General features: G+C 40.5%; 3 protein-coding genes and 1 pseudogene across 4 annotated transcripts; 1 reads left to right on the top strand and 3 right to left on the bottom strand.

Moving 5' to 3' along the window:
* Positions 1-229: 229 nt before the first annotated feature.
* On the bottom strand, positions 230-47853 carry LOC104601213 (ATP-dependent zinc metalloprotease FTSH 9, chloroplastic-like; annotated as a pseudogene). Its single transcript, XR_016082541.1, has 12 exons — positions 46781-47853; positions 44387-44452; positions 44165-44300; positions 43969-44034; positions 42266-42451; positions 42092-42178; positions 41877-41990; positions 41635-41759; positions 41439-41547; positions 25525-25650; positions 20183-20657; positions 230-748 (listed from the first exon to the last, which is right to left on the bottom strand). The product of XR_016082541.1 is annotated as an ATP-dependent zinc metalloprotease FTSH 9, chloroplastic-like (transcript).
* A 16586-nt stretch (positions 47854-64439) lies between these two features.
* On the bottom strand, positions 64440-67100 carry LOC148802222 (uncharacterized). Its single transcript, XM_088897847.1, has 2 exons — positions 65464-67100; positions 64440-65307 (listed from the first exon to the last, which is right to left on the bottom strand). The coding sequence occupies exons 1-2, from the start codon at positions 67098-67100 to the stop codon at positions 64440-64442; spliced, it is 2505 nt and encodes an 834-aa protein (XP_088753973.1).
* Positions 67101-80637: 13537 nt separating this feature from the next.
* LOC104601212 (uncharacterized) lies at positions 80638-89118 on the top strand. Its single transcript, XM_010264474.3, has 4 exons — positions 80638-81338; positions 81584-81699; positions 87100-87343; positions 87598-89118. Exons 1-4 carry the CDS (start codon positions 80931-80933, stop codon positions 88945-88947), a joined length of 2118 nt encoding a protein of 705 aa, XP_010262776.1. The 5' UTR covers positions 80638-80930; the 3' UTR covers positions 88948-89118.
* A 25847-nt stretch (positions 89119-114965) lies between these two features.
* Positions 114966-118102, bottom strand: LOC104601211 (large ribosomal subunit protein eL19z). Its single transcript, XM_010264473.3, has 5 exons — positions 117918-118102; positions 116707-116829; positions 115957-116270; positions 115313-115347; positions 114966-115232 (listed from the first exon to the last, which is right to left on the bottom strand). The coding sequence occupies exons 1-5, from the start codon at positions 118027-118029 to the stop codon at positions 115208-115210; spliced, it is 609 nt and encodes a 202-aa protein (XP_010262775.1). The 5' UTR covers positions 118030-118102; the 3' UTR covers positions 114966-115207.
* Between the last annotated feature and the right edge of the window lie 3794 nt (positions 118103-121896).

Raw genomic sequence — 121896 nt, 5'->3', positions numbered from 1 at the left:
GTGTGCTACAGGACCATCAACTTTACACTCAAGTTTGATCAATTTCATTTCTTATATTTGACTAGAGCCCACAAGACTCCATGCTTCTACAATTTGACAACTTTCCAGAATCCACAATCTATGATTTGAAAAAATCGGCATTTTGCTAAAGAACTGACTAGGTTTAGCATCTTGTTATCACAAATTCACAAGCATGTCGCACATTTTCACTGCATTGTATACGGAGTGCTAGGAGAAAAGAAAGTGATTGTGTATTATACAATTGATAGATAACAATTTTGTACAATAAAAGAAATTTACATTGGGATAAATACCAAATTACTGAAATAATGTTCAGATTTACAACATATATCACATATACAAATGCATGAATTCAACAGAAGGACCAGTTCAAGACTCCAGCAGAATGGCACTTTGGTCTTGATACTTTCCTCCTCTCCCCTTCTTGCATGTAACTTACAGTCAGTCCGTTGAAACGATGAAGGATAAAATATGAGAGATGGAGGAAGGCTAGACAATCAAGTGAGCCTGTATGATACAGTAGTAACAGTACCAAGATTTACAGAGAGCTAGCTGTTAGTGGGATTAAAGGACACTGAGGAGTCGATGAGGGTATTAATTATTCAGAGTTTATCTGCAATGGGGAGAAGAGTCTCTTGCTTGCCCCTAATGAAGATAGTCAACTCCGCTGGTGCAACCACCAACTTCAACCAATCTTGTAGCTCTTCACCTTCCACCTTCTCTTTCTCTGAAAATGGGGAAATATAGCTTTATCAGCCAAGCAAGAAGGTAGACAATGAAACTGAACAAGGGTACCAAAAGTTAGAGCACCTAGTTAACACCTGGCCAACAGATCAGCCTTGTCTCCTGGCACATATTTAGGTTCCAAGTCCAATGCCTGGTGAAAAATAGTTGTCTGTTTCTACTTACTAAATCATAATATCATTAACTTGATATGTATGATAAATAAAGCAGATGCATCATAAATGTATGGAACATAATTAAGTAGTTGCAACCAAGGCCATTACACCTTAATTCCCATGAAGAACATTATGGATATTAGATTACAGCTTAGCAGTCCGGGTACCACCACAAGTAGATCCTTTTGTGTTAACAGCAGTGATCTGTTAGAAGTGACTAGACAAACGATTATTTTGGCCAATAAATTAGATAATATGATATGATTCAGTCATGTGCATAGAAGACCATCTACGACATCCATTAGAATGATCCATTACAAGTTTAAGGGGCTAGAAATGCTAGGGGCAGACCAAAAAGGACTTGGGAGGAAGTAGTACAAAATGATTTAAGTGCCTATAATTTAATGATGGATATGGCACCCAACAAAATGGAATGGTGAAACAGGATTCATGTAGCCAACCCCATGTAGTTGGGACAAGGTTTAGATGATGATGATAATTACCATATGTCTATATAGATACTAGATACATAGGGTCTGTGGCATGTATTCATGGATAAAGATGGATGTTTCTTCATTCCTGAAGTGATCTTTTTTTTTTATCAGCAATACAGAAAAGATTCATTAAATTAAAAGAATGTGTACAACAAGAAATTGTGGGTAGGAGTAACTATTTGTCTCTTGGAGGGAGAATCACCTTAATTAGGTCAACATTAGCTAACCTTCCAGTCCATTTTTTATCAGTCTTTAACATTCCGATTAGGATGGATTGCAGGTTGGAAAAACTTATGAGAGATTTTCTCTGGGAGCCAGGGGAGGAGAAGAAGGAACATAGGGTTAGGTGGGAGGTGGTGTGTAGGAGTAAGAAGGAGGGAGGTTTGGGAATTGGGAACATAAGGAATAGGAACTTAGCATTACTAGGGAAATGGCTATGGAGATTTTCATTGGAGAAAGGAAAACTTTGGGTTAAGATAGTGGGAAGTATTCATGGGGTGGTAGACAATGGATGGGACTCTGAGATTCTAGCAAGGACTACAAGAGCATCTACCTAGAAAGTTATTCAAGATACTTTGCCCGTGCTCTCTCACTGGATCAGGTATGACTTGCACTCAGGCAACCTAATTAAATTTTGGGAACATGTCTGGGTCGGGGATTCCCCTTTGAAAGATATTTCCAACTATTTTTGCTATCTCTACCCTTAAAAATGAACCAGTTTCCTCCTTCCCTGTACCTTCTAACTCACCTTCTGCATTCGGTTGGAACTTGGGTTTGAGAAGAGATATCAGGGACACAGAATTAGGTTGTATTTCAGCCTTATTATCCATCCTTGAAGGGATTTTCCTAGAGCCAACGAAGGAAGACAATAGAATTTGGACACTCACTCCGTCAGGTTCCTACACCTATGCCTCTTTCTTCAAAGCCCTAATACAACCTTCTTCTGTTGGACTGTCCTTCCCTGCTAAAGAGGTGTGGTGTCAACCTATACCTCCGAAGGTTGGGAGTTTCTATTGGGAAGCCTTTCTAGAAAGAGTTAATATATAAGATTTACTTCAAAGAAAAAGACCCAATAGTTGTTTGTCTCCCCATTGGTGTGTCCTCTGTAAATCTGATGGTGAGTCTGGATACCATTTACTAATTTCCTGTCAGTTTGCTAAAGCCATTTGGGAATGGTTTACTTCTTTGTTTGGGTGCAGGTTGACTCCCCCTTTGAATGTGCAAAACTTATTCACTTCTGATGATGCGCAATCCGGCCGGTCTTAGCTGTCAACGACCTTGCCTCTGAATCGAGTAGCGGGGGACCTGAAACGGAGGAGATGAAGAAGCTCCGGGGAGAACCCGGTGTAAAGGCTCCGAAGCTTAAGTTAGAATCCTTCAAAGGCAAGATAAACCAGATAGCGCAAAGTTTGCATACCTCCTCTTTGGGGGTGGAGAGCCTTTCATAACCACCTCGCGCACTCACTCCTAGACTCCTGTTAGGTCGGGAATGAGTATTTCCGTGCTTCTACCAGTTTGGGCGTCATCGCCTCTGCTGGGGCAGAACCGTCACTGCTCCTTTTGTCGGAGCCGTCTCTGTAACTGGAGGCAGTGGTGACAGGTGACGATGGCAGGTGGCCGTTGGAAATGCGGCCATCAAGCGTCAGATCCCAAGTCAGTCAGGTGCGCCGCCCCTGGATACGGACTCCTTCGGTGTCAGGTACGGCGTGGTTCGTCCAGTTCAATGCTCCGGAAGCGAAGTGCCTGGAGCGGTGCGTGAGGCAAAGTTTCGAGTTCGGATAAGGGGGGCCCCGAACTGTCATAAGACGGGCCAGTTCGGGTCTCTGCTTTGTGTGACTCGGGGTCAAAAGGGGGAGTTCGGGCTCCTCGCAGGGAGTCCGGTCACTAAGTAGGGAGTTCGGGCACCTTGCAGAGAGTTCGACCACTAAGTAGGGAGTTCGGGCACCTTGCATAGAGTTCGACCACTAAGTAGGGAGTTCGGGCACCTTGCAGAGAGTTCGGATTCCTTGTAGGGAGTTCGGGTTCAGTAGGGAGTTTGGGCCCCTTGCTAGGGAGCTCGGACCTGCTGGTCCCTTCCCTTTGGCGTTTGTACCCTCAGTACGCTGTTTTAAGTGCCGAGCTACTTGCCTTTTTTGCCACGTGCCGTGATTTGCGAGGTCGGGCCAAATCTTCCTTCATCAATTGCCCCCCACTCCTCGTGCTAAGGGTCTTGCCCTGGCGCGGGGAGTTCGTAAGGTGTCAGGTGGATTTGTCCTGTACTTTGAATCTTGGTTCTGCTGGCGCGAGGTGCGTTGTCAGGGTTTCTTGGGTTTCTTCGAGTGTCCATTTATGCCGGAAGCGTGTTGGCCTGTATAAATGCTGATAGATGTGGCAGTGCGCGCACGTTGCTTCGAAATTTCAAAAAAAAGGGTGCGCCACTTCGGGGTGCGAAAGCGGGCGTTTTTTCAAATATGAAAAAGACGTGCTGCTGCCGTTTTTTCTGAGACGTGCGCTGACGTTCCATCAGTTTCGAAAAGATGCGCGCCGTCGCTGTAAGTTTCAGGAAGACGTGCGCCAATCACGTCTCGGTCTTGGGCGACGTGCGGTCAGTGCGGCCGTAGGCCGTCGGATTGGCTTTGATCTAAGCCGTTGCCTTTTGGTCACTGTGAGCATAAATAGCGGCGGGGGGGGGGGACCCCGGTTGTTGTCGCTTTTGTATTTCTCTCGAGCTCGCGTCTGAGTTTCAGTTCGCGTCCAGGTTTTTTCAATTCGCGCTCAAGGTCTTCCGTTCGTCCGAGCTCCTGTGGTCTACAACTTTTGTCCAGGTGAGTACTTTCCTAGGTCTCGTCACTCCCAATGTCTAGCTCGGATGGCTCTGATAGTCATTTCAGCGGGTCTGATGCAGGTTCTACGAACCAAGTTGCGTCCCCTGATAGCCTTAGCGAGCCAGAGGTAGAGCTCGAGGAAGAGTTCGAGCCTGTAGACCGTGGCGCTTCGGGTAGTTTGGCGTCCACCTCTTGCCGGGGTCGGATGTTAGACAAGTTCGGACCTTTGACCATGACGCCCGAGGGGCTCCAATCCCTCATTACTTACTATAACTTGCCTGGGGAGTATGCTTATTTTATACCTTTGGGTGGCTTTCCTTGGGAACACGGTCCTGATGAGATCGTAATATTCCGGGAGCAGCTCGCCGCGGGGCTGCGATTGCCTTTTCACCCCCTCTTCGTCGAAGTCTTGAACCACTTCGGCGTGACAGTTGGCCAACTTCACCCGAATTCCATTCGAAATTTGGTGGGGACAATCTCCCTTTTCTGCGATGAGAGCTTTCCGTTGGACTTGGAGATTTTTTCTTCAATCTTGATGCTTAAGAAGCAAGCAGGTCCTCTCCCCGGGCGCAGACGGGCTTATTACCTGTCTCCTCGCCCGGGTTTTAAGCTTTTGCACGAGCTCCCTAACAAGGTCCCAGCATGGAAGCGGGACTATTTCGGGGTGCGAAGTGTGCTGGGGTGGCCTTTTCAGACTGGGTGGGGGATGGCCGCTCCTGACTCCGGGGTTACGCTTGACAAGGAGATGGCGAAGGGCCTCCGGCAATGGGCGCAGCTTGGGCTGAAGTGTGAACAGTATCTGACGGAGGCCAAGCTCATTGCGGCCGGCCTGAGCTCGAGTAGGTTCTTTACTTAGAGACTCGTCTTGCTGTCTTTCTTGCTTTTTACTGATGGCGAACTTCTTTTCGCAGGTGTGATGGATTCGCGAGGGACCCGAGGTGGGCACTTGTTTCAAGGTATGAAGAGGAGAAAGCGGGTTGCCAAGCGAACTCGCGCCGAGGTGCCTCAGGATGCGGAGCCCGAGGTGCCGGGCTACCAGCCAGAAGATCCGCCCAGGGGGCCCGAGATGGTCCCTCCGATGCAGGAGCCGACCGGGGGCCCTTATGCTGAGACTACATACACAGGGGCTCCTACATACTCCGGTGCTCCTGCTTACTCCGGGTCTGCTCATACGCGAGCTGGTCTCTCGAGCTCAGGGGCCCCGGGGGATTTCAAGAGCGTGTTGACGCCGACCCATGCTCTTCAAAAGAGTAAAGAGGCCATCTTCCCCGAGGAGGTCGCGGCATGGACTGATCTCCCTCTGCATCAAGTGGCCTGCCGTGCCGTTACCCATGCCATGGTGGTAAGTGTTCTCCTTTTTTAGCTCTTTGGCTTTTGTTTTGTTGGCTCTTTTGATCATTCGGTCTCTTTTTGGTAGGTGAATTCTTCCATTCACGCCTTGGCGGCTCAGGTGGAGAGGAGCTCGAGGCAGGCGCGAGCTGCCGAAGAGGCTCGTCGTGCGGCCGAGGAAGCTGCTCGTGCTGTTGAAGAGACTGCTCGTTTTTCCCGGATCAGACAGGCGAGGTCTCAGAGAGATGCCGAGGCCATGAGAGTGGTGGTGAAGCACATGGCGGACTTGAGGCTGGATCTGTAGCATCAGGTCGAGTATCTTTAGGAGGATATCAGGGAAAGGACGCAGATCTTTTCTCAAGGTATCAAAGATGCCAAGAAGAAGGCCGTCGATGAGTACATCGCTTCACCGGGTTTTGATGATCTGATGGTGGATTCATATAGGAGGGGTTTTAAACTAAGCCGGTGGATGATCCAGAATACGTACCTCGAGCTCGATGTAAGCGCCATATCCACTTCGCGCATAACTCAGGAGATGGCTAATGCTGCTGACGCCGAGCCAGACTCCGAGGGCGAGGCGGGGCCTTCGGGTTTTGTCGAAGTGCCTTTTGATGACGAAGAAATAGCTCCGGGCTTGTAATTTTTTTTTTTTTTTTTTTGTACTGCCCTACTTTTGGAATGGAATGATTTGTTTAAGTGCTGGCTATTCTCTCCCGAACTGAGCATATTTGCTGAACTTCATGTATTTGCCGAACTGACTATTCGTCCGATCTGTTTTCTGCCTGCGTTAACCGCACTCGCGCGGACTGTTTTCTTCGCTTGCTTGTGCCGAGATTCCTTCGTTAGCTCGGCATCCTAGCCCGTAGGCTTTGGTGGTGATTTTACCCACTTTGCTTGGCGATCTATAGGTAGTATCGCCTTAGGTTAACAATGTTCCATGCTCGGTGTACTTGTTTTCTCTCTAGGTTTTCGAGCTCGTATGCCCCCCCGAGTGCTTTCTTTACTCTGTAGGGTCCTTCCCAATTTGGTCCAAGTTTCCTTACGCCGGGTTCGGGTACCATGACCTTACAGAGAACCAGGTCGCCGACGCGGAAGTTCCTCTTCTTTACTCGCGCGTTATAATACCGAGCTACCTTTTGTTGGTAGGCCGTAGTTCGGATGTGCGCGAGGTCTCTCACCTCGTCCAGTAGGTCGAGGTTGGTGCGTAACTCGTCTTCGTTTGTCTGCTCGTCGTATGCTTCTAGTCGCAGCGTAGGTACTTCGATTTCCGCCGGGATTACCGCCTCGGTGCCGTAGGTGAGGTTAAAGGGGGTCTCTCCTGTGGCGGTTTTTTCCGTGGTTCAGTGAGCCCATAGAACACTTGGTAGCTCGTCCGCCCACAACCCTTAAGCTCGGTCTAGTCGTGCTTTCAGTCCGCGGAGGATGGCTCTGTTCATTACTTATGTTTGGTCATTTGCCTGCGGGTGTGCGACCGACGTGAAGTTCTGACTAATTCCCATACTTTGGCACCATTCTTGGAATTTGATATCCTCGAACTGTTTGCCGTTGTCGGAGATTAGTACCCGAGGTAGCCCGAAGCGACATACTATGTTCTTCCAAAAGAAGTTCTGTATGTTTCGGGCTGTAACTATTGCCAGAGGTTCAGCTTCTATCCACTTTGTGAAGTAATCTACTGCCACCACTAGGAATTTTCTCCCGCTTGTCGCTAGTGGGAATGGCCCCAGAAGGTCGATGCCCCATTGGGCGAAGGGCCATGGACTGGTGAGGTATTTGAGGTCGGTAGCGGGCTGATGGTGGATATTGGCATGCTTCTGACACTTGTCGCATTTTCTGACGAGCTCGATGGCCTCTGTCTTCATCGTTGGCCAGTAGTATCCTTGTCGAAGTGCTTTTTGGGTGAGGGCTCTGCCCCCCAGGTGTCCGCCGCACAAGCCTTCATGAGTGTCGCAGAGTACGAGCTCGGCTTCGGCAGGGCGCAAGCATCGCAGGTAGGGGAGCGTGTAGGATCGTCGGTACAACCGTTCGTCTATTATGACGTATTTGGCTGCCTAGTGCTGCACCCTCTTGGCTGCGTTGCGGTTCGCGGGGAGGGTTCTGTCTAGTAGGAAGCTCGCGAGTGGGTCGGTCCAGCTCGGCTCTGCTTCAGAGACGGGAGCGACCTCTTCTGCCCCACCGAGAATGCTGGGCCGAGGTAAGTCCTCTACGTACACAGTTCTCATGGCATTGTGGCTCGTGCTGGCTAATCGGGACAGGGCGTCGGCCTCAGTGTTCTCTGACCTCGGGATTTGCTTGATGAAGTGTGACTGGAAGTTGAGCAGAGCCTCCTTTACCTTTGCCAAGTATGCAATCATTGTGAGCTCGCGCGCTTCGTATTCGCCTGTAACTTGGTTGACCACGAGCTAGGAATCACTGCAGATAACTACGTGCTTTGCTCCGACCTTGTGCGCTAGGTTCAGCCCGGCTATCAGTGCCTCGTACTCTGCCTCATTGTTGGATGCCGCGAACTCAAAGCGTAGTGCGTATTCCAACTTTGTTTCGCTCGGGCCGCGTAGCACTATCCCAGCCCCGCTGCCTTGCTGGTTCGAGGAGCCATCTACGTGAAGGATCCAGGGCTCCTCATCCCAGTTCGCGCTTGGTCTAACCAGGAGAGACGCTACCCTAGCTGCTACTTCATGGGGTTCGGACTCGATTGGCTTGGGAGCTCCGAGCTCGCCCGAACTGGGGATCTCGGGCTCAGGGGCTTCGAGGCTAAACGTGCATTCTGCGATAAAATCCGCCAAGGCTTGGGCCTTAATAGCAGTTCTTGGCTTGTACTAGAGGTCGTACTCACTGAGTTCGATGGCCCATTTCGTCAGTCGACCGGAAACCTCGGGTTTGAGTAAAACTTGTCTCAGAGGTTTGTTGGTCAGGACGATGACGGTGTGAGCCTGGAAGTACGGGCGGAGTTTCCAAGCTGCTATCACCAGTGCATATGCTAGCTTTTCTATCTGCGGGTACCTTGTCTCTGCTCCCTGCAAAATTTTACTAACATAATATATGGGTCGTTGGACCCGGTCTGTTTCCTTTATTAGTACCGAACTGACCGCCTTGTCGCTTGCCGAGAGGTACAGTTCTAAGACCTCGCCCTCCTCGGGCCTGGCTAAGGTTGGCACACTGGCAAGGTAACCTTTTAGCTCGTCAAACGCGAGCTGGCAGTCTTGGGTCCACTCGAACCCTTTGCCATTGACTGCTTTAAAGAAAGGTAGGCAGCGGTCTGCTGACTTGGACATGAAGCGGCTTAGAGAGGCTATGCGGCCGTTTAGCCTCTGAACTTCTTTTACTTTCCGAGGTGGTCTCATATCTAGGATGGCTTTTATTTTGTCCGGGTTGGCCTCAATACCGCGCCGATTGACAATGTAGCCTAGGAATTTGCCCGAGGTGGCGCCAAAGACACATTTGTTGGGGTTCAATTTCATGCTAAACTGACGGAGGATTTGGAAGACAAAATCTAAGTCTTGTATTAATTCTTGTGAAAACTGTGTCTTGACGACCATGTCGTCTACATAACACTCTATCTTCGTGCCAATCAGGGGCCGAAACAGCCTATTTACAAGTCTTTGGAAGGTCGCCCCGGCATTTTTTAATCCGAAGGGCATGACCTTGTAACAGTATAGACCGAACTCGGTTATGAAGCTGGTTTTTTCCTCATCGGACTGGTCCATCCGGATTTGGTTGTAGCCTGAGTAGGCGTCCAGGAAGCTTAGCAACTCATGTCCCGAGGTCGCGTCCACTAGGCGATCAATTCTGGGGAGGGGGAAGCAATCTTTCGGGCAAGCTCGGTTCAGATCGGTGTAGTCGACGCACATGCGCCACTTACTGTTCGCCTTTTTTACCAGCACAGGGTTGGCCACCCAGCTCGGGTAATGGACTTCCCTTATGAAGTCTGCTGCGAGGAGCTTCTCGACCTCCTCGTCGACCGCCCTCCAGCGTTCAGGGGCTAAGTTGCGTTTCTTCTGTCTAACGGGTCTGACTACAGGGTCAGTGCTAAGTTTGTGAGTTATAAGGCCAAGGTCAATACCGGGCATATCGGCCGCGGACCATGCAAAAATATCTAAATTTTGAAGTAAAAAACTCACTAGGTCGGTCCGTAGGGGTTCCTCGACGGAAGCACCGATCTGGAGTGTGCGAGCTGGGTCCGTAGGTGAAGTCGGGATTGCGACTGTTTCCTCTGTGGGCGAAGCTCGTTCCTCGCCTTGCTCCGCAGGCCACTCCAGTTCGAGGTCGTCAGCTGCCTTGGTTTTTCCCTTCAGGGTGGCAACATAACACTTGCGGGACTCGAGCTGGTCGCCCCGCGCTACCCCCACACCGAAGTCCGTAGGGAACTTCATGGCCAAATAGTAGGTGGAGACCACCGCCCGTAGGATATGCATGATCAGCCGCCCTATTATGGCATTGTATGGGGAGGGGGTCGCGACCACCAGGAAATCATGGTTGAGTCTGACCGCACAAGGCCATGTGCCGACTTCCACAGGTACTGTTATTTTTCCGAGGGGCCTGACTTCCTCTCCGCTGAAACCCACCAGGGGAGTGTTCGCGGGCTTCAGTTCGCTCCTCTATAACTGTAGCTGGTCAAATGCTGATTTAAAGAGGATGTCCGCCGAGCTGCCCGAATCTACGAGTACGCGTCTGACCTCGAAGTCGCTGATCCTTAGTTTAATGACAAGCACGTCATCGTGGGGATAGCGAACTCCTCGCGCGTCGTCCTCCGTGAAGAAGATTGGTTCTTCGGTCTTTGGTCTCTTTGGAGGGTTCCGCTCCTCGAGGGCCGCTTCGCGAACTGAAGTCCGGGCTGCTGCCGAGGTACACCCTGCTACCACCGAACCTCCCACAATTACATGGATGGTTCCCCGAACTGGCCTCTCCACTGGAGGCTGTCGCTGCAATGGTTCAGCAGGCCTGCTGCTAGATTCGGGGGCATCCTTTTTGAAAGCTAAATTACTGTAGCCGAAGTAGCAGAAAAGAGAAGAAGAAGAAGAAGAGATGCAGGAATGTCGAACTTTCTACTCAGTCGACAGTACTATTATTTATATTATGGTGTAGTACAATGTTACATGAAATGACTGGGATGCCCCTGATTAGTGATGGGACACTCAGACAACTTAAAACACTAAACAGACTTAGGCCCATTAACACAGGCCCAATACATAACAACTTAAACTCAAATACAGGCTAATAAGAACTCTTATCAGCCGAACCATCCATACATACAAAACCTTCAACCTAACACTCCCCCTCAAGCTAAGCATGGATGTCAATCATGTTTAGCTTGCCAAGAAGGTCCATGAACTTTGCTGCAGCCAACCCTTTAGTCAATACATCTGCAATTTGCATCTCAGATCGAGTATAAGGCACACAGAGTTCACCCGAGACAATTCTTTCTCTAGCAAAGTGCCGATCAATCTCAATATGTTTTGTCCTGTCATGCTGCACGGAATTGTTGGCAATGTTGATGGCAGCTTTATTGTCACAATATAGCCTGAGAGGACCTTCAGCCTTAATGCCAAGTTCATTAAGAAGAGTTCTGAGCCATAAGAGTTCAGCAACCCCGTGGGCCATAGCCCGATATTCTGCTTCTGCACTTGATCTAGCCACTACATTCTGCTTCTTACTATGCCATGTGACCAGGTTTCCTCCCACAAATGTACAGTAACCCGAGGTTGACTTCCTGTCTCCAACAGACCCAGCCCAATCTGCATCAGTGTAGGCTTCAATTTCAATTCTATTGTTTTTCCTGAAGAGAATTCCCTTCCTTGGACAAGTCTTCAAGTACGTGAGAATCCTTTCAACTGCTTTCATATGAGGGATCTTTGGAGAGTGCATAAATTGACTGACAACATGCACAGCATAAGCAATATCTAGCCGAGTGAGGGATAAATATATCAGCTTTCCTACCAATTTTTGGTATCTCTCTCTATCACAGTAGTCCTCCCCTACTGATTCTTGCAGGCCATGATTCTGTTCTATTGGAGTATCTGCTGGCCTGCACCCCATCATGCATGTTTCCTCTAGGAGGTCAAGAATATACTTCCACTGACATATGTAGATTCCCTCTCTTGACCTGGCAACTTCAATCCCAAGAAAATATCTCAAATGACCCAAGTCTTTGATCTCAAATTCCGAAGCTAGAAACTCCTTCAGTCTTCTTATCTCTTCCAAGTCATTCCCGGTAATTACCATATCATCCACATAAACAATGAGTGCAGTAAGTATGCTATCCTATCTCCTTATGAACAAGGTATGGTCTGCACCACTCTGAGTGTACCCCACTTTCTTCATGGCCCCACAGAGCCTCTCAAACCATGCACGGGGAGATTGCTTCAACCCATATAATGCTTTCCTCAATTTGCACACCTTTCTACTAAAGTCATAGCCTGGTGGAGGTTCCATAAATACCTCTTCATGAAGGTCACCATTTAAGAAGGCATTCTTCACATCCAGCTGATGAAGTTCCCATGAAAAATTTGCTGCTAGTGACAATAGAACCCGAATTGTGTTGAGCTTTGCTACCGGGGCAAAGGTTTCTTTGTAGTCAATCCCTTCTTTTTGAGTAAACCCCTTTGCCACAAGTCTGGCCTTGTACCTTTCAATGGACCCGTCCTCCCTGTGCTTTACAGTAAATACCCACTTGCACCCAACAGTGGTCTTCCCCTCTGGCAGATCCACTAATTCCCAAGTTCTTGCTTTCATTAGGGCTTTCATCTCTTCATTCATAGCTTCTTTCCACCTTGGATCAGACACAGCCTCTGAGTACCTAGAAGGAACACGCACAGAGGAAAGAGCAGACACAAAGGAGTGATAGGCAGGAGATAAATGTGAGTAAGAAACAAAATCGGCAATGGGGTGCCGGGTGGTGCAAGAGCGGATAGGCTTACGGAGAGCAATAGGAAGATCCAAATCAGAAGTATGAGAGTTGAAATTACCTTGGATTGTAGAGACAGATTGATCCGAGTCCAACTGATTGCTGTCATGAGGTTGAGGACCCCTTTTCCTTCTGTTGTATGTAAGTATCTCTTTTTGTTGCCTACTGGAGCCTTCAAGAACATCTGCAGCATCAGGAGAGGTAACCGGCACAGTGGGAGCCTCACTGGGTTGACCCGGAATGTCACAACAAGGAGTAGGAGGAGAGGATGGAAGACCCGAGGTAGATAGGGGAACAAAAAAGGAGGGAGAATGAGAATCCTCTTCCATCCCACTAGTCTCCCCCTGAAGAGGATTCTGAGAAGACTGAAAATAGGGTTGAGACTCAAAGAACACCACATCTCTGGTGACATACTTTCTCTTGGAGACAGGGTCATAACACTTGTAACCCTTTTGTGTAGGAGAGTACCCCAAGAATATTCCCTTTGTAGCCTTAGGATCTAGCTTAGTCTTCTTTGGATCCTTCACATGTATGAAACATATACAGCCAAAGACCCGAGGAGGAAGGGGAAAGTCTGGAAGAGTGGGGCACAAAACAGAGAAAGGGGTTTTCATACCCAACACCTTAGATGGCATCCGGTTTATCAGATATGATGCAGAAAGTACAGCTTGAGACCAGTATTGCTTGGGGACTTTGTGTTGGAATAGTAAGGCTCGAGCTGTCTCCAATAGATGTCTATTCTTGCGCTCAGCAACTCCATTCTGCTGAGGAGTATAAGCACAGGATGACTGATGTAGTATGCCAGCATCTTCTAGGAATAAGTTCAAGGATTTTTCAAAGTATTCAGCAGCATTGTCTGACCTGAATTGCTTAATCTTCTTATTAAACTGTGTTTCAATCATCTTGCAAAATGCCATGGTTATCCGTGGTACTTCATCCCGTCCTTTTAACAGGTAGATCCATGTACAACGAGAGTAGTGGTCAATAAAACTGATAAAGTACCAGAAGCCATCAAAGGAAACAATGGGTGAAGGGCCCCAGACATCAGAATGAACCAAATCAAAAGGAGCACAAATTTCATTGCTGGAAATTGGATACACAGTTCTACATTGTTTTGACATTTGACATACTTCACAGGTTAGACTCTGACTTGGAATGCCCTTAAACAATTCGGGAAACAACATTTCTAATGAGGAGAAAGACACATGACCTAGCCTAGCATGCCAAAGATGCAGCTTAGCTATTGACTCCACACTTTCCGGATTACTAGCAGCAGATGCTTGTAAGGCTGAGCCGATGTCTGCATCAAGGTAGTAGAGGCCTCCATACTCATGACCGCACCCAATCGTTCTCCTTGTCAATCTGTCCTGGAAGACACAATGAGTAAGAAAAAAGGTTATACTACAGTTCAAATTTTTGGTAAGTTTTGAAACAGACAAAAGATTTGAGGTAAGACTGGGAACATGTAAAACTGATTTAAGAGAGAGGTCCTTGCTTAGGTCAACAATTCCCTTTCCAGAGATAGTGGAGAAAGACCCGTCAGCAACTCTCATCTTATCCTGACCAGACAACAAATGATATGAAGAGAATAGGGAAGACATATGTGTCATATGGTCAGTAGCACCGGAATCAATAACCCAAGAAGTAGAGTCAATAGAGCCAGTGGCACTGAAGGTAGAGGCTGTACCTGATCTAGCAAGAGATGTAGAAGCAAAAGAATTATTTCTTAGACGGGCTAATGCCCTACTAAGGATCTCAACCTCACTAGCAGAGAAGCCCAATGTACCAGTTCCAGAGGAATCAACAACCTGTCCCATAGGAGAAGAAGACACTATTGGTGTATTTTGTGAGTTGTCATCATTGTTGCTGGTGACAAAATTCCCACTTGCCGCAGGCCTGTTATCTCTAGAAGAAACATCTCTGGGTATTGAAGACATCTTCACTGCAGCCACTGTGTAGGTGACACTGATTGAGACTAGCCGAAGCAGTTCTGAAGGTTCTGAACCAGTTCTGGAGCAGATCTGATTAGCTGAAATGACCACAACAGGTTCTGACAGCACTCGACACAGTTTCAGACTTGCCGAGACTGTCACAGTTCTGAAACAGTTCAGTTACAACAGCAAGCAAGGAGTTCTGGGCTGGTAACCGACCTGAAGCTAAGGGTTCTCAACTATTGTGCTATGCAGACTCCACTTGAACTTTGAGTACTGCAACTGTAAAGAGAGTGCCCTTCCTTGCGGCCAATACTAGGACTGCTGACATCAGTCCTCAACTAGGGTTCACAGTGCTGAACAATCTGGAGCTGGCATCTCCCTAGGTAATCTCACAGCAGTGGTGAGGGGTTTCGGACTGATAACCACCCTGAACTTGGAGCTGTTTGCCACATTGCTATGATGGTAGAAGTGTTCACAGTGCTGGTAGAACACTAGATAGACTTCACTTGGGCTGAACCAAAAACTGCAACAGTTCGGGTACAGTAGTGAGTGAACAGTTCGAGGCCGCAACAGTAGCAAGTGAACAGTGGGCTCTGTAGAAGAAGCTAAGTCTGTGCGAGTTTTGCTGGAGCACCGAAGCTGTAACTGTAGAAGTAGCTAAGCCCCTTTCGGCTAGTGCTAGGACTGCTGAAATCAGTCCTCAACTAGGTCTGTCCTACACAGACCTCTCTTAGTAGCCAAATAGCTACTATTTGCTGGAAATAACCTAGTAGGACATCTACTTCTGGGTCTTACTTCCCTTGAGTCCCACAACCAAGAGAAACCCTAGGTTCGAACTTGCTTTACTCTTACACCCCTAGGTCTTCTCTACAGCAACCCAGAAAAGGGAGAGAGAAGATGAAAAGACAACAAGAGAAGAGAGTGTGTGCCGGCTGAAACCAGGAAGAAGCTAATGCTCTGATACCATGAAAGCTAAATTACTGTAGCCGAAAGTAGCAGAAAAGAGAAGAAGAAGAAGAAGAGATGCAGGAATGTCGAACTTTCTACTCAGTCGACAGTACTATTATTTATATTATGGTGTAGTACAATGATACAGGAAGTTACCAGAATGCCCCTGATTAGTGATGGGACACCCAGACAACTTAAAACATTAAACAGGATTAGGCCCATTAACAAAGGCCCAGTACAGGACAACTTAAACTTAAGTATAGGCTAATAAGAACTCTTATCAGCCGAATACTCATACATACAAAGACTTCAATCCAACACTTTTCGTGCTCCCCTGGCCGATCTGCCTTATTGTTATTAGTGTTGTGTTGTACAAAGTTTCTCAAGTATCAGCGATGGATGAGCCCCTCTATCTCGTCCCGGAGATTATTACACTGCTCGGTAGTGTGACCATGGTCCCTATGGAAACTACAATACAAATTCTTATTTCTTTCGTTCGGATTTCCCTTTAGGCGAGGTGGCCACTTCACGTATGGGACGTCCTTGATCGTCATTAAGATCTCGGTCCGCCTTGTGTTCAGTGGCGTGTAATCCGTCCGAACTGCTAGGGGAGCTCGGAACGACTGGTTCGGCTTCGGCTCTCGGGCCGGGTTTTTCCGGTCAACTGGGTTAGAGGGCTCGCCTTCCCTCTTTCTTTTCTCGTTTCCACCCTCGGTTCGTTGGTTGATTTCTTCCTCTGTCCTCATGAACTTGTCCGCGAGCTTGAGGAATTCGGCCACGGTTGCGGGCTGGTTAGCTACCATGTGCCATTTGAATTCTTTGTGCGTTACCCCTCTTTTTGCCGCCGCGAGCTGCACCGCGGGGTCTAACCGCGGTATCTGCAAGCATGCTTCATTGAATCGCTTGATGTAGCCCCGTATGGATTCTCCTTCTCTTTGGACTACTCCGAAGATGCTTTCCTCTGCTCTGGGGCACCGTTTGCTGGTGACAAAATGTGCGGTGAAGACCTACACGAACTGAGCCCAACACTTTATCGACCCGGGGGCCAGGTTCCTGTACCAGGTGCGGGCTACCCCCTTGAGGGTGGTGGTGAAGGCCATGCACATGCATGATTCGCTGGCCCTGGCGAGGTGCATTTGGGACTGGAAGGCATCAACGTGGTCGTTGGGGTCGAAGGACCCGTCGTACTTGTCCAGAGGTGGGAGCTTGAAATCTCTGGGCAAGGGGACCGCCAGGAGTTCTAATGCGAGGGGGGAAGGAACTGAGAGAATCGGGGCAACTCCTACCTTGTCCGAGCTCATCTCTTCTTTGCCTCTGAGCTCTGACAGGACACGGGTGGCGGTTCGACGACTTCGCCGGCGCCTTCGCTGTTGAGTGGGCCTTGTACTGGCGCTGCTGGCCTCCGTGTTGCCGAGCTCAATGGGCCCGGAATGCTGGTAGTCTGCTGCTGCCAGTGCGCCGAATCGGTTTTCCGTGAGTGGGAACTCGGTCTTGGAGCGCCGAGGTGCCGATCTCGCGGGCGAGGTTCCCGACCCGCCTGCGAGCTGCGAGGCGGGGATGACTTTTTTCTCTCTTCGGCCTGGGGACGAGGCCTGGCTGTTAGGGGGGTTCTGGGGCCTAGAGGCCTTTCCTTGGTAGGGGCGCCCATCCTGCGGGGAGGCCTTGATCGGCCTCGGAGCAGGGTGGCGAGGTGGAAGTAGTGGTTGGTTCAGTGGCAGTTGGGGGAACTGCTGTTGATAGTGATACTGGGAGATGTTGTGCAGCACTTGGTGCTGGTGAAGCTGGTGTTGCTGGAACTATTGCATTTGGGCTTGCATTGCCCGCATGCACTGCATCAGGTCGGTTCAGTAAAGGTTGTCTCAATAGGGGGAGGAAAGGGGATGCTTGTGGCAGGAAGGTTTACGGGCGCCACTGCTTGTGGCGCATTCAAACTGGGGATTCCATCCAACGAAAGGGGGATGGTGAACTGTCCAATGCACACCACGGGAACTTGAAGCTGTTCCCCGGTGGTGTTTGTCTCCGTGCCGCGTCCGGCGTTGCTGGAAGAGGCCATGAATGTTGGGTTTTTTGAAGAAGAAAAGGGGGTATGAGAGTTTGGAGGGAGGCTTTTTGAAGCGTTTCCCACAGACGACGCCAATTGATGATGCGCAATCTGGCCGATCCTAGCTGTCAATGACCTTGCTTCTGAATCGAGTAGCGGGGGACTTGAAACGGAGGAGATGAAGAAGCTCCGGGGAGAACCCGGTGTAAAGGCTCCAAAGCTTAAGTTAGAATCCTTCAAAGGCAAGATAAACCAGATAGCGCAAAGTTTGCATACCTCCTCTTTGGGGGTGGAGAGCCTTTTATAACCACCTCGCGCACTCACTCCTAGACTCCTGTCAGGTCGGGAATGAGTATTTCCGTGCTTCTGCCAGTTCGGGCGTCATCGCCTCTACTGGGGCAGAACCGTCACTGCTCCTTTTGTCGGAGCCGTCTCTGTAACTGGAGGCAGTGGTGACAGGTGACGGTGGCAGGTGGCCGTTGGAAATGCGGCCGTCAAGCGTCAGATCCCAAGTCATTCAGGTGCGCCGCCCCTGGATACGGACTCCTTCGGTGTCAGGTACGGCGTGGTTCGTCCAGTTCAATGCTCCAGAAGCAAAGTGCCTGGAGCGGTTCGTGAGGCAAAGTTTCGAGTTCGGATAAGGGGGGCCCCGAACTGTCATAAGACGGGCCAGTTCGGGTCTATGCTTTGTGTGACTCGGGGTCAAAAGGGGGAGTTCGGGCTCCTCGCAGGGAGTCCGATCGCTAAGTAGGGAGTTCGGGCACCTTGCAGAGAGTTCGACCACTAAGTAGGGAGTTCGGGCACCTTGCATAGAGTTCGACCACTAAGTAGGGAGTTCGGGCACCTTGCAGAGAGTTCGGATTCCTTGTAGGGAGTTCGGGTTCAGTAGGGAGTTCGGGCCCCTTGCTAGGGAGCTCGGACCTGCTGGTCCCTTCCCTTTGGCGTTTGTACCCTCGGTACGCTGTTTTAAGTGCTGAGCTACTTGCCTTTTTTGCCACGTGCCATGATTTGTGAGGTTGGGCCAAATCTTCCTTCATCAACTTCCATGCCCAACTACTCAATAAAAAGGGCAAAGTTCATGTGGAGATGTATAAGGGCTGTAGTTTGTTGGACTGTTTGGGAGGAGAGAAATTCACGGATTTTTCTAGATAAAGAGAGAAGCTTGGAAGTAATATTGGAGATTATTCATATTAGGGTGATACATTGGTTAAAAACTTTGGAATTGTTTGCTGATTTCTCAGTTGATGAGATGCCAATGAATTAGAAGGAAATTGCAGAATCAACTTCAGCTAAGAAAGCTTTGAGTTCTTGTTGGACCCCTCCACCAAGCGGCTTTATCAAACTGAACTTTGATGGCAGTAGTTTGGGCAATCCAAGGCCCTCCGGAATAGGGGGAGTGATAAGAGATGAAAAAGGGAATCTGTTAGCTATGTATTCTGGTCCAATTGGAGTCGAAGACTCCTTGAGGGCTGAGATACTAGGAGCTCTTGAAGGGGTACAAAGGGTCAAAGACATGCATATTAAGAAATTGATCATAGAAGGTGATTCTGAAATTGTAGTGAACTGGTTAAAAGAAGGCAATTCCAATCTCTGGAACTAAAGCAATGAAAAGAGAAATTTTAAGTGGCTGAGTAAGGACATGGAAGTTAGTTGTATATGGGTAAAGAGAAGTCCAAACTCATTGGCAGATGGCTGTTTTGTAATTGATTTACGATTTGGGTGTACATTGATGTATTAGGGAGTTAAGATTTTTTAGCTCCTTAAATATGTACTTTCTCAATCTTTAATAAAATTCACTGTTATTGATCCAAAAAAAAAAAAACAAGTTGTGGGTAGACAAAAAGTCCACAGAAACCCACTAATTACAATACAGACCCAAGCTTAACCCAACAAAGAAATTCATTCAGACAAGCCCCAAAGGACCCAAAGGATATCCCACTAGCTATAACATAGCCCAGAACATAGATTGCTTTGAACTCCTTGCTTAGCTAAACCTGAAGTGATCTTAGTGACCAGTGAGGATCTCAGTAAGAGGATCACAACTCAGACAAGTCCTAGTCTCTGTAGAGTGTGGTTCGTTCTTGGTCTATGTATTTTCTTATTGGTTTGGCACCAATCCTATCCTGTCTTGGACCAAACCCGATCTATCAACAGGCCTATACAGGACTAACCAAACCTACTTTGTTACTTGATAGTCCTTTATAGATGCAAAATCAACCTACTCACTATTCTGCCCCTCTTCTTGTATGCTAAAATTTAGGGCAAGCTTTTTTTTTTGGTACTTGATGATACGCACCACTAATAACCCCCCTTCCCCAATGTCGGTGGTTGTGGGAATTGAATCCGCGTCTATGCTGGAGTGAACTAGCTAACATACCAACTGAGCCACCCCTCGGTTTTTAGGGCAAGTTGGGTACCCAATTTAAAGATATCACACTGCATTGGGCCTGGGTGTCCAGGCAAGGCCCATTCCAATTTTTTACAAAATCCTCCCTGCCCCAGTTGCACCCCTACTCTAAATCAATTAGGGTGACTTTTTGCATATGTCTCTCATCACCAAAGTGTTTCCAATGCATCCATATCAAATTATCAATGTTAGATGAGGCTAGGTATGTAACAAAAGACTATAACTTTAGGACAAGTCTCATCATAAAAACAGAGCTTCCCACGGCTCACTTCCAAATAAATGCATCAACCAACTACTTGTTATGCTACACTGGTCTAAAAATTGTTGTTACAATCACATAAATGTGATAAAATTTAACATAGAAACTTCCTAGATATAACAGAAGAGGATGCTGCATGACCATGTACCTTCTAAATGGGCACCAAGTCCATCCAACACGGTAGGATTAGCACGGATGACTGAAAGTGCTACCTGCTATATAAACTCTTAAATCAATTCTTGCAATAAATAAAGGTAAAAAAAGAAAAATGACTCTCTAAAATAAGTAAAAGGAAAGACCTGATCTCTTCCCCAAGGAAAAGACCCTCCTGATTCATCAAGGCCACCACTAGAGAGTGCTGCTAATGATATTGGGCCTATTGTCTGATTAAGACCATATTCAGCTACTGCTTTATATGCCATATCCGTAGCTCGTCTTATATCATCAAGTGCACCACTTGATACACGACCTGAATAAATAACTTCTTCTGCAGCACGTCCTCCAAGAAGAGTAACCAACCGGCCACGCAACTCATCAATGAAGAGCAAGTATCTATCCTCATTGGTGGGAGGAGTATATGTGAAGCCCAATGCCCCTCCAGATCTGGGCAATATGTTTAGTTTCTAATGACAATTGCAAATAGTTAGTTATATATAAAGATAAGCCTCATGCAGGACCTATCGAAGGCTACAAAATTAAGTACATATTTTATCTAGAAGTCCAGCTCATTAAGCTTTTAAGTTTCAGAAATTTCTGTCATTTCAGAACCTTGGTGCATAATGAAACTTTCCAAAATTTGTTTGAAATCCAGACAAATGTTTTGTTAAATTATAATTTTTATTGATTTTTATATTATTTCTACTATATTTATATTATATATGGTATTGATCTATATTATTTTAATAAAATTCCAAAATTCCAGGCAAACTAAATGGCCAATTTTGGCCGAATAATTATGCCCAGTAAATTTTACATATCATGCAAATAGTGTTGTCCAAGTTCTATGTCTGAAGAGTGGAAAAAGCACAAACCATATTCTATATTGATTTGTCAGTTTACCACTCAGGCACAGAACCGTTTTTTCCTCCTTTTTGGAGCTTCTTGGATGGCACCATCAAATGCCATACAACTATTTTCCACAAAATTAATTACTCGTTATATAAAAGGCAAAAAATATTGTGGCATTGTACAAAGGCTGTCGTCCTTTGGTGTCTATGGGGTGAGAAGAATACTAGAATACTTGAAAATAAAGAACTATATGTTCATTCTTTGAATGATCACCATGGTAAGAGTAGCACGTTGAGTTTTAGCCTGTGAAGAATTTAAAGGTTTCACCGTTAAGATCTGTTGAGAGTATGGCAAAGAGTGGCTGGTTTTTATGCTAGAAATCAGCAAAGACAAATGGAATCGAAGGCTCCTGATTTGGGTAGACCGAAGCTAAACTTTGATGTTGCAGCTTAGGCAATCCAGGCATCTCAGTAATAGGAGTTGTGAGAGATGACAATGGTAATATTTTACTCAGATTTTTGTGAAAAAATGGGCATTGCAACTCCCTAAAGGCCAAACTGTTAACCCTCATTCAAGGCTTGAAGTTGGCAGCCATGCAAAGATGGACAAACTTGATTGTTGACGGGGACTGCTGGGAAGTCATTCTTTGGATGGGAACAGAGGATGAAATACCTTGAACATACATGTCTTCGGCTAGGCAGGCACAAAGACTAGGAAACAACCTGAATAGATCGTTTAGGTTGGTACCAAGGACTGCAAACTGCATAGCCAATGCTCTAGAAAAAAAACAGGGGTGACAACATAGAACTTTATATTGGGACTTCCAGGGCTGGGGAGTGAATTGCAAAGTTTCTGATACACGTTAGTTGTCAAGGTGTTGCTGGCTTTTTATTTCTTCCTTGCTATCCAATTTGGTTAGTAAGGAACCTCCAGCTCTATTGAATACGATCAATTCTATTGACTATAAAAAAGAAGTTGCTTGAAACCAAACTGTCATGAAATTTCACTAACATTTAAAACTATGAAGTTCATCTGGAGTTCTGGACCTACTCAATCTCATGCAATTACAAAAAGTCATGAATAGATTACTTGAAAATCAACCTCAAACAGAGAGAAGACATTTTCAAGTCTATCACCATACTTGGGCAATGGGCCTATATTCTATGTGTCAGAACTTGTCCAGCTTGATTTTGATGTTACTAGAAAGGCCATTTGATTATATATCCAACAAGTAAGATTATGCAATAGCCAATTTATTAACAGAACATGAGTACAAAACACAGTTCTTTAGAATTATTTGAATTTCCTTTTTTCAGGTGACCTAAGATAAGGGGCAGAATCTTGTGGAGAAGTGCCAGAGCAGTAATAGTCTAGACAGTATGGGAGGAGAGGAATGCCAGAATCTTTAATGATAAGGAAAGGAATGAGGAGGCAATCTGGGATTGCATTTTTAGAAGGGCTAGTCTTTGGGCCAAAACTTCAGACACTTTCTCTACAGTATCCTTTGATGACCTGTGGAGGAATTGGGGTGCAATAGTGAGGAGCTTGTTATTAAAGGTCAAGCCTACGATTGATTGGGCTCCTCCAGAAGATGGCTTCATTAAACTCAACTTTGATGGTAGCAGTTTGGAGAACCTGGGTACTTTAGGAGTACGAAGGGTATTCTGAGATGCAAGTGGCAGCATAGTTGCTATGTTCTTGGATCCGCTAGGTGTGGGAGACTCAACCAGAGCTGAGTCTCAAGCTGTTTTGCAAGGAGTACAATTAACTAAGGAGATGAATGTTGACAGGCTACTTATTGAGGGGGACTCCAAGTTGGTTATTAGTTGGCTATGGGTTCTGGAATATGTTGTTTGGGCCTACAAGGAAGAGGTGAAAAAGGTTTAAATGGATTACTTCTAACATGACAATGAGGATACAATTGGAAAGAAGATCAGCAAATGGGCTAGCTGATTGTCCAGATAAGCAAGAGGTACATAAGGATAGCCTTTTCTAGGCTAAAGTGTAATTCTGTGGTTTTTTTTTTTTTTTTGAGGCTGAACCCCGTGCCTCTTTGAGGGAAGCTTACTGTATCACATGCTTGATATGCTTCAATAAAATTTCTTCTTTACTTAAAAAAAGAATTATTTGAATTTCAAAAGAATTAGATTTTAAAGTTTAGAGTGTTAATTTTGGCCAGAATATGCTGGAGAACTTGTTCGATAAGGTAAAGTTTCATTACTTTGAGAAGTTCTCTAAGTTCCCTCAGAGTTTTGACTAGTTTTGAAGTCATCCGCCTAAACACTGAAATTCTATAGAATTCTTTAAGATTAGGGATTACGAATATCTGAATATATAAGGTTCATAGTGTGGATATAAAAGGGAATAGCCCAGTGCATGAGGCTCCCGCCATTGCGGGGACTGAGGAGGGACAGATGTACGCAACCTTACCCCTGCACATACAGAGAGGCTGTTTTCAAGATTTTACCCTATGACTTTGTCTTGTTCAGTATCAACTCGAGATACTTTAGAGATAGTCAATCCTTCAAAATTCTACTATGTGTTCGTTCCTGGTAAACCCTATAGGTGCTGATGCTTTTTTTTTTTTGGTTTTTGACTTCTGATTGTTAAAAAACTGTTTAGCGGTATTTATTATGAAAAATAATGGGTGTATATGGAATCCTAGGTGTTGATTCCTAAGTTATTTTTTTACTACCACTAATGTCTTGATTCTTGATTATTTTGATCCATACCCTAGTTCATCTTTTGCACATTATAATTTCTTTCCTTGTGCAAATTTTCTGGTAGGTGATTTCCTTACAGTGATTGAATGGTACATGGGAACATCTGATTTCCCATAGGTCCTTGTATATATGAGAAAAACCAAGGCTATGGCATCTAGGTTTAACAGCTCATTCAGATTGATACCTAGATTGGCCAATGAGTTTGCGGATGCTTTAATCAAGGATGGGGTTGGAAGATTTGAAGTGCATTGGAGATTTTGGGCCCAGTAGCTGAACAATAGCTTTGCCTTTGTATTTTTTATTATTATTATTATTGTGTATGCTGCCGTTGCATTTTCTCCCTCATCCATCATATCATGTGGATTATTAGGAGTCTGCTACTATTGGGGAAGGGGAGAAGTGTGGGAGGAAGGAGAAGGGAAGGAAGAAGGAATAGTTGATGAAGAGTAGAGAGAGATTGCAGGAAATGTAGAAGGGGGAGTTGGGATCTGACTTTGAAGTTGAAGTCAATATATTGAATGTTAGGGGCTTGAGAGAGGAAAGAAGACATACTGTATTAGTAAGAAAGCAGGGCTGATTTGGAGTTGCATTCCGGGTGTAAGATGTTGGAATTTATGGAAGGAAAGAATTAGAAGAATTTTCAGAGTCAGGGCTTAGAGTTTGGAGAGGATAGTGGCGGTTGTCAGCAAATCTGTTGTTGGCCGGGCTCTAGTACCAGAATTTTGCCAAGCATCCAAAGAAGACATCAGGGATAGGATTGGTGAAGTGTTGGGGATTCAAAGTGCAATCTGGTTTGTTTTGTTTGATTTGTAATTGAGTTTGTTGGCCAGAATCCCTGGTATGTGGGTGTTGCCTTAACACCTGGAGAGGTTGTAGCTTTTTTCTTTTCTAATGATTTTTATTTTTACTATAAAAAAAAACTATTCCTATATTATGAATAATAAAATTCCTCAATCTTGGTTAACAATCAAAAAAACTATTATTTTCTTGGACATGCATTATTTCTAAAGATGGTAAATTTTTGGAGTTGTCTCTTTCTAAAATATAATCATTTTTTTAAGGTAACTACTGTCAAATATAATGTTTTCAAAAAATATAATCGTTAAGTTGAGGTATCTTGCAACCTCAAATATATATCATCATAAGAAGTGGCTTTGTATTTATCTTTCTTAAGGAAATTAAATACTAGTGATATTTTGGGTTTCTTAACTGTATAACTCTCTTATGATAATGGTAAGATTACTAAGACTCCATCACATAACCTATTCAAGGTTAGTTATACTCTGGTCAAGAACCAGTAGTAAGATTTGAGATTTTTCCTGTATATATCCTGGAAACTCCAGACCATGAAACCAGGACACTACCAATCTAGTCAAGTTTCTAGATCCTATTCAAGAAAACCAAGGTAAAAAACTAAATAAGCATCCCAGTTTGATGAGTTTGATTTCCTACTTAATAATACATTTGTGAAACCTATAAAAAAATAATACATCAGTTAATGGTACATAAGTAAACATCAAGATCTAATAATGAGCATCCATATACAGACTTCTTCCAGCAGCCTGCAAAAGGTCCACTTATTGGAAATAGACTCCAATATATAAGGATGACACCTAGGTGGGACTGTGGGAGATATCAAATATTAGGGTTGTAACCACCAGCAAGAAAAATTGTGCATTAGCTGTTTTTAGTGAAGTTGACATAAAAGACTCAGTTTCAAAAATTAGCAAGGAATATAATCCTGTCATTTTATATATACCTCAACACGTGGCTGTCCAGGTAGAAGATTTGCAACAGCAGTTCCAACAACAGCATGACCAGCTTCATGCCGTGCAACTACAGCCTTCTCACTTCCTTGCAATTTTGCATGTTTCTTTTCAATGCCCTAAGGTAAATGTTTGCTCCCAATTATTCAGCAAATAAGAGGCATCAAAATACGCAAAAGCTAGAAAATAAAATCTTTCTTCTCTTCACAAGCATAAATGATAAGCACAAGGTCAAAGTATACAAGGAACTCTTTTTTTATTTTTATGGTAAGAGAGAAGGACCAGTTGAGATTTCGTAATACATGTACTTCTTTTCCAATAACAAAGAATAAATAGGTGCAGCACAATTTTTCTAAAATCATGACTGATCTAATTAGCCAGAATGCAATTTGAAGATTCTGCAATAAATGCCCTTTCCATTGTATAAAGACATAATTTTAAAGCACTAGCTCATTCAAAACTTTTATACTTTTTCTGAATTAAAAAGGAAGGGGATTTATGCATTCCTAATGGGCTTTACCCATCTAGCTGCAGCAAAGGGTCCCGTTTATCATAGTTGTCAAGGTGGCGCCTAGGCGACAAGGCGCCCTTTGAGGCTCGCCTCGCCTAATTGCCAAGCAGTTTTCTACTTCCAACTATAAAATACTTTTTTATTCATTCTTTCTTGAGATTATAATTATAACCCTCAAAGACATAAAAACCTGAACCAATAAGTAAGGAAGAACTTAAAATTTTATATAATCAGCACATTTTCCTCTTCCATATCTTCTTCTTCTTCTTCTTCTTCATCTAGCTGCAGCAAAGGGTCCCGTTTATCATAGTTGTCAAGGTGGCGCCTAGGCGACAAGGCACCCTTTGAGGCTCGCCTCGCCTAATTGCCAAGCAGTTTTCTACTTCCAACTATAAAATACTTTTTTATTCATTCTTTCTTGAGATTATAATTATAACCCTCAAAGACATAAAAACCTGAACCAATAAGTAAGGAAGAACTTAAAATTTTATATAATCAGCACATTTTCTTCTTCCAATAGGATCTAAATCAATTAAGATTTATGTGCCATTCCCAACTCATGCTCATTGTCTCATGCCTCCAATTTAAGGAGCTCACTCCTGCAAGACAACATAGAAGTGTATAGAAAGAGACATTCTAGAATAATTGGGCAAGCTTAGCAAGGGAGATTGGGGTGAGGTTTAATTGGGCAAGAAGATCAACAAATGGTATGGCTGAACCTTTAGCAAAGCAAAGAGTCAATAGGCAAGAGTTGTTTTGGGCCTGTTTATTTGTATCAAAGGGTTCTCCATCCGGCTCTTGGATGGTGGCAGTTGTAACCTTTATCAATTATTATTAATGAAAGTTACCATTTCCCATAAAAAAATGAGACATTCTAGAATAATTTTATGTTTTGTCTTTATTTGCTTTACTTGTCCCTAGGTTAAGGTTTTATATAAGAGTAACCATAGTACTCCAGTACATAAATCTATATAATACCTTTTTCCCAGCATAATGAAACAATTTAGGTTTTTTTTCTTTTCTTAATTTTTTAATAATTTAGTTGTGAGGACATTGTTGATTTTTTTAAGGAGGGTTTCTAACAGTAGGGATACTTGAAATCCAAATTGGAAAACAATACTTAAGACTAACCCCCTATCCCCACCCTTCTTTCCTTTCCATTTAGGCCCTGTTTGGCAACGTTCTGTGAGAACGTTTCTGTCGTTCCCGGTGTTCTCAAGAAGCAGGAATGCGTTTGGTACAAAAAAAATGAAAGAAACAAGCTATTCTTTTTTTTCCCTTGAAAGTCCCCTGCTTTGCCAAGCTATCTGCCACAGAGTTGGCTGATCTCCTTACCCATTTGAATATTACTCCAGCTTCCCTTGCCAAGTAGATTATTTCCCTTATTTGCTGTCTAAAATTCCATACACCCAACTTCTTTGTTTGCAGCCACACTATTAACAATTTAGAGTCCCCTTCCACCTCTAAGTTCTGAAATCCCCATTGCTTGGAGAAGAAAAGCAGTCCCAAAAGAATAAGAAAACTGATTAAAAGAAGGGAAAAAAACAAAGGAGATAGCAGCAGCAAGAAGAAGAAGAAGAAGAAGAGTTTAGTTGTGAGAAGAGTTGTCCGTGCTATCCCTCCTTCCCCAAACCCTTTCATTAAAAAATTAATCACTAATTTTCAGAAATTACAAGTAAGCCCTTAATTGGGCGGCCAGCTAATTAAACAAAATAAAATTGATGTTAACAAGCCCATAAGAGAAGCCCATTAACAAAACAGAACAGAAGAATAAAGAAGAAATAACAATTGTGGGCTATGGGCCATTCGGCCCATCTTCTCTACACTCCCCCTCAAGCTGAGCATAGACGTCAATCATGCCCAGCTTGCATGTATCATGTTGTAGCTTGGCCTTGGAGACTCCTTTGGTAAGAATGTCAGCTAATTGTTCTTCAAATACAATGAAAGGTAGACAAACTTCTCTAGAACCCACTCCTTCTCTGATGAAATTCCTGTCAACTTCAATGTGTTTAGTTCTATCGTGTTGCACAGGATTATGGGTGTTGGAAAACATGGGGTTTCTATTTCTTTCTTTCTATTCTTGTACTTTCTATTTTCTTTTCTTTCTATTTTTCTACCTTCTATTTTCTTTTCTTTCTATTTATTGCAGCAGCTTACTGTATAAATATGCCGATTGGCAATAGAATGAAATACATCAGTATTCTACCATTCCAAAACATGGTATCAGAGCTCTAGGTTTGTCAACCTTGAGATTTTTTTCGGCCTTCATTGCTAGTTTTTCGTGTTTTTTCTCTTCTGGCCTTCAGTGTTGATCTGTAACCAGAAGTGTTCCTTTATTCTCCTTTATTCCGGCCAGTTCTTCCCTCCTTTATTCTCCTTTCCTGCTGGCCTTATTTTTCCTCCATTAACAATGTCCAACATGACTGCAACAAGTGCTCCCGTCCAAACCGATGAAGGAGCAACAAATTCTCATCCTCACATTGGTGATTTGCAGAATATTCAGACAACATATAGACTGAATGGCCAAAACTACTTGAAGTGGTCACAACTAGTGCATACCTATTTGAAGGGAAAAGGAAAAATTAGTCACCTTCTTGGAACAAGGCCAAAGTTGGGCGAGCCAAATTTTGATGCTTGGGACGAAGAGGACTCCATGATTATGTCATGGCTGTGGAGTTCGATGACACCCGAGATTAGTGATACTTGTATGTTTCTTCCCTCTGCAAAGGCTATTTGGGATGTTGTCCGATAAACCTATTCCAAAGCCCATGACACTACTCGTGTCTATGAGGTCAAAGTGAAGACAGTGGCGGCCAAACAAGGGATCAAAAGTGTTACAAAGTATGCAAATCTGCTGCAAAATTTATGGCATGAGCTTGATCATTATCGGGTTCTTGAGACAAAGTGCCCTGATGATGCTGTGATCTTGAAGAATTTTATTGAAAGAGATAGGGTGTATGATTTTTTGGTCGGACTGAATGCTGAATTTGATCAGGTCCGAATACAAATTCTTGGCAAAGAAGAAGTGCCTCCATTGAATAAAGTCATAGCCCTTGTCAGAGCTGAGGAAAGCCGCCGTGGAATCATGCTTGAGCCTAAAGATCCCGAAGGCTCAGCCATGGTGGCAAGGGGAGGAAGTTACAATGGTTCAAAGGGTGAGAACAATCACAACTTGGCTCGTGACACAACTACCTGTGACTCTAACGATAACCTCTGGTGCACCTATTGCAAGAAGTCCAGACACACAAAAGATCGGTGCTGGAAACTTCATGGGAAACCTCCCACATCCAGCAAGGAATGGGGAAATCGAGGAGTTTCAAAAAAAGTTCAACAGGCCCATAATGTCTCCACAACCCCGCAGCAAGAACACTCAAGTCAGGGACCATTTAATGATGAAGAAATTGAAAGGCTAAGGAGCTTCCTGAAATCCTTGAAACCAGGAAGTGGTTCTACCTCTCTTGCTCTCTCAGGTGAGTCTTTATCTCTAGGATTAAATGCCTCGGCTAGTGTTTTTCCATGGATTCTTGATTCTGGAGCTACTGACCACATGACACCCTCTTCACTACATTTTCTCACCTATACACCCTGTCCTAGTAATAGAAAAATTTATGTTGCTGATGGTTCTTTCACCACAGTGGCAGGGATTGGGAATATTCAAATTACTCCATCCCTATTGCTTAAAAATGTGCTTCATGTTCCTAAGTTATCCACTAGCCTTATTTCTATACATAAACTCACCCAGGATGTGAACTGCAATGTTGTATTCTTTCCTTCTTACTGTTTATTTCAGGACCGGGTTTCGGGGAAGAAGATTGGACTTGCTAAGGAAAGGGATGGACTCTACTACCTTGAAGCAACCAGCAAACCATCTCACATTGTTATGCATGTCACACACAAGTCATTCTTATCTACCTCCAATGAAGATTTAATTTGGCATCATCATTTCCATTTCGATCATCCTTCATTTCATGTTTTAAAAACAATGCTTCCTTCCTTGTTTAAAGGAATTAATGTTGAAACCTTTCATTGTGATGTTTGTGAACTTGCTAAGCACAAAAGGGTTTCTTTCCCAATCAGCAATAAAAGATCTTCAACTCCTTTTTATTTGATTCATTCGGATATATAGGGCCCTTCTCAAATTCCCAACATTACTGGTTCTAGATGGTTTGTCACCTTTATTGACGATTGCACTAGGGTCACATAGATCTTTCTTCTTAAGTCTAAATCTGATGTGGGTAACATTCTTCCCAACTTTCATAACATGGTCCAAACTCAGTTTGGTGTGAGAATTAAAAGGTTTCGATCTGATAATGCTACAGATTATTTTAATCAGAAATTTGTCCCCTTTTTTTCAGAAAGAAGGCATTGTGCATGAATCCTCCTGTGTTAACACTCCCCAACAGAATGGGATAGCTGAGAGGAAAAATGGCCATCTTGCGCAAACCACCCAAGCCTTTCTCTTTCAAAACCGGGTGCCAAAACAATATTGGGGAGAAGTTGTCCTTACTGCTGCATACACCATAAACAAACTACCATCTAAAGTTCTTGACAACCGAAGCCCAATACAAGTCCTTTCTCAATTCTACCCTGATATTCGAACCTCAAATAATCTCACACCAAGAATTTTTGGCTGCACTGCCTTTGTTCATGTCCATAATAAGGGAAAATTGGATCCACGAGCAATCAGGTGTGTCTTCTTGGGATATTCCCCAACTCAGAAAGATTATAAATGTTATCATCCAGCCACCAGAAAATTTTACACCTACACCGATGTCACATTTGAGGAGGGACAATCCTTTTCCACTCAACCTTATCTTCAGGGGGAGCCCTCATTAATGGAAGATAAGGCCTCGGATCTACTCTCCTTAGATGTATTACCCTCCTCATAGTCATCCAACCGTCAAGAATCACATCCCTCTGAGCCCCACATTCCCGAGTCTCAACAAGAGTCAAACAACCCGACCATTGAACCAAATTCAAACACTGTTAACCCCACCAATGATGTGCATGATAATGTGAGATATATGCAGGTTTACTCTAGGAGAAGAAATCCAGATCCTCAACTTGTGCAAGTTCAAGATTCAACTCCTAATCCTGGAACTGAGGGATATGCAGAACCTGAACCTGCACCTTCACAGTCTGAGTATGACCTACCTATTGCACTAAGAAAAGGAACCAGAGAATGTACCAAACACCCATTGTACCCTTTAGCCAAATCTGTGTCGTTCCAAAGATTCTCTAAATCCCATAAAAGTTTTCTAGCCAGCCTTAACACCATTCCAATTCCTAATACTCTAGCTGAGGCACTTTCTAATAAGGAGTGGAGAAAAGCCATGAGAGTGGAAATGGAGGCACTAGAAAAGAACAACACATGGGAAGTTGGGGATCTACCAAGAAACAAGAAGACTGTAGGTTGTAAATGGGTGTTCACAATTAAGTACAAATCTGATGGGTCGTTAGAAAGGTACAAAGCACGACTGGTAACCAAGGGATAAACACAGACTTATGGGGTAGATTATCAGGAAACTTTTGCCCCAGTAGCTAAATTGAATACAGTAAGGGTGTTGCTGTCTTTGGCTGCTAACTATAATTGGGATTTGCAACAGTTTGATGTAAAGAATGCATTTCTCCATGGTGATCTAGAAGAGGAGATATACATGGACATTCCACCGGGTTTTGGAGAAGGCATTAAGGGGAACAAAGTTTGTAAGTTGAAGAAAGCACTATATAGCCTCAAACAATCTCCGAGAGCATGGTTTGGAAGGTTTACAAAGGTGATGCTTAGTACAGGTTACAAGCAAAGTCAAGGTGACCACACATTGTTTATCAAACACACAGCCTCAGGGGGAGTTATTGCACTATTAGTCTATGTGGACGATATAATCGTTACTGGGAATGATAAAAAGGAGAAGGAAGCATTGAAAAACTGTCTTTCCAAAGAATTTGAGATAAAAGACTTGGGGAGACTAAAGTATTTTCTCGGAATTGAAGTTGCACGTTCTAAACAAGGCATCTTTATCTCTCAACAAAAGTATGTTATTGATCTTTTGAGAGAAACAGGAAATATGGCATGTAAACCAGCTTCCACGCCTATAGATCCCAATCATAAACTTGGAGAAGTCAACGAGAATGCAAGTGTAGACAAGGAGATGTTCCAAAGACTGGTTGGAAAACTCATTTATCTTGCACATACACGGCCAGATATTGCATACGTTGTAAGTGTAATAAGTCAGTTTATACATAATCCTAAAGAAGTTCATCTGCAGGCTGCTCATCAAATTCTGCACTATTTGAAAGCCAATCCAGGAAAAGAAATTTTATTCAGAAGAAATGGGGGACTGGCTCTTGAAGCATATACAGATGCCGATTATGCAGGATCTCCAGTAGATAGACGGTCCACTTCCAGTTACTGTACCTTCTTGGGAGGAAACTTAGTCACTTGGAGGAGTAAGAAGCAAAATGTAGTGGCTCGGTCAAGTGCAGAGGCAGAATTCAGGGCTATGGCACAAGGAGTGTGTGAATTACTCTGGTTGAAGATAATTTTAGAAGACCTGAAGATTCCACGAGAAGAGCCTATGAAACTATATTGTGATAACAAGTCAGCCATCAATATTGCTCACAATCCTATTCAACATGACAGGACGAAGCACATCGAAATTGACTGACACTTTATAAAAGAGAAATCGGACAGCAAGTTGATTTGCACTCTCTATGTGTCTACAAAAGGGCAATTGGCTGATGTACTTACTAAAGGGCTCAATAGTACAGACTTTCGAAGAATTATAGCCAAGCTGGGAATGGAGGATCTCTATTCACCAGCTTGAGGGGGAGTGTTGGAAAACGTGGGGTTACTAGTGCAGATCTATATTTGGTAGTTGTGTAAAAATAGAATTGTATATATTCCTAGGATTGTGGAAGGATTGATTTAGAAAGTTTTTCTTTCTATTCTTGTACTTTCTATTTTCTTTTCTTTCTATGTTTCTACCTTCTATTTTCTTTTCTTTCTATTTATTGCAGCAGCTTACTGTATAAATATGCCGATTGGCAATAGAATGAAATACATCAGTATTCTACCATTCCAAAACAATGGGCAATGTTAATGGTAGCTTGATTGTCACAATACAGCATCAGTGGATTGTCATACTCAACACCTAATTCCTCCATCAGGGATAGAAGCCAAAGTAACTCAGAAACTCCATGAACTAGCAACCATAGATTGTCTGCCCAAGTAACAAGAAGCTTTGTACTCTGCCTCAGTTGAAGATCTAGCAACCATAGATTGTTTCTTGCTTCTCCAAGAAACTGACCTCCTATCATCAATGTTGTCTGCCCAATCAGCATCTATATAGGCCTCCAGTTTCATATGACCATGTTTAGCAAAAAGAATACCCTTACCCGGAGTGCTCTTCAAGTAACACAAAATCCTCTATGTTGCTGCCATATGTGTCTCTCTGGGAGAATGCATGAACTAGCTAATGCAACTAATAGCATATGCAATTGTTGGTATCTAATTTTTTTGGCCGAAGAAGTAAAGTAAATAGGGCCCATTATAAAATCAAAATAAGCTATTGGGCCCACTAAGAGGAGATGTTTTTTTAGGTGGGACCAATACATTGGCCCATTAAGCTCAAGGAGACACTGATAGGGTCCAGTGAAAATGCAAATTAAAGGAAGTGATAGGCTTAAGCCTTTAATCACTTGATTTCCAAATACACCAACCCTATACAAGATATCAAATTGGAAAAGAAATCACAAGTTGAAATCTGTCCTCGGATGACAAATTGGAAAAATTTTAAATTGGATTTATTGGATCCCATTTAAAAGGCAATTGAGAGGCTTAATTGATCTAACAAAGGAAGAGATCGTGGTTGGTTAATGGATTGAAAGCTACATGGGCCCTACCCCTTTGCCAAGTGGCACTTGGCTTTAAATAATTGGGAGACAAATCTAACTCATTCTCCTAATTTACCTCTAAATGGGGATCACAAATTAATCACTGGATCATCAAGATTGGTGGGTCCCATGTCAATCAACCTTAAATTATGGCCAAATAAATGGCAAGCATGGAAATTCAAATTAATTTGAATTTATTGGGTGGATTCACTTAACACTATAAATCAAAGAGTAGAAGGAGAAGCCCTCCTTCGGCTCTCTTCCTTGGATCTCTCCCCCCTTTGGTGGCCCTCTTCATTAGCTCTTCAACCTTTTGTTTCTTTTTTATGCAGGAAGAAAGAACAAGAAGCTTTGAAGTTGCAATGGTGTTGTGCCACATCAATTAAAATATTTGGTGTTCGTGTTGCCGCAACGAAAGAAAAGGGGAGCTTTATCAAATTACTGCAATTGGAAAAAATTTCTTGCAAGAATTGGTGCAGCCAAGAAAGACTTCTACCAAATTGCTACATCAAAAAGAAAAAGAAAAATTTCTACAATCAAGGATATTCCTTTCAGCCGTTTATGTTCGAATCGTTGATTGATCGCAAGTGGATTATTTTGTTCACACAAAGTTAGTTGTTGCTTGCTTCACCAGCTTTGGATTTTGTCAAAGACAAGAGAATTAGAGGGTTTACAAAGAAAAAAAAAATAGTTTGTATCCCACTCACATTTCTGTAAAGAAAAAATTAAATTTCTTTGAATTTGTCCGCATTTTTTGTGTGCTCTAAATTTAGCGCAAAATTTGTGTCGACAACAATGCTAAGGCGAGTCATACAAAGATATAGCAGTTTCCCTAGTAACCTTTGAAAAACACTCCCTTATCCTCCAACAGTTCTCCATCAAAGGCAGAAAACTTGTGACTCGTATCAATAGGTGTAACAACTAGTCTTGCATCCATTTTACCTGTTTCAGTGAGCAAGTCTAGCAGATACTTGCGTTGAGAAATAAAGATTTCATCTTTAGACCAAGCCACTTCAATACCTACGAAATACCCCAATTCCCCCAGGTCTTTGATCTCAAACTTTACATGAAGGAAGGATTTAAGGTCATCAATCTCCGTCGCATCAGTGCCAGTCACTACAATGTCATCCACATAGACTATAAGATATAGGCACCAATGAACCTCTCCTCTTCACAAAGAGGGTATGGTCAGACCGAGTCTGTGTGCAACCAAATTTAACAAGAGCAGCCCTAAACCTTTCAAACCTAGTTCTAGGTAACTGTTTGAGCCCATAGAGAGACTTCTTCAGCTTGCGCACCTTACCCTCCATGTTTATGCCATACATCCCTGGTGGGAGAGAGATATAAACCTCCTCATGTAATTCTCCATTCGAGAAGGCATTTTTCACATCTAGCTGATAAAGGGGCCAGTCTGAATGAGCTGCCAAAGATAGTAGGATCCTTATAGAGGTCATCTTCGCAACAAGGGAAAAAGTCTCTAGGTAGTCAATCCCATAAGTTTATGTGTAAACTTTTGCAACCAATTGAGCTTTGTATCTCTCAATAGAGCCATCAGCATGATATTTGATGGTGTACACCCATTTACAGCCCACTAACTCCTTCCCTTCAGACAAATCAACCACTTCCCATGTGTTATTCTTGTGCAAAGCCTCTATCTCGATTCTCATAGCATCCCTCCATTCTAGAATAGAGAGAGCTTCTGATACAGACCTGGTATAGGGTTAGGAGCAACAGAGAAAAGAAAGGAATAATATGAAGGAGAAAGAAGGCCATAGGAAAAATGTTTAGAAATGCAATGTGCAGTACACTTCCGTTTACCTTTCCTTATCGCAATCAAGGTCTGGAAAGGGAGGCTGCAAAGGTGTGATCTCAATACCTGTTATCTCTTCAGCAACTAAAAATGTAGGAGGCTCATGTGGTGTAGAGGAAATAAACTGCTCACTCCTAGTCTTTTGCCACCGGTACCACCTGTGAGTAGAAAGAGGACGAGGAGGCAATGGAGGAAGAACAAGAATAGTGAAGGGATCTGGAGATGATTGTTCCCTTCTGGACTCAACAAAAGAAGACTCAACAGGAACAAGAAAGGGGAGTGCAAACAATTGTAACAAATACTCCCCTTGAAATTAACCATAGAAAGGAGTGGACTCAGCAAAAGTGACATCCATTAAGACATAACAAGTCCCACTACTAGGATCAAAACAGCAATAACCCTTCTGTCTGGAGGAATAACCAAGAAAAATGCACTTATGGGCCTTTGGTTCAAATTTATGTCTCTGGATACTAGAAATATGTACATAGCAGGTGCAGCCAAATACACGAAGGGGAAGAGAAAAAAGGTCATTATTTGGATAAAGAAGATTAAAAGGAGACTTAAAGCCCAAAACTCTGGATGGCATACGATTGATTAGGTATGTTGCAGTGAGAACAACATCCCCCTAAAACTTTGTAGGAATATGTGAAGCAAACAAAATGCTTCTTGCAACTTCAACTATGTGACTATTCTTCCTCTCAACTACTCCATTTTGTTCTAGAATACGAACACAAGAGCTTTGGTGGATGACCCCAAAGTCAATGAGGTAAGAGGTTAGGTTTTTTTCAAAATATTCTTTTGCATTATCAGACCTAAATATCTTGATTCTTGTATCAAACTAGATAAGAACAAATTCATGAAATTGTCTTACAAGCTTGGGAATTCATCATGAGATCTCATAAAAAATAACCAAGTATACCGAGAAAAATCGTCAATGAACAAGATAAAATATCAATAACCACCCATAGAAGACAAGTGGTAGGCCCCCACACATCAGAGTGCACAATATGAAAAGGAAAAGTGGATATCTTGTTACTCAAGTCCTGAAAAAACACAATAAAGGAAGAAGGTTACATTGCAGTTTAAGGATTTAGTTAGGCTACTCACTGACATCAAATTAGTATGCAGTTTAGGGACATGAAGGATAGAAGTAAGGGATCCTATGAATAGTCATATGATCAAAAGCACCTGAATCAATAATCCAAGGGATCCTATGATTACCTGAGATGGTTGCATGGTTGGCAATAGCACGTATATCTGAATGAGCAAATGCTGACATAGTTGGATTGCCTAAAGTGTTGGAGGAGATGGCTTATCATCCTCCCATATTTCTCAAAATGTTAGCTAATTATCTGACATTATGGTTGCATTGGCACTCCTAGTCTTCCCGTTTTTTACCTTCTTTTGAAAACGGGGTGGAATAAGGTCTAGATTTAGCTTCCAACATTTATCCTTTGTATGTCTTGGTTTCTTACAGTATTCACATATAACCTCCTTCCCTGTACCACATGTAGTCATCTTAGGTTTCAACCCCATATTAGCAAAATGGTCAATTAGAATAGTCCCATGAACCTGAACCATCCTCCTACTCTCCTCACTGCTCACCATGGCATAAGCCTGAGACAATGATACATTGTCTTTAGCTAAGGATATTTTGTTTGGTAATATCAAATTTTGGATTCAACCCTATCAGGAATTCAAAAACCCTATTCCTCTCAACTAATTTTCTCTATGTCTCTGCATCATTTGTACTTTCCCAGACAACTATTTCCATGAGATCTATCTCTTGCCACAAGGATTTCAGCATTGAGAAGTAGGTTGCTAAAGGTTTCTCCCCCTACCTTAGATTGTTCACATCACTTCTTAACTTATAAGTCTTGACCACATTCAATTTTTGTGAATAGGTTTCAGCAATACTATCCCATATTTCCTTAGCAGAATTCATCCACAAATAGTGCTAATTAATTTGCGGTTGCATCGAATTCACTAACCACCCAATAGCAATGTAATTCTCTTGCAACCAAGGAGGTTTGGTACAACCTTGTACCCCCAAAGATAAGGGCCTTTTGCTAGGATGTGGTGCTCTAGAAAATCAACACCTTAGATATGCTTCAACAAAGAAGGCCGAACTATTGCCTTTCACCCCATGTATGTAGCCTTTGCTTGGCATGTGGTGAGACAACTACACACTTAACTAATATCTTGTCCTTTTGTTTCCTTTGTTTGGAATTGATTTTCTTCACTTTGGTTGTAGGTGGACCCCTCCTACGGATGTAGCAACACTCTTTGATCCAAACTTATTTAGACTTCTAAAAAAGAAAGGAAGAGCAATGTAGAGAGCAACAAGAGCAGTAGTTTTGTGGTCAATTTGGGAAGAAAGAAACAATAGGATCTTTCAAGAATCTGAAAGATCTAAGGAGAAAGTCATTGATTGCATAATTACCAAGGTCGTACATTGGCTCAAATCTTGTCCTTTATTTAAAGATTATTCAGTTGAGGACTTGTTTAGAGGATGGAACTTTCTTTTTTGATAAGTGAAGTTAGATTTTATTAATTCTGAAACTATAATCATTACAAGCATCCCTCAAAGAGGCACAGGATGCTACCTCTCTATAAACAAAATAGAAAAATTACAAGTGAGCCCAAAACAAAGATTATTTATTCACCCCTTCCTTGGCTAGAGTATCAACTAATCCGTTTGCCAATCTCCTCACCCATTGTATCCTCAAATTCTTATTCTTGGTGATCCATAAAAACCAACCCACCACCAATTTTGAGTCCCCTTCAATCACCAAATTGGTTGTGTTCAGTTCATTTGCAATTTGTGCACCTTGTAAGGCTGCAAGCAATTCTGCCTTGAGAGAATCCCCATACCCCAATGGACGGTGAACCAGAAAACAAGGCTATTAATTTGCCTTCCATGTCTCTCACAACCCCCCCCCCCCATACCAGCAGGTCCTGCATTCCCCCTGCTACTCCCATCAAAGTTCAGTTTTACATAGTCCTGAGGTGGGGGCTGCCATGCAACATTTATTCTTTCCTTTATAGAAGAGCTTCTTGCAACACCTTCCTAGTTCCTCCATAAATCGCCAGGAGAAATTTGAGAAAACAAGTCCAAAGATTTGATCCAATGGATCACTCTAACCATCACACAATCCTTTATCTCTTAGAGGATGGAACATTGTCACAAGTTCTTCATTGAAGTCTGTGATAAAGGAACAATGGATCCCTCCTGCACAACAATGGGTGAAGCTGAATTTTGATGGAAGCTCTTTAGGCAACCTGGGATACTCTAGAGTGGGAGGAGCTTTCAGAGATAGGGAGGGCAGACTGATTGCACTGTATTCTGGTCCAATAGGTGTTGGAGACTCTTTGAGAGCAGAGATTTTGGCCCTGAAGTTTGAGCCTTTCATCAGTTGGATTATTTGGTTTCAGAATGTTTTTCATATATATCTTTGGTAGGATTTGGGTTTCTAGGATTTTCAGTCTATTGTATGTTTTAGTTGTTTTAAGGGTTAGTGGTAGGGACCTCTGTGATTTTGTTGTGACATTTGTATTTGGATATGGGTTGTTTCTTAAGGTGCTTTGGTATGTAGGTTTTTTCTGTTTTTAGGGGCTTTGTTAGGGCGGGTCTGTTGTTCTTTTTTTTTTTGGGTCTGCTATTGCTGGGTGATTCCTTATCACCCTATTGTTAGGGGTGTAAATGGATTGAATTCGAATCGGATCAGGTAATATCCGAATTCGAATCCGATTAAATATTTGAATATCCGATTCGATTCGAATTCGGTTAATTAATTATTTTAAATAATTAATAAATATTTTATTGATATAAAGTATATAAATATATAAATTATTTATATAACTTAATTATTATATAAATTATATAAAATATTTTATATATTATATATAAGAATAAGTAATCGGTCGAACTCAGATATTTATCGAATGGAATCAGGTCATATCCGAATTCGAATCCGATTAACTATTCGGTATGAATAGGATACCGAATTCGACCGATTATATATTCAAATTATTCGAATTCGATTCGATTATGTCGAATATCAAATTCAAAATCGGATTTTCGAATACCATTGACACCACTACCTATTGTAATCTCCTTTTACTTTTTTCTCTAATAAAGTTTATTTTTATTTATCTTCAAAAAAAATTTGGCCCTGCTCCAAGGCTTAAGGTTGGCTAAGCAATGGAGCCTACACCAGATTGAGGCAGAAGGGGACTCTAAATTATTAAATGGGTGGATGCAGTCACACAATTTGGGGGTCTGGGTACATCATTAACTCATGAGGGAAGTAACTTGCTTAGCAAGGGAGGTTGGGGTACGGTTCAGGTGGACAAGGAGATCAGCAAATGGATTAGCTGACACCCTAGCAAAGTAAGGAACTTTCAGAGAGAACTTGTTTTAGGCTGTTCTGTAATTTGAAAACATTCTTCTTAGGGTCAACACCCTTATCTTGGGTGGTGATAGTGTATTATATTAAATATTGTCTAATGAAAGTTACCATTTCTGATAAAAAAAAGTGCATCTCAGCTGATGTGAAGGGATTTATAGGGGCATGGTTTCTAGGAGGCTTAACTAGGGCTGGATAGGTAGCTTAGCAGTTTTCTGGGCAGTTTGGAGTGAAAGAAATAGTAGATTATTCAAAGGAAGACAATACTCAAAAGAACAAGTTCTCAACAGGATTTTCTGGGCAGTTTGGCTGTATTGCGCATACTGTTTCTCTCTGTACAGTTCCTCATTGTACAGGGGCTATATCGTATTTTGGTTCTTTGATCTTAATGAAATTCTTTACTTTACAATTCAAAAAAAAAAAGTGTCCACTGATATTTATTTGTTGTTTTGATCTCTCTGTTTCCATATATAACTTGGAGAAATATTTCAATCAGCAACATGAAAACCTTTGCATTTACCTAGACTAGAAATTATTTACTGCTAATGCATGTTCTTCAAACATTTTCCCAATATCTTGATTGCTCATCTTTTTTTTTTGTTATAAGTAAAAGATCATTAAATTTGATTCCCCGTCTTTTAAAACTTTTCAACTTGCACCTCCTCACTGCTGCCATCAAAGGTCTTGCTTCACATGACCCAAAACATACAAACTACCTCTCAAGTCATTTATCACCTCCAATGACTAGTCAAATATCTCCTGGTATGCTCTCTTTTCTGATATTTTTTTCTTGGTCTTGCCATTGACCATTCATCTATCTCAACATCTTCATGCCACCAGAACTAATCTTAACTGCATGATATTAAATCTTGATCGATTGGCATGCACCAATTACATTGCATTTCAGAAGAAAATCTCTGCTTTTGCAACTATTCTGTTTGTTCATCTCATCATCTATCCCTCCTTAACTATGGCAAGAGAAATGACTGTTTGAGGGAATATAGTAACAACTCATATCAAAAGGATGTTCCTACTAAACCTTCACTCTAATGCTGTTAGTCCAAGGTGCTGACTTAATTAAGACCCTTGAAATCTTCTATTATTCATAAATACATAATTATTATTAATAATATACAGTAATTGAAATTAATTATGTGTATAAAAATACAATTGAGAACAGGATCCATGATCGAGAATGACAGCTAAACAGGCTACATGAAATATTTGATTAGAAAAAAAAGGAGACACAAGAGACAAATGGAAAGAACAAAGAGATAGAGTTACAGCTATCGAGCGCTCTACTTCTCGGGTGAAATCAATTTTCTCCACAACAACTTTGTTTACTCTTCCAGCCAACAAAGCAGCTTCATTTACCAAATTTGCAAGGTCTGCCCTGTATAATTTCCAAAACTAGCAAGTCAGTTAATGCCAAGAAGATATACAAGTCAATGAAATAAAAGAAATAGGAGAAGGCCCCAACCCAGTGAAACAAGTTGTCATGGAAGCAATATCACTGAGATCCACATCTTCTCCTAAAGGGAGTTCCTTGTTGGACACATGAACTTTCATAATGGCTTCTCTGCCAAGCTTATCAGGAGTTTCCACCTAAGGAAAGAAAGAAAGAGAGAAATGAGGGGGAAACGGAAGAAGATTATCTACAGAGAATCATAAAACTGGAAGAATATAGTAATTTTGAACATCATATAGAAGAAGAAAACAGACCATAACAACACGATCAAATCTCCCAGGACGGCGAAGTGCAGGGTCCAAGACATCTGCATGATTAGTAGCTCCAAGGACGATTACTGCACTGTTGCTATCAAACCCATCCATCTCCTGCAATGCAATTTTGAGTGCATTAAGCTCAAAAGTAGAATATTTTTACATTACTAAAAGATATTCTGAAAGTAAAAGGCCAATCATCCCAGGCATCTTACAGTAAGCAATTGGTTCAGTGTCTGCTCTCGCTCATCATTGCTGACAACGCAGAATTGTCCATCACGGCTTTTTGCTACAGCATCTATCTGCAGAAAATGAAAATGTCAACCATGACCCAAACAGAAGCTTCAAAGGTTAAAAAAAAAAAAATGAAGAACTTGTGATGTTCCAACCTCATCAATGAATACTATTGAGGGGGCCTCCTTTTTTGCTCTTGCAAAGAGATCTCTTACACGGGAGGCTCCCATACCAACATATAGTTCTACAAACTCACTGGCAGAACAACTTATAAAGGGAACTTCGGCTTCCCCAGCTACAGCCTTTGCCAGAAGTGTCTTACCTGTCCCAGGAAGACCAACCTGTAAGGAAATAGATAATTAATTAAACGCCATATTGCACATTTAAATGAAGACAAGATTTAAGAGATCCCTGGTAGACCATGAGGATAGTCTACCAACAGGAACTGATAGATAGCGATGGCAATTTGGGTGGGTTGGGTTTGGTTTGGTTTGGGTTGAGCTTCAACCCAACCCATCTAACCTGCCAACCCATTAATGACCCAGTTATATAAAATTAAATGGGTTGGGTTCAACCCAAACCCGCTTTAACCCAATCCAACCCGCCCAAACCCATTAATCTTATATTTATGGACTTAAAAAACAAACTAATTCTCTCTTAACAAATAAGTTGGTCATAACTTGGTGGTAATTGTAGTTACTATTTACACAAGTGGTGAAGGTTCAAATCACATTACATGCATGTTATTTTTACACAAGCGGCAAAGCCATTTGACTATGTTCGGATTTCGGGTTTGACCAAAACACTTAAGTTCAAACCAGTCAAACCAATTTGAACTATCTAATTGGATTATCTTCGAGCTAATCACATCAAGGGTGGTTGAACTGTTTAGATCTGGATCAGTCTGGTCGGACCGGACCGGTTCAGTCAATGGTTGATTGACTTGGACCAGACCATATCAGGTTTGTGCATGGGTTTGGGACCAAACCGACTGGCCCGAAGTGGGCCAACATAAGTAAATCGGGTCGATCCGGATTCGGGTCAGATTGAGTGGATGTTGGTCAGCCAGAAGGTCCATACCAGGCAAAGCACATGGACACTGAACCATCTCGCCCGAATCCGTTTCGGATTCGAGTCGACCCGGATCGGCTTGTGCTAGGCCGGGCTGTGTGAATACTGGTTGGGCCAAACGACCAAAACCGGGCAAAGCAAGCGGTACCGAACCATCCCGCCCGAGGTCTATTTCGGATTCGGGTCGACCCATATCGGTATATGCTGGATCGGGTCAGACCGCGTTGAACTGGTCCGAACTTGGGTCAAATTGATTTGGATTTATGTTGGGTGAAGTGTGTTGATTCAAGAAAAAGCTAAATTTAGTCAATAATTAATAGAAAATTAATGCATTAATTATAAATTATTTAATTCAAATGAAGAAAATTAAAAAAAAAAAGGCTAAGGAATTAATACTTATGTCTATAATGGTTATCCACAACCCAATCCATTTAAATGGGCGGGTTGGGTGATGGGTTGATCACACAACCCGCCAAGTAAATGGGCAGATTGGGTGAAAAATTGCCACCCCTACTGATAGACATGGTGCACATGTAGTAAGATGGCACCACTTTGATATATTAGGTTCGTAGATAAGATCATTACAATCAAACTCAAAATAGATCTCTGGCAGAAACCCATGGAATGTTGGGTTTGAACTCTTCCTCTACACCACAAACACAAGCAAGTTGGTGGTGAACCATCATCACAGTCTACTTAAGCTTAAACTTGGCTTAAACAATCTTACAAAAGAAATGAATGAAAAGAATAGAATATAAAAGAGAAAACAAGGAAAACAAACTCTCACCAGGAGAACTCCCCGCGGAGGTCGATCACCAAGTCTTGTGTACTTGTCTGGATTTCTTAGAAATTCCTGGCCAGCAAATATCAGCACATAAACGTTTCCTTGTATTTTGAGTGAAAATCCTTTGGTCTTCCCTACATGATACAATAATAAGGAAGCAGAAGGCACTATTTCAACCTATGTAAAATGTCCAACATACCACAATTTCTTCCAGCTCCTCCTTAGCTTCATCAACCCCTGCAACATCAGCAAAGGTGACAGTTTCATTGTGTCCAGACACCTTTGCTCCACCAGCACCCCCCCGACTTGCGGCTCATCAGCTGACCAGTTGTATGCTGTAAGCATGCATATATGCTTTCAGAAATAATCAAAGATTGGCTCATTTGAGGTTATGATAAAAAGCCAGCATGTCCATTCACACCTGAGAAAAGCTTACAGGGAATCGATGAAGAAGCCTTGCAAGTACAGCAATATAGAAGAGAGCAATCTGTGAAAGAAAAGGAACATCAGATATATGAGACTTTAGGAATTTCCACAAACACTGATATATGCTGCTCAAAATATTGAGAAATGCTAAAAGAATAAAAAATAGCACCAGAATTGAAATCTGAATGAAAAGTTATAAATGAAAATACCAATGCCATATTTGCACATTCATATAATTAAGAAAAGTGTAAGATTGTGACAGCTTCCTATCAACAACCTACAAGTGACTAGATGGCACCAGCCAAAACCATAGACCTTGCCAAGAAGGAAAATAAAAGAAAAGAAAACTAAAAAAACAGAAAGAAAAAGAATCTAAGAAGATTCAATATGTTATCATTATAAGGAGGTCCTTGATTGCCTCTATTGCAAGAATGGAATGTCAATCGTATAATTGCACTTATACCTGGTGAAAAAAAGTACAACCTTTACGATATTGCAACTTCTTTGGATAGTTGGAGGATAACATCCTTGCAATGATATGATGAAATGAGAAGTGAATCCTAAAATAATTTTGAGAAACGGAGATGCAGGTACCATAAGTTTCTAAGCACCCATAGGCCATGTCTATTTTTTTCAGTTTGTATTATATTCTTTAGTGGAAGAGCATGGGAACTCCAATTATTCCTATTTTTTCTAGTTTCCCCCTTTTCTCAACACAAGGAGAATAAAGTTTTACTTGAACCATTAGTCCAGACTCTACAAGTAGATCATTAGTTGGGAAAAAGCTTTTCTCAGTTGTGTTGAGTATTTTACAAGTACATCAAATCTTTCTCCACAAGTTCTCCCACCTTTTGCCATTCTATTTCTTTTTTTTTATGCAGGAAAAAAATTTTGATTAGATTATATAGTGATTTGATGCAGGACCATCAAAAATGGAATTTGGAAGCATTGAATTAGGCACCAAGATAGGAAGCTCTAGTAGAGATATTTAACAGATAAGGAATATGAAGAAGAAAGAAGGGGAATAAGTAACAAGATTAGAGGATAAGCAGGCAAGGTTTAACCTCTCTAACCAACTCTTTCAAAATGGATTCTTTCTTGCCTACCCAAAGGAGGGGGATGCTGGAGATTCACAACCTTAAGTAGAAATTTCTTACTTTTCAAGAAACAACAAAGCTGGAGAATAGAAACTTCATTGTTCCATTCATTAATTTGGCAAAAGAAGAATAAACAGTAGGAGTGGAGAACCTATTAATTGAAGGGGATTCTAAGGTGATTGTGGGTTAGCTGTCAAATCCTGACTCAGTTGCTTGGAGTTATAGGGATCACATCAAAAAAGTTAAATGTTTAACGACGCACATTTTGTGTAGATACCAGTGGATGAGTAGGGAGGCAAATACCTTGGCTAATTATCTTGCAAAACAAGGGTCTACTAGAGATCAGTTATTTTGGGCAGCTTTGTAATCTTTTTTCTTTGAACACTTGTAATGATTAGGGGAGGCTGCATCTCATGCCTCCCCAAGGGATGCTTGTAAAGTTTTACTCTGACTGATTAAATGAACTCATTTTCAACTATCAAAAAGAAGAGTTAACACTATTTATAGGGAAGAATCTTCTTTTCAACAAAAAAAAGAGTAAATAAGAAATACAAGTCCTCTATGTGTGCCGTATTCTAGGATCACCTACTGTACTGTAATATTAACCTCATTATTTCCCAAATAGACCTGCTAACATGGGTTTTATTCTTGGATTAATACCAAGGCTTTCTTCATTATAGGTTTATAAGAAAGATGGTGACCACTTGACTTGGGCCTATGATCATCTTGAGGAGGATCAGCCTTACTCCAGTTTTAAGAATCCTTCTTGATTTCACATGGGAACAAAATTAGGGATTTTACTTTCTTAATAGAGAAAAACATGAAAAATAAAGTGGTTTTTGTTGGTTATTTTTATCTAGATGATAATTCTGATCAACTACTGGAAAGAAGATGTTGGGATATTGCGTAAATGCAAGCCTTGCTTGAAGATCTTAGAAAAACAGGTTTAACTTACTCCATCTTGCTACAAGCTGGAAACAGGGGCTGCACTTAGCTGCTTCCCCCCTAATGGATCTTTTCTTTTCCTTTTATTAATGCATCACATTTAGTGAAAATTTAAATAAAAAACAAATTTGTCACCAGCAAATAATTTAAGTTAATTGCATATACCAGATATTAGAATACAGATTAAGGAGTATGCCATAACTACTTTATAATATACTTCAATCAAATAATGAGATCCCCAACTGTTTCTCTTTATTGATTATGTCTATTATAGCTAACTTTACCATGGACCATGGCCATGAGAGTTCCTTCATATAAAGTGAAGCTATAATAGTACGACAACTTACCAAGGCAGAGTTCAAAAACCCACCTGACCGTTTATCTGGAGCCCCAAATTCAACCTCATTATCTAGCATTTTCTCGTACGGAGTTTTTATGTCGCTTGGACGAGTAGTTGTGTACACAATTCGCTTTGTTGGAGCAACGCTTCGTAGCAATTGTTCTGTTTCCTGTAATTTACTTGTCCCACCCACTTCATTTTCCAGGCACCCGGGTTCGGTTTTCAACCTGAACATGATATGAACACCATCAACCTCCACTTTTGCACCTGGTTATTGTTGATTTTGCTCAAAAATTCACTATACGGAACACTCAAGAAGGTCGTTGGGCCCCTCGGCTCCGACCCCGGCAAAGGAATTCCCGGCCGAAGCAATTTCATCACGAAAATAACAATCCCCAATTGCAGAAGCAATACCCCAATCTCCTGGGCCTGAATTATTGGATGCCATTGCCAGCTTCCTCCTTTCCAAAACCCCCCTTTCCCGCGCTTCTCTCGACGAGGCGAAGTCGGCGATGGCTTATTACCCCCATTAGTCTCTTTCGAATTCTCTTCGTTGTTCTCGTTTGAACTAGTCTTCGAATCTCTATCTTGCTCGCAAGAGCTATTGGCCCGAATTCCCTTCTCCATCCATCTTTGACTCTTCAGAAAACTTCCCCAAACATCACATCCATCAAAATTCCTCCGAACCCTAGATTGCCTATGCAAACTAATAGAATACAACGAAAACGGCTTTCCGCCAAATCCAGCCGGTTTCAGAGGAAAAACCCTCGATCGACCACTAAAAAAATTCAATATTGCTACTTCTTTAAAATAATAATTTGAATTTGTATAGATCTTCCGATATGTTATTGGTCGGAGAGATTCGACCGCCGGCATTTTGTAGACCAACAAGAGCGAGAAAGAAAAACTCTACCCCCTCTCATTTAGTGGATTTTGGAACCATCGATTGTTGGCATAGGGAAGAACATGGAGGGATAATGAGAGAGAAGAGGTCAGCATGGAGAGCACAGACGGAGTTCATGTTTGAGACCAGACCACGACCGTTCGATTAAGCTTTCCCGGGGTTTGCTATTTTTGTTACCGTTATCCATTCTGCTCTAATTTTATTTTGGGTAATTTACAAAGACCCCCTCGAGTCAGTGACAAACATGAAATACCTCCTCAACTTTCATTTGCAACAAAGACCTCTTAAATTTTCGCTTTGTGACAAATAACCCTCTATTAGATTTCCATTAGTTATTTTTTAAATTTCTTAAATTATTTCTACTGTTTGGTTAATTGACAAATAGTATTCTTATTCTTTAATTATTGTCTCAAACCACCCCTATTATTTCTAACAATTAATTAAAACCTCCTTTGCCATTAGATCTCTGTCACAAACTGTTCACATGTACCATCACAATTGATATATTTTTGAAAGATTTCTATAATACCCCTTTATAGTCAAAAATGCCCTTTTCAATTTGGGATGAAGATGAACCTTAGCTATCAAAAGTAATTGGCATTTTCTTACATACTAGTTCTACTATTGCTAGTCACTATGATGAAGACGAGTTCATCCCGAATCTTCGTGAGCGGTGAGAATAACTTCAAAACCACTTCAAATAAGCCATTTGTTGCAGTCTAGATTAGCATGGGAAAACTTGAATTGCACTGGTGGAGAGTTCGAGATCGGAGGTCCGTGCGGAGTTAGTTTTACGAGCATCTTTTTCCATTGATAAAGGTCGTTTTCCCTACCAAAAGGAAAACAAAGATTATTTTCTCAGGTCGAAGATTTTGATTTTGAAAATAATAATAATTATAGAATAAATAAAGACAGTGCCTTAAAATATGGTCGGAGGGGAGGTAAACTACCATAGTGGAATTGAGCCATTGGTTGATGCGGAGATTAGGAGGAAGAGTAGAAGAATCAACGGAGGTTTTGGGAAAGGGATCAACCCTGGTCGGAAGGGGAGTTCAAACTAGAATAAGATGTTTTGGAATTTGCTAATCGGTGTTGTCCTCCCTCTTGACCATCAACAACGACTCTACAAAGGGAGGTTTTGGGAAAGGGAGTTCGAATGAGAGCAACAATGACCGAAGGGAGTTTGAACTAGAACAAGAGGTTTTGGAAACTATTGGTCGGCATCATCCTCCCTCTCGACCACCAACCTTGGGAAAGGGAGTTCGAACGGTTGTAGTAGCGGCTATTCAAGATTCAAGCGAAGCAAAGCTTCAAGAAGCATCTCTGCGATCCATTTCAAACACAAATGCAAGCCCTCCATTGATCACTGCAACATCCTAGAGTTCCAAGGCGAGTCAGAGCCACCACTCATACCAATCCAAAAGTAGAGGTTTGAACACAATTCTTCACTCCACATGTTTAGATCACCGACGGCATTAGAAAGTTGATGCAAACTTTGAATAAAATTTGAAGAAAAAAAAAAAAAAGAAGAAAAGAGAAAGAGAGAGAAGATTGGGTTGTTGGAGCGTTGTCGATTCCTTTAGTTAGTGCTTGAGCAAATTCGCTGCTTAAGCAAATACAATGCTTGAGCAAATCTCAGTGCATGCTGCAACTTATAGCGGCGATGGCGGAATAGGGGAAGTGAAAGAGGAGTGGAGAGAAAGAGAGAGAATGAGAGAGATAACGAGAATGAGAGAATGAGTGATGGGGCGATGAGAGGGAAAGAAAGGTAGCAAAGAGAGAAGGGACAAAATGCAGCAGTGATGGTGGCGGCGATGAACAGAGTGCACAAATGACGGAGAGAATGATGGATGAAAAACTGAGGGAAACGAATAAAAACGAGGAAAAAGGTTGAAAAAGAATGAAAAATCGCAAACTGGAGCTCCAATCGTAGACTGGAGAGAGATAATGGGAAAATCTTAGATTGTTATCAATTTTAACGCAAAGGAAGGGCATTTTTCTTTTCCATTACGATTTAACCCGACTACAATCGTTAGAAACAATAGGGGTGGTTTAAGACAATAGTTAAATAATAAGGATAATTAAACAATAAAGGTAGTTTAAGAAATTTGCCCTTTTTGAAAAAAAAAGATGTTCATTTAACTGTTTAGAACTTTTCAAATCTCAATACTACCATTTTCTTATTTATTTAAACAATTTATGTTTCAATAATTTTTTAAATATAACATTGAAGTCCTCTTGATTGCTCTAATAAATCCTTACAATTTTTTTTGCTAGATTTAATATTTAAATGAGTGATTACTTTGTAATAGATATAAATTTATGATTTGGTTTGATTTTTCTTGATTTATTAGAAAGAGAAAATTTCTTAAACTACCCATATTATTTAGCTAATTCCTAATTGACAAAATGTATCCTTACTGTTTAACTATAGTCTTAAAGTACCCCCTAAGTTTTTTTATTATTGACTAGCTCTACCCCCGCCATAAGTGTCTATTAATGTTCCTTCAAAATCCATAGACATGCAACACCACATAAACTATATTTTTTTAAAACCCAATACTACCCTCCATCCCTCTTCTCTTTACTTTCTCTGTTCCTTCTCTCCAACCTTCTCTTGTCTTCTTTGACTCGGCCGCAGCCGATGACACCTAAGTTTTCTGACTATTGAATAGCTCTAGACACCTAACTAGCAACAACAACCTCCTCTTCATACTCTGACCTCTCTCTCCTCTCTCATCGATTCTCTCCCTCTCTCTCTCTCTCTCCCCCCCCCCCCCCACCCCCACCCCCACCCCCACCCCCTGGTTTTCTTTTTTCGCTTCACCATTAAGCCACTGCAACTCCCCTCTCTATCGATGAGAACAGAGGAGTTGCAGAATTGGAAAGTAACCCTAGTTCCAATTCTCCCTACCAGAATTGGAACTTAAAAAAAAACAAAAAAACTATATACAACTCAATTATCTTGATCAACAAACAATCCAACGACAAAAACAACACTTACTGATATCTAGCCAAACGATAGTTATGATACATGCAACAGCCTATACGGCTATACTCATATCATATCTTTGAGTAGAGAGTGTTGTTTGCTAGAAGAGAAGCCATCCTCCTAGATGGCGAGTTTGTTGGAAGATAGAGTGGACCGGCCATGGTAGTCAAGGCCAACGAGTATGACCTAATCTTTTTTTTTTGAAAGATAAAAAGCATAATATATTAAACTGAGGAACAAAATACAAAGTTTTGTATAGAGGGGAGAAAGGAGGGATAGTGAGGTAACAAAATCAGTTCCTGCGTAACACGTTTACACCATTTTGCTAGCTCATGCGCAAGAACATTATACTTACGGCTAATATTAACAAACTTAAAAGAATTAAAGCAAGAAAATAAATTGGTGGTTGAAGTAGTCCTAAAGTAGTCCAAGATAAATCAGTCCGATATTAAAGTGCATTAATCACCACCCTTGAGTTTGAGCAGATTATCAAGTTGGATTTTCTCAATTGGCGTGCGTATATAATTTCTTGATAGATTGTAAAAAGTTCTGCCTCTTCTACGGATGTCATAAACTTTCTACCACCTGCAACTTGTAGACACGAGAAATAAGGAGTAAGTTTGCCTGCATCTATAAAGATGATACAGTCAGTATTCAGATTAGGATGTAGACAAAATTGGGGAGGGGAATTTTGAATTGGATCCGAGTCAAATGACTTAGTCGATATTTGATTGAAAATAGAGTTTGTTTTGTGAATAATCCATAAATTGGAAAGATTAAAATCCTTGAAAATTCTTTCATTTCTCGCAAACCAAATATAGTATAATGCAATAGCATACCAGTTAAGAATTTTGTAAAAATTAGGTTTGTGTGGAATTTTTTGTGCAAAACTAACTATGCAGTCAATCCAATTGTGATGGGTAGATGTGTCTAATATAATGTTCCAAGGAGAAGTAAAAATAACAGATTAAGTAAAGGAACATTAAAAAAATAAGTGGTTGGTAGATTTTGGATGGGCTTGACAAAAGACACAAGTTTGATCTTGATCTTGGCAGAAAATTTTTGCTTTCACTAGAAGGTAATTATGTATAATACGCCAGAATAAGAGTTGATAGCGAGGAGGACAAGATAGTCACCAAATCCACTGAATACAAGATGTTATAGAATTATTCAACTGAGGCAAAGTATCCTGCATTAAAACTTTATAGGCAACTGAAGTTGAGAATGTCCCTGAAAAATGTTTAGTCCAAATCCAAGAGGTGGGAGTATTAATCGGAAGAATAGGAGTTTGTAAGATGTAAGATTCTTGAATGGTATCAAAGAGAGAATGGATTAAAGGAGAGTTCCAATCTCCATTTTGGATTGAAGGTATAATTCAACATTTCAGCAGTTATAGGACGATGGATCATGTGAAAAGAGCGATTACGCTAGATCCAAGGTACTTGGAAAATGGAATTCGTTGAATTTACTAATACAAGATAACCAACCTCACGAAATAGATTTTGAAGTTTAGGAGCAGTGGATTTCCAAAAATAAGAACTTATTCGAGGAATGAAATGGGGGAAATTTTCATTAACAGGGAGATACTTTGATTTCTAGATTTGAGCCCACCATTTATGTTGTTCATTCAGATAACGCCATGCAAGCTTTTTGAGAAAAACTAAGTTGACCAACTTTATTTCTCGAAAACCTAGTCCTCCATGGGTTTAGCTAGAGTTGTCTAGATCTTTGTCTCTAGAAGCTTTCAAGTTGAGATTGTAAATCATCATACTACTTGTAAAGAGAAGCCAGTAAATTCTGATCCCAATGTGTAGATTGTTCTACCTGAATGATCTGAGACTCCAATTCATTTAATTTAACTTGGGGATCAGTAAATTTAGATTTTCTCCATTTAATCAAGTTTTGTTTGATATGATCCATTCTGGAGGATAACCGGTAAGCAGCATAACCAGTAATTTGACAGTCCCATCTGATGAGGGCAAATTTGGCCCTCTAGTGAAGTTGCGACACGTGGCACCTCGTGACAACTAGGCAAGCCCCCAGGCAACAACTTACCAAGTTGGTCCCCCCCCGGGCACCGGTCTGGCTGGCCTGGCGCGACCTGGCGCGGCCTGCGTGCGACCTGCGCGCGACCTGGCACGGCCTGCGCGCGAATTGCGCGCGACCTGGTCGGATGAGCCTGCCACATGCGCCGACCTGGCAATCTGGCCCGGACGCAGGCGCCGACCTGGCGATCTGGCCCGGACACAGGCGCCGACCTGACAACAAGACCCGGACACAGGCGCCGACCTGCTGACCTGACCCGGACACAGGCGCCGACCTGGCAACATGACCCGGACATAGGCGCCGACCTGATGACCTGACCCTGACACAGGCGCCGACCTGGCAACCTGGCCCGGACACCAACCCCGCCGACTGACACAGGCGCCGACCTGGCAACCTGGCCCGGACACCGACCTGCCGACAGACACAGGCGCCGGCCTAGCAACCTGGCCCGGACACCGACCCGTCGACTGACAGGCGCCGACCTGACAACCTCGAGGAGTTCATCACCGTACCCCGGTTCTGGCGGGATATGACGTCTTACCATTTGAAGGCTTTTTACCCACCTAACCCGCGAGGGCACCACTATATAAGGACTCCGACCCCCAAAGCCAAGGAAGGAGAAAAAAGAGTATGGTAACCCCCGCTCTCTAGCTCTCTCATTTCTCTCCAAGCCCTCTGTAATCAGAATGCTAACTTAGGCATCGGAGAGTCCCCGCCGGGAAAATACCCCCGGGTCCTCTGATTCAGTTCCCGCAGGTCCCTCAGCTCCCGCCGTCTACAAATGAGAGAAAATCACCTCACGCAGGGGGTAGTCGGGTAGCGCTGCACTAGGGAGCTCCACCATCCTTTGAGTTGCAGACCGCCTAGGAGCAAGTCAAGCGACGAGTTCGCCATCAGGGAACACTACCAGGTAGTTCGCCACCAGGCAGTTCGCCACCAGGCAGTTCGCCATCAGGCAGTTCGTCACCAGGCAGTTCGCCACCAGGGAGCACTGCCGGGCAGTTCGCCACCAGGTAGCGCTGCCGGGCAGTTCGCCACCAGGCAGTTCGCCATCAGGCAGTTCGTCACCAGGCAGTTCGCCATCAGGCAGTTCGCCACCAGGGAGCACTGCCGGGCAGTTCGCCACCAGGCAGTTCGCCATCAGGCAGTTCGTCACCAGGCAGTTCGCCACCAGGCAGTTCGCCATCAGGCAGTTCGCCACCAGGTAGCGCTGCCGGGCAGTTCGCCACCAGGCAGTTCGCCATCAGGCAGTTCGTCACCAGGCAGTTCGCCATCAGGCAGTTCGCCACCAGGGAGCACTGCTGGGCAGTTCGCCACCAGGCAGTTCGCCACCAGGCAGTTCGCCATCAGGCAGTTCGTCACCAGGCAGTTCGCCACCAGGCAGTTCGCCATCAGGCAGTTCACCATCAGGCAGTTCGCCATCAGGCAGTTCACCACCGGGAAGTTTGCCACCGGGCAGTTCGCCACCGGGCAGTTCGCCACCAGGCAGTTCGCCACCAGGCAGTTCGCCCCCGGGAAGTTCGCCACCAAGTAGCTCATCACCAAGGCACGTCACCACCAGGTCAAACACGAGGTACTTAGCCAAAAAATTTTACACATCCCAAAAAATGGTACGTGACCAAAAACGGTTACATCACCATTCATTAAGAATTTCATATCTACACAACTCCTGCAAGCCACATTTCATAAAATCTAAAAGGTTTGGGGTATTATGTTTTCCTTGGAGAGATGTCCAAAATTAAGGGGTGGTGATTTGAACCCTAACGAGCCACCAAGGATAACGAGGCATGAGGGAAAATAGAAATCTAGTCAGGGGTGGCTAAGGCTCTATCTAGTGTACAATTTACTAGGCCTATGGTTCTTTTATTTGACCAACTAAACCGAGCTCCTTGGATGTGAATTTCTCGGAGGTTTTGATCAATGACTAGATTGTGGTATTTGGTAGAAGTAAGCTTTGGAGGGTCTATCAGAGGATGAAGGATCCTGAATTATCACATGGTCTGCCTCATTAAAATCACTAATCAGTAAGAAAGGTAAATTAAAAGAATATAACTCTTGATTAAGTTTAAACCAGAAATTATTCCTACGGGCTTTAATTGAAGGTCCATAAACAAAACCAAGAAGCTAATTATCCAAAGTGGGAGAAGAGGAAATTTTAAGGAAGACATACCTTGAATGAGCAAAAAAGAGAGAGACATTAGTACTACTTTTCCAGAAAATGGCTAATCCGCCTGCTCGTCCTTTAGGGGGAATAAAATAAGAGTTAGAATAACAAAGTCGGTTAGCTAGTAATTGCATTTTTTCGATAGGAATTTTGGTTTCACTAAGAAAAAAAAAGTCAAGATTGTGTTTTTTAACCAAAATTCCTAGTCCTCGAATTGCCTTAGGACGCTCGGCCCCACAGCAGTTCCAGCTGATAATCAACATTGTCAGTCTTGTGGCTATTGTATGCCAACCACCACCCCCTTTTTCAGAGAAAAATGAGGTAGAAAAGTACTAACCCAATTTATCATATCTACATGGGACATACTTTTAGTCAATAAACCATGATTCAGAGCAGGTAGATTAGTGTCAGTGTCTTGATTTGGATGAACTATATCAAGGATCCGTTTAGTTTGATTGCTTTGGTTAGAAGATTTGGGTCTATCATATATGGGAAGAGAAAGAGAATCTTCAATTTCAAGGTGTTGCAAAAGATCGATTCGAGGTTGTTTCCCTTGAGAGGATGAGGCGTCCATTGGATTTGGAGGGAAAATATTAGTGAGGGCAGTTTGAGCATGAAGAGCTAGTCGGAAGGTTTTTGGGGAGATCCTTACAGATGAAGAAACATTACCAGAGGGATTCGAGGAAGATGAGTTAGAGGTAACCCTAGCTAGGGTAGAATCAGTAGGAATGGGGGGAGGTGGGGTAGGTGAACTTATCACTAGAGGGGGTATCACTGTATCACCTGGAGTTGGAAGAGTGATAAAATCACGTAGTGAAGGGCAGAGCCAATTCCTTCTCATAGGAATTTTTTCTCGAAGCCAAGGGCCAGGGAGGTGCATGGATCGCTGGTTAAAATATTGTTCAAAAGTTTGGCCTGTAATGAAAGGGAGAGGTTGAGAACATCGACGATACATATGGCCAACCCTTCCACAAAGATAACAGGTTGAGGGAAGATCTTCAAAAACGATAAACTACCCAATGGGTTTCACTAAAAAAGGAACCTATTTTAAGAGGTTAATCAACTATAACTAGGACTTTTGCTCTAATGTAATTTTGAAGAACTGTAATATGCTAGGTGGGACCTATGCGCTCAAAAATTGGACGTCCAACATCAACAAAAAAGATTTCATAAGGAAGATCATGGAGTTGAACCCAAATTTCTATTTGGTTTAGATGCCATTCATATCATGGTCTGCCTGGAAACCTAGGGCTTAAGAATTATCCGTTGACCATCTAAAATCCAAGGACCATTATCTCGAATGCGAATAAAGTCTTCTTCAAATCAAAAGCGTAGACAAAAATGACCTCTCTCAAAGGGAGCCATGAGAAGACGATTGGGATCTAAGTGCCATAGGTTATAAAGACCTTGTTCAAGTTCTGAGAACTGGTCAGTAAGTCGAGGGAAGAGACGACAAATGAAGGAAAATTGCCAACCTATATTTTCAGGGATATGAGGGCGAAGATCAACAAAGTCAACACCAAGGATGTTGGATTGGAGCATGTTGCGAAACGCTTCATTAAGGGCATCTAAATCATCCATAACTAACACGATAGGGACAAAGAGAAAGTAACATAGGAGAGAAGAGAGGTAGAAGGGAGGGTAGAGGAAACCAAATAACAGTAAAAATAAGAAGAGTAAGGAGATGGTTGGAGAAGAAGAAATGATTAAAAGATCTAAAAAATCCAAAGTTAAGACAAGAAAAACCAGGTGGCATCCAAAATAACAACAGTCAGAAAAAAGTGAGTTCTAGTAAGTATAAGGAGTGATAGTCGAAAAGACACTTAGACAATATCAAAAAGAAAGAAATAGAGAAAGACCTTTTGAACTACAACTAGAAAATAACATAAAACAAGTTAGTAGTAATAAAGTTAATACGAGAAAAAGTACTGGTGCAACTAGAAGAGATTGTTATCGTTCAAAAGAAACTAGCAAAAAGCTTCAAAGTAGAAAAGACAAGTAAAAAACGTCAAACAATTGGATTAAAAGAAAATAGTGCTAAGAGAGCTAGTAACAAGAAAAGATACTCATGATAGCATAAAGTACAAAAGTAAATACTCCCTTGCAAGGTAATATAAGTTGATGAAGCGATGAATGAGATTTGGTGTAGATAGAGGATGTAGAGCTCCACTCTCAAGTTCGTTAGAGAGCTCTTGCTTAGTGCCGTGAAATGATCCAAGGGACTGATATCAAAAACACTAGTAAGTGTGATAACAGAACATCTGAGGGAAATGCCTCGAAACTAACCTAATAAGTGCATCAAATGCACGTGTCAACTTGACCCTAGATCAACATGCGCTAGCTTTGGCGAGTATCATGGAGGAAGTTGACAGGCAGAGGTTGAACACAATTAAGGAGCTAATGGGTATCCTCACACCATTGCAGGTTGTGGACCTTATGGTTGCTTCCAAGAAGCTGCACCTCTCCATTCACGAGTGGGGAAAAAGAAGGGATCATTAGAAATGGAGAAATTGTTAGAGATGTAGAGAGAGGAGAGCGGATAATCCTGTCTTCAAGTATTGGTTAATGGATTATAATAGCTACAAAGTAGTTTGTGTCTCTATGAGATAATGATATATAGGCCCCATTCGCTTTTCGATAAGTTAATTATTCGGGTAAATGCACTTACCCAGGTAGGAAACACTTACCTGGGTAAGTGCATTTACCCATGTTCTTTTATTTCTCAGGTAAATAAGGTAATGAGTCTAATGACCATTTTAGTCATAAAAATTCATTATTAAAAGGGACATTTTTATCCCATTCAAGTGTTAGCAACTTTTCTCTTAGGCAGGAAAGTTATTTACCCACCTAGGAGATGGATATCACTTACCCAGTTATGTGATACCTAGGAAAATAAATTTTCCCTGGTTTCCATATTAATCTGGTCAATGGGAACCAAAATCCCATTAACCAACTTTCCCCCCTCTCAAAATCCAAAAAAAAAAAAAAGAATGCCCCCATAAGGTTAAATGATGTATTATATGTATGGATCTGTTAGTGTTTAGTTATGGATATGAGTATTAATGGAAGAGACTGGTTTGAACCTTGAAGCTTCCATGTCCATGCATGTACATTTGTCCTTTGGATTGGATTTGAACTGATCAGCCCAAGCTAGTCGACATTGTCGATGAATTGGTGCAGTCCGGCTCACAGAAGTTGTATCCTAGACACATTCACTCAATTTTTATGCTGGAAATGACCTGATGGCCATCCCACCTGGCTTTTGGATGCGATTCTGAAATCCCAAATTCCATATGGTGGACATAATTTGGATTGTTTCGTCAAAATCACTATTGACAATCCATTAAAGACATTGGAGACAACACAATAAAGGAAGCTCAAATCCTGATAGTCTACACTTAAAGAAGCAACATGTTAGAAATGAAATCACGTGAGTGTCAATTGACCTTCGCGTGACTCTTTTCAGCTATCAACAAGCAATTTGAGAGTTAAAAGTTGAAACCCAGTTGTCTGTTAATCACTAAACAATGCGAAAAACCCGAGAACTTGACCAAGACTGAGCAGGTCCCATACTCCCATTTGTCGACACTCGACATGCTCCCCCTTTATTTGCAACGGTATCGTTAATGATGGGTGATTCTTAACTTCTTGTGGATGAAATTTTTGAGATTTTGTTAGTTTACTAACCACTAGTATGCTGACTTACCTAAATCACTCTTACATTTGGCGGGTATTCATATGGATATGCTTCAACTGTCGAAACTAGTTTCATGCCCCCAGTCGTATACCTAACCTACACAGTCAACTGATTGTCGAAACCCGACTAGACTACTTGAGCCTACTAAGAAGAGGTCCAATGGGATTGTTATTGGATTACTTGAGGCTGCTGAGAAGAGGCCCAGTGAGAAGAGATCGCTGAGAACGGGATCGTGTTCATCGAACAGAAAATAAGGACAAAAGGGATATTTCATCATTTCCATTACGATTTAATGGCAATGACAATTGTCATAAACAGTATGGGTGGTTTAAGACATTAATTAGAAGGGTATAGTTTGTCAATTAACTAAACAATAGGTGTAGTTTAGAAATTAGCTCTATTAGAAAAAGGAGTGGATAATTTTTATATTTTAAGATGAATAGAGACATTTATGTACGATAAATTAGTCAAGAATAAAAAAACATTTTTTTCTATGCCTGGGAAATGATTCTTGTAAGGTAGGGTGAGGAAGAGAAAATAATGAAAGTTCAGTGAGTGGATGTTTTGGTAATTTAATGCAAATATTTGTCAAAAATTAAAAGTTCATGGGGTATTTGTCACTAGCCCCTTATTACAAGAGGGGTCTTTGTAATTTACCCTTTTATTATTATTATTATTATTATTATTATTATTATTATTATTATTATTATTATTATTATTATTATTATTATTATTATCATCATCATTATTATTATTATTATTATTACTATTATTATTATTATTATTATTATTATTACTATTATTATTATTATTATTATTATCAAGGTTCAAAATATCGATGTGCCCGATACGCTAGTAGGGGCATATTGGGCAAATCGATACGGCATTTTGTGTTTTTTTTTTCGCAACCGGTTCATGGGGCAGATTTAGGGCTCCTCCACCCCCTAAACCGGTCAGACCCCCAATACACCCACTGTAGGGGCGTATCGGAGGGGTACTGGAACAATACGTATTGGCCGATATGTGTCGATACTTTAAACCTTGATTATTATTATTACTATTATTATTATTATTATTATTTTATCTTTTTTCTTTTCTTTCTTGGGAAATTATTGTTACCATTACCCTCCTTTTTCCATTTTTTAAGCCTAAATCACACTCTTATACCGACATTACCTGTGCCTCTTTTAGAATCTAGATCTACTCCTCACTAGGACTGACAATTTTGACTCCAACCCGTTTAACCCACTCACCCATTCCAATGGAGGGTGAACATGGTTTGAGTGACCCATTAGGGTCAGGGAAAAAGGGTCAGTGTGGGGTTGGGTTGAGGGTTATCATCGACCCTTAGTTTAGAAATTACTCTAAAATTTATTTTCCTCATCACTAAGGCTTCTCCTTGTTAGGGCTAACAGTTTTGACCCGAACCCATTTGACCCATTCCAATGGTGGATCAACATGGGTCGAGAGACCCATTATGGTTAGGGGAAAAGGGTCATGGGTGAGGTTGTGTTGAGGGTTACCATTGACCTTGAGTTTAGAATTAGTTCTTCAAAAATTTCCTTCTCTGTTTCTTGTCAGGGGTTGCTCAGGTGCACCATTTCTGTTATCACAATTCTTAATGCTATTAGCAATGACACCTTAATTAGTGGCAAATGGAGATTTTGAAGTTTTGAATTGTTGCACCATTGCCACCAGCAACAACACCTTAATCAAGCGGCACATGGAGATTTTGAAGCTTTGAATCATTGCATCATGATTATTGCACCAGTGGCAGATGGAGGTCTTCGGAACGTTGTCTCAAAGCTTCCCATTAGTGTTCCTCCTCCACAAGGTTTAAAGCAACAACCCTGCTGTGTCCCTGTTTCAATAGCCCCCTATTGACATTCTCCTCCCCAAGGTACAAGTTTCTCCCTCCCTTGTTTTTAGTTGAAATATATACAATGTGGAATAAATGATTGTTATTATTATCATTTTCTGTGATATTTTTCTACATTTTCTTTTATATCAGAAAAATATAATTTCTAATTTTTGGCAGAAATACATTTTCTTTTGAAAAATTTATCATGCTACACATTTTCTTTATTTTTTTCTTTTTACCTCAAATATATACTTTTTGAAAATTTTATTAACATTTTTCTGTATTTTTTCTATAATTATTATTTTTACTTGAAATATATATATATATATATATATATATTTTTTTTAATTTTTATTATTCTGAAATATCTAAAATTTTGGTTGAAAAACGTAATTTTTTTGGAATTTTTTGTCATTTTGTATTTTATATTTTTTTAAATGTTTTGCAACAATTTTGCTTTTTTTTTAATTCAAGGGTTGTGGTAAAAAAAAGTAGGGCTTTTTTGCATAAAAATTAACAAAGTTTGTTGAATTGGCAAAATCAGATACGTTTCAAAATAAATTGCAAAAGCAAACATCAAGAAGAAAAAAGTCTTTACTAGGACCAAATTGCCCTTGATTTAAAAACCTGCCTCTCTCTCTCTCTATAGGATTCTACCATTTTTCCATGCCTCAATTGGTTCTTAGCTCACCTCTACATGCTCAAAGAACCATTTTCTTTGAAATAGCATGTTCCGTTGTTGAGGGCATTTTCTCCTTTTATCTGTTCGTTCATTGTTTCTAAATTCTTAATGGAATATAAATCACCCACACACCACGTTGTATTGATAGAGGTCCCATCTAACATCAATTCATTGGTAAAAACCACCCTCGCTGGATTCTAATTTTAGCATAAATTCTTGCAAAGATATTAAAAATGGCGTCAAAACAGGTCAAACAAGTCACTATAACTTTGGTACAAGAAATCACTTCATTTATGCGTTATTGCGTGGAAAAAAAAAATTAGTCACCTGGTTAACAACTTGACAACAAGCAGTGCTTCAAAGGAAAAAAAATTAGGTATCATCCGTGAACAAACTGACCAAATGGTAAGGGTGTACAATCAGTCGGTTCGGTTCAAACCAAGGACGTAATCAACTATTCAATTTTATCATTTCTTCTAACCGAATCAAACTGACCCTAACTGAGTTCGGTTTGGTTTGATTCGATTTCGGTTCGGTTGGACCTTGGTTCCAATAAATGACAAGCATTTAATAATTGTTTTTAATGAAAAGTTAAATGGCCCCAAAACCCAATGATTTAAATTAATTAATTATTAATATTATTAATTAAAAGTTAGAATGACCCCAAAGTCTAATGGTTTTAATTAATTAGCTATTATTAATTAAAAGCTAAGATAGGCCCAAAGCCCTATGCTAATGGGGAATTGGCGAATTGGCCATTTTCAAAAGTAATTAATGATTAATGAACCATTAATAATGAGTCTAGGTTTTAATTAACTATTATTAATTGTTCATTGGAAAATATAACAATTAATTAGCATAAAGTATTAAACAAAACATTAATGTTTAATACACTTAACTAAATAACAACATTAATTCGGTTTTCGGTTCGGTTCGGTTGAAAATTTTAATCAAACCAAACCGAAATCGAAAACCGATTTTTTTTTTAAATAAAAACTGAACCAAACTAATAGCCGAATTAGATTATTCGGTTTGGTTCGGTTCCGTTTTCAATTTATCAACCAAATTTGAACACCCCTTCCAGATGGTGTTTTACAGGCTTGGTAACCATTTGGTATTACAAAGACCGGATGGTTGCTTGCAGTTTTGAATCATCAATTGTGGTTGCAAATATCTATCACTTAGATGACAAAATAGCATTTACACTCTCAAATCCATCTAAACCCCAATAGTCCACAAGGTTTTATATGATTCTCACAATTGTACAAACCATCTAGTATAGTGGAGACTGGATGATGTTTTACAGCCTTAGAAACCATTCAACATTACAGAGGCCGGATGGTTGCTTACAATTTTGAGTCATCAATTATAGTTACAATCATCAATTACATAGGTGATTTAATACACTCAAATTCCTTTAAAACCAATACCAAAGAGATAAGGAAAGCTGGAGGCGAATTCTCTTGACGTGTCCAGATAAGGGTGGGCCCACCCCTATGAGCTGTCGTGTGGGCCCCGCTCTGTAGCTGCTGCCGGGTGCGTGCGCGTGGTGCGCGCAGTGTGTGCGCACGGCTCATGGTGTCGCTACCATGCGGTGCCGGTCGTGTGCGCGGTGCTGCTTCTGCTGCTGTCGAATGGTGCGGGTGCTCATAACATCACTCCCCTCCTGGACTACGAGCTTGTCCTCAAGCTCGAGGTCTGGATAGGCGTTGTGGAAATCGGTCCAGGGGATCTAGGTGACCTCTGCTGAAGGTAGTCCTTCCCATTCTACTAAAACCTCGAAGGTGCCTTGATTGATGCGTGACCGGACAAGAGCTCTAGGATGGAGGATGGGTTTGCCGTCCTTGAGAGGGGGTAGAGGAGGCACTTGCGTTGGGGGAGTCCCTATAAAAGGCTTTAGTAGGGACACATGGAAGACGTCATGGATTTTGCTGTGCTCTGGCAGTTCAAGTTGATAGGCAACATTCCCAATCTGTCAAAGGACCTTGAAGGGCTTGTAAAACCTTGGGGTCAGCTTTTGGGGGCCCCATCGCCTGAGGGAGAGCTGCCGGTAGGGCTGGAGCTTTAGCCAAACAAACTGTCCTGGCTGGAAGGTGACCTCGTGGCGGTGTTGATCATAGCCTATCTTCATGTGTGCCTGTGCCTGCTGCAAACGTACGGAGACTTCAGCTAGTAGGGCATCGCGGTCTTGGAGGCTGCGATCTACTTCTTCCAACCGTGTTGATCTGGGTTCGTAAGAGAGAAGACGAGGAGGGTCTCGCCCATACACCATGCGGAAGGGAGTCATGCCAAGGGACGAGTGGTAGGATGTGTTATAGCAGTATTCGGCCCAAGGAAGGCAGTCCACCCAGCGTCGTGGTTGGTCCCCTACGAAACAACGGAGGTACATTTCTATGGTGCGATTGACAACCTCCATTTGCCCGTCCGTCTGTGGATGATAGGTGGAGGAAAAGGCTAGGGTCGTGCCCTGTAATCTGAATAGCTCCTTCCAGAAGGTGCTGGTGAAGACTGCATCTCTGTCACTGGCGATGGACTCGGGCAGCCCATGTAGGCGGAAGATGTGTGTGAAAAAGGCGTGGGCCACAGAATGTGTTGTAGGGGTGGGACAATGGAATGAAATGAGCATATTTGGAGAAGCGGTCCACCACTATGAATAAGATGGATTTCCCACCGACTTTAGGCAAGCCTTCAACGAAGTCCATAGAGATGTCGGCCCAAATCTGCGTTGGGAGTGAAAGAGGTTGTAGGAGTCCTGCTGGGTGTAAGTTCTCCCACTTTTGTTGCTGACATATGGAGCAGTTCTGGATGAAATCCCTAACCGAGCCTCGCATACCATGCCAATGAAAATCTGCACGGACGCGGTGTAACGTCTTCTGAACCCCTTCATGGGTGGCATTATGGATGCTGGCGAGGACGGCTGGAATCAAGGGACAATCTGCTGGGAGATATACCCTCCCTTTGTACAGCACAAGTCCCTTGTGGATGGTCCAATTTGGTTTGGTCGTGCCAAACCGCAATTCTTGCACCAGGTCTCTCCATGTTGGTGATTGGGGCAACACGCTCCTTAGGTCCTCCAGTAGGATCACGCGGGGCTGGGAGACCGCGCAGAGGTGTGCCGTGTCCTCTTCACGCCTGGACAGCGCATCAGCGGCCCGGTTAGAGGCTCCCGCCTTGTGGTCTACGCGGAAGTCAAACCCTAGCAGTTTGCTTGCCCAGTGTTGTTGGGGTGGAGTAGTAAGCCGCTGCTCTAGAAGGTACTTGAGGTTGTAGTGATCTGTCTTGACAACGAAGGGCCTGCCCCACAAATACGGCCTCCAGTGCTAGACGGCCTTGGCCAGTCCGATCAATTCACGCTCGTAGGCCGATAGCTTGAGGTGCCGATTTGCTAGTTTGCGGCTGAAGAAGGCTATGGGGTGCTCTTGTTGTTGCAGCACTGCGCCAATGCCTATGCCGGACGCATCACACTCCACCGTAAATTCTTGGTCAAAGTTTGGTAGTTGCAGCACGGGGGTAGTGGAGAGTGCGTCCCTTAGGTTTGTGAAGGCGGTGTTAGCTGCTTCATCCCATTGAAATGCATTCTTCTTCAACATCTTGGTTAATGGGGCCGCCAGGAGTCCATAGTCCCTTACAAACTTGCGGTAGTATCCCGTGAGTCCCAAGAACCCGCGGAGAGCCCTAATGGTCTGAGGCTTGAGCCATTCCCGAATGGCTTGAATCTTGGAATTATCTACCGAGACTCCTTCCCTGCTGACTATATGGCCTAGGTAAAGGACCTGCGGCTCTCCGAAGGAGCACTTGGTTTGTTTTAGGAAGAGCTTGTGCTGTCGTAGAAGCTCCAGAACTATCCTTAGGTGACAAACGTTCTCCACCCACGACGTACTGTAAATTAAGATGTCGTTGAAAAATACTAGGACGAACCTGCGGAGGTGGGGCCGAAATACCTTGTTCATCAGGGCCTGAAATGTAGATGGGGCATTGGTGAGACCAAAAGGCATGACCAGGAATTCAAAGTGGTCGTGATGTGTTCGGAAGGCTGTTTTCTCCACATCTTTAGAGGCCATTCGGACCTGGAAGTAGCCTGACCTGAGATCCAGCTTAGAAAAGTACTGAGACCCGTGGATCTCATCTAACAATTCGTCTACCACCGGAATCGGGAACTTGTCCTTGACGGTTCTATTGTTGAGCTCCCTGTAGTCCACACAAAATCTCTAGGTGTCATCTTGCTTTGGCACCAACAAGACTGGTGAAGAGAATGGAGAGCGGCTGGGGCGTATGATTCCCTGTTCCAGCATCTCTGTACACTGCCTCTTTATCTCGTCCTTCTATAGGTGCGGGTAGTAGTACGGCCTCACGACAATGGGTCCTGCCCCTGGTATTAAGGGAATCCGGTGGTCACACGACTGGCCAGGTGGAAGGCCCTTGGGCTCTGAGAACACGTCTGAAAAATTGGCAAGAAGCCTCTCCATCTCTGTAGTGTGCAAGGCGTCGCCATGGAGAGTATGCACCTGTGGTTTTCTTGCTCTCATCTTGGTCCCTTTCCAGGTGACCTGTTTCCCATGTAAGTCAAACGTCATGGTCAAGGCACTAAAATCCCATAGGATAGGGCCGAGGGTGATGAGCCACTTAATTCCCAACATTATGTCGAACTCGTCTAGGGTTAGTACAAATAGATCTGCGAGGAACGGTTCAGAATCCACCTGGATTTGGACGCTTCGACAGATCCCTGGACTATGAACTCTCTCCCCATTTTCTACAACCACTTGGAGCCGCAGTCTATCTTCCATTGGTAGCTTCAGTTGGAGCGCAGCCTGCTTGTTGATGAAGTTGTGGGTGCTCCCTGAGTCAACCAGAATCCGTACTTGTTTTCCTGCCACCTGGGCCTGCAGCTGCATGGTTTGGGAGTTTTGGATTCCAGTGATGGCATGGAGGGAGATCTCGGGTTCTAGTGCCGCCTGTTCCTCTTCTTCCTCCTCTAGCTCGTCTACCAGAAGGCAGAATAACCGCTTGCAACGGTGGCCGGCTGAGTACAACTCATCACAGTTGAAGCATTGGTCCTTGGCTCGGCGCTCGGCCATCTCGGCCCTAGATAAGCGTCTGATGGGAGGTGCTGTCGTGCTGCTACCCATGCTAGTTGCAAATCGGGTAGTGTTGCTGGTGAAAGGGCGTTGTTCCGTGTTGGCAGCCATCGACTGCCCTCCTGCAGTAGACCTTGGGTTCGTCCAAGTCGTTGCGGGACGCCCCATGCTAGATGGCCCCCGACTGATCTGCAGCTTGCGCTCGAAGGCTCGGGCCAGATTCATTGTTGTGACCAAGTTGGGTGGGCTCTGCATCTCCACATCAACTCTCAGAGGTTCAGATAGGCCGGCTGTGAACATATCCACCTGCTGGTCTGGCCGAACTGAAGAGGCTCTGGCGAGAAGGGTCTGAAACTGCCGCTGATACTCCGTGATGGTCCCGGTCTGCTTGAGGTTAATGAGCTCCCCCAAGGGGTTGCTTGTTAATGGGGGTCCGAACCGGAGGAGGCAATATGACTTGAACTGGTCCCAACTAAGGCCTGGTTCTTCCTGCTCCACTCGGTAGAACCAGAGCTGTGCTTCATCGGTCAAGTGGAATGCTACCAGACTGACCTTGTCCTTCTCTTCCGTGCGCTGATTACGGAAGAACTGCTCACAGCGGTACAACCATCCAAGTGGGTCACCGCTGCCGTTGTATGAGGGGAACTCCAGACGACTGTATTTGGGTGTGACTACTGCTGTCGGGGTGTCGTTCTGTCGTTCACCGGAGCCTTCTGCCCGATCTGGGCGGCGGCTGTTGTTGGTGGCTGCCCCTTCAGGGCTCCTTTCCCTGGTGGAGAAGTATAACTCCAGTAGACGCCGAAGTTCCCTGACATCCTCTTTAACTTCTCTTACCTCCACGTGATTTTCCACGAGACAATGTTCCAACTCGTGAACCTTGGATGATAGTTGCTCCACGTCGCCCATGACGCTTGGCTCTGATACCAAAATGTTATGATTTTCATAGGTGCACAGATCATCCGGTATGGGGAAGATAGGATAGTGTACTACAAACTCAAAAACCATCCAGCATTGAAAAGATTGGATGATTGCTTGTAATTTTGGAACATATTTATAGTTGCAAACACTTATCCCCTAGATGGTCTAGTTGTAGTTACACTATCAAATAAACCTAGAAACCAATAAATCACAAGGTTTTGTATAATTTTCACAAGTGTATAGACCATCCGGTATAGTGGAGACCAGATGGTGTTTTACGGATTTAGAAACCATTCGGAATTACACAGGATAAGTGGTGTTTCACGATATCAATCCAGTGAGCAAGGAAGCTCCATCTTCTCCGATCGTTTGAGTTGAGTAGTGTACACCTTCACAAACTCATGAGCCAAAAACATCATTCACTGTTCTAACAATGTCAATGACTACAACAACACACAGAGTTGTGAGACAACGATGAACTTCTAGGGTTTTTACTCTATAGGAAGAGTAGAGGCCATTCTTTTGAGAGATATTTGTGGTTGGCTACACAAATCCTATATTCCCATTGTAAAGAGCTCGAGCCATGTTTTCTGCAAATATAGAAGCCTCCAATTTCATTTCAACATACGAGAAAAATATTAAAAAAAAATGATAGAGAAATAAACAAAAGCCCTAATAAAGTGAAAAGAGGGAGATACAAAGAAAGAGAGATAGACACAAAAGACTAAGACAATGAAAGAATGAAAGCAAAGTTTGGCCTAATGCCTAATGGGTGGGATTTTAATAAGGGGCAATTTGGTAAAAAATAATAACCTTTTTGTACACCTCATTGTTTTTGCAATTTTTTCAAAAGGTATATGATTTTGTCAATAATCGTAACTTTGTTAATTTTTATGCAAAAAGCCCAAAAATTTATTCTGAATTAGAAGGTTAAATGGGCGGGTCAGGGCCAAAGTGGGTTTCGACCCACTCTAACCCACTAACATGGGTGACAAATGAGTTAATGGGTCAATATGGGTGGGTTGGTACTCAATCCATTCCCAACCCAACGCAACCCATCCATTTGCCACCTGAGGATGCTCCTCATACCATCTTCACAGGCCTCCTAGCTGCACATTAGGAAATCTCTTTTACTTGTGTGTTGTTATTCATGTGAATATTCCCAATGCAGAATGGATGTGATATGAGGTCGGCATGAGGAGCAAATCCCGATTCGCTCTCTTATTAGCTATGTTGGCAATTAGACTTGGCAAAATATTGATCCAACCTGTGAACCCGACTCAACCCAACCCAAAACAAATAGGGTTAGGGTCTCATATCTAGATACCTTAATTTGAGAATGACTTGACCCAACCTAACCTGAAAAAAAAAAAATTACTGGGTTGGATCATGGGTGAACCCGCTAACCCTATTATCGGGTCTAATTGCGACTAGTTATGTATTTTCAGAAGTTTTCATTCTTTAATCTTTACTATTTAGTATTTAGTATTTACTCTTTGAATTTTTGATTTTTTTTTTAATTTTATGTTTGGAATTTTAAAGTTAATTCCTTTAATTTTGGCATTTTCTTTGTTTTTTTAAATTTCAATTATTTTTAGAATTGATCCAAATTGACCCATGAGTCTAGCATTTGCTGACCCAACTCGAAATCAACCTGAAGTGTCTGACCCAAACCAAACCCAACCCACCCATTGATATATGATTTGATAGAAATTGAAAGTTGAGAAAAAAAAAAGCTCTATTCAGCCTAGCAAAGAATGCAAATACAAATACAATGTCTAGAAATATCATGCAGAAGGTTTTTGTACTGTGCATATCTTTACTTGTACTCTTTTTAGAACGAGCCTTAAAATTTTGAAATTCATCAAAATATCCTCAATTTTCTGTTTTTCTCTTGTTCTTATCGATCCAAACAGTCTTAGAGTTAAAGTTGGTTCATGAAGAAAAAAAATCAACGAAATAGTAAGAAAAAGAGTGTTTTTCCCCACCACATCAGAGTAGTAAGTCATGCATGTCAAGTAATAGCGACATTATAGTAAATATATATCCAAAAAAAGAATTTTTTAATAATTATAAAGTGTATAATAGGGTGATTTTAGTGAATATAGAAGGAACAAGGAAAAGTTGGTAATTATTACAACACAAAAAAACAAATGTTGCGCGAACTATTAATTGCCAGCAGTTTTTTTAGTTCTCTTTATTTGTTGATTTTTTTCCAACTTTGTTATGCTGATCCTGAACAGTGATTAGAGCATATTTTGTTTGGATGGATCGGGAAATGCGAAATTTGAAATTTCCTTTCATTTGTCGAGTAGTCCCTTGGAAATCCGTGGGTTCATGTCCATCTGCATGTCCTCTGTAAACCCAAGATTCTCCTACGACATTAGTTTTCATTCATTTTCCTTTGCGATGAGAGCCGCTATGGGCCTCCACATGTTGCAATTTGATTTACTCTAAACGGATCAGGATATGACCGCCCTGGAAACCATTTAAATGGATCAAACCCATCAGTCCATCAACATATGGGTCCTACCAAAGAGAGAGATGCGCCAAGCTGAGAAGATTGACAGATAATGAAATTTTGTATTTAGTTTCTGTATACTTATCAAGCCCAAACTCATGTTTACTTTTATCCTACAACAGTGGAGATGAGATGGTGGGGTTATAAGGAAATTCCATGTTTACAAATACTTTGGATCCGTCATAGGCCTCCGGGTCCATGAATTCGAGAATTATATCAAGTTACAGGCGACGCATTCCGCTGAAAAAGCTGTCAATGCATTGGGTCTGTCGGTTTCCAAACAATTATTAATTTATAAACTAGCGGACCCATGTAATGTATGGGTTTTGTTCATTTTATTGAGTGAAAGTGAAATAATGAAAATATATAATAATAAATACATTTTTCTATTTTCTATTGTAACACAATCAACTAATACCATACAAGGATTATAATATTTAAATTATATAATTTATAATTTATGCAAAAAAACAAATGTATTTTAAATGCACTATGAACTAATTACATTTATTTCCTAAAGATTATTGATAATTAATACATATTTTCAAAAAGTAATTTTAATGGTTATATTTTTTAATTTTTGGTATTTTATCTTATTTATTAAAAACCATGTTAATCCATTTTTGTTAATTTCTGTTCATTAAATGTAATCTTTTGCTATTTATAGCTTAAATAAATAATTTAAATATAATTATTAATTACTTTTAATTACAGTTTAAAATTTAATTATATTACTTACAGTTTCAAATAGAATTTAAATAATATTTAAGATATATTTTAAATTATAACTTACAATAATTAAAAATTTAGAAAAACCTGTTAACTATTGAATTAATAAAAAATACTAATATTTTTCAATAAATACAGTATTTTAATAAACATTGTTAATTAATAAATACGGTAATTAATAATACTGCAATTATTGAAAATGCTGTAAAATACGATTAATTATTAATACTATAATTATTAAAAAACTATTAATAAAAAGTACAGTTAATACAGTATTTTATTTAATTATTTAAAATACTGTATTAATTAAAAGTACAGTTAATACTATTAATTAATAAAAATATTGTTAATTATTAAAAAATTATAATTATTATTATTACTATAAATTTTAAAATACAATAATTATTATTACTCCCCCCTCTCTCTCTCTTAAATATCTTTTTTAAATGTAATAATAACATGCATTGAAATAAGAGACCTTGAAAAACCCAAATGCCTCTCTCTCTAATAGTGTGCAGCTTTATTAATCTAATCAAGATAAGTAATGATTAACTTTTTTGTATTTTTAAAACAAGAGAAAATAAGAAAATGCAAAAATGTGAGAAAATAGATAAATAACTTCTCTCAAAAAGTAATTTTAATGATTATAATTTTTACTTGTTGGTAATTATGACAAAATTATTAGTACTTTATTTTTGGTTATTTTCTTGGCTAATTTATGTTCATTAAATGTAATTTTCTGCTATTTATAGCTTAAATTATATTTAAATAGATAATAATTACTTTTAATTACAGTTTAAAATTAAATATTATTTAAAATACAATTTAAATTATAACTTACATTAATTAACAATTTAAAAACATAAAATAATAATATTTTTAATAAATACAGTATTTTAATAAACACCATTAATTAATAAATACTGTAATTAATAATACTACAAGTAGTGAAAATACTATAAAACATGGTTAATTAGTAATATTGTAATTATTAAAAATATTTTTCATAAAAAACCATTATTTTTAATAAATAATGTTAATTAATTAAAATACTGTAATTATTAAAAGTGTTGTAATTATTAAAAGTACTATATTAATATATTTAGTAATTCTAATAAATAATTTTAGTTAATTAATAATATTGTAATTATTAAAAATATCGTATTAGTTAAAAGTATAGTTAATGTTGTTAATTAATAAATATTGTAATTGTTAATATTGTTTTTTAATAAATAATAACTTACATTATATTAATTAATAAATATATTATTTAATACTATTTTTGAATAAAAACTGATAATTATTTAAAAATACTATAAACTTTAAAATATAGTAATTATTATTACTCTCTCTCTCTCTCTTTCTTAAATGTTTTTTTTAAACGTAACAATAACATGCATTAAAATAAGAAGCATTGGAAAACCAAAAGGTATCTCTCTAATAATATGAAGCTTTATTAATCTAATCAAGATAAGCAATGATTACTTTTTTATATTTTTAAAATAAAAAATAAAAAAAATACAAAAAATTGAGAAAATAGATAAATAGCTTATCTCAAAGAAGCGACATGCCGACATGGACCATACAATTTTATTATATACTAGCGGGGGCTCGTGCGATGCACGGGAAAATCCAGTATTCAATTGGATAAAAGAAAGGGATCAAAAGTAAATATAAACCCCAATGTATTGGCCTATGAGAAATCTTGGTTTTGAGACTATGATGAATGGCAAAGGGTCTTGGGACCTTTATATATTCAACAATTGTAAGGTAATCAACACCCTATAGAATGGATAGTCCAATGCTCACTTATTAAATATCTTGGCCTGGGCCATGATGAATGCACAAGGTCTCCAAACCACGACATAGAAAACAAGGATAAGAAGATTCCAATCATATGGACACTCTTTGCCTAGCAATCAATGGTAAACTTAAAAAAAGAATGAATAGAACGAAGAATAAGTAAAATAAGTTCAATTATATAGAATAGTAGAATGGTCATGTGCTGTCCATAGAAATTTAAATTCCAATATTATCTCATTAACCATGAGTGAAATTCAATCTAATTACGGCTGGATCCAATATAATACTGGATTACAACACTTTCTCACCAAGCAATAAGTCAGCATGGTAAAATTACCTATGATTACTGATATTAAAAAAACTGAGACAACGAAAGAAAATTTCTCTACTTCAAGCCAATATGTCAGCATGGTTAATTTTACATTGAATTATCCGATGGTTCTTTAATGTATTCATGTTGCCAAAATATTGTTATTAGTAAATACAAAAACTGAATGGTTTATGTCAATAGAAACATTATTAGGATAAATTAAATGTTGCCCTTTGGCAACAATAAAGACAATCAAATTGAATTAGATAAGAGAAAACCAAACTGCACCATATAAAGTGCAAACAACTATACCTATCTATCTGCAGTTAGCAAAGTAGGTTTTTTGCTCCCTCCAACAATAAAAACTTCAAAAATGGAATTCACCAAATCCGCTAGGGAAACCTCTTTCAAAGTGGAAAGTAAATTGGTGACACCAACCACCACCCATTTAATGTCTTCACCTCTATCATATATTCATATCCTTGCACGATTCTGTTTGCCCCCATGTACCTACAATAGAAAAAATTAGAACATTAAAGAGTCAAAGTGATGACTCTGATAGTGTCCACTGCTTTTATACAATCTTAGCATTCTATTTAAGTAAATGTCACTTGAAATCGTGCCTAAGTCCTTTTTGTTTTCTTTCTTTACTTCCTTATCCCTTTTGTCCTTATTGACTTTGGATAAATTTTAGTTTAGAAATAATCATAATTAAGAACCCCCATGTGACCATTGCCCTTTCAATGCAATAAGAAGAATTACAGATAATGCAAAGGTTGAAGGAGCTTTGGAAGGAAGGTCGAATAAAGGGGCCATGAAATCATTAGTCAAGCTAGAAATAGGTTAGACTACCAGCTTACTAATTTATATGAAAAAAAAAAGCAGTAAAGCGATTGGTGAGGCCATCAAATATATATGCATTTAGCCCCTCTCTCATCAATAACTTATAATAAACCTAAAGACATCTCAATTCCCTTGATTATTCTCTGTAAATCACCAGCAGAATGCTGACCTTTAGCCCCTCTATTGGTTTTGTCCTATGGTGTAAATCAGAGTAGGATTTTCACCTTAAAGCCCCTTCATGATGACTTGCTTCTCTGCTGTAAAATATTGTAGATTCCCAAATGAACCAAAGTGACAATATATATACACCAATGTTTTGCTATGAAACCCGAAAAAAGCTATGGAAGGGGAAAACACATAATAAATCCAAAGACAATTTACCTGTAGTGGAGATTCATTAGCATATGCTCAAATACTTGGAATTCATCCCAAAGTATTAACTTTGCCGAGGCTGGAAACAAAGAAAACTCCTCACCACTTTTCCCATTGCACCATCTCCAAGTGAAATATGTCTTGAAGGAATTAACATAAACAAAAAAATAAATAAAGAAAGAAAGAAAGTAGTCCTACAACAAATTAGTATATACTCGATAGAAAAAAAAATAAAGCAAATGGATAAATTCTTGAGTAACCTGTCAACTAATAAAATATATGGCCAAATATATATCTAGTTACTTAAAAAACACACATGCAATCAAATTTAATTTTTTTATCCAGAAAACAATAATATACTATTGAGATTGGTTGTGTATACTAAATATGTTAATGATCTCAAAGACAAACACCAAAATACATTTAGATGGGAAAAATCACAATTTCGAATTATAAATAAGCCACCAAACAAAGTATAAAACCAAAAGTTGCATTGAACTCACACGCTAAACAAAGCATAAAACCAAAACAACCTAATTGTAACTTCCAATAAAAACTAAGGTTCAAAACTCACACACTGTCATCCTAGGCCCATCCATGAGTCATAAAGGAAAAATAAATGAGAGAAACTACAAAAAATAAAAACAAAATGAAAACACGAATACCAAATTCAATTAATAGGGAATCCCAATGTCCAAAAGAACAAAACAGAGCCAATATATCCAAAAACCTCACCAGAATATTAACAAATAGAAAATTATTATTATAGAAGAGGTCAACACATGAATAGGCAGAATGATGCAGAGCAAAAGGAGGGCAATCTCCATCCAAGAAGGCCAAAACCTGTTAACGGAGGAGATTGGTGAAGCCCCTAAACAAAACCACGAAAAACAACATATTAAGTATTCGGGAAACTCCAAAACAAAAGGAGATTCCAACATTAAGCAACAACCATAAAGCAAAATAGTTCAATATGATTGTTAATTTTGACCTTTCCTCACAACGTATATCACATCATTGTTGGTATCTCAAAGATCACTTGCAATCTATCATCTTAAATATATTAATAATCTCAAGTTAACCGACAATACTAAAGAGATAAGCATCTTACCTGCAATCTAAGATCTTCAATATATAATCAATTGAAATATTCGATTACCTATAAAACTGTACACCTGCCAAAATAAATAATAACACGCAGAATCTCATAAAGCAAAATAGCAAGAATAGAAACTTTATCAATTTTAAACAAACTGCTATGATGCTTTCACTTGTAAATTAGAAAAGCAAAAAGTCAATATATTTTTTCATTCCTTTCAAAAGAAAATTAGAAAATCAAAACCCAAAGAAAAAGAAAAAAAAAATTACTTGTTGGCATTATATCACTTGCTTGATTTCTGCCAAAGGAGCTTCCATTGTAAATCTATAATTAATCTCATTACCCTTCAACACCATCATAAGTATAAGTAAGTAAAACAACAACACCATCATAGGTATAAGCAAGTAAAGCAACATATATTGGTCCTGTGATCGTAGAAAAGAAAATTAAGAATAGCATATTAGGATATAAGACAAAGGCAATTATAGTTGACTAATTTAACAACTTGCTATTAACGAGGGAGGAATCCATCATCTAGTTCTCATCTCCTGAATGTGAAACAGAGGTGCTGCCAATTGATATAGATTATGTATCCTTGACGCTACAAGGCATTTCCTTTGCCACATGGCAAGGTGCTACCAATTGATATATATTATGTAGAAGTTCATAATAATCGACCTTGTCAATTGGAAGATTTGAACATCGCCAGTGGTAATAATAATAGTTTGGAATTTCATTTTCTAATAATATAATCTTAATAAAAAATTGACAATAAATATTATTTGTAATTTTTTTGATAAATTAAGTGTTTTTAATCAAAATTATCTCATACACTATATCTATAAAATTTATCCTTTAAGATATGATGTATAATAAAAATTGCAAAAGCAGTTGCAGTAAAGGACAGCCAGGTAAACATCAGCCAGATTCAAAGCCATTGTGCCTCAAGTGGAATTGAGATCTGCTGCTCCTCACACTGACCTTATGGTCAGATCTTACCGTGTATTGGGAATACCTCTCATAAATAATAATATACAAATACTAAAAATATTCCCGATGTGCGATTGAAAGTTTGAAACATACTATGAAATTGATGTGAGAAATAAATCCAAACTCCTTTCATGCTGCTGCTCCAGCTTTCTTCACAATTCACATGCTTTTGGGCTGACGCATTCAAACTGTTGCACAGTAACACATCCAACCAAGCGCTAATGTGCATCTGTTTTGCATCATGCATGGACTCCGAACTATTTTGGTGTGGTTTTGTTTCATGTTTTTAGTGAAATTATTAATTAATTGGTAAATAAATCATATAACCAGAATCGATATAATTGGTTTGATTATATCCGAGGACCCGACCAAGGACAACTCTATTTCCTTGACATACCAAGTGGTCGTTGTTTTAAAGGTATTTGATAACTAATCATACCTCAAAAAAACATTAATTTTATACCTTACGGATAGAAGTCCATCGTCATAATTAATACTGAAAAGATATCATCATCATATTAAATAAAACAAAGTGGAATTATATAATACTTTTTGCACTAAAAAAATGAATCGGGATTTAATGCAAACATAAAATGTGCAACCTAGTTACATGAATCACAAGCGAATACATCGGTATTCAATATACACGAGACCCACATGTGATATTTGATCAAGTAGGTAGTTTTCATAAGCGAATTTATCTATTTCTGCAGCAGGGAAGGATCTTGGATCAATTGAGACTTGTTTGCCAGTGACCCATAGAGGAGGTGCAGAACCAAATTCATGGATCTGTAGGCTTTCCGTGTACTGCCCAAATGGGCTTAATAGCCTTAATTACCTGCACCCTTCTCCGCCCACCCCCTAGACTTAAATCTGAAGTATATACTATATAGTACCCAAAAATAAAGGATCCGCCCATTTGATAGGTCTCCATCCTCCATTGGATTAATCATGTAATATTAGAGAGTATACAGGATAGTTTTGGAAAATCTTTCTTTGGTGCATGATTTTCACAAATATGAAAGTTAGCGATAAAGAAGGATTTATCTTACACGTATCATAGGTTTATTGGGCTGAGTTTTTTTTTTTTTTTTTTTTTTTTTTTTTTTTTTTTTTTATCAATAGGGAACAAGAGGATGGATATATATAGAAAACCCCTTTCGAGTTCCAAACCAGTTTACTACATGAAATTAAATTATGAATGATTCTTTTAGATTGTGTTTGGTTGCGATGCAAATGCAAATATGTACTTTATATAATTATCTTCTTTTTTGTGTCATGAATGTAAACATGGTTCACATTTTTAAATCATTTTTGTATTTATCTTGTTTGTTTGAAATTGGTGTAAAGCATGGGCCTTATCATTAATGCTCCAATTTCTTACATTTTGGTCAAAAAACAAAATTATAAAAAGCACAAAATTGTATCAAAAAATAGATACAGTAATGCTCTCACCTGAGTACAAAAATGTCATAAAATACCAAGGTTTTTAAAACCGATTCGGGGAACGAACTGGTCAGGGGTCTGGTTCTCGAGTCAAATGGCCCGACCGTTCAAACCGAATGGTTTGATCTGTTTTGACAAAAAAAAAATTAAAAAATAAAAAACGGTCAAAACCAGTGAACGGTTCGACCACCCGAGTCAGCGGTTTGCTGACCAAATCAACGTTTTTTGGCCAAAATCCAATTTTGGCAAAAAATAAAACAGGTTACCTGACTGATTCCCGATTTTTTCTGTTTGACCATCTGGTCCAATTCAATTTTGAAAATCATATAAAATACAGTTCTAATATCTTAATTATTACTTTTTTACATGTCAAACATATGCTCACAAATACAAACCAGAATATATAAATATCCGATTCAATGCTTATATCGCAAACAAACGGAACTCAATTTGGAAGAATTACAAACACAAATAAGTATAGTGCAAAACTTCTTTCCAAATTGAGCCTTAGGTCATTGGAAGAAGTTTCACTAAATTACCCAACTAGTTTGACTTTTTGCCTTTGAAATGTGAGACCACAAGGTGGTGATTAAAAATATGAAATATTAGCATAATTTTACGTAGACAGACGTTGCTTAATTTTGATGAATTATCTGACGGCTTCATAGGACTATATGACAGAAGTAGCCTGTCCCCCAAACCCATAACCCCCACCCTGAAGTGGGATTTAATAAAGTTGGTTTAAATGTCATGCATGCTTACTTATATTGTCATAAATTAAAGTCATACAAGTAATTTTTAATTCATTTTGTTCAAAACATATAGGGTTTTGTACTGTACATGTTTGTAAGGTTCAAGATATTGTTTTTTTTTTTCTAAAACCGGTTCAGGGGGGCTGATTCAGGGCTCCTCCGCCCCCTGAATCAGTCAGATCTCTGATACATCCACTATAGAGACATATCGGAAGGGTCTCGAAACGATATATATACAAGTTGATACATGTCGATATTTTGAATCTTGCACATTTGTATTTATACTCCTTACAACTATAAATATGTACTGTATACAGTGCAAATATGTAGAAAATAAAGTTTTGCACTCTTTGTATCCTTCCAAACTAAGCCTAAAATACAATACCAAATTATTTTTATTGATATAGTATAATATTTTGATCAATTTTACTTTTAATTTATTTATATTATTTAATATGCAATTGCAATCCTAATTCAATTCTAATATGATATAATCATATAAAACCAATGAATAAAATCCAATTTCAATATGAATATAAACAAAATCAGTTTTGTATCTAGCTACCTACATCCTGTGAAGCTAAGCATGTTCCAACGGGACCACTCTTTAGTTTTTTATGGAGTTCAGATCTACTATCAATGAACACTCACAACACTGTTCCAACTAATCATGACAGTGACACAACATTGGTAACATCTCTCTCTTATCTGTGCATGGCGGGCTGGCGGCAGTGGCCTGTTGAGAAGGTGTGAAAAATATTTTACTAGTAGCATTAGCAGATCCCTACCCTCTTGATATAGGAAGTTGTTTATTAAACGATCCAGATACCAGATTTAATCACGTTACGCTCAGTACTCACATGGTAGGGGTGCTCTCCGGCTCTCCTGTAGCATCACCCTACATATCTACCAAGATATTTTCCATATGCCATGTGCAGCCAAAATCCTTGTGGTGGGATCTTATTGGAGAAAGGAGTTATTTAAAATTAGTTGTAAGAGATGAACACGTGCGGTCATGTGTGCATATGCTCTCAAGTTATCAGCACTCCAACATATACATGCATATAAGTGATTTTTTCATTAGTACATATATTAAAGTATGGTCTTCAGACTATAACCTTCCATCATTCATATAAGTGATTTTTTCATTTTTATTTGGAAATCTAGACATATGGCATTTATTGAGAAATTGTTATTAAATCCCATAATCCATTACCATCACTTAGGGGTGATCATTTCAGCCCGGCCCGAAATTTTCGGGCTTGGGCTTGGGTTTTGTGTTCAGGCCCGACCCAGGCCTACAAATTTTAGAGTCGGGCTTGGGCTTAATACTTCAAGCCCAACCTGCATATATAATGTATAAAATAAGTTTATATGCATGTTATGTCATTTAATATAGATATGTAATGTTTTACATATGAGTGACATTGGCCTAGAATCAAGCCCGGTCCGATATAGACTTAGGCTAGGGCTTATGATTTAGGCCTAGAATCCCGAGCCGGCCCGGGCCCAGGCCTAAGCTATAGCCCTTATCATAAGTGCAAAGCCTGGCCCGGACCCGGCCCATGATCACCCCTACCACCACCATTTCAGAAAAGTGGCCTTCTTATTTTCTGAAAAGCTAAACATGTGGCAATTTCAGAGAAAATCCTAGTAAAGCCCACAAACAACTACCAAGCTACAACCCCCCATCATTAAGATATGTGGCTTTCTCATTTTTCTGGAAAGTTAGATATATGACATTTTCTGAGAAGTTGATGCTAAAGCCCACAACCCATAGTCCACTATCACCACTCAAACAGTCGTATCTTATTAATTCAAGTATTAGGATTCAAAATGTGGGTAGTTTCACTCCTAAACATTTTCAATATATAGTAGTTTCACTCCTAAACATGTTTATACATAATATATTAAATACAAATGGTGGGACCCATTAAAAAATTACCATAAACCCCGTTTGTTTTTAAGTGATTTTTTTTAAAAGAAAATAATTTATTAATTACAAACTTGATTTAACTTTTAGGAAGCAATCTAATTTAACTTTTAAAAATAAATAACTCAAAATAGATAAATAGTAAATACTAAATAAAGTGGATTGTTATTTACCAATAAGATCTTAAATTAAATGAGAAAAATGTAAGACTCATATTAATTCTCAATTACAAAAATGTAAGACTCATATTAATTTTTTTAATTTAATTTTGATAACTAAATTATACACATAATTAGTTACCCCGTAATTTCAAACTAAATTATACACATAATTAGTTACCCCGTAATTAATACGGGGTCATTCTCTAGCGATCAAATGAAAAGAACAAATTCAGAAGCGGCTTTTGAGAACCCTACGATTTGGAAATCACAGTATCGTCCTGGAGCCACCAGTGTTTTTGTGCTCTTGGTTTACTGATGACAATCCATCCGAGCCAACACATGCTGTCATTGGAAAAATATTGCGATGACGTGGATTCATGCTGTCTGCCGGTTCGTGTGGCTCCCCCAAGCCAGGATCGGGGGGCCTCTGAAAAGAAGACTGACGTGGAACAAATGTAATCAATTGCGTCCGGATCTATACTCGCCAAAAAGGCACAATTTATGAACCCCTTTCAAGTCCGGAGGGTCTCCATTATATATCCTCCCCGCGCCTCCCATCGTTCTTCGTCGAGATCAACTTTCGTGCTTCGTGGGAGCGACGACGCTCGAGGGCGAATTACATTGCCTGGGTGGTGTTTCTACTTTCCAATATCCATCGTCTCCGGCCGTCTGGTTTCAAATTTCTATTGAGATGCTTTGCTAATCGATTACTCCCCATTTTCATCGTAACATCTAGGGTTCTTGATCGACCTCTTGTTCGATATCAGGGGCTTTTGGTTCTCATACAGTGGATCCCAATTACCTTCGGACCTAAGACGTTTACATAGCTGTAATTGAATTTTAATTTTTGAGATTCCTAATGGTTAACTCTAAGAAAGAGGAATTTATTGATGATGGCAAGATCGAGGATTCGGACAATGTAATTCAATCCACTGATGCACCACCGTCTTCTGATGTTTCCCCGACCGGTAATGAAACCTCTTCTGTTGGATCTACCGGACCTTCGAGCACTGCTCGGGAGAGTGGTACAAACTCTGGAAGTGAGAGCGGGCTCACTGAGAGGCTTAGGGTTATTTTCAGAGATGGAGGTGATGGAGATCTGTTGCTTCAGCAAAGCGACCGGGAAAACAGCGTACTGCAGTGGCTACAGGCCCTGGATTTGCAGGTTATGGGGGCGTGCCGTGCCGATGAAAGGCTAAAACCGTTGCTCAAGCTGAATGCCTCGAGTGGTGTTGCTGAAGATCGATTGCTGGCTCATCTAAACCAGGTCCGTAACAGCACACCCGCATATCTGCAGTCCCTTTCCTCCTCCGTTACCATAAAAAGTATATGCCGATGTTTATCGATAGAGAAAATATTACTAGATTGATGTTTTGCTGGTTGTCCACCATCTACTGCAATTTAAGGATTTTGTTATTCAGAATTCAGATCATTTACGATTGAGCCTGTTAAATAGTGTGATTTCGTGTTATTATCTCTCATGCTAAGAGTTATTCTTTAATACATGAACAGCATTTCGAGGCTTCGGAGGTTGGTATGTTGGCGAGGTGCTTGGGTGTTCCTCTTGTTTCCATTCGCGTTGGAAAGGTCGTCAAGCAGGGGACTCTTCTATGTCCAACTGCTACAAGGTAGTTGAAATTACCTGTTTATGCTTGTCTCTTCTATGTTCGACTGTTACAAGATAGTTGATTTTTTTTTTTTTTGATAAAGTTACAAGGTAGTTGATTGTTTAAGTGTTTAGATAGATTTTATTTTGTATCCAATTCTTCTTATCTTTAATTTTATTTTATATTTTTACATCGAATTGATTGATTTTATCTTGTTTTAGATAGATTTTCTTTATTTATTACGTACTGTTCTCTATAGAAGTTATTTAAATGCAAGTCAAGATACGATGCGGTGTAAGTGATATATACATTGTGCTAGGTGCATCATATGTAATTGATTCAAAATTCTAGTCTGATATTTCAAGCAATTACATTAATAGTCATATTCACTATAGACAATAGACTTATAATTTCACAGAAAACAATGCTCTTGGTAGAGCAAAATGGTGGGACAGGATTCATGCTGCCTACCCCAAATAGTTGGGGTTAAGGCTCAAATGAGTTGAGTTTCACTGAGGGCCCTAATATTAGGAATATAAATAACATATATATATATCAGAAAATCGTTCACTGCCCTTAGCTGTCTTATCTGTCTTCAGTGGTATGCTGCTGATGTAACATATGGATGGGTTTGAATACTCAATTAGTCAAGAATACTGATGCTTGTTGATAACAAACTAGCTGGCATTGCTTTCTTGTTTCAGTCCTGATTTTGTTGAGAAGAAACTAGGTAAGCTTGTTTGATATTTGTCAATGTGTCATCTAGAGATTTTATGTATTAAAATTTCCCCTTGTTTCATGATTGTGTTCACCTACTGGTTCAAATTCCTTCTGGTATTTTTATGCATTGCATGATAAGTAAACCCTCCAACTGAGATGCATGAGTTAACATATTAGATATGAGTTGCTCCTTTGTGGAATATTGTATCAGCTTTTCTTTTCTTTTATCTGTAATTGTTTTTTTTTTTTTTGGTTTTTTTAGTGCTGTGCAAGTTAAAGTGACTAACTACTGCTTCATTTTTCCTATGGTGTTTGTCATTAAATATTCAAAGTTAGATCTATGATAAAATCACACCATTTTCACTCTTTGTGCTTATGTGGGCATTTTGTTGTTGGCAGATTCATAAGGTGGAATAATAGAATATGATACTTCATACACAGCAATTTTATGTTTTTCCTTTTTTAGGGCTGGGGTTGCTAGTCTTTATGATGGAATGAGCTACTAATGGAGTCATCTTTACTAGGCATGTTTATGTTCCTATATCATTATAACATTGTTTACTGACATGAAATCATGAATATACAGTTGGGAACAGAGATGGCCATTCTGTTGCTAAAAAACTTAAAAGCCCCATAAAATTCCTTTGAAAGCATCATTTATTCCTTTCTAACCCTATGAATTCTCTGGACCACAGGTATTTATCATTTTCTATTTCAGAACTTGCTTCAGGGTATATCTATCAGAAAAACTTGCTTTAGGGTACAAATGTTATCCTTTATATGTAGTGCAGGCCTTCTTCTATGGAGGTCATCTTGTTTCTATCTTGTCTGCTGTATTTTAAATTGTATAGCCTGAAACAACTCAATCTTGACACTGGGAGAATGTCATATTGTCTTGTTGTTAGGATATACACTTAAGAACAAGGAGAACCATGGAGGTTGGTGTTAATTAAGCTTCGATTGGTTCTGTCAGGGAACAGTTAAATAACAATTATTTCCCAATCTTGATATTGTTAAACAAGCAAATTTACTTAACAAATGCAGCAAAAAAAATTCATGTAACCGGATTCTATTATTTGTATTGTTGATGGAGTTCAACATGTTCCTTCTTTATTACTACTTTTATTGACTTGTGCTTTTTATTCTGTTTTCCATTTGATTTTATCTTTGTTGAACTAAATTGGTTTTGAACATTTATACCATCTTTATCTATCTATATTTACTTGGTTCTGCTTTCCCATTTGATTTTATCTACTGTTGCAACATTTTTGATTCCCACCTGTAATTGAACTGAATACAATTTGCTTAAAGTTTCTCATTGATATTTACTTTGAAATTTTTATTTCTTTGCTCTAGAAGGCATCTTTATCTGGTTGGAACTTTGTCCACCACTATCAAGTTCAATATCTAATATAGAATGGCTGCAAAATGTCTCCTGTATTTGTTAATAGTTAGCAGAAATTGCAGGGTTCTATGTTTCATCTTATTAATGGTGACACTGTTCATCCTTCCAAATAAATATATCTTTTGATTTGTAGGTAAAAGTGGGCGTTTGTGATGTTCTATATTGATCTCTGAATTAAGAGGAAGTGAAGGTAGTTTCAAGTCCCTGTATTATTATATGGCTCCCTTATTACTTCCAGATCCCATATTTTTATGGTGTTAATAGAGTCAGAAATTTTTTATTTTAAATTGAAAGTTGGAAGATGAGGATTAGAAACCTCGAGGTATTAATGCTTATAAAATAGCATGTTTACGGTTGCCTGCTGGCATCTTTAACTACTTTGAGCTACTAATGTTTATGTGATATCTTTTTTGCTATTTGTTTATCACCATTTGATATTTGAGTGTAGATAGAGAAATCTTGTTTCTGCATTCCTACTTTATACACTGATTTGATCTATTTCTCTTTTTGATAAAATTAAATTCCCACATTTGCCTTTCTTGGTTTTTAATGACTGGATTGGGGCCAATGTATTTTCTTGTTATATTATATATTTACCAGATCTTTTGTTGTCATAGGATGCTGTTACATATATTTATCTATTTCTGTTCTAGTTAAGCTAAAAAAACTTTTGCTTGAATTAGGTTAATAGCAGCAGTATTGCTGAAGGTAAGGAACTGTAGTATGTTTTGGATGGTTTGTTAATTTTTTCATTGTCCACAGAAAAATGAGAAAAAAATCTACCACTCTAAATCATCAGAAAAGAAAAACAAGAAGAAATAAAAAGGAAAAAATGACTACAGATCAAGAATTAAAATACATGGTGACACATGAATTCTTTCTCTCTCTCTCTCTCTCCCCCTCCCTCCCTCCCTCCCTCCCTCCCTCCCTCTTGTGTGTGCGCGTGTGTGTATTGTGTTCTGTGTGCATGACTGCACATGCTCACTCTGTGCACACACAACCAAATGCTCCAGGTGGATAGAAGGGGGGAGGGGTTGCTTCACGACTTTAAACTGAATAAATTGGCTCTTCTGGTCACAACATCACAGCCAAGTGAAAATAGGCATTCCCCAGGAGTGATATTTAAGAAAAAAAAGGTAATGATTATCTTGTTTTCGGTCATTTAGAATTGGAGCTGGCTTCCTGAAGATAGGCCTTTGACAGAAAAAAGAGACAAACCTTTGACATGTTTCTCATGCAAAAGTAGCATGAATTCCCCATAAACAAAATTTTAAAATAGCTGAACTATAAATGAAGGTTCTCTTCTGAAATCTCACAAATGCTTGACAAATTTTAGTGCTTTCTTGCCAAGCGGGGCCATTTCAGTCAATGCCATTAGAAGTAAAAGGGCTAGTAATTTATTTCTAAACTAATTGAAATCAACTAATAAATTTTTATAGCAAAAGTTGTTTGCAATCTCCAGCCAACTTCATGTGTAGAAATAGTGTAGTCTCTTATAGAGATTTGTTCTGCATACATTGAAATTACCATTTAGGTCTTATCCTGTGGTATTCAATGCATAATTTGCTTGTGATAATCAGAAATATTTATGATTAGTTTTGATAAAAATAAAATAGTATGAGAACAACCAATGGCGAGGAGGACACACTTGTCTGACAGCCATCATAACAATCTCAATTCAGTATCATTTATGTTGCATTCATATACAAGCCAAAATTCTGAAGCATTTCTGTTTTGTAAATGCCTTGTATATACCTCTTACTTCCATGCCTATTATACAAGTTTTCGTATTTTAGCATGCTTGTTTCTAAACGGCTATATTTGACCTGTATTGTCTTATTGCAATAGACTTTTTTGTGCCACTTGAGTTAATATGGGCATTCAATGGTCTTTTTATTTTTTGTATTCTCTCAAACCCTTAGTTTGTCTTGTGCCATTAATCAGTCCATAGAAATTCAGATGTAAATGAACAACTCCTTACCACCTCTCCTCCAACATCTCCCAACCAAAAAGGAGGAAGAAAAAGAAAAACTATTCGACAGTTAAAGTCAAGTGGGTTACTGAATAAGAGCTGAAATATTATATACCTTGACAAATATCAGTTGCTTTAGTTGAATTACTTTTGTTGTTTTGGTGACATGCATAAAACCCATGTGCAGACCTTATCCATGAGAGCATTGATGGTTGAACATGAATTAACTTTCAATTTCGAAAAGTGGTGCTGTTGTAATCCTAGTGTTGTCCCTTGTTGCCATCTCCTGATAATCAGAAATATAACAGAAGTAAAAGGGATGAATACATGAATGCTAAGATGGATGAGTAAAAAAACTAGAAAGTGGAAAAAACAGATAAAAGGATAAATACGTGAATGCCAAGATGGACGAGTGAAAAAGCTAGAAATGATAGGATTAGGAATAAAATTATCCGTGGGAGCCTAGGAGTAACTCCAATAGATAAAATGAGAGAGTAGACTAAGATGGATTGGGCATGTGCATAGAAGACCACCAACTGCGCCAGTTAGAACAAGTGATTTATTACACAAGGGGCTAGAAGAGCTTGGGGTAGACAAAAAAGGACATGGGTAGAAGCATTAAGAAATAATTTACGCATTAATAATTTAACAGTGGATATGGCTTTAAATAGAACAGATTGGTGAAGCAGGATTCATGTAGCCAACCCCATATAGTTGGGATAAGGCATGCATGATGATGATAATGATGAAACATGAACGGCGAACCTCACTTTCGGTTGTGCAAATGACGTCTATGTAATGAGGCAATGGGCTACGGATACTGTACTTGGGGCCCTTTGGTGTATAAACCACTTTGAAAAAGAAATGTGAGGTAGAGGTGAAAAGAGACAATTCAGGCCCCAGAAACTATATTATTATTGATACCATTTGCTTGTGCAGGAAAATAAAAGAGCCAACATTGGACCATAGTTTCCATTACTGACAGATCTAATATGAGATCTACTAACAAAGGAAAATGATGTGAAATTCAAACATGTTTCCCTAATATTTTTTACTGAAACTTGAACTTCCAAAGTTTTATTTGAAAGATAATAAAATCTCCAACAAATAGTAATAAATGAAGATGTTTTCTGTTGCCAGTATATCATTAAGCATGTAATTGGATTGGATTTCTTTGTGTGAACTTGTCTGTGGATGTTAAAGAAATAAAGAGCTGTTCTGATCTTTTTCTTTTGATGCTTCATGTTGTCTTTATACATCTTTTGTTCTTTATTTTATGCTTTAAAAATTTCATTTCATTTTTTTTCCTTCTATATTGGCACAGGGGAAATCTGAATCTCACACTCTTGCCTACATCTGATCTGCATATTTCATTCATTGGGGATGATGGGTGCACAGAAAGATTGGCTACATTAAGTGACAGTTCTGAAAGCGCAGCAGTAGCAATCGAAGAAATACCAGCTGATAATTCAGGTCGTTCTTTCCTTATAAGGCTCCTTGGTTCTCAAGTGTCATATTTTTGGTGCTCAGAGAGGTCAAAGCTCCTTGGTATTGAGTTGCTTGCAAAGGTACATTTGAAAATAAATTTTGACTGTTGATTTCTACACAAGTTTTTTCAAATGGATACAGCCTCCGTGAGAGGCAAAAACAATATCAATCTGTATGATATTGAGAATTAGAGCATATGGTTACTCCTGTATTTGCAGGGTTACTTCTTCACTGTTTTTAGTACTGAAATGTTGTGTTTAAATTCCCATTAATGCAAATTCTCATATTGAGAATGCCTTCTTAATTTTATTCCCTCCTTTTCAATATGGTGCAGATGAAGGATCTGCTGAGGAGGAAGCCCACTCTAGCTCAGTTAACTGGCATTAGTGAGTCACGCCTTGACTGCTTTGCAACTCATCTCCGTGCTTATCTTCTTGGATCCACCATGAGAAACAACACAGAAGTAAATTCAGTAGTCTCTTCAACCTCTTTAACTGATAGTGCATTCAATCCTTCAGACTTTGACCAAAACAACCAATGCTCTTCTGCATCATCAAAGCCTTCCCGCCTCCGGCATAATAGCGTTTTAGCAACTAAAGCACATTTACCCTATCAAGGCAGCCTCAGCCCACGATCAAATTCCTTTGAAGAGGGGATGCAGAGAAGCATGTCCCTTGCAAGAAGTGGGGCCAGAGATAAGTTTAGGAGGCTTGGAGACAGCCATGCTTTAGCCATTGATAACATGCCTGTTGCTTCCGCATCTGCGGCAGAAGTATCTAGGGCAAGCCAAATTGAAAATGACAAGTCTCTGGAGATAAGTGGGCCTTCCCCTTTGTTGCCATTGAGCTTCCTGAAATCTCTTGAAAATTCTACCTCTCCAACTTCTAGTTTGCCGGCATTTTTGATTCCCACATCACATGTTTCGGCTCCCAGTGTCTCTCATTTCTCCCCACATTACTGTTGGTGCCCTCCTTGTGCATCATCCCTAAAGCATACAACGGTACCGTCTCAACTGCCTGTTGCATCAACTGAATCTGTGTCACTACCACCACTGTCATCTTTCTCGGCAGTTATGAGGTCATCTAGCTCAATGACTCCATCAAAGCCATCTCTAAATTTATCTGAATTTCCTTCATTGGATTTTCCAGCCTTCTTGCCAGACCCTCCATTTATCAACATGCCAAACTCACAGCAAATTCCTACTTTTACACCATTAATTTGTGACCCTATTGTACACATTCCAGTGATTGATGTTTGCTCCTCTGGCCAAGGGTACCTGGTGAGTGCAGGGGCTGCTATTTCGACAACCATTCCTCCTTTGCATCCTAAATTTGTGAACCCGTTAATTCCAGAAACCGAATCAGCAGTGGAGAAGGGTGCAAGGGAGACTCTTCGGCTTCTAATCAGTTCGACACAGACAAATCCACAGCTGATGGATGTGCTGCCTGCAGTTTTGAATAGCACTGATAAAATGCATACAATGCTTGTAGCCGGAAGTTGTCTGTATAGTGGGACCAGAGATGTTGATGCTGTTGCAAACAGCATTGCTGCCATGGGGTTGGTTCCTCCGTCAGATAGGCGTGATAATGAAGAAAAGCACGGCTGCAGTATTAATATGGAGAATCAACTAGAGGAATCTGAATGTTCATCAGAATCATTTGATGACAAAGAGGGCTCTCTCTGAGAAAGATTCGAGTCTAAGTTAGGTGATTAGGAGTACATTTGATTGTAAAATTTTTGTGAAGCCTTTGCCTGTAATGGCTTGTAGTGATAAAATTGTAGATATGTAGCTGTAATTCTGACGTTTGTTAAGTGCAATTGGTTTATTACAAAAAAAAAAGTGCAATTGGTTGAATATCTCGCCATTTTTTGGGCTGTGATTTGTGCATAAATCTTGTCTTGTATTTTTGGGTAATTTACGTATCCCCTATTCGTATTTCCGTCCCGGAACGGTCACATACCCCTTAAAATAATAAAAAAAAAAACTAAGAACTTTTAGGGGTATTTTTGAAATAAAAAATCTTAGATAAAAAAGGGAAAATTTAGGTACCCTGTATTTTAGACCGAGTGCTAATTTAGTATCGAAACTTTAAAGCGTGACAATTTAATACTTGAACTTTTGAGAATGCCACGGTCTTTCTCCAGAAAATAAAACAGAGCCCAAGCCAACTTCTTTAATGATGAAAGCACAAGAGTCAGGTTCGCTGTTGGAAGCCACCATGGCCAGTGGGAAGGGTGGTGTTCTCAGTTCACCACTGTAGCTGCCACTATCGCTCCTGATCAAGAGAGAGAGAACTACCACAGAGGCGGAATAGGAACTATGGAAGAGGAGAGAGAAACAAGGGCGCTCGTTGACCATGAAATGGAACAAAGGAACACTTGGGAAAAGTCTTGAATCCTGAGAATCTGAAGTAAGCAGATGAGGCGGAAGAGAACGCTGACGAGGAAGAAGGTGATCTGGTAGAGCCACGAACACAACTTCAACGTACATGCCAAGGCATCGCTCACGTAAACGTTACCCAAGAATGGGATTCGAGTGGCCCCGGAGCTGTACCACCATATCTTGTACGCACTCTCCACCGCAAAACATGGCAACACGAACATTGCTAGGATCTTTGATCTCTGAGTTGTGTTTCTTTGAATTGAGTTGGTTATTGAATGATTACTAACAAACTGATCATACTAACACTCACTCATCACATATGACTCCATCGTTGAAAGTTGGAGGAGAGTCACCAGACTTTTACAAAGAACCAATTTGGTTCAGTTGTCCTACACTTGTATCGGTTGTTGGATCAGTTGGTGAATGTCTCATATACTTTCTCAGTTTGTTTTAAATGTAACATTTCCGAAACATTTCGGAAAGGATGATAAGTAAAGTACCTCCATAGCTACACCCATGCTAATCTACCCACCCTACTTCTGCAACTGCAAGCCCTTTGTTTCATGCTTCTTCTGGCTTCGTCATCTTGATGTATGATGTCAAGGAAGCAGGACATCAAGACAGAAGAAAGGGGTTGCAGTTGACAAAGAAGAAAACTCTGTTATGAACCGCTCCTAGGACATCAAGGCGATTCGTCAGAACCGCCCCTCAGTTGACGCAGTTGACGCAGTTAGTCAAACGCAAGCCATTAGAAATACAATCTGCAGTTTTCTTCTTGATGCAGTAAGTCAGACGCCCCTCAGTTGATGTCCTGAGTTTTCTTCTTTGTCAGAACCTGAGCTTTCTATTTGTATTTCTAATGGCTTGCAGTTTGATTATTTGTATTTCTAATGAACCGCCCCCATAGCCCATTGCCCACGAAGAAAACTTAGGACATCAAGGCAACATTTCTCAGTTTGACTATTTGTATTTCTAATGAGCCCATAGCCCATGCAGAAAACTCTCTATTTTCATTTCTCTGTAACTTAGAGGGAGGAGGGAGGAGGGAGGAGGGGAGGAATAAAGGAGAGGGAAGAAGAAATGGAACATCAACGTGTTCCAATCTCATTAGAAGTGCACCTTGGCACATACCAAACGAGTGTAGGAAATCTAGTCTTACGTGCTCCAATCTCATTAGAAGTGCACCTTGGCACATACCAAACGAGTGCAGGAAATTCAGTCTTGGTTTGGCCAGTGGGAAGTTGGGGTCATTGTTGCTTTATTAATAGAAGGTTGATAAAGAAAGTTAGATGACACTTGAAGGGCATTTATGTCTTTTCCCATGACACTTAACAGCTGGTTAACAACAGGTATTATATTGTTGCATTTCGAAAGTTCGGGTATTAGATTGTCACACTTTAAAGTTCGGGTGCTAAATCGACACTCGGCCTAAAGTACATGGTACCTATTGTGAATTTTCCCTAAAAAAAGGTGGCAATTCCTAAATGAAAACAAAAAAAGTTATGGGCCAAGGGTTGAATAAGTAAAGTAATTGCAAATTATAGAATGTGCTTTAATAAAATGCAAAGTGGGAGGTAGGAAAACTGTAAAAATGTAAAGCTTGTCTAAGTAAACCCTTTTTTTGTTAGGGTAAAATATAAAAATTTCACCTAAAGTTTCTGACAATCATAAAAACCTCCCCTATAATTTTACTTTAGCAAAAATCTTTCATAGATTTTTAAACAATTTGACAATAACCTCCCTTTTGTCAATGACCAAGATGAAAAACGTTAAATAGGTTAATCAAAATTTGGAAATATCTATTTTACCCTTTTACAAATTAATTGCATCTATTTTTACTAAGACTGCCACATGGCCCGCCCGCCCTACACCTTTACAACTTCCCTTCACCCCCTACCACGCAAGTTCCCAGATACGAATTGATGTCCAGGACACCCTTGTCCACCTGGTCCCATTGCCATGTGGCAACAACAAAAGCCTCTACACTCCTCTTCAACCATTCCTACATCTCCATGGAATGCCCCCCTATGACGAGGAACTTGCCAGCGTGAAAGATCCCCTTCAACTCATCCTGTTGCTTGTCCATGTCAGGTAGTAGGGTCCATTCGTCCTCCGCCATGTCATACAACATCTCGGACTTGCATTCTTCTCCTCGTCATGCCCTCCGACGACAAAAACCATATGATCGGCATGTTCGCTCCATTGTGCCATTTGCATGAAACGAAATAAAAAACAAACACAACTTTTGACACCTCCCAAGTCATCGAGTTCGACCTGGCGCCCGCCAATCACAACCAGCTTCTGACCAACCCTAGCACATTGGCAGAACAACGACAACCTCCTGAAAAACCCCAGAACCAGTGACAGGTTACCCTACATGCCAGTAGTAGGCTTAAGAAACATAAGATGGTAAGCAGGTATAGTTGTGCTCGGGCTTGAGTGCATTCTTCTCCTCGTCATGCCCTCCGGCGACAAAAAACCATCTGATTGGAATCCGATGCACATGTCCGTGAGGCCCCCGGCATGTTCGCCCCATTTTGCCATTTGCTAGACACGAAATAAAAAACAAACACAACTTGTGACACCTCCCAAGTCGTTGGGTTCCACTCGCCAATCACAACTGATGGAGGGTGATTTGACCCGACCCCTTGAGACGGTGACACGTGAACATGACTCAACACAAGTAACAGCTCAGCATCACAGCCTGACAGCGACTAAGTAATGAGCCCGCAGGACAGCTCGCTACGTCACAGCTCACGGAGGGGTGAGCTCGTTACAGCGCGAGCTCAAGGGCCCCCGACGTACTGAAAGGGAATACTCCAAGACAAGTCTATCCCAGCTCGCGAGCTAGGATAACCAGCTCACTCCAATACTTAGGCAGAAAAGCTGCTTCAATGGCCACCTCAAGAGGAATCACCTCAAAGTACCCCCAGGAGCTCGCTACAAGGTAGCTCGCAATAGGGTAGCTCGCTACAAGGCGGCTCGCTACGGGATAGCTCGCTACTAAGCGATGCGACGTTTTCAGGAAGCTTCTATCTGACAAGACCGTACTCGTCAGACTGCACCACGTCTCCTGACTGGCGGCGCAATCCCTGCCAGCCTGATAGACTACACCCACGTCTCTCGACAGATGGTGGCGTGTCTATCCTTTCGAGACGTGTCACTCATCCGATTGGGTAGTACTCTGCAACGGTTACCTGCGCAGCCCAAGTAGATAACGACTGCGACAGAGGGTCAGTGGCGGTTATGCCCGATTTGACAAGAACGCTCATATTTAAGAGCCCCATGGTCGAAGGGGAAAAGGGATCTTGAACATCTTGAATATATCTGAACTCTCGCTCGAGCTAATCTCGAACATTCTGTGATCTAGCGCGATCTGCACTCTTAGCCTTCTTTGCACTCTTTACTACTTTCTCCAGCGTTCTAACTTAAGCATCGAAGTATTCCCACCGGGCAAGTCCCCGGGAATCATTCACCATTTTCTTCTTAGGTACCGTCCGTCGCCAGCCAAGAGCCAGTCAACTGTCAGCTAGGAGTGCCCGGATTGCACAACATCATTTGGCGCCGTCTGTGGGAACACACTTAAAAAATCCTTCCTCTAAGTTTCTACAATTTCCTTTTGAGAACTTAGCATTCATGGCCTCCTCCAGCAATGCCGGACGTGGTACCAACCAGAATGCTTCTGGGGAGCAACCCCAGCTCCCCATTGTCTGTATCAGACAGTTCACCGTTCCCCTCTCGGTGGACGGAATTCCCAGCTTGAACGTACCTCTCACAATGGTACCCGTGAACGCTCCACTCCCTTCCACGGTTGGAGCGACCTTTGCTGAACCTTCGGTTGTGCCCCCAGTGACCAAACAGAACTAGTTGGAAGACCTTGTGCAGTGCATGCGAGCCATGCAAGCTCAAATGCAGCAGTTCTAGCAGTTCCAACTCTACCAACAACAAGTGATGCATCAGGTCTCTCAGTACCAGTACCAGCAGCAGTTCCCTTCCTTTTCTCAGGTCCAACAGCCGCTTCCCCCTCGACACCCGGCCACGAAGCAAACCAAGCCCTCCCGTCGGAGTGAACAACCTCGCCAAGGAGAAGCCTCTCAGGCCCAGGATCCTTCCAAAAGCCAAGCCTCATCCTATGGTAGAAAGGAGAGGCCAGCCACCCCCGCCTCGCAGCCTGTGGGCAAGTCGGGGGCCTCCCTGTCGGTCAAGCCCGCATTAACCCAGCACTCTTATTTCGAGCTTCCGTTCGTAGGAAATTTGTTTGAGGTCCTAGCCGCAGACTACAGGCAGGGTCCTTCGGTTCAGAGCTACCATCAATAGTCCGAGCCCATCGAGCTCGGTAATACTGAAGCAAGCAACACCAACATCGAGCCGACGAAGCAGCAGCGGAGACGCCGACGAGCTCGCCGAACTGCTACTCGCGTCTTGCCCGAGCTCAGAGGTAAGGAGGAGGTAAGCTCAGATGAAGTAAAAGCTACTCCTCTCCTTTCAGTTCCTTCCCTGTTGTTGCCAGAACTTCTTGTTGTCCCCATGCCAAGGGACTTCAATCTCCCTCCCCTGGATAAGTATGATGGATCCTTCAATCCGAATGATCATGTGGATGCTTTTCAGTCCCAGATGCACCTGGTAAGAGCCAGTGAATTCTGTATGTGTGTGGCTTTCTCCACCACCTTCAAAGGGGTAGCCCGCACTTGGTACCGAAACCTCGCGCCCGGATCGATAAGAACCTGGGCGCAGTTCGTGCAAGTCTTCACCTCCCACTTTGTCACCAGCAAGAGGTGCCCAAGAACTCAAGAAAGCCTCCTTGGCATAGTTCAAAAGGAAGGGGAGTCCATTCGGAGCTATATCAAGTGGTTTAATGACGCTTGTTTACAAATACCCGATCTGGACCCCACAGTTCGTCTCACTGCGGCCAAGCGAGGTATTACCCATAAAGAATTCAAGTGGCATGTGGTTGTCAATCAGCCTAAGACCGTGACCTAGTTCCTCAAGCTCGTGGATCGGTTTATAGGGACAGAGGAAGAGATCAACCAAAAGGGCGAGTAGGCCCTCGAGAAAAGAAAGAGGGAACCAGAGCCCCCAACTCAGGGCGGTAACAAGAAGAAGAAGGACCAAACTCGGGGGGCAAAGCCAAATCAGCCTTTCCAAGCTCTAACAGCAGAAAGGGACTACACGGCCCTCAATGCGAAGCGGGCCGAAATCCTCATGGCGATCAAGGACGCCCCGTATGTGAAGTGGCCACCCTGGCTGAAGGCAGATCCTAATATAAGGAATACAAATTTGTATTGTAGTTTTCATAAAGACCATGGTCACAACACCGAGAATTGTAAAAACCTCCGCGATGAGATAGAGGAGCTCATCCGTCATGGGTATTTGAGAAATTTTGTACAAAATAATAATAATAATAATAAAGCAGGTCGGTAGGGGGAGCAGAGTAGAGATGCTCCCGAGTCCAGTAGGCAGGCAGAACAGCCGCTGAAGCAGCCCCCCAAAGAGAGACCAGTTTGGGGGACTATCCACGTGATTGTTGGAGGTTCGATTGTGGCAGGTTGCACCTCAACTGTAGCTCGGGCATCAGCTTGCGAGGCTGCTTGGGAAGAACAGAACCCCCCGAAGCAGCCAAGGATGGAAGACCCGATCTTCTTCACAGAAGATGACGCACGCGGGGTCCACTACCCCTATGATGACGCACTCGTCATAAAGGTGAAGATCAATGATTTTGAAGTCAGGCGTGTCCTCGTTGACTCAGGCAGCTCAGCAGACATCCTCTTCAAAGCAGCCTTCGACCAACTTCAGCTCCAAGAGAGCGACCTGAAGCCCGCAGACACTCCCCTGGTAGGCTTCAACGGAGAGGAAGTCAGGCCCCTGGGAAGGATTACAGTACCTGTGGAAGTTAGCACTTGGCCTAGCATAGTGAGGCTCAACCACGATTTCTTAGTGGTCGCAACCCCCTCCCCATATAATGCCATAGTAGGTCGGCCGATCACCCATGCCTTACGAGCTGTGGTCTCCACTTACTACTTAGCCATGAAGTTCCCTACGGACTTCAGAATCGGGATAGCGCGAGGTGACCAACTTGAGTCTCGCAAATGCTACGTTGCCGCCCTCAAAGGGAAAGCCAAGGTGGCCGACGACCTCGAGCTGGAGCGACCTATGGAGCAGAGCGATGAGCGAGCTGCGCCCACGGAAGAGACCGTCTCCATCCTGGCATCGACGGAGGACCCGACCCATACACTTCAGATCGACGCTTCCATTGAGGAGCCTTTGCGATCTAAACTGTTAAGCCCGTTAGACAGAAGAAACGCAACCTAGCCCCAGAGCGATGGTGGGCAGTCGACGAGGAGGTCGGGAAGCTCCTTGCAGCCAATTTTATCAGGGAAGTCCATTACTCGAGCTGGGTGGCCAACCCCGTTTTGGTAAAGAAGGCTAACGGTAAATGGCGCATGTGCGACTACACCAACCTGAACTGAGCTTGCCCAAAGGACTACTTCCCACTCCCCAGGATCGACCATCTGGTGGACGCGACCTCAGGGCATGAGTTGCTGAGCTTTCTAGACACCTATTCGGGCTACAACCAGATCAGGATGGACCCGACTGATGAAGAAAAGACTGCCTTCATAACCGAGCTTGGCCTGTACTGTTACAATGTCATGCCCTTTGGCCTGTACTACATAGAGTGTTATGTAGACGACATGGTCGTCAAAACCCAGTTTTCACGTGCTTTAATACAAGACTTGCATTCCATTTTTGAAATTCTGCGTAGATTCAACATGAAATTGAACCCGAATAAGTGTGCCTTTGGTGTCACATCGAGTAAGTTCCTGGGGTACATCGTTAACCGATGCGGCATTGAGGCTAACCCAGACAAAGTAAAGGCCATCCTAGACATGAGACCACCCCGAAAAATGAAGGAGGTTCAGAGGATGAATGGCCGAATAGCTGCTCTGAGCTGCTTCATGTCCAAGTCGGCAGACCGCTGCCCACCTTTCTTTAAAGCAATTAAGAGCAAAGGGTTTGAATGGACCGAAAATTGCCAGCTCGCGTTCGACGAGCTCAAAAAGTACCTTGCTAGCATACCGGTCTTATCCCGGCCCGAGGAGGGCGATGTTTTAGAGCTGTACTTCTCAGCAAGTGACGAAGTGATCAGCTCGGTACTAATAAAAGAGGTAGATTGGGTCCAACGACCTATCTACTATGTTAGTAAGGTGTTGCAGGGAGCAGAGACGAGATATCCGGAGATAGAAAAGCTGGCCTACACACTGGTTGTTGCAGCCCGAAAGCTCCGTCCGTACTTCCAAGCTCATACTGTTGTCGTCCCCACCAAAACTTTTTAGGCAAGTTCTGCTCAAGCCCGAGGTCTCTGGTCGACTGACGAAGTGGGCCGTTGAGCCTAGCGAGTACAACCTCCAATACAAGTTGTGAATTGCTATCATGGCCCAAGCCTTAGTAGACTTTGTCGCGGAATGCACTTTCAACTCTGAAGTCCCCAGGCCGGTTGAGCACGAGGCCCCCAGTTCGGGCGAGCCTGAAGCTCCCAGGCCGGTTGAGTCCAAGCACGTGAGGTAGCAACCAGTGCGACATCTCTCCTAGTTAGGCCAAGCGCGAACTGGGATGGAGAGCCCTGGATCCTTCACGTAGATGGCTCCTCAAACCAACAGGGCAATGGAGCCGGAATTGTTCTGTACGACCCAAGTGGCACAAAGTTGGAGTGCGCACTACGCTTCGAGTTCGCGACATCCAACAATGAAGTGGAGTACGAAGCGTTGATATCCGGGCTAGATCTAGCCAAAGAAGTGAAAGATAACCATATCGTCATCTGTAGCGATTCCCAGCTCGTGGTCAATCAAGTCACAGGCAAATACGAAGCTCGCAAACCAACTATGATTGCCTACTTAGCCAAAGTAAGAGAGGTTCTGCTCAACTTCCAGTCACACTTCATCAGGCAAATCTCGAGGTTGGAGAAAGCTGAGGCTGACGCCCTGTCCCGGTTAGCTAGCACCAGTGATAATACCATGAGAACCATGTACATAGAGAACCTGCCTTGACCTAGCATTCTCGGGGGGGGGGGGGGGGGGGGGGGGGGGTAGAGGAGGTCGCTCTTGTCATTCAAGCAAAGCTGAGCTGGATTGACCCGCTTGCGAGCTTCCTGCTACATGGGACCCTCCCTGCAGACCGCAATGCCGCCAAAAGGGTAGAGCGTCAGACGGCCAAATACGTTATGATAGATGAACAGCTGTACCGAAGATCCTACATGCTCCCCTACATGCGCTGCTTGCGACCTTCCAAAGCCGAGGTTGTGCTCCGCGACACTCATGAGGCCTGTGTGGCGGACACTTGGGGGGCAGGGCCCTCGCCTAAAAAGCGCTACGACAGGGGTACTACTGGTCAACAATGAAAGCAGATGCTATTGAGCTCGTCAGAAAGTGTGACAAGTGCCAGAAGCATGCCAATATCCACCATCAGCCCGCTGCCGACCTCAAGTATCTCACCAGCCCGTGGCCTTTCGCACAATGGGGCATCGATATACTTGGACCGTTTCCACCAACGACAGGCCAGAGGAAATTCTTAGTGGTAGCAGTGGACTATTTCACCAAGTGGGTAGACGGTGAACCTCTCGTAACAATCACAGGTCGAAACGTACAAAACTTCTTTTGGAAAAATATAATGTGCCGCTTCGGGTTACCTCGGGTATTGATTTCTGATAACGGTAAGCAGTTCGAAGACATTAAATTCTAGAACTGGTGCCAAGACATGGGAATCTGACAAAACTTCACTTCAGTCGCACACCCCCAAGCAAATGGTCAAGCAGAAGTTACAAACAAAGCTATCCTCCGTGGACTGAAGGCACGGTTAGACTGAGCTAAAGGACTATGGGTAGATGAGCTACCTAGTGTTCTATGGGCTTATCGAACCACAGTGAAGACCGCCACAGGAGAGACCCCTTCAACCTCACCTACGGCACTAAAGCAGTCATCACAGCCGAGATCGAGGTTCCCTCGCTACGACTAGAAGTGTATGACGACAAGGCAAACGAAGATGAGCTACGTACCAACCTCGATCTACTTAACGAAGTAAGGGACCTCGCATAAATCAAGACCATCGCCTACCAGCAAAGAGTAGCTCGGTACTATAATGCCAGGGTCAAGAAGCAGAACCTTCGCGTCGGTGACCTAGTCCTTCATAAAGTTATGGTACCTGAGCCCGGTGTTGGCAAGCTCGAACCGAATAGGGAAGGACCCTACCAAGTGAAACGGGTGCTCGGGGAAGGAACATACGAGCTCGAAACCCTAGAAGGGAAAGAAGTACCTTGGGCATGAAATATTGTCAACTTAAGGTAGTATTACCTGTAACTACTGAGTAGACCACGAGTCACTCTCAAAGCCTAAGGACCAAAATGCCGAGCTAACATTGACCTCGCTGCGATAAGACCCAGTCACCTCTATCACATGGGCAAACTACTGAGTAGACCACGAGTCACTCTCAGAGCCTAAGGGCCAAAATGCCGAGCTAACGCAGACCTCGGCGCGATAAGACCCAGTCGCCTCTATGGCATGGGCAAACCCCAAGAGTGGACTATAAGTCACTCCCTCCGCCTAAGGGCTAAAACGCCGAGCTAATTAAGATCTCGGCACTGTGAAAGACCTAACTGCTTCATTGGCAAAGGCTAACTATTAGTACCAGAGGCATGGGCAGCTCGAGTGTGAACCCTATGAAGCGTAGCTCGTCTCGGTATACTGATTGAACCCAACAAGGAACGACCTGTGAACATACAGTTCGGACATACATGGTAACTACTTCGGGGTATACTATAAAAATGCCTCAAGCACCAAGGAACAACTTGGGGTAACAACCACCGAAAAAATTATACTTTGGGTATAAAGCTCTAACAGTGTGATAAAATCACTTCAGCAGAAAGTAAAGAGCACACCATACTTAGCAGAAAAAGAGAAAACATTTCATTACTAATTTATATGAATAAAAAACCGGGCTTAACAGCCCGGGAAGAGTTCAACAAAAACAAAGTAGGGCCTAACCGCCCAAGAAAGAGATATAAAAAATCGGGTTCTGATACCCGGGAACCACCAGAATCCATTCAGAGAAGAAAAACAGAAGAGCAACCGGCCTCAGGGATCCACTGCCTCCACCTCATCATCATTCTCTGGAGAGTCAGGCTCCTCCTCCTCCGCTAGCTAGGTCTGCCGTCTCAAGATCCAGACCTTTCATGGTTATGCCGTTGAGGTTGAGCTCGAAGAACTCCTTTCGGACCAGCCAGCGACATAGCTTAAATCCAGAGCGGTAGGAGCTCGAGCCATACTCCACTTGGAGGTCATGGTACTCCTGGGAGTCCTTGAAGTCCCACACCGCCTTAGCCCGCTCAGCCTCCACCATGGTGTCGAACTTCCGAGTTCGGTCCTGAAGCATGGACTCCAAATCCCGGACTTGCTGGCGAAGAAGCTCCCTCTCCATTGCCACCCTCAACGACTCCTCCCGGTAGCGAGCACTCTCCTCAAATAGCTGGGCGATCTACGCCTCCTGGTCCTGGACGAGCATTCTTGGGCCTCGCTCCCCTTTCGAGCCTGAAGGACTTCACCTCGGGCATGGTCAAGCTCGCCCTAGAGCTTTTGCACGGTTGACCTCTGAGCACGTGCATCGCCAGAGTGAATGTTGGTCTAGAGGGCCATGGCATGGATGGCAGAGTTCACTTGCCAACAACAGACTAAGGTCAGAAGAGAAAAGGAGAGAAAAGAAAGAGAAGGAAGAAAAAGGCCACTTACCACCATGCAGTGAGCGGAGGCTAGCTTGGCGAGCTCCTTGGGGTCCATCCCTCCCTAGCTGGAGACCTCCTCGTGGCAAACCGCCCTTCACCTCGCGCAGCCACACTGCGGGAAGGGGAAGGGGCGGGATGGCCCAAACGAAGGGAACTGCCCTTGCCCCGGGAGCTCGCCCTCCTCAAGGCCACCTTCCGTGGAAACTGCTTCGAATGGGACCGGTGGGACCTCAGGCGGTGGAGAAGCGAAGACCGGGTCAGCAGACTCGAACTCAGCACCCTTAGAAGTGGAAGCTCGGTCAGGACGCGACCTCTTCGCCTTGCGCTTCTGGTTGCTGGATAGAAGGCGGCGTGCGTCAACACCACACATTATGGCTGCCAAAAATCACAAGGTATTAGTCCAGTAAAAAGAAAATTTACAAGGCACAGCGTGACCTAAAAGGCAACCTACCCGGGCTCAAGCCGGCCTGCGTGAGTTTGTCCTCGGTCAAGTAGTCCGACCAATGGAAGCCAACCGCTACCCAGGATTGCAGCGTTTCCCGAACTTTGGGGTCCAAGTCAACCCCCGAATCCTGGATGGCGGCCCTCCAGTGAGTTGGGAAGGGCCACCCTTCGGGGTTTACGAAATACAAAATAGTCCCGCTTTCAGGCCGGGATCCTGTTCGGCAGCTCGTATAAGAGCTTGAAGCCGCGACGGGGAGAAAAATAGTAGGAATGCCTTTCTGGAGGTGTTCTAGGAGAAGCATTCTTAATGCACAGAATGGTGGAAAGGATGTCAAGGTTAAGGGGAAGACAGTACTCGTAAAATAAAGAGATAGTCCCAACCACATTTCGGATGGAGTTGGGGTGAAGCTGGTCAACAATGACGTTGAAGTGGTTCAAAACCTCCACTATCAGAGCTATAGACAAGGTCTTCGGGATGGTTAAACTGAAGGACTAAGGCCCTAAGTCTCTCCATCGACATGGAGGAAGGACCAAAGCTGTCTGGCTCCCTGCCCCAAGAGGTGGAAGCTGTCTCGTCGGAGGCCTCCCTAGCCTTCGGAGCCTGCCCCTAAGCTCCCCCTGAGCTCGAGGGGGCGTCATCCTGGTTACCACCCCAGGAAGATGTGGTACGGATGTCCAAACATACTGACAAAATGATGAGACTCACCAGGAAAGAGATGAACTGAAGAGACGGTGTGAGTAGAAGAAGAGCTCGGGCAACTAGATGGAGACGCGACCTCAGAATCCGAAAACAAGGCAAGTTAGCATAAAAGAAAATGAGGCCTAGGGCCCTCCTGTTTATAGCCACTGTGTCCTCAAAACGACGACTCGGATTAAGACAGATCTGACGGTTCGCAGTCAAGCTGACCGCACATCTTCTGAAACCAAAACGTGACTGGCTGCACGTCTCCCATGATTAAGGTAATGATGGTTGCACGACTTCCAGAGTTAAGAGCCGCTTTGGCACATTTTTTTGGCATTCGAAAAGTCCAGAAATCCCTTGACTTCCCTGCACACATTTAATGCGAGCAGTCAATCAAGTTTGAACTTCGGGTCAAATCCACCCGTCACACTTCATGAACTCCTCACACTAAGGTAGCACCCTTAGTCCGAGGAGTGGGGGGCAATTGATGGAGGGTGATTTGAATCGACCCCTTGAGACGGTGACACGTGGACATGACTCAACACAAGTAACAACTCAGCACCACAGCCTGACTGCGACTAAGTAACGAGCTCGCAAGACAGCTCGCTATGTCACAGCTCGCGGAGGGGTGAGCTCGCTACAGTGTGAGCTCAAGGACCCTCGATGTACTGAAAGGGAATACTCCAAGACAAGTCTATCCCAGCTCGCAAGGTAGGATAACCAGCTCGCTCCAATACTTAGGCAGAAAAGCTGCCTCAAGGGCCACCTCAAGAGGAATCACCTCGAAGTACCCCCAGGAGCTCGCTACAAGGTAGCTCGCAACAGGGTAGCTCGCTACAAGGCGGCTCGCTACTAAGCGACGCGACGTTTTCAGGAAGCTTCTATCTGACAAGACCGTACCCTTCAGACTGCACCATGTCTCCCGACTGACGGCATAGTCCCTACCAGCCTGACAGACTGCACCCACGTCTCTCGACAGATGGTGGCATGTTTGTCATTCCGAGATGTGTCACTCATCCGATTGGGTAGTACTCTGCAACGGTTACCTGCGCAGCCCTGATAGATAACGGCTGCGACAGAGGGCCAGTGGCGGTTACGCCTGATTTGACAAGAATGCTCATATTTAAGAGCCCCATGGTCGAAGGGGAAAAGGGATCTTGAACATCTTGAATATATCTGAACTCTCTCTTGAGCTAATCTTGAACATTCAGTGATCTAGCGCGATCTGCACTCTTAGCCTTCTTTGCACTCTTTACTACTTTCTCCAGCATTCTAACTTAAGCATTGGAGTATTCCCACCGGGCAAGTCCCCCGAGAAATCATTCACCGTTTTCTTCTCAGGTACCGTCCGTTGCCAGCCAGGAGCCAGTCAGCTGCCAGATAGGAGTACCCGGATTGTGCAGCATCAACAACCATCTTCTGATCAACCTTAGCGCATTGGCAAAACAACGACATCCTCCCGAAAAACCCCCAGAACCAGTGACAGGTTACCCCATATGCTGGTAATAGGTTTAAGAAGCATAATACGGTAAGCAGGTGTAGTTGCGCATTTTACAGCGCCTAAAAGCTCTGTTTGGCTCAACTTGTGTGAGAACAACAATGGGCCGACTCAATCCATCGGACTTCCTCTGGCGGTGAAACTACACCGACTCAAGCTCTTCTTTCCAGCCTTTACAAACCAAGCAGACAGTGTAGAAGTTAATGTATGGGAAGCGAGTTAATCATTTCATTCGGAAGGCAAGGAATCAGATCCATCATGGATGACTAGAAAGAACCAATTAAAACCCAGATTTATTAGAAGGGAAAGAACCAGTTTGCTTTTAGTAGAAAAGCAAAGAAAGAGAGGGGAAGAGAAGACAAAAAAGCAAAGAAAGAGAGGGGGAGAGAAGACACTGAATACTCGGTGGTTCGATCTCTTAACCCTTTATAATAGGTTGATTGATGGAGAAAAGTGGAGTTTTAAAAAGGGTAGAGAAATATAGGAAGAGAGCGGAAAGGATTTTTCAGGGTTCTGCTCTTCTTGAATCGATGGAGTTTGGATGAGATAATGAAAAAGCTGCGTGCTATGTTCCTCCGGTGGAGTTCAGGCATAGGAAAAGAGGATAACATGTCCACCTTAAAAATAGATGCAAACTAATTTGCATAAGCGTATAATAAATTTTGATTCGTTTAATGTTTTATTGGTCATTAGCGGAAGGGAGGTTTTGTCGAATTGTTTAAAAATCTAGGAGAGGTTTTTGTTCAAGTAAAATTATAAGGGAGGTTTTTATGATTGTGAAAAATGTTAGAAGATGTTTTTTGTATTTTACCCTTTTTTTTACATAATTGCGTTGCGGCATTATGAATGATGGCCAGAAAAAAATATCTTATCGTGAGAGAGAGTGGGGTGAAGGGTGTAAGAAACTAAGGAGAACCGAGAACTCAAGGGAACAGTATCTATATAGATAAAGAAATGGAATGGCAAGTTCACAACATCTATCAGAATATTTTACACTCCTTATCTTTTTTTGATATAACTGTAATAGCCATGTAAATAGAAGTATGAATAGGGCTGTGCATCAACTTGCTTAATAGCCATGTAAATAGAAGTATGAATAGGGCTGTGCATCAACTTGCTTATAATGCTTGTAAATATAATATCGTAGTCGAACGTATGAACAGTCAGGGTAACGCATGTAATGATTTGCTACAAGTAATTGAAGCCTTCTGAGGTTTACAAAAAAAAGGGGGCAATTTGACGAAGGGTGGTTTTAGAGGGGTAGAGGCTCTAGAGGGAAATGGGAGGTGGAGGCATGATTAGAAATAAGAAAAAGTAGAGCATATTAAATGGAAAATGGAAAATGTTGTGCACGGCTCGACAATGAGGAGAAAGCTAGAAAATAGATCGCGATGATGGTATTAGACAAGCTTGGACTTTGGAGCCTCCTGCATTGGGTAGATTTGAGACCCATGAATGAGAGAGAAAACAAAAACTTGGTGGGAGAGAATTTGTCAAAGTTCTCGTTATAAGAATAATATCATGGTATTTCTAACATTTTGACTATGGAGATTATGGAAGAATTGGTCTTTCACATTTGAGGCTAAGGTTATTCAAAAATATTAGAGATGTTCTTCTAAGGATCAAAAGCCACCCAATTTATTAAAAAAAAAATATGCTAGTTAAAAATTTAAGGGGATGTAACATGCAAAAATTTGGTAATTGGGGGAAGTTCAAGCAAATTTATTGAATGATAAACAAAACACTTCCCTATTAAATTTGGAGACTGTTCTCCCAAGACACGTCAACTCAATCCTATTTAAAGAGCCCAATAAGCAAAAATTAATTGGATCAAACTAGGAGATAGAAATAACATTTTTTTCCATACTGCAACCACTATAAGGAAGAACAAGAATAAGATTACAAAGATAAAAAATAATGATGGTGAATGGATTTGTGACCAAAAGAACATAGCTGAATTCTTAAGTGAAAATTTTGAAAATATATTTAAAGCTGAAGTTTCAGTTAACACTAAGGATTTTATTGAGGTAATTAGCTCGTGCATGTCCAATGAACATAATATGTCCATTATTAGATAAGTGACAGATGAAGAAATAAAAGACACAATTTTTGCTATGAAAGACCTCAAGGCTCCATGTCCTGATGGTCTTAATGCTTTATTTTTTAAAAAGTATTGGACCATAATTGGAAATTCCATTTGTACTATGGTGAAAGCTTTCTTCCGTTCTGGTAAGATGAATAAAATTATTAGCAAAACTTTTATCTCACTTATTCCAAGAAATTCCAATCCAGAAATGGCAAATAATTATGTACCCATTAGCTTGTGCAATGCCATCTATAAAATTGTCTCAAAAATTTTGGTTAATAGAATTAAGTCATTTCTTAATGATATTCCCCCATTTTCAGAGTGCTTTCATTCCAACAAGACAAATTACAGACAATGTTCTCATTGTCCATGAAATTATGCATTCTATGAAGAAGAAGAAGGGCAAAAAGAGGATTATGGCATGTAAACTTAATATGGAGAAAGCATACGATACGCTTGATTGGGACTTCATAGAAAAGGTTCTCAGAAGATTTGGGTTCCATAGTACTTGGATTAATTGGATCATGGAGTGCATTAGGACGGTGACATACCAGATTCTGATAAATGGTGTTCCTGCAAGAGATATCACTCCTTACAGGGGGATTAGGCAAGGAGACCCTTTATCTCCATATATTTTTGTCCTTTGTGCAGAGGCCCTCTCTCTGAACCTTCTAAGGGAAGCTTCTGCTCCTAGGAGTCCTATTGGTTGTTGAATTTCTAGACAAGGGCCATCCATTCCAATTTTGCAATTTGCAGATGACTATGTCATATTTACCAAAATTGACATCCAAGCTTCCAGTACAATAAAAGATGTTTTGTCCAATTTGCCAAAGCCTCGGGCCAGGCTCAAACTTTGCCAAATCAACGTTACTTTTCTCGAAAAATATTCACCCAAACTTAAAGAAAATCATGGCTAAAATCCTCAAGATTACTTTACAAACAAAAGATGAGAATTACTTGGGTGCACCTATATTTAGCAACAAATATAACAATGACACCTTCAAATTTTTGGGTGAGAAAATGGAGAGTAAACTGGCTGGATGGAAAAGAAACTATCTCTCCCTTGTAGGTAAAATTACTCTCATAAAGACGTCTAGTAACATGATTCCTTGATATATAATGAGATCGTTTAAAGTTCCAAAAGGTGTCCTTCAGGATCTCGATAAAAAGCAAAGGGATTTCTTACGGACCAACAGTAAAGAGAAGAAACCCCTCCACCTCATCAATTGGGATCAGGTCTACACTACTAAACATTGGGGTGAGTTGGGCCTAAAGAATTTAGGCTGGATGAATGAAGCCTACTTGGCAAAATTAGGATGGAAATTGCTAAATGAAAAAGATAATTTATGGGTTCAATTTGTAAATAATAAATATTTGCGAAGAGAAAATTTTTGGGATGTTAAGTCAAAAAAGAATCATTCATGGGCCTGGAAAGGCATCCTAGAATCCCGAGACTTAATTAAGAAAGGTATAAGATGGATTATTGGCAAAGGCAATGACACAAAATTTTGGATTGATAGGTGGTCAGATGAGGAACTCCTTATCAACTTGGTTAATAAGGCAGAAATTAATAATTTAGACCTCCGTGTTAGTGAAGTCATTAACCAAGAGAATAGAACTTAGGAGGAGGATTTAATTAAAAATTTAGTGCCTCTGAGTGTGTAGGAAAAATTAAAATTGTGTTTATTCTGTCTAGAGACCATGAGGATAAACTCATATGGAGGCCTAACCCGAATGAAAACTTCTTAATCAAATCAGCTTATAACAAGGCTTACGGGATACATGGGAGCCCTACAAGGTAACAAAGGAAATCAATAATGTATGGAAATTGAAAATTGCTCCTAAGATTAAAATCTATTTGTATCTCTTGCTCAACAACAAACTTCCATCCAAGGTGGCCCTTCGAAATAGAGGTTGTGACATTGACGATAGCTGTGGTTATTGTGGTGAAGAGGAGGATTCCATTCATATCTTCATAAAGTGCCATTTTACTAGACAAATATGGCTCATCACAGGAGATTCCATTCTGGTTCCTCTTGAGAACAACAACTCGTTCTTGAGTGGTGGATTTCGTTGGATGGTAATACTAGAAATATTAAGGAACCATTATTAAAGAAAAGATTGTTGTGGCATATTTGGAATAATCACAATAACAAGGTTTTCAACAACAAGACAATACCTCCTCCCAAAATCATTGATAGCTAGAAATTCATTTATTGAGTTTGCTTCGGGCCTTGATAGTGATTCAAAGAATGAATCTATTAAACAGTATATCCCAATCAAGTGGATAAGTCCATTATGAAATAGGAAAACCGATGCACTATTGCCTATGTGGCTAGAAATCACCAGGCCAGATATTGGACTTTAAAGCATATGAAATAGGAAATATGACTATTAATCTTGTTGAAGCTTGGACTGCTTGGGAAGCCTACAATCTTGCCCTCAATTTCAACGGAAAATCCATCGTCATTGAGGGAGATTCAAAGTTAGTTATTGACAGCTTGAAGAACCAAGTGGACCCTCCATGGAGACTTAGAATGATCATCAAAAGTTGCAGGTCTTTGATTGAGAGGATGGACGGCGATGCCGAGTACGACCACACCTATCGGCAAGGGAATTGTGTTGCTGATTGGCTTGCAAACTATGCTCATTTCAATCATGTATCTTATTATTAGTACGGTTAGTAAATTACCAGAAATTAATAAATATTGTTATTAGTTAACTCATCATGACTTTTTAAATGATCTTGGGTAAATACTATTATATTCATGTTAATTAACAACATTTTGTAGAAATTGAAAACTCTTTAACTAATTTTTATAAAATTGAGAATTATATTTAACAATTATAAAAAAGTATAAAATTATTGATATTACTATAGTTAATAACCGAATGCAAATGGGGGGATAAAATATTATAATGTTGGATAATGAAATTATTAATTAATTTATATTAGAAAATGAAATATAAATTAGTGTAATTTTGTTAGTAAACTACCTAATAAAAATAAATATTTAATAACAGTTTAAAATAATTTTCAATAAATTTCCATAATTACACAAATGTAATAAAATTTTCAAAAATTTTCATAAAACTACATTTTTGTAAAATAACATTTTAGAAATTAAAAGATATAAAATTTTTGAAATTTATTTAAAATGTAATAAATAATTATTGAAAATTATTGGAATATTTTAGGAAAACTTATTACATTTGATAGATTTTGGAAAACTACTGAAAAATTGTGTAATTTTCATTGTAAAATATTGAAAATTATTAAAGATAAATGAGTATGGGAAAGGGAAAACTATTATTTGAGTAAGTAATTACACAAGCTATTAAAATAAATTAGTATAATATTGGAAAAAGGAAATTATTGATTAGTTTATGTTAGAAAATATAAGATAAATTAGTGTAATTTTGTAAGTAAACCATTTAAAAAGAAAATAAATTATTTTATAAAAAATAAATTTGAATAAATTTTCAAAATTACACAAATGTAATAGATTTTCCAAAACTTTCATAAAATTACATGCTTGAAAGTTAAAGACAATTTAGTGTACTTTTAGAAATTTACCATGTGGCTGATACTCAGTATATCCTTTTGATCATTTTTGTCATCAAATTAAATATTGGGTTGACGGGGAGTGGGTGCCTTGCCTTGAATCCGCCCAACACTAGGGGCAGGGTGGGGAAATTCGAGTATCCCCCATCCTTGATGAGGAGTGGGTGCCTTGCCCTAAACTTGCTCGACACTAAGGACGAGGTAGGGAGATCTAAGAATTCCTTGTCCTTAATGGGGAGTGGGTTCCTTGCCCTAATCCCACCTGACACTAGGGACGAGGCGAGGATGGGGTAGAGTGAGGCAGATATGGGATGGGGTGCCCTGTTCCAAACCCACCCGTTGCCATTCTTGTATAATTGTTAATTATTAGTGAAATTAATAAAAATGTTAGTTTTTGTAATTATTTTTATTTATTTAAAGTCAATCAAAATTTCATTTAAAAATATTGAAAATAATAACAATTATTAAAATTACTATAAATGATTAAAAAATTAAATTTATTGAAAAATATTTGTTCATATTAAATTAACAATAATTATTTTTTGTAAATCAACATTATATGAAAAATGCAATTATTAAAAATTTTAAATATTAACAATAACTTTGAATATTTTAGTTAATTATAACACATTTTGATTATTAATTTATCAATTAATTAATAGTAAATAAAATTATTCAATCTTTCAGATTTTCCCGTGCATCACACGGGTCCCCACTAGTGTGTGTGTGTGTGTGTGTGTGTGAGTATTAAAAGGAAGGTCATTGGGCTAGAGTCCTCCCCTTTCAGACTCGTGGCATCTTATTAATTCAAGAAATAGGATTCAAAAAGTGGGTAGTTTCGTTTCTAAACATTCTCAATAGGCAGTTATTTATTAACTTAAAACATGTTTATCCATAAAATTTAATTAAACATGTGGCATCCTAAAACTGTCAAAGTGGTTACTTTCAGTCACAAACAAATTTTAATTAAGTGCCCTACGGTTCAAAAACCGATTGTGCATTAAAGTTATGTAAATTACTAGAATTTAATGTAATTAGAAAATCTATTATAACAACAATACTTAGTAATTAAATACTAATTATTAATAAGAATATAAGAAAACAATCATCACCATTACTAATTAAAAATAATATTAATCTTTAATTAAATAATTAAGTAAATATTACATTTTGATTAATCTTTAAATTTTTATAGTAAATATTTTAATTATAATAATTATTATGATAATAAAATCATTAATTAAATACTTAATAATATCAACAATAATTAATTAACTAAATATTACAATACAAATAATCTTTTAAAAATAAAGAAATGATAATAAAATGTTAGACATTTTTTGCTTAAACAAAATAAAAATTATCAAAAAATACTAGCCCCTACTTAGTACGAGGTCTTCTCTAGTATTATATATTAAAAGAAGGTCTTTAGGCAATAGCCCCCACCCTTCAAACACGTGGCATTGTAAAATTTCAATAGATAGGATCTTAGAAGAGCTTAAACTCTCACTCTTAAAAAAGTCTATCTACTCACAAAAAAGTGATAACTACTCTCTTAAAATTCCACACGTAGCATTGTAAAATTTCAACAGATAGTATCTTAGAAGACAATAAAATCTCACTCTTAAAAAAGTCTATCCAGTCACAACAAAGTGATAACTACTCTCTTAAAATTCAAACGTGCAGAGTCCTAATCCCTAAAAAGTGGCCATTTCAAATGTTATCTTAGTAACTGAATTTTATTTAAATACAACCATTTCAAGAGTAACGATTAAACAAATCATTTAACTTAAAAATATTCAAAATATTAAATGGATAAAAATAAAAATAAATGAAATTCATAAAAATAACTAAACAATTAATACAAAATGGTGTGAGTTTCATTCTTTTAGATAAATAATTTATTAATTGCAAATTAGATTTAACTTTTTTTGAAAGCGTAACCTAATTTAGCTTTTAAAAATAAATTTATCAAATAAATAGTAAATACCAATTAAAGTGGGTTGCTGCTTACAAATAAGGCCTCATTTAATCTCTTAAATCATATTAAAAATAACATAAATTAATAGTGATTTTCAAACAAAATAGGTCAGAATAGATTGCCAATTACAAAGATGTAAGACCCATGTTAATTTTTCTAATTTAATTTTTTATAGTTAAAAGGTAAATTTCAAATTAAATGATATGTAGTTATCTCTTAGTATGGGGTCATTCTCTAGATAAAACATGGTAAGTATCTTGAATCAAATAAAAAGCCTAACCTAAATATCTAATATAAATAATTTAAAAATTGAAATAATTCAAAATAAATACCCGTACTTAGTACAGGGTCATTCCTAATTCAAAAAAAAAAATCATTGAATTAATCAACAAACCATTGATTGATCTGGGCATTCAAACCATCAAATCGTTTGACCCCGACAACAATGAAAGATTAAAAGATAAATAAATATTCAACAAAAATAAATTTGCATGCATGTCCTAACTCCTAAAAACAAAAATTCAATCACAGAAATGGAGACAACAATCGACGACCAGAAGTTTGGCCATGGAAATAGTGATGACGACCAAAAAGGCAGAGTTCACTCAGATAACCAAAACAGAGGAGTCATGACGGATCCAACATTTCAGTCCCTATCTCTTGCACTGTTTTTGTTCTTTTCTTTCCTCCTTAGAAAACCTTGAGAGAAATAGAAAGAGAAAGGGGTTTCACCTTCTTTGGTTGTCAAGGTTGTAAGCAAAGGTAGATTTTCGGTTATTCTGGGTCTGTGTTTAGCTAAGCGCTTGAATAAAAGGAATGTAGTTCTCGAATCTGACTGTAACAATTTACAAACCATTCTCAGCCAGCCAATGTCTCCAGATTCTCTTTCTCGATACTTTTAGGGGGTATTCGGCAACGTGGTTGCCACACCCCCTTACTGAGCCTCCCCCATGGCTTCTTTGTCTTCGACATTTTCTTGCTTCTCATGATCGATTTTCTCAGTTTCTCATCTGTTTGTCGATGCCCTTATGGTTGTATAGAATGGGGAAATAATTACAAACCAATTGATCCTTCTGCTTTCTATCTTGCATTGTTAAAGCATTTTCTATGTGTTCAGATTAGTATAAAAGACAATTTTTTAGGTTCTAATATCTGTCATTAATCAGCCGTTAAGTGTCATTTGAAAAGATACATACCCTTATAGCTGTTAAGTGTCATTTGAAAAGACACATACCCTTATAATGTCATCTAATTTTCTTTATCAACCATCTAAACATTGACAAAAAATGAATAGTACAAAATCCTTGTCTCTTTTCTTTAATAAAGTTGGGGTCATCAGAATGCCCATTGAGATGTAACCCCAACTTTCTTGAATAGAAAATACAAGGATTTGAGACTGTTCATTTTTATAACATTTGAATGTTTGATAAAGAAAATTAGATGATACTTAAAGGGCATTTGTGTATTTTCAAATGTCACTTAAATTACCGACAGATACTGGATTTACACATTTTGAAAGTTCAGATACTAAATTATCACGTTTTAAAATTCGAAGATCAAAGTGACACTAAGCCCAAATTACATGATACAAATTGGGAATTTTCTTTTTTATTAAACCATTGTCCACTTACCCACAAATAAACCAAATCGGAGGAAAAAAGTGGTTCTTTCCGAATCGTTTTTTGTTTTCTTTTTCTAATTTGATAAAGATAAAGAGCAAAAGGCAAACTCAATCGTGAACAAGAAACAAAGTGCCTCATCAAGATTAGATCGGACTCAAGCTTCAACTAGAACTGTATTCTGTATTTCTTGCTCACAGACCAGCCTTTGACCTTTGACGTGGGATCGCCTCATTTGCCCACGAGTAAACAATCTCCAATAAATGAATTCACACATTCTTAGTATCCAACTAACCATTGAATGACCAATATCATATGATGTCGAAAATAAGGTTAAGAAACGGCAAATACTCCACGATTTTATTCGATGCCCAAATTAAGGGCCTCAAATGAATAATCCATCAAAAAAGAATTAAGGAACTCAGATAAATACCCTCCCCATCTATCAAAAAATAAATAAATACCCTCCCAAGATGTGCACCCAAGTCCTAACTCATAAGTTTTGATATCTACTTATCTAGCAAACACTCCCGTCAGATTTCCCTTTCCAAAGGAAGAACAAAGGCTCCAAATAAAGATCCGGTTTTAACTTTGAGTCAGTAGGTCTCAAAATCTCAGCGCAGGCTTAGTTGGATCTAAGGTTCAAAGTATCGAAAAACATTAAGTGTATCGGAAAGACAATTTTAATAAATGTATTAAGATACGTCTTAGATACGTATGCGTATCAGAGAAAAATTAAGATACGCATAGATATACTTGGAAACATTATAAATAGTTTAATAAATCATAAAAATGCATCAATAACATTAAATATAAGATCTCAATGAGGTGTATATATATTAAATTAATATATTTTAATGATTTTATGAAGAAATATATTGTAGTTAATTATAATTTCATTAAAAATCCTATGCTTAACTATAATTTATAAATTATAATTCATAAATTTTAATGTTTTATGAGATGGATAAAGTCCAACTCTCTATCCAACCATAAAACATGCATTGGCACAACTTCTAAGTGAAAATATAATAAATAATTATTTATTATTTATTTTCAAAAATTATAATAAATAAATAAATATTATATAATATATTCAAAAATAGTTATTAAAGAAGAAATTTCAATTGCTTTGTGGATTTGATAGATCATCCATAGAAATATAATATATTCAATCATTGTGATCAAATGATAAAATATAATTAATTAATTATCTTTTTTAATTATAAAAATATAAAAATAAAAAAAAATAATTATTAAATAAGAAATTTCAATTGGTTTGTGGATATGATAGATCATCCATAGAATTATAATATATTCAATTGTTGTGATCAAATAATAAAATATAATTAATTATTATTTATTTTTAATTGTAAAAATATAAAAAATAAAAAAATACTAAAGAAGAAATTTCAATTACTCTATGGATATGATAGATTAATCCATAGACCTAAGACATATTTAGTCTTTATAGGCAGAGAAAAATTACATTTTCAAAATTTTTATTAATTTATATTTTCCCCAAATATTTTTATGAAATTTCCATAAATTTATTAATAACACAAAAAAAATTATAATTTTGAATGTATCAACATAAATTTAAACATTCAAGAAAAAATGAAATCACAAGATATTATAAAAAATTGAAAAGACTTCTTATTTTGCCATATTTTTTCAAAATTTGAAAAATTAACGATTCACACTTGTTTCTTGCAAATTTTTGCAAATCTAGCACTTTAGGAATGAGGTTTAGAGTTTTAAAGTCATTTGGAGGGATAAAAGAAAGGTTATTTTAAGGAAAAGAATATTGTTTTTCCCCTTTATTTTTTTTCTTTTTTCAGTTTTGGTTGTATCTTTTTCGTCAATAATACCCCGATACAGTCTAATACAGGTCCAATACGCATGAAAAAACAAAACAAGACATCCAATTTTCATGTGTATCCGATATCTCCTTTTTAAAAATACAAAATTTTAAACCTTAGTTGAATCCGTCCATCGGGTTTGGGCGTCAAAGCAATGAAGAATCTTATTAGGTTCAGAGCTAAGCCTGAAGGTCTGCACAAGCAACCGACCCCATGAAGTATTGCATAAAGACGAAGCCTCAAAGAACATAACACTAAAATGGATACGGGGCGTTAGAAACTAGAAAGAAAAAAACAAAAATGCATTTGTGATGTTTTCGTTGTTGACCGCTAAACCCCTTCCAATATAGAAATTGATGTTAAATCACCAGTAAAACTAGAAATTGATGTTTTCGTTGTTGACATCATTTCTGCAATTGTGCTACCATACCACATTCATTGGTTTGCTGCAAGTTGGGCAGAAATGATACGGGGTGAAATGGCAGAGTTTTGGCCTTTCACCTGTCACATACTCGCATGCCGGTAACCTTCAAAACCTATATGTATTGTCAGATACGTATTGATACTTTAAACCTTAATTACAGGTAAATCTTCCGAGTCATTTTGGTTACATTTGGTTTGCTAGTAGGCTAATGATGAATTGGTTTCAGTTATAAGTTTCTTTTACTTATCCTAGTTTACTTACATTATTGTATAGACGGGAAACCAAATGTACTTTATGACAAAGTTACTATTTTGACAAATCAAAGTCATCAAAATATAAGCCACCCCCAGCCAATTAGAATCATGGTACCAAACAAGATTCAAAACTTAAAAGGAAAAGGAAAAGGGAAAAACTTAACTATATATATCTGCTAAATTTGTTCACTTAGTGCCACAAGGCTAATTTCTCAGTCAAAACAAAACAAAATTTGACTACTGCTTGACATTTCACAACCTGAATTACCTCAACTTCTTTCCACTGTAACAAAGGAAATGCATATTAGAAAAGGTACGAGTCAATTCTGTGTGGGGGGGAAACCTTCATACTCGAGTATGGAATCCCACCTAGAGAATTTCTCACTTCTTGGCTTTCTTTGTTACCCTGCATAAGATTACAGTCATCAATAAGATTCGTTCCACTTGCCTACTTTTGTAAATAACAAATTGGAAGGAGTTTCTTACTCGGCAGGTGCTGCAGGTGCTTTCTCTCCTGGGCCCTGTCACACAGGTTAAAATATTCTATTATTAGAAAATTTGGTAAATAGTTTAAAGGTTGGAAATTGTCTCATTTCATGTATCCTCTGTAATGTCAACAAGTTTATGATGCTAAATCAGTAACAGTGATGCTTGAGTTTTGTTATACTTGATCCAAATCCAGAGAGCTTATGTTTAAACCACCCAGCCCTACTGGTATTTCCTACATCAATTAGACAAACTTTTTTGACCTAGTGTAGCAAAATCATTATTTTATTCTGCTATAAAAGTCAGCTTCTTTCATTTACAAGAATGGTGCCTTGAGCATTTTAACCATCTGTTGTCCATTCCATTCAGCCCTTAGAGGACTGATTTTAACTGGACCTCAAACTAAATTGTTTCAACATTGTAAAATTGTAATATAAACAATACCAATTAAAAAAGAGCATTTATAACATAAAAACCGAAAAGTGTGGCTTTACTGCAATGCAACAAAAATAAAGAATTGTACTAGAACTGCTGAAGGCTTTCTCAGTAGCTTTGAAGAAATCAATACACACACACATAAACATTTCCTGATAGAACTTGCCAAATTTGCAATCTACAATAGAAGCCTAGAAGGCATATCTCACCTGTGCCAAACGCTCTTCCCTCCTAGCAAGCTTCCTCTCTCTACTAGCTTTATTCTTAGCTCGCTTTGCTTCAAACTGGTCAGACAATGTCTTCTCTCTTGCCTTTTCAGCTTTGGATTTGTGAATACTCTCCATCAACACTCTCTTGTTCTTAAACACATTACCTTTCACCTTCATGTACATGTCATGGTACATGTGCTTGTCAATCTTCTTTGCTTCTCGGTATTTGCGCAGCAAGCGCCTCAAGACCCGCATCCTCCTCATCCAGAGAATTTTAGTGGGCAGCCTTGCCTCCCTTGTACCTTTGCGCTTACCTGCAATCATTTCAAAGAAGTTTAAAGTTCCACACCATCATGGAAACAAATTCTCATTGTAAAAGACAGATTTGTCAACTTATGGACATCCATCTTTTCAGGCCTCATAAGCTAGAAATGTTAGGTAGGTTCCTTAGATTTTTTTTATCAGTGTAGGTTCCTTAGATTTATAAAATATCCAAAAGGATGGCCAATTAAAGTCAAATAAATCAGCAATGTGGGAAAACTGAGAAGCATTGCATTACATGTCTTTCAAAAGAATTAGTCCATTTTTCCCCTTGACTTATTAGTTATTTGACAAGTAGGTGACCAGATGTTTCATCCAAACAACTGGTTTGCATGAGTCAAGCTTTTACGACCTCTTGAATGAAAACCATCTCCCTTTTAAGTTAAAAAAATCATTATGTAAATTGATCATATATAACTGACTGCATACCATATCCAGAGTGGCGTCCCTTCCTTTTAGCTTCCTTCATGCGGCGTGCCCGAGACCGAGAGTGGATCTTTGTTGGCTTCCTTATTATGAAGCCATCCTTAACCAGCTTTCTTATATTTTGTCCTGCAGTGCATAATACAATAAGCCCCACCTAAATGAAAGGAACAAACATAATCAATGCCCCCCAAAACCCATTGTTTACCTTAGGAAAAAAAACTATAGAAGGTAAAATACATAAGGTGATTAATAACAAGCAAACATATTTAGCAAAGCCAGGAACAAGATATATTAGCCAATGGCCTGTTAAACAGATTCTTCTCAATCTTTCTGTTTCTGCATTGAAATTCAATTAAGCTTATGATCATTGCTCCATAAAAGAAGGGACTTGATTTAAGTGGGTTTTAAGGCTTAAGACTTTAAGATGATAATGGCCATAAGCAAGACCAAATAAAAGATATATTAGCCAATAGCAAACATATTTAGCAAAGCCAGGAACAAGATATATTAGCCAATAGCCTGTTAAACAGATCCTTCTCAATCTTTCTGCATCGCAATTCAATTAAGCTTATGATCATTGCTCCATAAAAGGGACTTGATTTAAGTGGGTTTTAAGGTTTAAGACTTTAAGGTGATAATGGCCATAAACAAGATCAAATAAACCCCGCCCAATCATCACCAAACCAGACAGAATTGTATCGTAACTGGACTGGTCATATGCATGACAGCATGAGGTGAACTCATGTTTCTTTCTCCAGCCCTACTCGGGCAAATTATCTTGAAAAATAAAAGGAGAATAAGTCGCCCAAGAATTTTCTTTGAGCTTGAAGATAAAATTTGATCAAACATATAATCTCATAAACCCTAAACCCCAAATCGGAAACTAAAATACCTAAACCCTAAAACGACGCAAATAGGTGAAAACAAAGAAATCCATATACAGAAATTGACTACCGGATTCAACGAACCCCTAGGAACCAGGAAGAGCTCCATATAAAAAATATTCTATCTTCAAATCAGAGGTTTAGACTATGATCACTTCAATCGGTTTTGTTTTCAATAGATCACGACTTCAACTTTTCTTTCTCAATGACCCAATACAGCTAATTGAAAATGCGAATATCGGAGAGTTCCTATTTTCGGATCAGACATCAAAACTAGAAGAAGAAGATAAACAAAAAAAACGTCACAGAGAGAAGGAGCGAGATCCTTACTGGAATTGGCCATGGAGATCTCGTTAACTTCATTGGGGTCGAGCCACACCTTTCCTCTTCCGCACTTGAGAACACTTGCAGAGAGCCGCTTCTGAAGCTTCAACGACACCATGGTCTCGTTTCTCCCAACTCTCCGTGATTCCCTCCAGTCACTCGCGCCGCTGCTGTTCCAGAAAAGAAGAAACAAGCAGCTAACAAGAGTATGGATTTTATAGCCCCGATTACTCCTAAAGTGTAAATATTTTGATTTTTTTTTGTGTGTATTCGATTTTTCTACCGTTAGATTACAACTATGTTGGCGATTGATGACAAGATAAAAAAAGGATAGGTGCATCTAAATTCGTCCGTCCGGACTCTACAATCACTTCTCAATGATCCGAACACACCATACAAACAAAACATAAACAGAACAAAGTCAAACCGACCGAATTAGATCGACCCAAACACCAAAGGGGAGTGTGGGCTGGACTTAGCCCAGGCCCAGCCCGAAAAGGTCTGATAAGGCCCAAAAATGGTGTAGCCTGATGAACCCAACATGAGCCCATTAGAGAGGGTGGAGGGTCAACAATCCAACTGGAAGCCCATTAGGTGCAATGCTAAGTTGCTAAGTTGCTAACAAGTAACAACCACCAGGCAAAAGTTGAATTTGATTCAGCGGGTTCTTTGGATTGGTGCTCATGTTAGTTCCATTTTCGAAGGCCAATTTTGGAATGGACCAATAAGAGAGCTTAACATCAATTTTCTGTTTGGTTGAGATTGTTTTGAGTTAAAACAATCATAAAATGTTTCTACTAAAATCATAAGCCGGAGAGTCCAGATCTGCTATTCACACCTTGCGCCTCAGATGCATATCCTACCATGCATTGAGAACATCTCCGGTAGTTATTAATTATTATTGATGGGAGATGTTTAAAATGCACCGTGGATATGCATGTGAGGCGCGAGGAGATCCCGTCTCTTTGGGTGAAACATTGAATTAATTGCATGTATACATCCCACATCGAAGTTGCCAACTTACAACCTAGTTCATAAGATCTCTGGCTAGCTGGAGCAAAGACTTGAAGATCATTCCCTCCCTTCACCAGGGTTGAAGGGGAGGGGCCTTGAGAGTTTGGGTTTGGGCTTGAATTTGCTACCCACAATGCACATCACAGCTACGCATTGGGAATATCTCCCTTTTCATTCATAGGGAACTATTCTCAATTCATGGCGGTGGTGTTCCATGGATAGAGATGTGAGAACATTTTGTGGGTAATAAATCCAGAGTATTAGGTTTGGGCCATTGGGGGATTGGCTACCACCGAAGGGTAGCCACATGTGTGGCTACGACAGATTAGAGTCCAGGTTAGTTCCACATAGAACACACCCCACATGTGTTCCATTGAGCCAGTTTCTTCCTAGCTCCGTCTGGCCTATGTGTGGGGTCCACTTGAATAGCCTATATAGGGACGACAATTTTTCCCATTTCTCCGATTCCCATGGAGATCCGCCCCGAATGGGGCAGGGATGGAGATGATTTCCCCCCCTTAGGGACGAGGATCGGGAAATTTTCATCCCCATTAGCGGGGATGGGAGCGGGGACGGGGAGAAAACTCCCCGCCCCACAGGGACACCGATCCCCGCCCCATGGGATCCCTATATATATATATATATATATATATATATATATATATATATATATATATATATGTATGTATGTATGTATGTATGTATGTACACATACATCTATATATTAATATTTTCAAAAATATGGTTGAATATGTTTGAATCTTTTTAATAGGATCATAAATTTTAATTATTTTATTTTTATTTTTTAAATAAAAATAAAAAAAAAACAAAATGATTAACATTATAAAAAATCACGGGGAATGGGGATCCCCCGTGGGTACGGGGAATGGGGATCCCCCGTGGGTACGGGGATGGGGATAACCTTGTCCCCGTTAGCAAGGACGGGGCCCCGTTGCCATTCCTAAGCCTATAAGCCAAGGTTTCTAAAACTGACCCAAAGAACGAACCGGTCAGGGGTCCGGTTCCCGAATCGAACGGTCAACCCGTTTTGACAAAAAATAAATAAATAAAAAATAAATAAATAATGGTCAAAGCTGTTCGAACGATTAACCACCCAGGTCAGCAAATCAATAGTTTTTGACAAAAATCCGGTTTTGGAGAAAACAAAACTGGTCACCTGACAAAAATCCGGTTTTGAAAACCATGCTATAAGCTATATAAGCTATGTTTGGTGAGAAGACCATAGAGCCAAAATAGATTGTTGATTAGCCATTTGAAGGGCTAGCCACTTCGGCCTCTTTTAATAGCTTATCCAAAGCGCCTTGCCAAGATTATCTGACTTCCTAGGCAGTAAAATCACTTGTCAACAAATGTAGTTTTTTGTTATTTATGCAGCTGAAGAAAAGCTTACATTCAGCTCATCCCTCCCAAACAGGCCTTGAGTTGAGAGATTTTGCCTATGAAATTTACTGGGCCGAAAGAACAATAAGGGCCCAAATTTTGGGGGTCCTTGGTAAACTAGCTAGGTAATGTCCAGTTTCGGTTGATGCTTTAACGACTTTAGGTGAAAATGAAAATCGGCATCTTTCCCCGTCCAGCTTCTCAAAGGTTCAACTTCAACGTCCAATTCGATTTTCAAAACACAGGGCTTGGTAGTTCTGACAGTCAAAAGATGTATTAAATTTTTATAAGAAGATTTGAGCAGTCTGAAGCTAATTTGGTTATCACACTTCTTTGCCTGTCTTTCTATACAAGAATAAAGCGAGAAAGACACAAAAAGACATGCCAAGCGGGGCATAAGCCTATGTTTAGATAAGTTTCTACTTCTAAGTTTGGACTTTGGTAAATAAATTCCTTGATAGGTATCTTGTATTTTAGGTCGAATGCTAATTTAGTACTCGAACTTTAAAATGCAACAATCTATTACATGAATTTTCATTTTGCGACAATCTAGTATCTGGCGTTAACTCACCGTTAAGTGCCATGGAAAAAGACACAAATACCCCTTAAATTTCATCTAATTTTCTTTATCAAATGAATCCCAGAACTTGGTGCTTCCAAAATGAGCAATCAACGTACGCAACGATATCAAAATCGATGGCCGACTATAAGACTACCTTTCACTGTACGCAACTCCCCCTCAAGGCAAACGACATCTTGAATCGAGAAGACGACACTGCTCATCGTCTCTGAATGCACTGTTCAGAATTATCAGTTATCACTATTCGCTGAGCCACGACAGAATAAGAAAAATACTCATTTACAACAAAAAAAAAATCAATTGTCCAATTATTAAAGGTACTTCCATGATAGACAATCTAGAACTTGGACCGTTGTACGTCGATTGTGCGAACTGTGAAGAGCAAAGCTAGCATGAACCTCTGTTTTTTTGCATTTTCTTTCTCTGTTTGTGTTTTAGACACTTTTAGTTGATGTTGCAGGAGGGTTTCTGATGCGGCACGATCCGGACACTCCTAATTGGCTGTTGATTGGCTCCTTGTTGGTAATGAACGACACCTGAGAAGATGAAGAAGAAGGATCCCCGGGGATTTACTTGGCGGGAATACTCCGAAGCTTAAGTTAGAACGCTGGGGAGGAAGAAGAGAGAATACAAAAGGCTAAGAGTGTAGATCGCGCTGGATCACTACGTCTCGAGATTAGCTCGTGAGCGAGTAAGAGTGCAAGTTCAGATCTAATTCTGAGAGCCAAAGAGAGAGAGCCTCTCCGCTTTAAGGTCTTTTATAGGGGTGTTCTTGTCAAATCAGGTGTAACCACTACTGGGCTCCTGTCGCAGCTGTTACCTGCCAGGGCTGCGCAGGTGATCGTTACAATGTACTACGTGCTTGGCTGAGTGACACGTCTCCGAAGGGATAGGCACGCCACCATCTGTCGAGAGACATGGGGCAGACTATCAATCGGGCAGGGACTGCGCCGTCAGTTGAGAGACGTGGCAAAGTCTGACGAGTACGGT

The sequence above is a fragment of the Nelumbo nucifera genome, chromosome 2 (genome assembly GCF_055504915.1).
Source record: "Nelumbo nucifera cultivar China Antique chromosome 2, China Antique-T2T, whole genome shotgun sequence".
NCBI classification, from domain to species: Eukaryota; Viridiplantae; Streptophyta; class Magnoliopsida; order Proteales; family Nelumbonaceae; genus Nelumbo; species Nelumbo nucifera.
The sequence above is the reverse complement of the archived record's forward strand: the minus strand, read 5'-3'. Positions and strand labels throughout refer to the sequence as shown.

Coding starts and splice junctions, on each gene's coding strand:
- LOC148802222 (XM_088897847.1), bottom strand. CDS start 67,100: ATGGGCGACGTGGAGCAACTATCATCCAAGGTTCACGAGTTGGAACAT. Junction 65,308..65,463: donor GGACCCATTGTCGTGAGGCC/GTACTACTACCC, acceptor TGTGGACTACAG/GGAGCTCAACAATAGAACCG.
- LOC104601212 (XM_010264474.3), top strand. CDS start 80,931: ATGGTTAACTCTAAGAAAGAGGAATTTATTGATGATGGCAAGATCGAG. Junction 81,339..81,583: donor TGCTGGCTCATCTAAACCAG/GTCCGTAACAGC, acceptor ATACATGAACAG/CATTTCGAGGCTTCGGAGGT. Junction 87,344..87,597: donor GTATTGAGTTGCTTGCAAAG/GTACATTTGAAA, acceptor AATATGGTGCAG/ATGAAGGATCTGCTGAGGAG.
- LOC104601211 (XM_010264473.3), bottom strand. CDS start 118,029: ATGGTGTCGTTGAAGCTTCAGAAGCGGCTCTCTGCAAGTGTTCTCAAG. Junction 116,271..116,706: donor GGGACGCCACTCTGGATATG/GTATGCAGTCAG, acceptor AAATGATTGCAG/GTAAGCGCAAAGGTACAAGG. Junction 115,348..115,956: donor GGGAAGAGCGTTTGGCACAG/GTGAGATATGCC, acceptor CCTGTGTGACAG/GGCCCAGGAGAGAAAGCACC.